At 32.3% G+C, this 144,179-nt stretch overlaps 6 protein-coding genes across 11 annotated transcripts; 3 read left to right on the top strand and 3 right to left on the bottom strand.

Annotated features, from left to right (window-relative positions):
- The first annotated feature begins 38,031 nt into the window (after positions 1-38,031).
- Positions 38,032-87,926, top strand: LOC143049928 (general transcription factor IIE subunit 1-like). 6 transcript variants are annotated; one of them, XM_076223703.1, is made up of 5 exons: positions 38,032-38,117; positions 45,032-45,715; positions 55,151-55,349; positions 73,610-73,793; positions 74,621-74,998. In XM_076223703.1, the coding sequence occupies exons 2-5, from the start codon at positions 45,072-45,074 to the stop codon at positions 74,803-74,805; spliced, it is 1,212 nt and encodes a 403-aa protein (XP_076079818.1). In that variant the 5' UTR covers positions 38,032-38,117; positions 45,032-45,071; the 3' UTR covers positions 74,806-74,998. The 6 variants fall into 6 exon arrangements, with proteins under 6 accessions (XP_076079818.1, XP_076079817.1, XP_076079820.1 ...); XM_076223702.1 differs by having other exon boundaries at positions 38,043-38,169; XM_076223705.1 differs by having other exon boundaries at positions 38,047-38,096; positions 74,621-74,999.
- Positions 51,084-53,056, bottom strand: LOC143048778 (uncharacterized). The gene has a single exon (XM_076222652.1). It carries the CDS (start codon positions 53,054-53,056, stop codon positions 51,260-51,262), a length of 1,797 nt encoding a protein of 598 aa, XP_076078767.1. The 3' UTR covers positions 51,084-51,259.
- Positions 69,817-71,776, bottom strand: LOC143048777 (uncharacterized). The gene has a single exon (XM_076222651.1). The coding sequence runs from the start codon at positions 71,774-71,776 to the stop codon at positions 70,004-70,006; it is 1,773 nt and encodes a 590-aa protein (XP_076078766.1). The 3' UTR covers positions 69,817-70,003.
- A 7,084-nt stretch (positions 87,927-95,010) lies between the features above and the next one.
- Positions 95,011-96,360, top strand: LOC143049927 (uncharacterized). The gene has a single exon (XM_076223700.1). It carries the CDS (start codon positions 95,250-95,252, stop codon positions 96,252-96,254), a length of 1,005 nt encoding a protein of 334 aa, XP_076079815.1. The 5' UTR covers positions 95,011-95,249; the 3' UTR covers positions 96,255-96,360.
- A 6,762-nt stretch (positions 96,361-103,122) lies between these two features.
- On the bottom strand, positions 103,123-105,240 carry LOC143049011 (uncharacterized). Its single transcript, XM_076222829.1, has one exon. It carries the CDS (start codon positions 105,001-105,003, stop codon positions 103,222-103,224), a length of 1,782 nt encoding a protein of 593 aa, XP_076078944.1. The 5' UTR covers positions 105,004-105,240; the 3' UTR covers positions 103,123-103,221.
- An 8,546-nt stretch (positions 105,241-113,786) lies between these two features.
- Positions 113,787-127,357, top strand: LOC143049930 (low density lipoprotein receptor adapter protein 1-like). Its single transcript, XM_076223709.1, has 9 exons — positions 113,787-113,982; positions 118,759-118,916; positions 120,799-120,911; positions 121,799-121,913; positions 122,431-122,514; positions 123,516-123,588; positions 124,175-124,257; positions 125,216-125,256; positions 126,650-127,357. The coding sequence occupies exons 1-9, from the start codon at positions 113,916-113,918 to the stop codon at positions 126,831-126,833; spliced, it is 918 nt and encodes a 305-aa protein (XP_076079824.1). The 5' UTR covers positions 113,787-113,915; the 3' UTR covers positions 126,834-127,357.
- The last annotated feature ends 16,822 nt before the right edge of the window (positions 127,358-144,179 follow it).

The raw sequence follows: 144,179 nt of genomic DNA, 5'->3' as shown, positions 1-144,179 counted from the left end.
ATTTAAACGTAAAAACTAGCGACCTGATTTGTGTTCAAAACATTAAGCGAAAAACATATATGATATACAACAACAACCGACAACCAATGAATGACAGGCTCCTGTCTTCGGACAGACACAAACAGAATATGGAAGGGTTAAACATGTAAAAACACGTTTGCTTGCGCCAAAACTGGTGTTGCAGAACACTATAAAAGCAAACTATAACAACCAGTTTATAAGGGCTTAACTCATGTGATCGACACAAAGCACACACAAAAGTATAACAAATAAATACAAAAGACACACAGTACGGATATGAGAGTACCTTGCAATTACTGAATGCTAGTTCAAAGTCAATAACAACTCATAAAACATCATGTTTCTAACACTAAAAAAACCCCAGTCAGTACACATCCACTATCCAATGGATATACGTAAAGACGTCATTAACAGTCAGAGAAAACCATGACATTATGCAATGTACATATTACATGTTATGCTAAATAATTTAAGGCGATATTTAACCACCTTTTTGGAAAAATTGCATAAAGTTCGCAAAATAATAAAAGACTGACTTAATGTTTTTATAAAAAACGTATTTTACTTTTAAGAAATTAAATGAGAGGTTGATATAATGCAATAGCAAAGCAGCAACATATGGGGAATCATAATTCGATTGGTCTGTCGGTAACTACAAAATAACATAACGTATTTCAGCATTGTGTTTGACGTAATCCTCAATATAAACAACAAAATGTTGACAATAATTGACCAACAGAAGTGCGTTATATCTGTTTAAGCACTAGTTAATATATTGTATTCGTACAGAAAGATTTCATAATACAATAACTAAATATTCTAAGCAGTGGATTTCAAAACTATTCATACAATCCTATTTCATATAACAAAAAGTAACTGCTTTTTATCTGCTTTCTCTGTATACTTTTTAAAAAACAAAGTTACAAGTGGATTTATGACAATTGCATTACGAAAGTCTGTCGTAATAACTGCTGATAAATAAACCTACGATAAGCCTGAAAACACAAATGGCAATCCCATTGTCTGTTAATATTAGTTGAGTTGAGATGAACTACTGCTGTTTATGTTAGATTTAGTTAAAGTAAGTTATTTTGGGTAAATTTCGGTAGTATATTTAGATGAGTCTGGATAATTTAACGAAAAAATATCATCCAGATAACGGTAGGTATTGTTGAACGTATCAACCAAATGTAACAATGACGTGTCTTTACTGAGTTTGGTCATGAACTGTGATTCATAGCAATGCAGGAATAAATCTGCTATTAAAGGGGCGCATTTAGTGCCCATAGGAATACCTACCTCTTGTCGATACACTTCATCGCCGAACCGTACATATATGTTGTCTAGGAGAACATTTAAATCTTCAATCATATCTTCACATTTACAGAAAGTGTATCTAGCATACTTTCCTTTTTCCAATTTCTGGTTTTTATTAAATTTAACAGTATATACCAGGCATGGGGCGAATTACATTGAAATGTAATGCATTATACTACAATTACTTTGACAAAACCATGCATTATATTACAATTACAATTACATTCATTTATCAAAGTAATGCATTATATTACAATTACTTTTGCAGGTAATGCATTGAATTACACATTACATTTGTAAATTTATTACTAAGTGAATAGAACTATCAAACATTTTGAAAAACAACATGAAGTCACAAAAGATTCTAGCATATGCAGTAACTGTTCCATGTATTGAATTTTAGTATACATGTAAAAAGTCTATTCATATTCAATACGGCTTTTACATTTTTAATTATTTTAACTTAATGTTAACTTTACTCTTATAAAATACTTCTTTTTTTATTTCAATCAAAATATTTACTGAAAATTTATTTCCTAATTATATAATTAACATAGAGGCTCAGCTTAATAAATGACCAATTGTCAAAACAGTTAAACTATTGATTGTTAAACAAACTAGTTAGTGTTTTATAATGTGCATGTTATAAGAATAAAGAGGTGTGGTATACCAATGAAACAAATATCCACGAAAGTTCAAATGAAGTGAATATAAGCAATTATAGGAAACCGTACGTCCTTCAACAATTAGTTAGTTTTGGGATAAAAAACAAGAAAGTCAACTTATTATGTACTGATGGTTTTGTAATTGGCGATGTCTTTGGAACACACAATTTACATGACTTGTACCGATGGTTTTGTATTTGGTGATGTCTTTGGTTATACAATTAACATGCATCTAAATATACCATTACCTTGTTGATAAATATTCCGTATCAACTTCACAAATAATACACGACAGTCTTGTAGTAAAGATACTGACGTTGTTTAACATCTTAATTACGTGTTATAGTGTTCTTTTATTGGTCTTTGTAAATTATTACTTCTACTGTTTAGTTTATGTTTGTTAATATCCATTTGACGTGGCTCGATATTTATACATCCCGTCATTGTGTTATTGTGCTATTGTACTTTTTTGTATTCTTGGCTTTCGTTTTTGCTAATGTGCTTTGTCTATATATATTTTTGTTCTTCTTTGTTGACATATTTGTTTGTTTTATAGCGATTAAGATTATAACACAAAGTTGACTGCTGTAACCTTATTTCTGACATTTTTTACTTTTATGTCTGTGTGTTTTGTTCACACATCGTTGTCAATATAATGGAACTTGATGCGACTATTATACAAGTGAGAGATTTAGCTAGCTATAAAATCAGGTTTAATGCACCATTGTCTGCATAAGAAAATGCCTGTACCAAGTCAGGAATATGTCAGTTCTTATCAATTTGTTTGATGTGTTTGAGCTTTTGATTTTGCCATTTTATTAGGAACTTTCCGTTTTGAATTTTCCTCGGAGTTCGGTGTTTTTGTTATTATACTTGTTTCAATGGTTCTAACAGATGTTTATGATACAATAAACTAGATCCTTTACTCAGAATGGGGATTGACGGTTTGTGTTGATGGTTAACTGTTGCATTATACTTCACATTCTATAATATTCATTATAATTGTTCAATAACTTTGAAAAGTTAATTTGAAGTCAGATTTTTGTTAAATACGCTCCAGAATTTTGCTTGTGAATGTTCAAATGTTGTGTTGTTTAAAATTGTGATACTTCTATGGTGTAGAATTTGTCAAAATATATAATCAAGGAATATTGTAGGTGACCTGAACAGATCATTTTAGGTAATCTGGATTTTCTAAATGGAGAGGTTTTTCTATATAATTTTTTTTGACAAGGTAGTAAACTAGAGCAGAAAAGACTAACAATATTTTCGAATTGCGACTGAAGAGGAGTAACTTTATCAATCTTTTACTATACATCTTTGATTAGTAGTTCACATTATAATAACTAAAACATTGTACATTGGACAAAAACTTCTGAAAGAGGAATTACATTATACTGTAATGGGTTTATTTCTAAGCAACTAACAAATGGCATTTTTGAATTTTTCTACAAAGAAGTTTTGATTTTTTTCACATGTTTAAGTCAATCAATTGGTTACAAAGATAATGTTTAATATTTATTACCTAAAACAGAACAACGCGATAACTCTCTTACCATGCTTACGGCTATATAAAGTTCAATCAACACAAAATGCAATGTTGAACCTTTAAACAAAGAGATGTAGCTGTACACTACAAAACATATATTTTTAAAGTCTTTGTAGCAAATAAAATTTCAAAGCTATATGCAAATTTATTTCAAGACTTGACTGTTCCTCAATAGAGAGGCTTGAGATACTAGAGGAACATTCAAACTCAATTATTCTGGCTGTGTTGCAGACCAATTGGTGGCCTTCAGCTGTTTTCCACCCTTTGGTCGGGTTGTTGTCTCTATGACACATTCCACATTTCCATTCTCAATTTTATCATAAGCTGAAAATAAACTGACCATGCCATGGCTTAAAAAAGATAAGACCAACAGACAAATAGTGCACATAGAAAACTAAAGACTGAGCAACACGAATTCAACCAACAACTGGGGGTGATCTCAGGTGCTCCGGAAGGGTGACACCCTTCATGTTGCTCATGTTAGTAAAACCCCGGTAATAAGTCTGATTCGGTAGGACACAATCGGGAAAAGAGACGGGACTGCAGTTACGACATTAGGAACATATCCGCTTTCATCTGTGAAACGGATGTTCCTTAACGGTCAACAAACTCGTGATGGCGTCCGTAAACTGACGAAATGATGATTTCAACTTAACCACTTGAAACTCTTTATTTTATAACTTCTTATGAGCAAGCAACCCTCTATCAAGGAAATCATGAGATCAAATCAATATCTTCAAGCAAGAAGAAATAAACAGCTGCGCCATGAGCGCATGATACATTTTCTTTATACTTATGGTGACTTGAGTAACACCGGTATCACTTAGATTACAATTCTACCTTGCCAGGTAAGTTTGTATTTAGCCTATAAAAATACTTATTTAGCCTTGAGAATTGAAAGGTCAGTTTATCTCATTCATACAAAAAAAAAACATCATCAACCAGGATATATAATTCAAAATATTAATTTATTCTTTCAATTTTTAGGGCATTTTTCTTTTAATAGCCTTAAAAATAACTCTCATTCTGTAAAATTCTCATGAAAATCCTAAGACATCACCAAATACAAAATCATCGGTACATGTAAGTTGTATAACCCTAAGACATCACCAAATGCAAAACCATCCATACATGTACATGTTACTTCTCTTACCCTAAGACATCAGCAAATATAAAACCATCGGTACATGTTAATTGTATAACCCAAAGACATCGTCAAAAACAAACGCATCGGTACGTGATAATTGTATAATCCTAAGACATTACTAAAACCAAAGCCATCGGTTTATGTTACCGTTCTTACCCTGACATCACCAAATACAAAACCATCATTACATGTTAATTGTATAACCAAAAGACTCACCAAATACAAAACCATCATTACATGTTAATTGTATAACCCTAAGACATCACCAAATACAAAACCATCAATACATGTTACTTCTCTTATCCTAAGACATCACTAAGTACAAAACCATCGGTCCATGTTAATTGTAAAACAGAAAGACATCACGAAATACAAAACCATCGGTCCATGATAATTGTAAAACAGAAAGACATCACGAAATACAAAACCATCGGTCTAGGATAATTGTAAAACAGAAAGACATCACGAAATACAAAACCATCGGTCCATTGTAATTGTAAAACAGAAAGACATCACGAAATACAAAACCATCGGTCCATGTTAATTGTAAAACAGAAAGACATCACGAAATACAAAACCATCGGTCCATGATAATTGTAAAACAGAAAGACATCACGAAATACAAAACCATCGGTACATGCTAATTGTCTAACTTTACGACATCACCAAATACAAAACCATCGGTACATGTTAATTGTAAAACCAAAATTCATCACCAAATCCAAAAGAAACCATCGGTATATGTTCCTACTTTTACCAAATACAAAAGTATCAGATCATGTTTCTTCTTATTCACTAAGACATTGCTTAATACAAAGCCATCGGTATATGTTAATTGTGTAACCAAAAGACATCACCAAATACAAAACCTTCGGTTCATGTTACTACTCTATCCCTAAGACATCACCAAATACAAAACCATCGAAACATGTTACTTCTCTTACAAAAGACATCACTAAATACAAAACCATCGGTACATGTAAATTGTAAAACCCAAAGTCATCACCAATTACAAAACCATCGGTACATGATAATTGAATAAACATAAGACAACACCAAGTACAAAGCTATCGGTACATGTCACTTCTCTTACCCTAAGAAATCACCAAATACAAAACCATCGGTACATGTTATTGTATAACCCAAGGACATCACCAAATTCAAAACCATCGGTACATCTTAATTGTATCACCCAAAAAATATCACCAAATACAAAACCATCGGTACATGTTAATTGTATAGCCAAAAGACATCACTCAAATACAAAACCATCGTCACATGTTAATTGCACAACCCAAAGACATCACCAAATACAAAACCATCAGACCATGTTAATTGTATAACCCAAAGACATCATCAAAAACAAAACCATCGGTATGTTAATTGCGTGAACCAAAGACATCACAAAATACAAAACCATCAGTACAAGTTAATTGTATAATCCAAAGACATCACCAAATACAAAACCATCGGTACATGTTAATTGTATAACCCAAAGACATCATCAAATACAAAACCATCAGTACAAGTTTCTTGTATAACCAAAAGACATCACCAAATACAAAACCATCGGTATATGTTAATTGCATAACCCAAAGACATCACCAAATGCAAAACCATCGGTACATGTTAATTGCATAACCCAAAGACATCACCAAATGCAAAACCATCGGTACATGTTAAGGTAGATTCATGGTATACCGCCATCTTGGATTGAACAATCACAGTAAAAAATCGGTCTAGTTATTTGCCTAAATCTGCAAATTTGAAGACAGATTTGCAATTTATTGGTTAGACTGTTTAATAATATTAAGAAAACTTGGCAATTTATTGTATAATCCAAAATATTTAAACAAATATAATTTTTCTTGCTTTTAGAATCATTTTTTTCAAACGAGCCATTTAAGGGAAGATAACTCTTTTAGTAAAAAAATTATACTGGACAGATAGGGAATTTTTTTCTTTTTACTTGTAGCAAGAAAACAAGTTCGGTGACACCATTTTTTCTTTTTATTTTCTTAAAACATATTACAAAACCTATCTTTTCACAATTTTTTTCAAAATTCTATCTCATAGATTTTTTTTATGCACACAAATGTGTTTTCCCATGAACAATCTAACCAAATTTAGGCAATTTTCAACGACTCATAGCTTGAAAAATAGCACGGTGACCCCTCCTTTTTATTATATATTTGAAAAGAGCATATTAAAATCTTCATTCTGGCTAAGTATAAGAAAATTCTGTCTCAAAAAATATTTACTTATGATCTACCTTAATTGCATAACCCAAAGACATCACCAAATGCAAAACCATCAGACCATGTTAATTGTATAACCAAAAGACATCACCAAATACAAAACCATCGGTACATGTTACTTCTCTTACCCTAATACATCATCATATACTAAACCATCAGTAAATATAATTCACTTACCATAGGTCTTAACTGATGTTACAAATTTAAATGAAATCAAGATATTATGACAAATAGGACTTTTACTGGTTGGAACAACACAAACATCGAAAAACAAAATAACTACAAAGTGCATTTCTCACAAGTAAGACAAGGATCTTAATGAAACTGATCTCTGGAAATTTGTGTTGAATCTTTGAATATGTTAAAGCATCGGTTAAAACATTTCCTCCGTTGAGTAAATACGCAAGAGTTGTCAGTAAATAATTGTACATGGGAGTATTCATTCGAACTGACGATATTTTTATAAAAGACTGGAAAACAAAGAGACACCGTGTTGTGACAATACATAATTTTATAGAATACACAGAATCAACCATTTCATAATTGCAAAGCACCCTGTGTATCTTTATTAATCTAAATTTGAACTTGAATACATGTACGACGTGTAAGAGGTTTTTTTTTTTTTTTTTTTTTTAACTTTTAACGACCCTTTATCCTCTCAAAAACGAGTTGCATATGAAGGGTTTGAATTCGCGCGTATTTTCATCGTAAATCAGTAGAGTCTTCAGTCTATACATGATACCACTATACCACGAGTGCTGACATAAATCAATATTTAAATCATACTCTTAAAGCGCTTTAAAAATACATGTCAATAAACTGGATGTCTGTCTCATTGATAATTCGCTTTTGTAAGCTATGAAATATATATATAATTCCTTGATAAACGACAAGAATGTCACGTACAAAGCGTCAAAATACAGTCGTCTTTTTTCTTTGTTTTTGTTAACGTTGATATTGCAAATATTGACATTAAAATGTCCAAAATGTTACTAATAATTTCAAAGTGAGGGAATATTCATCCTTCAGTTAAACTGCAACGGGTATTCTAGATAGTATCATCAGATTTGACTCACAACAATATTTGATTGAAAATACTTTCTGACGTTTGTTGTGGACATCGAAACAAATAAGATTGTTCATGAGCACAAAAATACGTATTGTATGTTGTTTTTAGTTAAAGAAACACTTTTGAAAATAAATACTTACAATTTAGTTGTTGAGCTCGGTATATTAGATGGAACTGTCGTAAAAGATCTGGACATGCAATTAACATACGTGTCCGAGCATCTACATAAGGTAGGGCATCCATTAACGGTGACAGTGCATGCCATCATGAAAAGTATACTGTAGATTTTCTCCATATTAGGCCTGAAAATATCCATAACTGTGTAAAGTACTTCTGATGTATGAAATATAATTAGTGAATATTGTCAAACATACTTAATATAATATTTGCATTAAAGATCTGTTAAATAATCAACGAAAACTGAAAAAAATAACTATTTTGCTTTATCAAAAAAAAAAAACCAGTCACTTAGAGAATAATTCAATCATATCTATCATATGTTCATTTCATTATTATGTTGTCCATAAAATCATATTTTCTGTCTTTATAAAACAAAAGGTTCTAAATAACATCGAATTAATTCGTATTTTCGAATTTTTATCAACAAAAAGAAAAAAGTTTACATCTTGAAGAAACCTTTAAATTTTGCTTGTCGCTGATAATTGTTATTCACTTCATAAGCAGTAGGTTTATACATAATTTTGTTTGTTGAACAAGTTGGAATTATTGCGCAAAATTGGCGGTCAGCATAAACCTGTTTGCATGCAGGCATAATGACTTAAGCATATGATGCCTTGTATACTTTACATTAAGTTTCTTCTATGATATCTTTAGTATGCAGACATAAGGACGTGTAAAATGCATATTTACATAACAAAAGAATATAACGAACTCTAAGGTAAATTCAAAAAAGGAAAAGTTTGTAAACACTAACAGAATCAAACGTTATCAAACATAGGAACAGTGAACAAAGCAACTTTCGTATTCCTGACTTGGTACGTGAATTTTTCAAAGAGAGTGTTGGGTTAAGCTTTTTGAGGGGGGTTGGGGTGATGAGGGGGTGAAGTTCCTATACGAAATTTCTAAAGTTTTCTTTTCCTTTTACATTTGTTCATACAACATACATCAACAATCATTTCTATTTCATTTGATAATCTAATAACAGAGTGAAAGATTAATAGCTACGACACATTAATCAAACCATGGTTCGTCTTTGGGTCAGGTGATGATGATCAACTTAATTATTAAAAAAAAATTATGAAAAATTAAAATTAAGATCCAGAAAAAACAATTACTTTATGATTAAAATGATTTATTTGAAGGTGGTTTTGGCTTTTTATTTAGACTTCTGTTTTGCCAGATAGGCCATGAAGTATCAGAGTAGTTAAACATCCTTGGCTTTCATATTTTTGAGTGTGAGCAATCTTGGAAAAGGTCAGTCCAGAAACCTTTTCGGTCGCACAATATTCATAAAATGTTATTTTCATTCTAAAGATGAGTTATTTTGTGGATGAAGTGTACCAAGTCAGAAATATGACAGTTGTTTCCCATTCATTTGATGTGTTTGAGCTTTTGATTTTGCCAATTGTTAAGGAACTTTCCGTTTTTAATTTTCCTTGGATTTCGGTATTTTTGTTTTTTAACTTTTTTTTTCATTTTTTTTAGGCATTGATTGAAACATGTATGATGCTATTGAGGTTTATTTATTTACTACCTTTAGTTAACTATAGGAGGTTTTTTCTGAATCTAAATGTAAACTTTCGCAAAAGTAGTTAACAAATCATTGTAATGTTTCATTTGAATATGAGGGTATCTATGGATGTTTGGTTTCACTGTATTTGTAATACTTTGAGAAGATTAAACTTGTTTGACTTTATCAAGTATGTAGAAGATGATGATGGATGGCCATTTAATGTCCAGCGGAAAATTGAATGCATATTAAGGCCGATGACATGTTAACGAGCTTTGAATAATACCCTTACTGTTTACTAGATAGACATGCTGAGCCGGAGTTTCAACGTGTCACATGAAGTTCACAAGGTAACAGTCTGCAGGAAGATATGTCACCTTACCCGCTCATATTATTCTGACTCCAAGCCGACGACCAGTCTTTGGTCTCATCCTAAATACTGCGTGCTAAGCGGATAACTAATTTTGAAGTTTTTGTTGTGTGAACCGTCCGGAGTTCCAACCCATGACTCGAGGCAAACACGCTACCACGAGACCATCGATACGGTCATATAAATTATGAACTATATTAAACAAAATTTGAAATGAAATACACATTGCTTAAAAATGTCCCTCTATTAGGAATTTTGACACAGTAAAAAAAAATGAAATATAAATGAATAGATGTTTATAGGTCGTCGCTTTTCGTTTGTCGTATGTCATCAATAAAATGTTTATATGTTTTATAAAGTAACTCCCCCTAGTCAATTTGCCTCTATTTTATTAAAACCAGAGATCTAACTTTTTATTTGTCTTCTTATAATTTATTTATGGATAAATCAGAAGGAAATTCCTTTACAAATTAAAAGACAAACACATGTTTGCGTTCAGCTCACAATACTATATAAACATTTCTTCCTACCTACAAAATCCGAACACTATATTTTGCTTTTTCAAAATGAAATAAAATAAAACTTCCTTCAAATGTATTGCAAGTGAGTTAATACACCCCAACGATATTGAATCGACCAGTAAATAACAATCAAGTATAGTATGTGACTTAAAGGAGTTTCTGGGCACACGTCAATAAAACAGCGACCCAATGACACTATTGGCCATAACAAAGACATGTGTGATTCCTTTTAACCTTTTCTATTAGTATGTGACTTAAAGGAGTTTCTGGGCACACGTCAATGACACAGCGACGCAATGACAATATTGGCCATAACAAAGACATGTGTGATTCATTGTAACCTGTTCTATTAGTATGTGACTTAAAGGAGTTTCTGGGCACACGTCAATGAAACAGCGACCCAATGACAATATTGGCCATAACAAAGACATGTGTGATTCCTTGTAACCTTTTCTATTAGTATGTGACTTAAAGGAGTTTCTGGGCACACGTCAATGAAACAGCGACCCAATGACAATATTGGCCATAACAAAGACATGTGATTCCTTGTAAATAAAGGCAACAGTAGTATACCGCTGTTCAAAACTCATAAATCCATGGACAAAAAACAAAATCGGGGTAACAAACTAAAACCGAGGGAAACGCATTAAATATAAGAGGAGAACAACGACACAACACTAAAATGTAACACACACAGAAACAAACCAAGCATCAGACAAAATCCCACGAGAATAACAAATATAACATCAAAACCAAATACATGAATTTGGGATAGACAAGTACAGTGACACGTCTTATCGCAATGTGAATTTACACTCAAAAATAAGAGAAACAAACGACGCAACGTTAAAATGTAACACGCACAGAAACGAACAATAACATAACAATGGCCATATTACTGGCCATATATCCTGATTTAATATAAGATGGAAGTATTCAAATGCATCACACCAGTCTTAACACAAAGACACAAATAATGTGTACACATGTTTAAGTATGGCAGAATGTAAGTTTACTCCTCATGCTAAAACGGCTGTTAGGAGCTGAAAATAAACTCATCATAGATATCAGGATCAAACTTTGCATTTACGCCAGACGCGCGTTAATGACAGCCAGAACTAACGTGTTTGAATGGATAACACACTTGGTATAACTCTTACACGAGACCATCGATACGGTCATATTAATTATGACGTATATATAACAAAATATCAAGTAAAATACATATTGCTTTAAAAAAATAACTCTTTTAGGAATTTTGATACAGGAAAAAATATGAAATATGTTTGAATTGATGTTTAAAGGTCGTAGCTGTTCATTTGTCTAATACATATATGACATCAATTTAATGTGTATATGCTTTTTTTTTTTAAGTAATTCAATCTTATGTTTAGTCAATTGCCTCTAATTTATCAAAACCAGAGATCTACCTTTTTATATGTCTTTTCAGAATAAATTAATTGATTTTAAAAAAGAAGGAGATCCTTGTAACGTATGTACAAATAAAAGACAAAACATGCTTTCGTTCAGCTCACAATACTTTAGAAACATTTCTTCCTAGCTACAAAGTCCAAACACTGTATTTGCTTTTATTAAATAGAATAAAATACAACTTCCTTCAAATGTATGATAAGTGAAAAGTAAAATCACAAAAATATGAACTCCGAGAAAAATTCAAAATGGAAAGTTCCAAATCAAATTAATGTATACACCTCAAATATATTGATCTACAAGTAAGTAACAATCAAATAAAGTTTTTTGTTTCACGTTCATGAAACATCGACCAAATGACAACATTGACCAACTCAAAGACATGACATTGTATGATTCATTTTATCATGCCATTCGAGGCGTTTAACAAAACTATTGTATTATTTGGCCCAAAAATTACTGCAAATTTAAAAGTTATCATACATATTTTTAAATTACTGAAAAGTATCTCAGGTAGAAGGTATTCAGCAAAAAAAATATAATTTTGGACATTGAACAAGTTACCATGGCAACAAATCATGCCTTAATTTGCATATTTTGTAAAATTTTGTGATTTTCCTTGTTTTTCATCAGATTTTTAAGTATATTTTCGATTGGAAAAGTATGTGCGCACCCAAGAAACAACTTTATATTTGGTGAGATTTTGTCAATAGTAATAATAAAGCTTCAGTTAAATCATTTTGTTGTTTCTTGGCTGCGCACGATGTTTCCACAACAGAAATAAAGATAGAAAACTGCATAAATTCTGAATTTTCTTCTTTTTTGTGAAAACAGTACATATTATGACGTAATTGTGACGTCATCACATAAGAATCTTAATGTTTTTCATTTATATTTCTTGACCCTATGCATTTCTAAAGATTATGTGCTAATTTGAAAAAGTTATCAAACATTTTATTTTCTTGGGCCAAAACCAGGCCTTAATGCCTCTACTCCTTTCAAACATTTGTTTTTCATTTAAATTGTCAAACAAGTGTTAAAGTTGTTAAACTAGCGTTTAACACTTCCGTAGTAGAAGTATCAAACGATCCACCATATTTCTTAGCAATAATAAGACCAATGGAATTGAACATATCTTATGATTATCCCGACTATGCGAGTTCCTTATAGCCAATCAATGTCGTTAAACAATTCAGTGGTAGTAGTATCGAATGATTTTTGGCTGTGAGAGAACAATTTTATCCTTTCAAAAACATTAGTTCTGACTGTCATCTCAGCTCCTAACAACCGTTTTAGCATAAGTAAAATCTGTTTACAGTTAATGCCATAATTATACATCTTTATATGTTATTTGTTAACTTGTTTCTTTGTTTCAATACTGTTGAAATGCATTTAAATGCTTCCAAAATAAATTTAAAAAATACCAATCTAATCATTGATACAGGTATATAACATAAATTGACTGATGACAAAAAAAAACAATTGATGTAAAAAAGATCTCGATTTTATTCCCTTTGTACTTGAACAATAGTTTGATTAGTTTTTTTCTTCTGTTGGTTTTCATGTATTATAATTTTAGAAATCTGATCGCATTTTATAGCTTCATATATAAGTTTTAAGTCTGTTTTTTTTTCTATTTTCGTGAGCACTAATCGAGTTGCACTTTGTATCTGCTACCTGTTACCTGTGCAGTTCCAGTTGTTTAACAAAACTAATGATAGACACATTTCGAATATTTGTTTCTCATCAAGAACTGTTCGTTAATCAAGTGACAACTAGAGTGATCTTTAAATTCAATATTAATTTATATATTAGGTGAAGATCAGTAAAGAGGAAACAATGAAAATATATGTCATTTTGAAATTTATATTGTAAGAGGAGATCTACTATTGTTCCTCTTAACTTCATTCACATCGTTGATAAATAAACTCAACCAAAATAAGAGGTCGACATACATACTGCATAACACAAACATGAACATAAAATCTGCCTGTAGAAAGGATAAAAATAACCATGCAGGTACCAGAAACAAAGTACATCCCACTTGGTGCACACGGAAATAGAAACAACAGTCCCATAAACTTATATACGAAGCTGAATAAAATACGATAAGATTTCTGAAATATAATAATTGAAAAATAATATGTGAAAATAAATAAACACTATTGTTCAAATACATAGGGAAGAACATCACGAGAATTTTAATTTACATCAGCTGTGACGCTATCTCCATTGTTAGTCAAAAGTTGAATTAGGAAAAATGTTCCTGTCTTCCCACTCATACACACTTGTGCGTTTCTTTATTCAATGAATGTCAGATATTTATAAACCAGTGAAGATAAATGATCACTTAAATAAATTCATGTCTGACTCTTATGCTGGTAATGAGAATTTTTACACCCAGTCAATTCGTGTTAGATAAATATATCAATGATTTGAATTTTTGAATTCTGTCAATTAATATTAGATACTTTGGGACGTTCTAAAATGCATTTCAACAGTATAAAAACAAAAAACAAGGAAACAATTTACCTGTACAAACGTATAATCATGGCATTAACTGTAGAAAAAAGTTTACTACTCATGCGTAAACGGTTGTCAGGAGCTGAAATGATAATCGGAACTAATGTTTAGGATAAATAAAGGCAACAGAAGTATACCGCTGTTCAAAAGTGATAAATCGATTGATACAAAAACAAATCCGGGTTACAAACTATAACCAAGAGAAACACATCAACTATAAGAGGAAAACAACGAAACAACAAAACACTGAGGGGAACAAAAAACAAACTACAATGCAACACGCACAGAAACGAACTACAAGATAACAACTGTCATCAAATATTGTGCTCCCATAGTCAAAAAACATTCGATACTTCTACTACCGAAGTGTTTAACGACCTTGCTTTGCTATAAGGAACTCCATAGTCGGGATATTCAAAAGATATGCACAATTTCATTGGTCTTATTTTTGCTACGAAATAAGATGAATTCTTCGATATTTCAACATGCTTACTTAAAAATTGGAATTCATTGTAAAAAAGCGACATTACAAGAACCTGTCACAAAAAAAACATTGTATATTTTTACGTGTTTTAATACGACATCTGTTTTAGAATAGCTAAACAAAAGTCGCAAATATATTTGGAAGTCATAACTTTCTTTCAGTTTCTAGTCGATTATAACATTTACAAATCAAAACAATGCACGGTAAAGTTAAACATTTTTCAAGACAAATTTTTCATTGCGTAATTACAAATACTGTGTGGTTAAATATAAACGATGCGCATCTATGACAGAAAATTTCACCGACAATTCAAAGTATAAGTAGGAAAACTGTTGTAAATGGCTATGCAGGAAGCAATTTCATTTTTCTATGACAGAAAGTTTCAACGCAATTCAAAAGACAAGAAGGACAACGCTATTCAGGAGTTAATTTCAATTTTTGGATAAAAAAAAAATGTGTAATTGACCGAAATGTAAAAAGAGTCTTTCGAATTTATGTCATATAGATTTCCAATTTCAAAATAGACTTGGTCCGAATCAACTATGAAACCAATACTGTCTCAATAATATTAAGCATAATACAAAGTGAAATTTCAAGGAATTTTCTCAAACGCCTTTGAAAAAGATTGTTAATATTTTTAACAGCTGTACATACAAATCATTTTACACAAAATGTAAGAAGATCAGTTTTGATTTTCTATATATATTTGTAATATTTAAAGCTTATTATAATCATATATTACCAATCAAATAAAAGAAGATATTTACTTACATTTAGATCTATAAAGATATAAACTGACACTTTAAGTTAATTGATCAGACTATTTGACAACACTGACTTCCTATGGTGTATATGATTTTAACACTTCTCAATTTTATTTCCGTTATGTACTTATGATATTATTATCTCTAGTTGTTTTAGTATGATCCACTTTAAAACTTGTCCGAGAAATATTTGACTAATTCAGTGTTGGATATATCAATCAACAAAATGAAAATAAAACGTCATAAATTTTATGCTCGCTTTTTCTTATTTACATTTGCAATAAGCCACACAAAAACAAAATGGCCAACGACAAATCGGTTCACACACACATTAAGAAGTATATGACGAAAATGACCTAAAAAAATAAACCAATTTTATGGGTCCTCAATGCTCTTCAATTTTGTACTTGTTTGGCTTTATAACTGTTTTGATATGAGCGTCACTAGGGAGTCTTATGTAGACGAAACGCGCGTCTGGCGTATTAAATTAAAATCCTGGTACCTTTGATAACTATTTACACCACTGGGTCGATGCCACTGCTGGTGGACGTTTCGTCTCCGAGGGTATCACCAGCCCAGTAGTCAGCACTTCGGTGTTGACATAAATATCAATTATATGGTCATTTTTATAAATTTCCTGTTAACAAAACTAGGAAGTTTTCGAAAACGAAGGATTTTATTATCCCAGGCATAAATTACCTTAGCCGTATTTGGCACAACTTTTTTGAATTTGGGTCCTCAATTCTCTTCAACCTTTTACTTGTTTGGCTTTATACTTGTTTTGATCTGAGCGTCACTGATGAGTCTTATGTAGACGAAACGCGCGTCTGGCGTATTAAATTATAATCCTGGTACCTTTGATAACTCTTATCTTTGGTCAACTTGCTTTGAGGGAATTTGGAGCAAAGTTTCTTAATTATTGTAAGATAGATCAACAAAGATTAACAGAAAGGTTTCATGTAAGTACCGAATTTTGACTGCTGAACCGATTAATCCCTCGGAAACTGATACGTCATTTCTAGAATCATGTCTCTCACCAGAAAAAGATCGTCAATTTAGCACGCCTTTATGACGTCATTTACCAGATTTGCCTGTATCCTGGCTTTTATAAAGTTTCAAGCACTTTCAGAATCGTCATTATGCAGGGAAGTATAGAAATGAATTATGTTCCGTAAGTACGTGATCTTATTTCCCGTACGACTGAAGGGAGGGTGGCCAACAAATTTCCTAAATATTTTGTGCAGTTTAAGATCAAACTTGTTCACCCTTTCGCTCAACGTCCGTGGCAGTGACGATGTCTACCTTTTTGTCACGTGTTGAGGAAAATCACATGATAGAGTCAACTAAATACCGTATCCCGGAACTGGCGTATAGTTCAACGGTAGAAGTGTAATAAAAATATACCAAATGTTTTGAATTTTATGTGTGCATGACAGATGTTTTACTAGCCATACGAAGGCGCAGGTATTATAAGTGAATTCCTTTTTTTAACTTTATTTGCTTACTTCAACAACAAAAAAAAGACTTTGCACTCCTTAAAAAACTTAAATTACAGACTGGAAGGTTGATACCAATATTCTTGTCTTAGCTAGTACAATGCTTTCATTGTTCGTGTCATGAACTGTTAGCACATGGAGAAATTCAGTGACATTTAAACACCTGATTTAGCGTCGCCTTTGTTACGGAATGTTGTGAAAATAAATGGTAAATGTGTTCATGGACAACAGATAATCCATAACACGTTAAAAGGACAAAACGAAAGAACGGTAAAAATGATGCTTCCCATATCCGTAATTGATCTGAGTTTTGTGGAAATAAGCATTGTGTATAAGTATCATAAGATTTTGGTTGAGGCAAATAAAGTAAACGAAAGGAAACGAAAAATTCAGCACTTTTTCTATTTGTAAAGTGTAATAATTTTAGAATGGTAATCGTGACGCCACCAAAATTCAAACGTGTTCTGTGTTTTGTGGTAATTTGCATTGTGTATAAGTGTCATAACCTTTGATAAACAAAAAAATCAGCACTTTTACCATTTGTAAAGTGGCATAACTTTAGAACAGTAAACGTGACTCCACCAATATTGAAACGTTTTCTGCGTTTTGTGGTAATAAGTGTCATAACATTTGGTTGAGGCAAATTAAAGTTAGAGAACAGAAATACAAAAATCAGATTTTTTTATTTGTAAAGGGACAAAACTCTAAGACGGAAAAGCTGACACCAACTTCGAACTTGATGTGTGTTTTTGTTTATAATAAACATTGTGTGTATAAAGTATCATAATATTTGCAAACTAAAGTTAGTGAAAGGAAACAAAATTTGGGACTTATGGACGCACGGACGGACAAGGGTAAATGCATGCTGTGAATACATTTAAGAGATATCTAGTTTGTATGGCTATTTTACTATCCAAGATGGTGGAAGACATCCGAGATACCATAAACAAGTATGTATTGGTCATGCTGAAACAAAGATGCATTTGTGTGAAGATCACAAAATATACAGCAGCATGTTGTGAATGTCAATACTACACAGCTACTTTTGCATAGGTACTATTTCTGTACTAAAAAAATGCAGTACTTGAAATTTACTTTAAATATTTAGTACTATTTCTTTACTTTACAACTATTGTAATATTTAAGTACTTGTATTTTACAGTACTTCATTTGTACTAAATATTTTAGTACAGAAATAATACAATATTCCATGTTTGAAAATCGTAACTTTTAAGGGATTTGAAATAGAAAAACTTTCAAAATGCTGAAAATGTGACGGAAGTAACCAAAAATCTGTAGTACCTAAATTTCAAGTACAAATAAAGTACTGTAAAATACAGGTACCTAAATATTACAATAATTTTTTTAGAGTAACACAATAGTACTGAATATTAAAAGTAGATTTCAAGTACTACAAATTTTTAGTACAAAAATAGTACCTTTGCAAAAATAGCCATGTACATGGTAAATGTCTCTCCAATACCAATTACTATAAAATAAATTAAGGCAGGGATAATACGTAAATTAAGTGTTGCTGGCTGAGGGGTTAATAATCTCGAAATGTCACATCATACATTACCCTGTCTGATACCCGATTTACATTTAAAACAACGCGAATACCACACATTTGTTTAAATTATGTAGCGTTTTTTTTATAAATCATCTTGGATATAGCAAAATGAATTCCATGACATTACACAAGTATTTTTAAAAACTAAGTACACATCTAAGCTCAATTCAAATTTGTCATACTTTTTCATTTTATAAAACGCTAACTATTTATCAAAGATAAGTGAAGCGAGAAAAAATAAACAGATACGAAAAAAATAACAAAAGCTATAAACTAAATGTTAAGACAAAATAAAAATCTTTATGTTTTTTCTTGAATAAAATAAAATGGATGCGCACCTTCACACTTTGGCTATCTTATTATGTACAGGTTGAACCGTGGTCTTCAAAGAAACCTGTTACTCTTCATCATCTTGTTCGATTCGAATCATTTGTCCGTATTGGTTTTGCGAAAAATGAACATGTTGTGGCGGTCTTTTTCGATCTTGAAAAGGTCTATGACACTGCATGGAAATATGGTATTTTAAAAGATCTTTTTGATATGGGGTTGAAAGGCAATATGCCAAATTTTATTTCAAATTTTCTGTCTAACAAACAATTTAATGTTAGAGTAAATTCAACCATGTCTGATCTGTATGATCAAGAGATGGGTGTCCCTCAGGAGATTTTTTTATCTGTTACATTATTTAATCTTAAAATTAACAGCCTTGTTGAAGTTTTGCAAAGTAATATTGACGGTTCATTGTTTGTTGATGATTTTTTAATATGTTACAGAGGCAAAAATATGAATAACATTGAACGACAATTACAATTATGTCTTGGAAGAATTGAAAAATGGGCCTCTGAAAATGACTTCAAATTTTCTACTTCACAAATGGTTGGGATGCAGTTTTGTAACAAAAGGAAATTGCATCTTGACCCAGAACTCACCTTGTACGGAAACCCAATTCAAAATAGTTGATGAAATCTTTTAATCCGATTTTTGAGGATGTATTTGCAAAACATTAAAATAAAGTTCCTCCATTACGAATTCGTTTAAAACCACATTTAACAACATTTGATTTGAAATCTATTGCACAAGTTAAAACTTGCAAATGTCCTCCATGGGAACTTCCCAAACCTAAAATGATTTTTGATCTCCGTAAATACAAAAAAAAAATGAAACAAACCATCTTTTAATTCAACAACATTTTGCTGAAATTAAGGCAAATTCTTCAGATGTTTTAATTGTTTATACAGATGGATCGAAGAATGGTAGCCGAGTTGCATCTGCTGCTGTCCTTGGAGACAGAGCTGCGACTCTCCGTTTGTCATCCGACGCATCCATTGTTACTGTTGTAACACAGGCAATTATTTTGGCTTTGAAATTAATAATCTGTTCTGATTCACTTTCATGCTTACAAGTTATACAACATACTAAAATTAAAAACCCGATAATTCTCAATATTTTATATGTAAAGAGGAATTTGAAAATACTTCATAAAGTGATTATTTTTCTATGGGTACCGAGTCATGTTGGAATCCATGGAAACACGGTTATAGACCAGAAAGCAAACAATGCCCTGGATGACCCTTTATCTAACTGTGATATATCCTATACCGATTCTAATATTAGAGAATATGTTTTTAATATATTGAAAAATGAATGGAGTAAAAAAGATGATAATAAATTACATGAAATTAAATCTAAATAAGGTAAACCTTTCAATCATTTTATTTTCAGAAAAGATCTGTGTGTTATGTCTAGATGTCGTATTGGTCATACTAGAATAACACACGAGTATCTTCTTAAAAATGAAGATGAACCACAATGTATACCTTGCAACTGCAAGTATACTATTAAACATGTTTTAATTAATTGTATTGACTTTGCTTATATTCGTCGGAAACATTTCAATATCAATAATATGTATGATTTATTTAATAGTGTAATTACAAATATTATTTCATTCTTGAAGGAAGTTGGAATGTATTATTAAATATACAAATGTTGTATAAATTTAAAATGGTTTTAATTTTGATCACGTTATCTTAGTATTTGAATTTATTTGTAAATAAAGAATTTGCTTTAGACTTTAATTTTAGTTAATGAAAGAACCTTTTGTCTGATTTTAAAACTACTGTAAATCGTAAAAATATTTGAATAAGCTCTCGTCGAAAAATAGCCTTTTTGAGCTCATGCGGCGTAAACCATACGCCAATCAATCAATCAATCAATCAATCAATCAAAGAAACCTGTAAATAACTTATACTCCTATAATGTCAGTAGTATACCTTGTTAAAAAAAATACATGTTATGAATGTAATGCGTCCGTACTGTTATTTTGAATTTGCCTTCATCAGGAACGCTCAAAGCCGAATAATTCAAAGTCAATGATGTATAAAAACGGAAACTGGTAAGGATCTATATAAACAAAATGCACATAAGAAATAGCCAAATCAATCTAAGGTCACTTTTGGCTGAGGAAGTTGAAACCTTAGTTTCTAACAGTTTTAAAATTCATTAACGGACAATTATGGGGTCGGAATCTATAATTGTGATGAAATAATAAACAGTCACATTATGATGAACAACAATCCTACAATGCGAGTAGTTGTGATCAAAGCTGTATAACAACCATCCAACCAACACCTTAGCCTGGTATGAAGAACGGACGGTGGTACACAACAGAACACGTGATCTTCCAATAATATCGCAGTCGGGCATATAAATTGTGGTTACCGCAATATCAAGCTTCTCAAAACTTAAGATACCAATTGCAAGTTTTTGGTTTCTGCTTAATTAGACGTTTACGTTTATACGTTTTTATTCAATACAGATATGTATCATTGTTGAATTCTCTTAAAGTCATGCATTAGAAATATATTTAAGACATATCCTTATTTTTATATTATAAGTACCATCTTGGATTGTTTATCTAGTGGGTTATTTGTTATTTGAATTAAACAAGTTCAAGTATTTTCTACATTTGCGTTGACATTGAGAAAGTTTAGAGATCAAATGCAATAGACAACTTTCGAGTTCGATGCATTTCCGTCAAAAACTCTGGTTTTAGTGAACGTCATTTATGCGTTAAGGGGCGTCGTCACTTCCATTCCAATGTTGAGCGAGTGGTTGGAAAACTATAATTCTATATTGTACGAATCATTCGGCAAATTGAATTCTCAAAATTGACAATCAGCATTGCTGTCATTAGGGAATTGTCATTAAGTACCTACAGAACAACCATTATTTCTAGTTTATCCTGCACAATGACGACCACTAAGACGCTTGATGAACGTAAATAGTGCAGAGATACAGGCGACCCTCTCTATCTGGTAAATGACGTCATAAAGGCGCGTATAATTGACGAGTTTTTTCCGGTGACCTCGAAAGTGGTCTATTATTTCCGCACTAGTTAAAATTTCAAACAATATGTTTTGCCTTGTTTGATTGCATGAATTGCCACCTTGTTAAAAACATGACAACAATTCCTCTGCCTCATAATCTGTATTCCATTTGAATCTATTTCTTTCTATCAAAATATGCTTTTAATTGTTGTAGAAGACAATGTATCCTTTAAAACACGTGTATTGTTAAATTAAATGATAAGTATTTGGTGTTGATGACGAAATCTTTATTGTGCTTGTTAAATTTTGCGATGTAGAGCTTGACGTATTTAATGGACGACTGTCTAGTATTGCCGACTGTATTTTGCAGTCTAGATGTCATTTAACTATGTGCATTATTTTGGTTAATTGCGAAATTGTATATCTCCCTCTTCTTTCAATTGAAATAATTTGTTAGTGCATGATTCAAGTAAAATACTGAAGTTTTCGTGTCTGTTTTGTTTAAAATGTTAGGTATATACATTTGTATTCAATATCTTACTTTTATGTATCATTGTATAATTCTCTCTTAATAATTCATAAGTAATCTACTTCTAACATTTCCGTTTATAAGTACCATCTTGTGATGTCAATGGATTGTTTATCTAGTGGTTTATTTGTTATTAAGAATTAAACAAGTACCAAAGTACAAGTATTTTCTACATAGTTATAGGACAAACGCCAGAGAACCTCCCCCCTTTCATTTGAAAACAGTTCAGTATTTTATCTTTATGTTAAACCATATAACTAAATCTGCAATATAAATATGAATAAGAAATGACTGAATTTTTTTTAATTAACTTATTTTTAAAAGTATGTTTGTGTTTATTAGAATGAAACATGAGAAGTTACCGAATTTAATATTCTTGTACCACATAAACATTTTGAAAACGATAGTGCCAAAAATTCAATAGGAGTTCAAAACATTCTTAAAGAAGTGAGAAATCCATTACAAATTTGTCTTCCAAAAAGAAAGAAAAATGAACATTGGCTAGAGGTATAGGGGGAGGGTTGAGATCTCACAAACATGTTTAACCCCGCCGCATTTTTGCGCCTGTCCCAAGTCAGGAGCCTCTGGCCTTTGTTAGTCTTGTATTATTTTAATTTTAGTTTCTTGTGTACAATTTGGAAATTAGTATGGCGTTCATTATCACTAAACTAGTATATATTTGTTTAGGGGCCAGTTGAAGGACACCTCCGGGTGCGGGAATTTCTCGCTACATTGAAAACCTATTGGTGACCTTCTGCTGTTGTTTTTTTCTATAGTCGGGTTGTTGTTTCTTTGGCACATTCCCCATTTCCATTCTCAATTTTATTTTTGATATTTTACAATTTATTTTTTTACTAGCCTGCAACTAAAGTTCCAAAAGCTAGACATAGCAATCCTGTTATGGGAGACGAATTTATATAAGTTCTATTTGTTTCCGAATCCCTGTATGTCTATTATAAAATTGGTATGTAAGAACTACTGGAACATATTTCACTCTATAAGGTTTTCTATAAAACAGTGTTCTTCTACAAATTCTGAATCACACAAGACTAATTGTTTCCGATCTAATCTACAAATTTATGTATTTTTCTCTATGGTCCGTGGTCTAATTACCAGATCACAGATAAAGTTTCATATGCGTTTCTGCGTTTATTTGTATTGTATTCCTGTCGTGTAATGTTGTCATTTTAACGATATTTTAAATTTTGCCATATAAGCGGGAGGTTTGATTGATCATAAAACCAGATCAAAGCCACTATTTATAATTTTTAATTTCAGGAATATGGCAGTTGTTATAAAATAGTCCGTTTCTATGACTGTGTATGTTGGCGTTTGTTTATGTAGCAGTTACAGTTTTCTGTTGTTCCGTTGTTTTCCTTTTATCTAGATGTGTTTCCCTTGTTTTTGTTTATGACCTGGATTTGTTTTCGCTTAATCGATTTATGACTACTGAACCGCGGTTTACTACTGTTTCGTACTCATGCATCTGACTTTCTAATCTCTACTAGCAGGGAGTCTGATAATTTGTTTCAATATGTTGAAAGGATAAAATGGGCAATTTAACATCTCTTAAATTTTAGGATGAAATTTTGGAGTTTTCCTATAACTGAACAATTGTTTTGACTTTGTGAAAGTTCAGAGATCAAACACATTTATTTTGGCAACAGTTGAAGTTCAAACAATCTGCTTTGAATTGTTTTATTGCGTTAATTGCTACGATGTTAATAATATGACAACACTTTATGTGCCGTACAATGTGTTTTGCAGTAGAACCTATTTTTCTTTATCATTAAGTCCTTATAATTGTTTGAGTAGACAATGTATCCGTTAAAGCACATGTATTTGTTAATTAAATGTTTATCATATGGAGTTGATTACGAATCCTGTCTTGTGTTGTTTAAAATCTTAACATATTGCTTGACTGAGAGTGGTGTAGATCTTGACATATTGAATAGACAACTGTCTAGTACCGCTGACTGTATACTGCCCTCTAGTTGTCTTTTAATTATTTGTGTCATTTCGTTAATGTCGAGTTGATATATATATATTCCTTTTTTTGCAAAAAATAATTTGTTAGCTTATAATCCATGTAAAAAGTTGAAATAATTGATGACTGCACGTGACTGTTGTCATAATTTTTGAAATATTGAATCAAATAAAAAATACAGGAGTATTGCTAAAACATTGTTAAACAAGAAAGAAAAATCTACATGCAAATAAAATATGTCCTCGTCACCACAGCCCATGACATTATCATACATTCATGTTCAGTTAACTGTGTACTAAGCGTCAACATTGTCATTTGTCAAATTATGTTTGATGTTTACCCAACATTTGTACTAAGTTTCAAATTAATGTGACCAGACTTCCTGTATTATTTGACAAATTACAATGTTTACCGAACATTTTTACTAATTTTCAAATTAATGTGACCAGACTTCCTGCATTATTTGACAAATTACAATGTTTACCGAACATTTTTACTAATTTTCAAATTAATTAGACCAGACTTCATGCATTATTTGACAAATTACAATGTTTACTGAACATTTGTTCTAATTTTCAAATTAATATGACCAGATTTCATGGTAAACTATCATAACTAAAATCTATTGGTGGCACCTATGTAAATATAGACAATGCAATTTTTCATAGGAACTTCCTTTGCGGCTAAAGCTGTGCCACTTTTACTATGAAGTTTCGTAGAAAAAGTATATCCTAAAACGGAAAATTTATATGCGCTACTTTTGTATTCAAAGGTCAAAACATAGCGCTGTGCGGCTTATTTTCAACAGTTATATGCACTGAAGTTCTAAGAGTTTAAACTGATACTAAAATTCTGTAGTACCCCTACCTTCACTTTGATTCTATCTCAGGACTATTTTTTGGTCACTACCATGTGTTTTTATACTTGTAATATTCCCAAGTTATACAACTTATCGCTATTTCCAGCTGTCCCGAGATTCTGTCCCGCTTGAACTAATGACGTCATACAACAATCACTTTTCCATTGCGGCGTCAGATATTTTATATTATGACGTCAAAATTTGACGTTAACCTGTGTGATGTCCAGTAATGGCGGACAAATAGTGATAAGGTGTATTTCTCTATAAGATGAAACATAGAAATCATATCTGTGAACCAGTACGTAAACAAAACAAAATATCTATGAATATTATATATATCCCCAAAAGATGCATGGCTTGTGAAACAGCTGTATTTACAAAGTGCAACCTTTAAGTTTGGCAAAGTTATTTCAGAGGAGAAATTTTCGTAAAAGTAAAAACGGACAACGAACGATGAGACGGATTACGACAGAGGACGGACGCATTGTGATCAGAAAAGTTTGCTAGATTCTTTTCATTTTTTACTTCTATTTAACATTGTATTTCTCTATCTAAAAAAGTGGTGTAATAAAAGACGAAATGTGTCAGTGGAACGCAATCAATACAGATTTTCTTTCAAAGACAAAGACAGATAATATTTTATGTTAAAACCATAAATTATCCATTGATACTTCTGTGTTTTTTTCTTATATATGACCGTCTCGAACGAAATTTATCACCGAAACTTCACTTGTCTAGTAGCACCACAAATATTAGTAGTAGGGTAGGAACTGCTTTCCTTTAAGAAGACAAAACAAGTGTTTAAGGACTGTCCTTTCATCTACCGGCTATTGTGTATTCTGATTTTTCCTTATCTACCGGCTATTGTGTAGTCTCTTTTTCATCATGTACTGGCTATTTTTTAGTATGTTTTATTTCGACATTTTAATTGTTCTTTTTTGTGTCTTCTCCTTTAATATTGAGAATATTACATCGAATACATTGTTATGTCTGAAATTCTATAATCAATTACAAATGTTAATATTACAATATTATAACACAAAAATAATTTGTGCCAATTGTTAAAATTATCATATGTTATACTGAAGCAAGCAAAAATAATTTGATTATTGTGATAATGATGATGAATGGCTGCTTAACGTCAAGCGGCTAATGTATTGATTTCTTGACGAGAACATGTTAATGTAATATTATCATTATTTTAACATGCTATTTCAGAAGTTTACACTAAAATTGCTGGACGACATGTCACCCTATCGACAAATTTTTCCTACTCTGAGCCGATCTGTTCTTGCTCTTACTCCTTAATGCCGTGTGCGCAGTGAAGAAGGAGCAAATACCAATTCTAAAGTCTCTGGTATATTCCAGCCTGGGTTTGAATCTAAGACCTCCCTCACTAAAGGCAATCAAGCAACCACAACACATATTTTATAAACAACATTTAGTTTTTTATTCATTGCAATAAAAAGTATATATTCATTAAAACTTCATAAATTAACAAAATCATTCAAGGCAACAATGTGAAAAAACACAACGCATTAGCAAACACACAACTTGCAATCAATTATGTAACATCAAATATAGGAAAGGGATTGCCTGATGGTTTATACCTTAAATAGATTAGATACTTCTAGTGAAATTTGCAAAACTATCTATAGCACTATCATATTTAAAATTACAAGAAGATGATCACTACCCAGCAATACTATGAAAGACTAAAGAGAAACACAATTATTGGTCAACAAACGGTTTCCATTAAGTAATTTTCTTATAATTGTATATAATCAATAAGTAGCTAATACATGTTGAAAACAAATCCCAAAGTTCCTCATTTATAATGAAGTTTCTTTGAATTATGTTTCGTTTTAAGCAATAACTAGACAAGTAAAAAATATTTGGGGGGGGGAAGGGGGGGATTGTAGTAGTCTTTTAATTTTTCAGTAATACAGAGATTTCTTTCGTTAAAATCAATTACGGTTTTACATACAGGAGCGAATCGAACAAGTTGAGATATATAAACATCATAAGATGGCGACAACGGATCGTCACCATTTAAAAATGGATAATTAAACAATAAGAAATGAAAAAAGCATCTCTTTTATCGTAAATTTTGGTATTAAGCTTCCCGTTAAAGATATAGATATCAAGATCCTGGAAAGAGCAATGTTAATTGTTAGTATTAGCTGTGTTTGAAGTCAGTTCAGCCGCATAAATATTTCAAATGTACATACTGAATTCGTCTTTATTAAGAGCCAATATACCATCAACAAATCTAAAAGTGTTATTAAATATTTGTTCAGATGTTGATGCTTTGTATTACAGTATTGTAGACACTTGATTGTTACTGTTACAGTGACTTGATTGTAAGTTTTACAGTGACTTAATTGTTTGTGTTACAGTGACTTAATTGTTTGTGTTACAGTGACTTGATTGTTTGTGTTATACTGATTTGATTTTAAGTGTTGCAGTGACTTGATTGTAAATGTTGGAGTGACTTGATGGTTTGTGTTCAAATGACTTGATTGTTTTGTGTTACAGTGACCTGATTGTAAGTGTTAAAGTAACTTTATAGTTTGTGTTACAGAAGGTTGATTGTTTGTGTTAAAGTAAATTGGTTGTTTGTGTTACAGTGAGTTGATCGTTTGTGAAACAATCACTGCATTGTAAGTGTTACAATTACTTGATTGTTTGTGTTACAGTAGGTTGATTGTTTGTGTTAAAGTAAATTGATTTTGTGTGCTACAGTGACATCGTTTGTGCTACAACTTCTTTATTATTGATTTGATTGTTAGTGTTTTAACGACTTGATTGATTGTGTAACTCTGACCTAATTGATAATGAAACAGTAACAGTGACTTGATATTTTGTGCTACAGTGACTTGATTGTTAGTGTAGCAGTGACATGCTTGTAAGTGTTACAGTGATAGGATAGTTTGTTTTACAGTGACTTTATTGTAAGTGTTACAGTAACTTGATTGTTTGTGTTGTACAGACTTGATTGTTTGTGTTGTACAGACTTGATTGTTTGTGTTGTACAGACTTGATTGTTTGTGTTCAAATGACTTGATTGTGTGTTACAGTGACTTGATTGTAAGTATGACGGTAACTTGATTGTTTATGTTGTACAGAATTGATTTTTTGTGTTCAAATGACTTGATTGTGTGTTACAGTGACTTGATTGTAAGTATGACGGTAACTTGATTGTTTATGTTGTACAGACTTGATTTTTTGTGTTACAATGACTTGATTGTGTGGTACAGTGACTTGATTGTGTGTTATAGTGACTTGATTGTTTGTTATAGTAACTTGATAGTTCGTGTTACAGTGACAGGCTTGTTAGTGCTACATTGATATGAATGTTTGTTTTACAGTGACTTAATTGTTAGTGTTACAGTGACTTGATTGTTTGTGTTGTACAGACTTGATTGTTTGTGTTACAATGACTTGAATATGTGTTATAGTGACTTAATAGTTTGTGTTACAGTTACCTAATTGATTGTGTTAAAGTGACTTGATTTGGACGGTGACTTGATTGATAGTGTTACAGTAACTTGATTATTTGTGTTACAATGACTTGACTGTGTGTTACACTGACTTGATTGTTTTTGTTACAGTGGCTTGGTGGTTTATGCAACAGTGACTTAATTTATTGTGTGACAGTGACGTCAATTGTTGACATGATTGTGTGTTATAGTGACTTGATTGTTAGTGTGACAGTAGGTTGATTGTGTTTGTTATAGTGACATGGTTGTTTGTGTTTCAGTGGCTTGATTGTTTGTGTCACAGTGACTTAAATGTTTGTGTTACAATGACTTGGTGGTTTGTGCAACAGTGACTTGATGTATTGTGTGACATTGACATCGATTGTGCTAAAATGACTTGATTATTGTCTTTGCTGTTTGTGTTTGCTTTATTTGATTGTTTGTGTTACAGTATCTTGATTGTTTTGTTATATTGACTCAATTATTGTGTTATAGTGACTCGATTGTTTGTGTTACAGTGGCTTGATTGTAAGTGTTAAAGTAACTTTATAGTTTGTGTTACAGTAGGTTGGTTGTTTGTGTTAAAGTAAATTGATTGTTTGTGTTACAGTGAGTTGATCGTTTGGGCTACAACTTCTTTATTGTTGACTTGATTGTATGTGTTTTAACGACTTGATTGCTTGTGTAACTCTATCTTGATTGTTAATGAAATAGTTACAGTGACTTGATAGTTTGTGCTACAGTGACTTGATTGTTAGTGTTACAGTGACATGCTTGTTAGTGTTACAGTGACATGCTTGTTAGTGTTACAGTGATATGATTGTGTGTTTTACAGTGACTTTATTGTAAGTGTTACAGTAACTTGATTGTTTGTGTTGTACAGACTTGATTGTAAGATTTGGTATGATTACAAATATCTATCAGAAAATAAGGAGATTTGGTATCATTACCGATCAGACAACTATCCACCAGAAAATAGGGAGGTTTAATATGATTACCAAATGTTACCAATTAACTAGATTTTTAAAAGTTTTAAATCGATGGCCGGTGGCTTTAATGCATGTTAATCTATGTAGAAAAGGTTAAGACATAACCAAAATTGCTACAGAAAGTATATGTGCTAAGGATGACACCATAATCAATAAAAACAAAGTCTACAGAGTTAAAGGGGTGGAAATAATGATTTTAGGTTAAAAGTAAAAGAACTATATTACCGAGGAAAATTCAAAACTGAAAGTCTCTAATCATTGTTTTTAATTTTAAAAAAATTCGATGAAACTTGGTATCTTTCATATTTATTATATAATGGAACAACTGTCTATTACAATAACTTAATTTCAAACATCATAACCATGAATGTATAAGGAAACTCGCAAAAGTTCATGACAGGGGAAAATATGTTTAGACAAAACAAAGATTTTATCATTACATCTCAGAAAATAGCAAACCGGAAAATTTCAATCTTGAATCTATCTTAAACAATACAAACATAACTGTAAAAGGAAACTAACAAATTTGGTGACCAGCAATTACTAATTTGAATTTAAAACTTAGATTTGTATCATTGATATCAACGGAAACAGGAAGGCGGAAAATTTTGTAAATTGTACTGAAACGTGGAAATATTAAAAATCACTCATGACAAACAATATATATTATAAATACTGAAAGTAGAAATATTTAGAATCACATTTACATCTCAAACAATAGCTTACAATAAACAATAAACCTTCCAAAATTGAAAAAAGGTAAAAAAAAAAAAAAAAAAAAAGGGCAGATCATAATTTTTTGGAAACCTCTGATAAAGGTATGTATAGAACTTAAATATTGTAAAGCTATGCTAACATTGTTTCAGAGCCTAGATGTAGTATAGGCCTTGATAAATAGACCTGTTACCGTTTGGCTATTACACAGATTTAAGCTGGGAAATTTATGAATAAAAAGGGGGAGGCAAAATATCTTTAAGATAATCGGACAACTGATTACCAATTTGCATGTATATAAATGTAAATATAACACTTAAGCCTCTTTTACTGTAACCCAAAATTCAAGTCATTGTTACACAAACGATCAAGTCACTATAAAACAATTTGGTAGCGTAACACAAACAATCAAGTTACTGTGTAACACTAAAAATCAAGTCCCTATAACACACACAAGCAAGTCACTGGCATCATACAATCAAGTCACTGTAACACAAACAATCTAGTTACTGTAACACTAACAATCAAGTCACTATAACACACACAATCAAGTCAGTATAAGACACACACAATCAAGTCACTGAAACACAAACAATCAAGTCACTGAAACACAAACAATCAAGTCTTAGCAACACAAACAAACAATTCACCGAAACGCAAAAAATAAAAGTTTATTTTACTGTCACTATAGCACACACAATCAAGCTACTGTCGCACAAACAATCATGTCAACAATCATGTCACTGTAGCACAAACGATGTCATTGTTACTCAAGCAATCATGTTCACACAAACAAACAAGTCAAAGTAACACAAAGCGTCAAGTCACAGTAACACGAACAATCAAGTCATTGTAACACAAAAATCAAGTCACTGTAACACACACAATCAAGTCCATGTAACACTAACAATCAAGTCACTGTAACACATAGAATAAAGTCAATGTAACACTAACAATTACGTCAATGTAATATAAACAACTAAGGCACAGTAACACATACAATCAAGTCACCGTAACGCAACCAATCACGTCACTATAACAAAAATATTAAGTTACTGTAACACAAACAATCAAGTGTCTATAATGCAAACGATAGAGTCAATGTCAAAATATACAACCAAGTTTGTTTTACTGCCCTTAAAACACACACAACCAAGATAATGTCGTACTAACAAGCAATTCACTATACGACACACAATAATCTATATGTTTTAATACGACTGCAAAAAAAAAAATTAAAAATTGGTCGTATATTGCTATCACGTCGTCGTCGTCGTCGTCAGCGTCAGCGTCGTCGAAGACAGAATCTGATGGTTTCAGGATAATAACTTTTGTATAAGTAAATAGAAATCAATTAAATAATACAAGGTTTATAACCACTAAAGAAAGGTTGGGATTGATTTTGGGTGTTATGGTCTCGCTTGTTTAGGAATTAGGGGCCAAAAAGGGGGTCCAAATAAACATTTTTGTAGTTTACAGTCATTAAGTGTATGAATCTCTCTGAAATTATACCGCAAGTTTCTATAGCACAAAGGGAACCGTTATGATTTGCTTGGAGGGTTTGGTGGGGGAAGGTGTTATGGCTCAGACAGTTATCAGTGGCGGATCCAGAACTTTTCCTAAGGGGGGCCCGCTGACTGACCTAAGAGGGGGCCCGCTCCAGTCATGCTTCAAGGATTCCCTATATAATCAACCAAATTTTTCCAAAGAAAGAGGGGGCCCGGGCCCCCCAGCCCCCCCCCCCCCCCTTGGATCCGCCTATGCATTATGGAATTAGTGGCAAAAAAGAGGTAAAAACAAGCGTTTCTTGGTTAATGGCCAACTAAGACAAATTGAAACCAGCGAAAAGAAGGTAATTCAAATTTATTGAGGTAATCCAAACATGTTTGATTACCTCCCTTACACTGCTTTAAAATTATGTGTAAAGAATTTTTTTCTCATATCAGATTTCAGAAATTAAAAAAAAAAGTGGGGGATACATTTTCGGAATGGAGTCAATATGCAACAGCATAGTGTATTGCACAAAATCAATAAAAAAGGGGGGTATTTTTTTTTTTATTTTTTGGAAAAGGGGGGGGGGCAATTCGCAACAGCGTAGTGCAAAAGCAAAAACTTAAGTATAAAATCAAATTATATAACCAATTTTAAGTTCTTTGACTACAGTTATTCTGTGTCAGAAACCTATTATGTGTCAAATATTTAATTACATTCCAAATTCAGAGCTGTATCAAGCGTGAATAGTGTGTCCATTTTTGTCCCAACAGTTCGGGGTTGGACTCTGCGGTCGTATCCAGCTGCGTTCGGCGAAGCAATTTATTAAACACTTAAAGTATATACATATTAAGTTGTGAATATGATGAAACTGATCATCAAAATAAGTTTAAAATGCCCTGGTGTGGAATAAATTTGTGGTAAATTGATCATACTTCTTAATTTCCTTATTTCAATCAGTTTTAAATATTGTATACTGTCTTAATGATAACATGACTTTAATAACTGTTTAAATTTGTTTGCTGGGCATTACCAATTATGGATTCGGTAATTTCCGCTAAAATAAACGAAGTTTACCGAATCTGAACCACCACCATCTCATCATACATCATCTCATCATACATCAAAAATCATCATCACCATCACCGATCATCATCTTCATCAACAAAAAACGTATAATGTTGTGACCACTGCATATAATGTTTGGACCACAGCGTATAATGTTGCGAGCACTTCATATAATGTTGTGAGCACTGCATATAATGGTGTGAGCACTGCCATATAATGGTGTGACCACTGCATATAATGTTGTGACCACTGCATATAATGTTTGGACCACAGCGTATAATGTTGCGAGCACTTCATATAATGGTGTGAGCACTGCGTATAATGGCGTGAGCACTGCATATAATGGTGTGAGCACTGCATATAATGGTGTGAGCACTGCATATAATGCTGATCATTAACATAAGGCAGTCATGGCGTTCCATAATATATGCAACTATGTTACACAACTATCACATAAACTTAACATAATCCATTGATATTATGTTGATAGTCCTAAATAAAAAGCTATTAGAACTATATATACAACTGTCAACATAATATAAATGATTAGTAAAAAAGGCGAGACATTTCAGCTTGTGCACTGTTGTTTCTCATACTGCATGTAAATGCAATAGGCCAATTATTTTTGGTGTAATGAAACATTTTATGATGTACATGTCCGACTTGCAAGTTATAATGTTTTGATCCCATTTTCACGGTTCGTTGCTCAGTGCTGATGTTTTGTCTTTTTTATACGACCGCAAAATATTTTTGGGTTCGTATAATCCTGGGATGTCGATGTCCGAAGACGCATTTGGTTTCCAGGCAATTACTTTAGTTTAAGACATAAAGTGAATGGATCTCTGAAATTTTACAAGAAGGTTGAATACAACAAATGGAAGGTTTGATTGATTTTGGGGGTTATGGTACCAACAGTTTAGGAATTACGGACCAAAAAAGCATTTCCGAGGTTTTCGGTCAATAACTTGTGTGTAAGTGAATTGATCTCTCTGACATTGTACTACAAGGTTCCATATCACAAACCGGGGAAGGCTGGGATTGAGTCTGGAGGATATTGCTTCAAAAAAGGGGGGTTAAGGGGTTCATATCAGACAGTATCAAGCTTGAATATTGTATCCAAATGTGCCCTAACTGGTCATGGTTGGACCTGTGGGATCATATCATGCAGCGTTCAGCGAAGCATTTATTATAAACTATAAACAATAGGTCAACCATATATTTGTGGTATGGAAGAATTATAAGCTGTATATGTCTATGGCAGGTATCATCTGGCCTTGATCCCATTTTCAATTCAATCGGGTGGTTCATTTGTCAATGTTAAGTTTTCATGTTTTTCATGCAATTGTTTCTTTGATTTACATTATCAGCTATATTTATATATATAAGTATGAAGTCAGAGATAGAAGGTAATCAAATACAATAAAATAATATCGTTATTAAAGGGTCTATTAAAGGGTCCATAAACAGCAATTCTTCTTCGTTATTAAAGGGTCTATTAAAGGGTCCATAAACAGCAAGTCTTCTTCTTCTTCTTCTTCTTCTTCTTCTTCGGGCAACACAGAAAGATTTCTCTTGGCTATTTACAAATAACATTTAAAACGTTCGCAAACAGGTTTTTCCTACTTCCTTTCAGAGCATGCCTTCAGGGCAGCTCTGAATCCCTCAACGGTGTTGGTCGCTGTAACTGTTGTTGGTAGGTTGTTCCAGTCCCTGATTGTCCTCGGGAAGAAAGATTGGCCGTATATATATGTCTGTACTTGTTCTTTCTTGGAAGAAGCGGTTTTTACCTCTGGTCCGGTTATCCTTCGGGGTTAAATATTGATGACGGTCTATATCTATAAGATCTTGCTGGATCTTGAATAGCATGCATAGTCTGTTTGTTTTCCTCTGTTCTTCGAGGCTTTTCCACTTTAGATTTTGGACCATATTTGTGTCACAGCCAGGAATTCGGTCTGTGTAGTTGTTATTCACAAATCGTGCAGCTCTTTTCTGTACCTGTTCAATTGCCTTGATTTTATTTTGGGCGGTTGGGTCCAATACTGTGCTTGCACATTCCTCTGCAGGTCTTACAAAGGATACATGTGCAGCTGCCTTTACAGGTTTTGTACAGCCTTCAGTGAGGTTTCTACGTATAAATCCCAACGTACTCTACAAATTTATATCGTCACCACAGGGATTCGAACACCAGTCGCCTGCGTAAAAGTCAGTGCGTTAACCAACTGAGCCAAAGAATCGATTCCCTAGCTCAATTGATTAAGACTGGCTTTATATGTTCTACCTGTACTAAGGAGGGGAAGCAACCCTGCAACAAATATATTTTTGCCCTTTTTGAAGTTGTAGTTTTAGCATTTTTAATACGTTTCCTTTGGCAGGCTTACGTACACATGCATAAGACTGAAATGCTGACAATTTACTTTATACTAAACATAAAAGTTGAATGGCTTCAGTCAGCTTGGTAGAGCAAAGGAAATGCACACGCTATAAAATTGGAAACAAAAACAAAAGTTTTCAACTTTCCTTTGAAGGATTTATTGAAACAAAAACATGAAATATTATTTCCTTTCTAACAGTATATAATTCATTGTTCTTGATAGGAACAACATTAGATGTGGCTTCACCCTAGGTTATAACAGTACACACAATGTGGAACATCAAAGGAGATTAACGAGGCGCGTGTCCCTTGTTTTATTGCTACAATAACATCCAATTAACACCTTTAACTTTGTACACGCGTCAGACTATACAATTACACGCGCCAGAATATACAATCATTGTAAATAGTGAACACCTGTTGAAAACTCAAGATTGTCATTAATTTCCTTTAATCTTTAATCTCAATATGCATAAACATGATAAATAATTATCGTTTAATGAGGCAGTACACAAATAAAATGATGAAAATATTTACATTTCAATTTTCTTTTCCTCTTGTTTGATTTCAGTTCTTTGTATTTCACAATTTGTGTCTGTATTTTCAGGACAATGATGCACTAATAATTCATTTTGAGAGCTTAATTAATATATGGGCGTTTTTCAATAAAAGCGTACTTTTCAGACCTAAAAAAAATGGAAAATCAACTTGTCTAAAATTTAATTTCAAGAGTTATTTTGAATACTTCTATAATAGACCTGTTTGTAAACAAAAAGTGCAATCTTAAATATTCTTTAAAATGATATTATTTTCATAATTTGTGTACTGTTTCGTAGGGGACTTTTATCCCCTACGAAATTTCTTCTAAACACACATATCTTTTGCAATTTTAAATGTTTCCTATAGACATTCCAGTTTGTTTACTTTAAATACTAGAAAAATATCATTTTTTTTCTGAATTGGAAAACCATTTTTATCGATAAAGATTGGACAGTACTTCACATATGAAGGTTCAACTCACGTTACGTAGTGGACATTTTGATGCGTTTCGTAGTGGACAAAACCGTTTCGTAGTGGACAAAAAGTTTCGTAGTAGACACCAACCCTATTATATGTTAATAAAAACATAATAAAAATTACATGAAACTAACCCTTGTTATTTGTTTTGCACGAATATAATTGAAAAAAGATTAAAAAAAGACTCCATGGCAGTGGTAGTGTCCACTACGAAACGTTTTTCTCCCATACTTGTTTCGTAGGGGACCGTTTCGTAAGGGACGTATTCGCATGTTTTATTTTTCCCCCCCAATCCCTATATTGCAATAATAACAAGACTGACTGTATTCATCAAAGCATTTATCAAGCTGTACACTGATAATTTTTTCATAATTTTAAAACCAGATACTGAAGGAGATTTGACCCGTTTCGTAGGGGACATTATCAAAAATACGGTATCACGCTGGTCCATTTGATGTGCTCAATTTTTCTTACCAACAATTTAATTGCCGTTATAAAAGCATCACTTCTTTTGTAAGACCCTTATGTATATATCTCTTGCAAACAAAAATTACATTGATTTTATAAAACTGTTTAGTGGCAAATTTTAATGACTTCGTTTCGTAGTGGACATTTTGTGAGGGACACGCCTTCTGAAAATAAAAAACATATATTGAAATGTGTTTATTAGAATATGATGGCTGTGAACATAATTTTGAATTTTTAAAGAACTTATGTAAAGTTAAAAAAACATTTATTTCTTCATTTTTTTGCGATATTTTAGAGTATGAATGTTGAACAGGTGGTCTAGGGACATGCCATTTTGGTTGTTTTGAACCATTCAGGAGTCAATATCTTATCAATCCCTCTAAAAATAAACTGTTTCTTTGCTTAAAAATGTTAAATCTAATTCAATGTACTGACTGCACAAAAAATTACTTGCAAAGATCAAACACATTTTTTTTAAAGTGGATAGGACAAGAAAATACGTTTTTATTGAAAAACGCCCATATATTGTACGAAAAGAGTTTTAAAAAACAAATTTTTCACAAGGAAAAGTAATCTCATAATACAACAGGGTAAACGTAATACTGGCTGTTACATAATAAATGATAAAAAAAAAATTCAATATTAACTTTCTTGTCGCTAAAATTGTTTTCTTTTGCATATTCTTTAATATTTATTGGAGTAAGTAATTTTAATTAAAAAAATATGTTTTCTTGTCGCTAAATAGTTTCTTGTCGCTGCTTGTCGCTTCTTGACGCTTCTTGTCGCTAAAATTCTTCTTGTCGCTAATTAGTGAGACCGAATTCCGAACTTGTTTTAATTTTATGTATAATAATTTGTTTCCGGTACAAGAAAATCGTCAAACATAAAGAACCTAGGCGCCAAATTAAACCTAAATAGTATGTTAGCGTATGTCTGAGGTACAGAAATGATGATAGAAACGTAGCTTAGAAATAGATAGAATCCTCCATGGTATTGTTAAAAATGTAAATTATACCTTTTCTTGACATAAGATGATATGACGTGTTGCCTTGCAAATGCCTTTTTCAGTTTTTGGTCCCCAAGATGAAGTTGCCCAAGGAACAGTCAATTGTTTCTATCAATGCGGATGGGGTCAGACCTATAATATGACAGTCCCATAATCCGACAGTCCGACAGTCCTTTAATCCGACAGCCCAATAGTCTGACAGTCCTATAATCCGACAGCCCGATAGTCCGACGCACGGTCACTTGTCTCTGAAAAGTATGCCTATATAGACATGGAACATTTGTAAATTGGTATATTTTTTTCACATAAAAAATTAACAAATCAGTCAGTATGACGTCTTGTACAGGACCGCAATAATCCCATACAATCGGAAATGAATGGAATCCAGGTCCGTTCACCTTAAAACGTGATCGCTCTCATTCAAATTCGCCCCCTTTCACTTTCATACCCTACACGTTCTTACCAAAAGTCTGTTTGCACCCTATACGTTTGCTTTTGTTTATTATGAAAACAATGATAAACATATTTATAGCAATACTATTACTGCCCAATTAATATACTAACCAAAACTCGATTTTTTTTCATTATTTCATATTAAATTGACATTCTAAAAACATTTTTTTTGTGTTGATGGTTTGGTTAGAGACTTGCAATGACTATATATTTTTTTCATTGTTTCAAAATAAAGAGGCATTCTGGCAACGGTTTTGTGTTGAATAAATCTAAATCATGTTTTGGTTAGTGTATTTGTATTGCTATAAAAAATATCATTGTTTCTTAATAAAGTGCATTTCTTATTTCGTGCTGTCATTTTGGGGATACGATTGCTTTCAAGCAATCTGTAGACTTATACCGGTGGCTCAGAGCATTGCCCTCACGTCAATCGTTTTATTCTAAACATTAAGGAACATCTCAGATTCTTATGATTGTCTTGCTTTAAAAGGTAAAAACAAACAAAGGGATTGAACTTAAACAACATTCCTATAATGTTCTTTTCATAATCTTCATGTTTGATAATTCCCTTGACTTATATGCATGTTTTAAACAACACGGAAAATCAGAATTAAGCAGTATTTATATTTAGTATTTTTATAAATTTAGAAACACGTCAGAGGGAATTCCCAGTTTTGATATATAAAATGCAAGAGTTCTCTGAATTCCGATAAATCTATTTCTGTCATTTAAGAACTGAAGTGGAGTTTTTCTTATATGTAACCGTTATGAAACTGATATTTGAGATTGTACTTCCATAAAGAAATAGAGAACCATCTAGGTCGTTTAATAAACATTTAATATACGTTCTTGCTCCAGGGTTTGTTTTGGAAATTATGCGCGTGCGTATAGTTTTCTTGACTTCAAGGGGTTTTAGATTGAATGGTTGCTCTGGATTCCTACTCAATTGATTAATTTATAACTCATGGGATTTTTTCTATGTATGTCTGCTATTGAAAGTTATTGGTGTTGCATAATTTTGAATCATATGCATCATTTAAATAAAAAAAAAAAGGAATCCTTATTGTAGAATACCCCTTCAGGCAAAATGGAGTCTTCCATATTATCGTTTCCAGTTGTCTCCCTTCCGGAAGTAACTTCCGTGAATTCTGAATCAAAACATACCGTTGAGTATTAGCTCGTTCTGTCAATAAACGTCATATTATATTAAAAACGATCGCATTTTAAACCGATAAATGTGTACGGAAAGGAGTCATGATCACTGACCCAAAGGAAATTAAATATTTAAAGAGTTAGGAATGGGGTTCCTCCTAGAATTAACGTAGGAAAATAGGTGATAAGATACGAATTGAAATACCTTCTCTCAGTCTGAGTCTCAGTGACTGCTGTGGAAAGTAAACTTGGAATGGATAGTACAAAAATAAAACAGAGGCCTGATTACATGGTTCATAAAATTGAGAATGGAAATGGGGAATGTGCCAAAGAGACAACAACCTGACCATAGAAAAAAACAACAGCAGAAGGTCACCAACAGGTCTTCAATGAAGCGAGAAATTCCTGCACCCGGAGGCGTCCTTTAACTGGCCCCTAAACAAATATATACTAGTTCAGTGATAATGAACGCCATACTAATTTCCAAATTGTACACAAGAAACTAAAATTAAAATAATACAAGACTAACAAAGGCCAGAGGCTCCTGACTTGGGACAGGCGCAAAAATGCGGCGGGGTTAAACATGTTTGTGAGATCTCAACCCTCCCCCTATACCTCTAGCCAATGTAGAAAAGTAAACGCATAACAATACGCACATTAAAATTCAGTTCAAGAGAAGTCCGAGTCTGATGTCAGAAGATGTAACCAAAGAAAATAAACAAAATGACAATAATACATAAATAACAACAGACTACTAGCAGTTAACTGACATGCCAGCTCCAGACTTCAATTAAACTGACTGAAAGATTATGATTTCATCATATGAACATCAGGCACAATCCTTCCCGTTAGGGGTTTATTATCATACCATCATAACATATATGAGAAGAACATAACCCGTGTCATGCCAACAACTGGTTTTTTAATAAATGTGTTTAGTTCCGATGCAAAGACCCTATAAGTGAATCGATATTAACGCCAAAATATGCAATCTTTAATGACCTGACAACAGTATCGTAACTATATCCCTTCTTAATAAGTCTATTCAAAGGTTTACACTTTTATCCGTGATTGGCTATTTTGTAACTATTTTAAATGTGCAGTTGAATTAGTTTTGAAAATAATATTAATCAGCTACATGTATACATGTGTCAATGAAACAACGGCAATCGTATCCCTCAGAGCAATCTGCTCTTTGATTAAAACTTCAGCACTGCAGTCATAGGTCTTAACCGCTATCTGCTTTGTCTGGGTACTGTCTTCATGCCATTGCCCATCTTCATTCCAATCTTTTTTGCATAATTGGTGTCATGTCGTGATGATTCTATGACTAGGGATGCTCAGGTCCTTATAATAATTTACATATAAGTGTTATCCTTTATCATCAAAGAGTTCAGGTTTTGGCAATCAGTAAACCAAAAAAATACTAGATAGTACAGCGGTTTATATTGCCATACAAGCTAGAGCAATGATTAGGTATTATAAATAGACGCAATTAAAGTTAAGATTTCATTCCAAAACCTTTCTGAACGTGGTTTTGCATCTTGACTAAAATTTGAGATAATGACACTATTCCTATTTTATCAAAACTAATTGCTCATTTTAGAAAACAAAAGAAAAGATTAAAAAAAAAAATATTGATACTTCTATGTTATTCTATCCGAAGTAGTCGTTTCATATCTTCGGGGTGAAACCCCTCAGATATAAAAGCATACATCTAATACTTAATTGTGACATATCACATTCAACCAGATGGTGTCTTCCTTAAATGCCAACATTTTATATGTTACCTATTCCTTGAATGCCAACAAAAATATTTCAATAGATGTTTATATAATAACAATAGGTGTTTTTACAAGTATTTAACTGTTAAAAACAATTAGTGAACTTGATAGAATTGCAACTTTTTTGTCACTTTTTTATATGAAAATTGGGAACACCTTTTTGTGTTAACCTGTTATGGTCTTTTTCAAGGTGTTGTTAACTGTTATCTGAGATCAATTTAAGCTGTTAACTGTTTTCACTTTGTTAACTGTTATCAGCATTTCTGCATTTTTTTTTAACTGTTTTTGCCAAAATCGAGGTGTTGTTAACATGTTAACGGACCCCCAATTGCCCTCCCTCAAGAAGGGATTTAATTTATATCCCATTTCAATGCATTCCACTTTTAAATTTCAAACGCTGCTCGTGTTTCAGCAGTATGCTAATACGCTTTTAAGAAGACAATCATCCTTTGCAGCAGCACGACTTCGTGTCGGACTACTGGACTGTCGGAATTTCGGGGTGTCGGATTATAGCTAAGCTCCCATGTGGACCGTGGGAACGTCGACTATTCATAATTAGTCCATGAAAAGAAAACAAGTGCCTGTGACCCAAGGCTAAGCATGACTTGTGAAATTTTAAATTATAAAAGTTACATTTACAATAGTTGCAACTTGCAAGGGTTCAAATTTCTAAACAAATTACATGCAAAGATAGTGCCAATTCAAGTTGGTTGTAATAGGGGTACCTTCATGATTAATTACGATAAAAAAATCTTGCCAAAAGATGCGAACATAAATTTTTGGTGCATGACAATAAAAGTTATACACTTTCTTTCAGTCATTTAGGGAAAACAGTAGTCCTACAATATAAGACGCTGCAGGTTCATATCATTCACATTCAACTTTTTTTATCGGATTTTTTTTTTTTACTATCAATGTTGAACCGCAACATCTTATAACAACCATCCTTTTCTCGTAGCAAAAAATTAAATAAATAATCCACTGCCGAAACAAATAAAACTATTAGGAACAACCTAAATATGAATGTAAGTAACTTCTTACCGCATTAATAGTTTAAAATAATGTTCCTAATCCATCACTTTTATCCTCAGTTGACAAACAATTTTTTTCACACCATTTTATTTCAAATATACCCGGTATGTGCCAATTCTTTATTTTAAGGGTTGCGTGAACCAAACGAATTTGATGATAATATTTATAATTAGTACGAAAACACGACCAATTACTGTAATAGTGTCATGTAATTATTGATATATCAATGAAAGGTGGTGAGAGAATATGAATGGGGTTTACAGGTTTACAGAATAGAGAACAATCGGCAAAAAACATAAAGAAAAGAAAAATATGGGTTCTATTTTTATTTTTTAATTTGATGATATGACTCCCCACCCCCAAGAAAGTAACGGTATAAGTATATTGTTTACAGTTGAAAAAAACAATGTCCAAATACAGTTATAATGTATCAACAGACTATTAAAAAATATGTTTAAACATAAATTATAGGTATAACTTATTCATTAAGCGAGTCAGTTCCTACCCAATAATTCGTGTGGGCTAGTCAATCTTCGGTGAAATCTAGCATGTCGTTACAATTCCATAACAGTACTGTCAAATTTTGATTTTCAAATGGGATTTCGCGAGTTCACATAAAGGGCAGGGTGGGGGACAAACTAATTATCCTTCACAAAGAGCTATCTACTCCATGCAAGTTGTTAATTGAGCATCAACAGAAATCATGGGCAAGTTCTAAGAGCAGGCGAGGTTATAAATGTCTTTGGAAATATGAGTTCATATAACAGAGGCGTGCGAGCCAAATTCACCATATGAATGTGCTCTAGTCAATAGAATGGGCGATGTGATGAATGCCTTTCGAAATATGAGTTCTAACGTTCATGAAATCTCCTAGCTGCTAACAGTATGAAAGAGGGACGAAAGATACAAGAGGAACAGTCAAACTCAAATAAACTGACGCCTGGCTAAAAATGAAAGAAGACAAACAGACAAACAATAGAATACATGACACAACATAGAAACTGAAGAATAAGCAACACGAACCCCACCAAAAACTAGGGGTGATCTCAGGTGCTCCGGAAGGGTAAGCAGATCCTGCTCCAGGGTTCCTCCAGTAAAGAGTCAACAAAAAGACACATTTTATTTTAATGAATAATGGGCTGGCATACAAGATTGGAATATGTTGCCAATTAATGTTAAAAAAAATAAAGAAAATAAAGGAATTCAAAATTAACGGCAAAGAGCATGCACACTTGACCAAAAGTTTTAATCATATTTTTATATGAATTATTATGTCATCTGGTCATATTAATTTGTGTGTTATCTTTTTTTTTGTATGTCGAAACTAAAAGCCATTTACATGAAGGGACCCCATTGGAAACAAGCTTTAGAGTTTTCATGGGTTATCCCTGATAAAATATCAGCAAATTTTTTCAAACACTTAAGGATACTGCACTCATAATAATGCCAATATATTTTACCATATATGTGTTAGTATTGTCTTTATGTAACATATACATGTATATTGTGTTACTGTATTGTAATTATAAATATGCTTGATATTTATTTGAATAAAATATTATTATTATTTTAAAAATCGACTGAATTTGATGAATCCGGTCATTTTTTTTCTCCAAAAATAACAGTAACGATAATTCTCTTAGACCTCTGATTAATTATATTAGGCTAAGGATATTTTGATGAAAACTGGTAAAATTTTAACCAATTTGACGCTAACCAGTGGTGATCCAGAACTTTTCCTAAGGGGGGGCTTGCTGACTGACCTAAGGGGGGGCCCGCTCCAGTCATTTCTCAATGCCCTATATAATCAACCAAATTTTTCCCACGAAAGGGGGGGCCCGGCCCCCCAGGGCCCCCTGGATCCGACTATGCTAACAGTAACCTATAATGACTGTTTGACGCCTGAATGTAAAGGCATAACATGAAGTATGATGAACTACCCTCCTTCAACTTGGCCATGTTGGCACTTCCCTCACACATGTGATCTGATTTAATGTCCCAATTCTGACTGGACGTGACTGCTTACTTGTACATCACATAAGGCAAAACAGACATCCTACTTTGCCAAGGGCATGAAGGGTTTAACTGACAGTTGGAAGAAGACAAATTATTTTTATAATTTAGAATTTCTCAAGTTATGCTTAGCCTTAGGTCCCTTTTTTAACACATCAAATATATCAATGGGTTGTGATTTCTCCAATGTAATATGTCAATGGGTCGATAATTTTCATCTTTCTATTAGATTATTGAATAAATGCTGTCATGGCATTTATGTTGTTTAAAATCAAGTCAAGATGTATCCAAAAACTCATGTTGAGACCCCCATGCTTCATACAGACATTTTCCAAAGGAAATTGTAGGTTAAACCTCACTGGAATCAATTGATTTTTTAATTCTGTTAATTTCTTTCCGCTTTTACTTTCAGAAGCACATGTATAACTGACAGCCATCCATTTTAGTGTAAGATGGAACCAGAAGTGTTAACAGAAGTACCAGAGTCATTAAAACGTTTGATTAGACTTGTAACACGTGGATTCTATAGTATAGAACATGCAATTGTTATTGACTTATTGGTACGTAATCCATGTATGAAGGAAGATGACATCATCGAACTATTGAAGTATGACAGGAAACAGTTAAGGTCTTATATAAACACTCTGAAAAGTGAGAAATTTTTGAAATTCCGTATGAGAGTGGAGACAGATACGGAAGGTAAAATGACACGTCATAATTATTATTTTATAAATTATTTAATGTTTGTAAACGTTGTCAAATACAAACTAGATCATGTGCGACGGAAAATTGAAATGGAGGAGAGAGACAATACTAGTCGAGCTTCGTTTAAATGCCCCGGATGTGAGAAAACTTTCACTGATTTGGAAGTGGACCAGTTATTTGATTTAAGTACGCAAAAGTTTATCTGTACATACTGTAGTGAAGAGGTTGTAGAAGACGAAAGTGCTGTTATGCAAAAAGATGCTCGGACTTTACTGGCAAAATTCAATGAACAAATTGAACCTATTTATGTTCTACTCAGAGAATGTGATGGTATATCTTTATCACAAGATATCCTTGAACCTGAACCAACTGATCTGAAGCACACTTCAAGGTATGTTGCAAATAGTCAAATGTTAGTTTATTTCTATCTTTAGGTCTTGTCATTGAATTGTCAATTCAATGGTGTTTTAAGCTAAGCTCAGTTTTATATTTCAGATAAATCATAGGTCCAGATATATAGAACTTTTAAGAAATACTGCCTACATGTATATGTACATGTACATGTATATGCTAATAGAAATTTAAATATCTGGATAGCTAATAATTGTTTGTAGATCTAGAATTCAGAAGATAACAAAAAAGGGGGGGGGGGGGGGTGTAGTGGCGGTCAAAAATCATATACATGTAGCTTACATTGTATATAATTATGCAATAAGGGTATGTAAAGTATTCAGACGAAACCAGGGTAAGGTATAGTTTGACATAAACTGATCATGAGTGTCACTTATTATAAACAAAACAAACATTTAAATCTGAAAGTTGAGGGCACATGTTTCACAAATATACAATGTATAGGATTGAAATATCTTACAGTCCTAGTTTACACTTTGAAGGATTTTTTTATGCCCCCCGCCACAGCAGAGGGCTCGGGTCATTAAGCATGTTATGAGTAACCTTATCTGTTTGTTCCAAAGTTAGTTTCTGATCCCTTACTTTAGTTTGCCTATAACTCAATGTTATTAAACTTAAACACAATGTGTATTACCACAAAACACAGATCAGGTTTGAATTTTGGTTGTGTCACATGTTCTTGCGTTAGGCCACAAGTAAAAATATTTGGGTTTGCCCAAACCCTACCCAAGGTTGAGACAGTGGGTAGGTAGGTAGGCGTTGTTTTTTTTTTCAAGAAAAGAAATTGAAGCATTGGGTGTTTATTAGTCTTCATACCTATCTGATTAAAAAAAAACTTCTTCAAATCAGGACAATAAAAGAATTTGAGTAGGCAGATTTTTTCTGGGTAGGTAGGGTTTGGGCAAACAAACCTATTCTTTTTTATGGCCTTATGTCCCTTTATAATGTATATGCATATGCAATCTAAGTCTCATGGACACATTGTCCACTTATTTCAATTCCAATAAGAAATCATCAATTAAACTTGTTATACAGTTATAGATAATAATCCTGCATGAATAGTTGATATGGACAATGTATCAATCTATAAGGATATAGAAACACCATAAAACAAAAATGTCAGATTTTTTAGTTTAATGAGTATTGCCAGAGTGATCTCTCTTTGTCAGAAACATCAAACATTTTTATACTGTGTACATGTATACACATGATACATGTATCTAATAATACATTTATTTTGGCAACTCATTTTGTTTGTGCTACTGTGGTATATAAAATTGATATAAAAGTGGTTACATCATTCCATCTTGATGTGTTACTGTAGATGGGGGTCTGGATGGGGTCCTCCATTTCTCTCTTTTTGTTAAAGTAATTTTTTATACGACCGCAAATTTTGAAAAAATTTTCGTCGTATATTGCTATCACGTTGGCGTCGGCGTCGTCGTCGTCGTCGTCGTCGTCCGGCGTCCGAATACTTTTAGTTTTCGCACTCTAACTGTAGTAAAAGTGAATAGAAATCTATGAAATTTTAACACAAGGTTTATGACCATAAAAGGAAGGTTGGTATTGATTTTGGGAGTTTTGGTCACAACATTTTAGGAATTAGGGGCCAAAAAGGGCCCAAATAAGCATTTTCTTGGTTTTCGCACCATAACTTTAGTTTAAGTTAATAGAAATCTATGAAATTTTGACACAAGGTTTATGACCACAAAAGAAAGATTGGGATTGATTTTGGGAGTTTTGGTTTCAATAGTTTAGGAATAAGGGGCCAATAAAGGGCCCAAATAAGCATTTTTCTTGGTTTTTGCACAATAACCTTAGGTTAAGTAAATAGAAATCTATGAAATTTAAACACAATGTTTATGACCACAAAAGGAAGGTTGGTATTGATTTTGGGAGTTTAGGACCCAACAGTTTAGGAATTAGGGGCCAAAAAGGGACCCAAATAAGCATTTTTCTTGGTTTTCGCACCATAACGTTAGTATAAGTAAATACAAATCTATGAAATTTAAACACAAGGCTTATGACCATAAAAGGAAGGTTGGTATTGATTTTGGGAGTTTTGGTCCCAACAGTTTAGGAAAAAGGGGCCCTATTTAAGTATTGTGCAATAGCAAGTCTTTTCAATTGCACAGTATTGTGCAATGGCAAGAAATATCTAATTGCACAATATTGTGAAATAGCAAATTTTTTTTTAATTAGAGTTATCTTTCTTTGTCCAGAATAGTAAGCAAGAAATATCCTATTGCACAATATTGTGCAATAGCAAGAATTTTTTTTAATTGGAGTTATCTTTCTTTGTCCAGAATCAACTTAAATCTTTGTTATATACAATATACAATATACAATGTATATACACTTTTTACTACCAACTGATAAATTTAAATAATCTTTACCATTCAGTGATAACAAGCAGTTTTTTTACATCTTAATATTTTATGATGTATTTAAATGAGTAGTTATTGTTGCAAACTCCATTAGAAATTTGAATTGATATCAGTTTTGAAAAAGGGAAACGGAGATGTGAAAAAAAAGGGGGGGGGGGGGTTAAATTTTTCTCATTTCAGATTTCATAAATAAAAAGAAAATTTCTTCAAACATTTTTTTGAGAGGATTAATATTCAACAGCATAGTGAATTGCTCAAAGGCAAAAAAAACCTTTTAAGTTCATTAGACCACATTCATTCTGTGTCAGAAACCTATGCTGTGTCAACTATTTAATTTTAGATTTAAAAAGTTTGAAGAAGAAATCTTTAATTGATTTGTAAAATCTTGGCATTTGTTTTGTGTAAAAAAAAACCATGTAATGTCAAAAATTTGATCACAATCCAAATTCAGAGCTGTATCATGCTTGAATGTTTTGTCCATACTTGCCCCAACTGTTCAGGGTTCGACCTCTGCGGTCGTATAAAGCTGCGCCCTGCGGAGCACCTGGTCTCTTTTGTTAAATTTTAGCACCCCATTTATGATTATTCTATATTATTTTTTTTGGACAATTTTTCTGCTGCATTGGCCTATTATTCTCTATTTTATAAATCTCACTAAGATCCTCATAGGTACATGTACAATGTATGCTAGTGGGTGCACATGTGATGTTCTGCTTTGAATAAAATGAAAGATAGAGGAAATTTGAACAAGTGAAGACAAGGTATAAATTATTACAGGGCTATTCCTGTTGTGACAGTGTCTTGTTGACATGTTTACAAGGAAAAGCTACATACCATGATAGCTATGCTATTTTGTTTGACACAGTACATATATATATTTTGAGAATACTACATTGTACTAAACAGGATGTTATTGTTATTGTTATAATGAGACTAATCAATCACAATCAAAAATCAAAATCTGTCTGATATGAAAATCTTAATAGTTCTTCATTTATTTGTTTTATTTTATACAGCATTTGTCCATCATTCTTTATTTTGTAAATCTTACTAGACCTTCATACATATGCTAGTGGGTGGGATCGATGTTCGAATGTTCGGACTATTAGTCATGCATAATTTCAACAATCAATTTCTCTGTTCAGTGATGCTTGAGGCCAAAATATTTGAAAATCCAAAGCTTATTAAAAGAATGGAGAGCTATAATATGTTACCTCCTTGAGCATTGTTCATGTCACCTTTTGATAGAATGTTTTCATACTTAGTAATAATGTTGTTGGTTATCAAAATTTTCTGACCATACTACATTTTCTACTGGTCATTATATTGTATTCTTGTCTTTAATTTTTGCTAAATTTTGTATGTACTTTGTCATTAGATAGTCTACATGTATATGCCATTTTGTTCTTCTTTGTTGATTATGGTTATTTGTTTTTATAGTGATTAAGATTATAACACTATAAGCTGTTGACTGCTGTACCCTATTTTTTTCCTATTATGTCCATGATGTCTGTTTGTTTTGCTCAAACATCGTTTGCAATATAATTATAATGAGATTATATGCAATAGTCAAACAAGTGAGAGGTTCAGCTACATGTACATGCAGCTATAAAAACCAGGTATAATCTACAACTTTTGTACATAAGGAATAGCATGTACCAAGTCAGGAATATGACAGGTTTTTTTTATTTGTTTGATGTGTTTGAGCTATTTATTTTGCCATTTGATAAGGGACTTTCCGTTTTGGAAGTTCAGTATTTATGTTATATTACTTTTTACCTCTGTATAATATTTTCTAACCATACTTTGCCACCATTAAGATTTTTGTCCAGCCTGCAACTTTTGTTGCAGAAAGCTCGACATAGGGATAGTGATCTGGGGGCGGCGGCGTTAGCTAACTTCTTAAAAGCTTTATATTTAAGAAGGTGGAAGACCTGGATGCTTCATACTTTGTATATGGACACATGGATGCCTCATGTTACGCAGTTTCCGTCAGTCACATGTCCAATATCCTTGACCTCATTTTCATGGTTCAGTGACTACTTGAAAAAAAAGTTAAAATTTTTTTTATAGTTAAATTCTCTCTGATTAGTAGTAATAGGTTAACTATATTTGGTATGCGTGTACCTTGCAAGGTCCTCGTGCCCGTCAGACAGTTTTCAATTGACCGTGACCTCATTTCATATGGATCAGTGAACAAGGTTAAGTTTTGGTGGTCAAGTCCATATCTCAGATACTATAAGCAATAGGTCTAGTATATTCGGTGTATGGAAGGACTGTAAGGTGTACATGTCCAACATGACCTTGACCTCATTTTCATGGTTCAGTGGTTATAGTTAAGTTTTTGTGTTTTGATCTGTTTTTCTTATACTGTATGCAATAGGTCAACTATATTTGGTGTATTGAAATATTATATGATCTATTTGTCAGTCTCACAGGTTTCATTTGACCTTGACCTCATTTTCACAGTTCATTGCTCAGTGTAAAGTTTTTTGTGTTTTGGTCCTTTTTTTCTTAAACTATATATGCAATAGGTCAACTATATTTGTTGTATGGAAGAATTGTTAGCTGTACATGCCTGCCTGGCATTGTTCATCTGACCTTGGCCTCATTTTCATGGTTCATTGGTCAATGTTTAGTTTTCTTGTTTAAGTTTATGTGACAGTTGTAATAAAGCTTTATATTTAGGACTATCAACATACATTAATATCAATGATTAGTAAAGAAGGCGAGACATTTCAGCGTGTGCACTCTTGTGCCAGTTTGTGTTGGAGTTTTATGGACTTTAATAACTGAGGAGGTTCTTACTATGGGACTCTACAGGCATATTAAGAAGTGGCAGGGTTAAACTATTTATACAACATGCCAAGTTCCTTTTTATTGGAATCTAAATCACTAGTAGACAATTTCCAGTCAACTGACAGATATTATAAGGCATTTGATCATATTTTTGGATACAAATTAGTTTGATAGTTTAATTTAAATAATAATTCGACAGTAAACATACCAGTCAAGCTGATTTCATGAGTAATTTTGAAAGTTCATGATGTTTTACTCCTGTGAATGGATGTAGTTATAGCACAGTAATAAGCCTTTGAAAATTAAATATTTACTTGCACTTGTTTCTGTTTTTTGCTTTAAACTAAATATGAACATCCTTCTATGTTCAGTTCATATAACTTTGCCATGTCCATACTTTCTCGATTTGATTCGCATCCATTCCTTTGAAATGATCGACACCCAATAAAAAGTTTGGTTGAAGTGCAACATAGAGAAAAGCTACATTGTATGCCCATGTCACTCAGGCTCACATACGCAGAAAGTTGTCCAATTGGACTAAGAATATGTAGTGCATTGATACTGATGTCAAGTACTAAGATATTGTTTGATGGTGCAGCTTGGATAGCGATTGGGCAAAATTTCTTATAAAAAGAATTATTTAAGGTTGAGTGTCCCTTGTAATATGCAATGTTATCTTTTCCCAATAAGATGACCAGTCTGAATGCACTATAGGTATCATGAGACAATCCATCAATGACAAATACATTTTGCATGTCATTTGTGCAAGCTACAGAAAGAGGATATGTGAAAATTGGTTGTCCATATGTATCATATTCCATTACATGCTCATTTTGTCCCTTTTCATTCATCCGTATCACTACTCTTTTTCCATGTTTAGGGTAGTCATTATTAATGGCTCCTACCACAATTAGAAATTCCCTACTGCAAATGGCTGAAGGGATTACATATCCTACTCCAAAATCTAATTTACAATTCCTTAATCGACTGATCCTTTCATCAATACCTTGAATTTGATTGTCATTTGTACATAATAAGATACCATTCCACTTGGAAACAGCCATATCATAAACTATGATTTTGTAGCTTGAGATTTCTTTTAGCTTGTTTCCTGTTGGTTGGACTTTCTGTAGGATTCCAGACGTTCCAATGTTTGAACATATCCAAATGTGTCCATCTTTGCAGTGTGCAACTCTATAAACAGTGTCAACAGTTGTTAGATATTCTTTTCCAATCTTTAAATCAATCTTTGTACAAGGATTTTCCGCATCTTTTGATGAACCATTTTTGAATTTCAGTAGTCCAAAATTGTCTTGAATGAAATTTCCTGGAACAAATGTTGGTAAGATTTCTTTGACATCTTTCTTTTGTGCAGTGTATTGAAAACTCTCGTTCAAAGAAATTTCGATATCTTTTATATTCTTGAAAAACTTATTTCCATCTTTAATGTTCATTAGGTCCTCTGCTTTCTTCATTCTTTCTTGTATGGTCATTCTTCTTTCTTTGACTCTGTCAATTTCCCTCGCAGTTCCCACTTGTATTAAATCCCATTTTGTATCCAGTTCATCTTTTACTGATTTTGTAAACTTTTCTACTTCATCGTTTACTGCCTTTTCATGAGTTATAATTTTCTCGTTTACTCCTTGGTATTGAATTTTGTTATCTTTTTGGATTATTTCCAATTTTTCAATTTCATTTGTTAAAATTTCTTCTTGTTTTTTCATTGTAAGAGTATGTTTTCTCAAGTTTTCTCTCTTTAAAGAATATCCACTGCTTATTTCTTCAAAGACATGAGATTTATGTGTTTTTATTACACATTGCACGCAGACAAGTTTGTTACATGATTTGCAGTACATGCAACAGGTTTGATCAGAATGGTCAGTACATTTTATATCACCAAAATGTATTTCTTCTTCACAACTGCGGACTTGAATTTCTTTATTTCCGACATCTTTGATGTTGACAATTTTGTGTTCATTGGCTAACTTGAACTTTGGATGAATTTTTTCCTTACATTTTTGACACATAAGTAAATCACAATCCAAGCATTTCCACTCTATACCTCTGGCAATCTCACAGATTTGGCATAACATAGGAGCTTGTCCTTCTCCGTACCCTTCTCTTGAATCCGCCATTACTAGTAACTTTAATTATCTACAGATATGTGTTTCTCAAAGTTTACTTTTACTCACACTCACCTATTCCAGAGACATGCAAATGTGTATATATGTCTCTGCCTATTCCAAATGAAATTTTACAGACAAGAGATTTTAAAACAAAATGTTTTCATATATATACATATATATAGCAAAACGCTTCCATATGAACAATAACTCTTTCCTTTTTTTTTTTTAAATAAAACTTGTAATTTTGAGATGGTCCCTTTTGTTAACTACAGGTGATAAAAATCTACAAGTTTAAAATCCACTTGATTATTGGTAATACAATCTATAATGTGACATATACATATGAGGTCATGCAGTTTATCATTATAGGGTTAAATTATAGAATTTCAAACCAGAAATCATAAGTTTTAAGTTATTTTGTTGTAATTACGGTTCTTGCAAATTGAAAAAGTCTTAAGTTTATTGAAACAGCTAGTTTGACTCTTATTACCTCAAAGTAGACAGAAAATAGATAACCATTGACAAAGCTTTTTTCCTATATGCATTTATCACCTGAATAAAAACTTAATCAATCAGATGCTTATTGAGACATTTCAATGTGTGCACTTTTAGTTTAGTTTAGTTGACATTTATAAAAAAGGAGACGCGACACACCCACATTTATTAATTGTATAGCCAGATATATTATTGACTATTTAGTGCCATTATGTAGCTGCCTCATTGATATTTGCAAATATAATTATTTCAATTAGATATAATCTTATTGATACATATGCATGTGTAATCCCCCCTTTCTGAATTTGAAAAAAAAAATAAAATTGACACCATCTTGGCCATTATTAGTTTAGTTTATTGTCGAGCCTGCAACTTTTGTTGCAGAAAGCTCGACATAGGGATAGTGATCCAGCGGCGGTGGCGGCGGCGGGGGTGTTAGCTAACTTCTTAAAAGGTTTATATTTTAGAAGGTGGAAGACCTGGATGCTTCATTCTTTGTATATAGATGCCTCATGTTACGAGTTTCTGTCAGTCACATGTCCAATGTCCTTGACCTCATTTTCATGGTTCAGTGACCACTTGAAAAAAAAGTTCAGATTTTTTGTAATGTTGAATTCTCTCTTATTATAAGTAATAGGATAACTATATTTGATATGTGCGTACCTTGCAAGGTCCTCATGTCTGTCAGACTGTTTTCACTTGACCTCGACCTCATTTCATGGATCAGTGAACAAGGTTAAGTTTTGGTGGTCAAGTCTGTATATTCGGTGTATGGAAGGACTGTAAGGTGTACATGTCCAACTGGCAGGTGTCATCTGACCTTGACCTCATTTTCATGGTTCAGTGGTTATAGTTAAATTTTTGTGTTTTGGTCTGTTTTTCTCATACTTTATGCAATAGGTCTACTGTATTTGTTGTATGGAATGATTGTAAGGTGTACATGTCCAACTGGCAGGTGTCATCTGACCTTGACCTCATTTTCATGGTTCAGTGGTTATAGTTAAATTTTTGTGTTTTGGTCTGTTTTTTTCATACTATACGCAATAGGTCTACTATATTTGTTGTATGGAATGATTGTAAGGTGGACATGTCTAGCGGGCAGATGTCATGTGACCTTGACCTCATTTTCATGGTTCAGTGGTCAAAGTTAAGTTTTTGAGTTTTGGTCTATTTATCTAATGCTATATGCCATAGGTCAACTATATTTGGTGTATGGAAATATTTTATGATCTTTATGTCAGTAGCGCAGGTTTCTTTTGACCATGACCTCATTTTCACAGTTCATTGCACAGTGTTAATTTTTTGTGTTTTGGTCTATTTTTCTTAAACTATAAGTAATAGGTCAACTATATATATTGTATAGAAGCATTGTTAGCTGTACATGTCTGCCTGGCATGGTTCATCTGACCTTGACCTCATTTTTATGGTTCATTGGTCTTTGTTTAGTTATCTTGGTTAATGTTAAGTTTATGAGACAGTTGTAATAAAGCTTTATACTTAGGGCTATCAACATAATATCAATGATTAGTAAAGAAGGCGAGACATTTCAGCGTGTGCACTCTTGTTATTTCATATATTTTAACTAGATTTACATTTTGATTTTTTCAGATCCAAACAGAAATCTTCAGCACAAGGAGATAAAACAACATGGAGTGGAGATGCAACACGTGGCCGTGATTTTGGAATGTCAGAGAGTACTGTTACCATTACAGTGGACGAGGAGAAGAAGAAAGAAGCTGTCAGGGAGAGACCAGTCTGGATGACAGAGAGTACAGTAGATGGGGCATCTAATGATACCAATGAATTTGTAAGAATCATATCAAGTAAATTCAGTAATTAATGCATACATTTGTTTATTAATGCAAAGCACTCGTTACTGGCATAGATGCCAGATTTAATTATTGTGATTACATAAAACTTTGTAAAGGTACATCATTACTGAAATCATTAAAGTTTTTTATGCTTGGAACATAATTTTGTCACATGTTTTGCAATATTAGAAAAAAAACATAAAAAACACCAATTTCTGAATTTACAGTATATACAGTCACTATAAATGAATAACAATTATGTTAATAATATTTATGCCCCACCTACGATAGTAGAGGGGCATTATGTTTTCTGGTCTGTGCCTCCGTTCGTCCGTCCCTCCGTCCGTCTGTGCGTTTGTTCGTCCGTCCGCTTCAGGTTAAAGTTTTTGGTCAAGGTAGTTTTTGAAGAAGTTGAAGTCCAATCAACTTGAAACTTAGTACACATGTTCCCCATGATATTATCTTTCTAATTTTACTGCCAAATTATAGTTTTGACCCCAATTTCATGGTCCACTGAATATAGAAAATGATAGTGCGAAGTTCAGGTTAAAGTTTTTGGTCAAGGTAGTTTTTGATGAAGTTAAAGTTACATCAACTTGAAACTTAGTACACATGTTTCCTATGATATGATCTTTCTAATTTTAATTCCAAATTAAAGTTTTGATCCCAATTTCACGGTCCACTGAACATAGAAAATGATAGTGCGAGTGGGGCATTCGTGTACTATGGACACATTCTTGTTTGAATTTAATTTGGTCTCTTAGAGCTATTTTCCAACTTTAGCTCCAACACTTGGGGCTTAGTCAGCAAACTAAATTTAAAGAATTGCAGAAGCCACTTTGCATAAGAAATACACATTGTAATGTTAAATACTTTCACGCAACCAGTAAACCATAGGTAGTCAGTATGTATACCTCCACTTACTCTTTTCTCTATCCTCACAGCTAGTGATCCTCAAAGTTTGATGAAGATTTCTGAAAATATATTTGTATTTTTAATCTACCAATACACTATTTCAGGGTGTACCAAAACAAGATATTGCAGGACCTTCAAGAGCAGATACATCACGTAATGTCACCAGTAATGAAATAGAGACATTATTAATAATTCACGAAAAGAAAAGTGGTGCAGTACCTGGCATACCTGCTGAAGATAGTTCTAGTAGTGACTCAGAGGATGAAAAGAAGCCTTCTACTTCTGCAGGTAAAACTTCTGAAACCACAAATGTTGTCATCTTCTTATCATTAAATCAATAATTTGAATTAACAGCTTTCAAGTATATCAATTTAAATTGACTGAAATAAAATTGAAATACTTGATATTTTGTTCTGATAAAAAGCAGAAGTGCTGACAGAAAATTGCTTCGATCTGTTGAGAAAAAACAAAACATTTCTCTCTAGAGTCTAGACCTACAGGTATTTTTCCAAATTCAGGTTATAAAGTTTTGTCACACTAACAAAATCATTTTATTTGGCATGAAACAGCCTGATAAAGCTGAGTTCCTCACAATTTTTTTTATTTGAGGAGTTCTTGTTAACCCTTTCACTGATAGCAGGCAATTTAAAAGCAGAGATGTTTGTCTTTATCTAGTTCAATTATCACACGGTCAACATTTATTAAAAGATTGAGTGAACATACAAACGTATATATAAGAAAAATGAGATGAGGTATATATGATGCCAATGAAACAATACCCACCACAGTTTAGAAAAAGTGAATGTAAGCACTTTATTGACTTCAACAAGGAGAAAACCCCATACCCTGTTGTCAGCTATAAAAGATTATTGCATTATAAATTTGAAACATTTGAATTGAGAAAACTAACAGCCTCATTTATAACAAAACAATTTATGAAAACAAATTATACAGAGGGCAACTAATGACAACCACTGAACTGCAGGCTCCTGACTTATGGAAAGGCACATAAAGAATTATTAATAAGCACTCAGCCCTCTCCCTAGCCTGGGGAAAGGTTGAGTGCACACTTATACTTATTCGTTGGCCTTATCTATTGATCACTTAATATATTATTTCAGCTGTAGAAGAAATGGAAGATGATGATGATGATGAAGGCCCTATGGTATCCATAGGTGGTGCTAAAGTTTCTATACATGACGTAACAGATGATATGGTGGCTAAAATGACACCCCAGGAGAAGGAGGAATATATCAGACTTGGACAAGAAATGTATCAAGACATGTATGAATAATGTTGAGAACTAAAGTTCAATATTATCAGGAAACATTCGCAGCAGTTCTATTTTGACTCATTCCACAAGTGTTCAGTTGAAAAATACATAGTTAACATTATTTTTAAAAACATGTTCAACATGTTAAAGAGACACAGAGTTTGTGCTTGTTAAACAAGGAATTATTTGAAACTATTAAGAAATTTATATCTTTTTTAAGTTATGACTTATTTCTTGAACTAACCCCAAAGAAGGTAAACTAGCTTTGTTGAACAGTTACAGCAGATTCCAATGAGTATGAAGCTACAGTAGATTCTTTGGTAAGCTTTCTTGCTAGCTCAACCATGAAAGGTACATCCAGCCTTTGGGTGGAGTCAATAGTTAAACAGAGAACCAGTCAGAACTAGTGACAGAATATAAAATTTACAAGTCCTAGTTTTACAAGTCAGTTTAAAAATAAGTTTTCAATCTAAATTTAAAATTTATTGATAAGTTTAAGCAAATTCACAAGCATGTTGTAGGTGTGTTTGATTTGCCAATTTTATTTCAATCAATTACTCCGTTAATTTATTAATACAGTTGTGTGTATGTTCTTTTTACAATGGTACAATCACGGCGTAAATATAAGGTTTATGACCCCTTCTGTTGCCTTTGAATTACAAATTTTTCAAACTGCAATAGTATAAAAACAGCAAAGACAATAAATAATAGAGATGGGCCATTTTCAAATTTTATATATATGAATGGGAAACTGAGCAAGCATTATTATTTATAGTTTCATTGCATTTGAAAGTTAAACAGGATTTTATGGCAAATAAACGAATATTTTTGTAGAAAATCCACTAATATTTTTGTTATAAAATTTTAAGCATAGATTGCTCACTTGATTTTCTATGATGTGCTAGCTTTTTTCTATGATGTTCTAGTGTTTATTGTTTACAAAAAGTCCTAAACAACCTTTCAATTAAAAAAAATCGTGCTCATTCATGAAAGTCAAACGCACCCTAGAAGGTGTACTTGAATTGGTCCATATTTATATTTGTTTAATATCTAAATTTATAAACTTGTTTTAAGGAAATCATTGCTAGCACTGCTTGCAATAATCCTCCATCTATCAAGCACCAAATTGCCAACTATGAGAGTACAAGGGGAAATGCTGTGGATTTTCTATTTTCCATTTGTTTAGCATTGAATCAACACTAAATATTATCATCCTTGAACAAAACATAAACCGTAACTCTGCTTCTAATTTATTGTAATACAAAGAATTGTTTAATTCAATCAAAGACTATAAGAAATAAAATTTAATTCGCAAAGTTGTTTAGGTAAACCTGTATGTATTAAACATACATATTATAAACAGGCCATTGATATGAGTGTTTTCATTGGATGATATATTGGTGCTATGCTCCTCCCAATTTTGAGGTAATAATCATTTCATGGTTGAGCTAGCAAGGAAGCTAACCAAAGAATCTACCTGTAGCTTCATACTTGTTGGAATCTGCTGTAGTTAGTTTTATATTTAAATCTGTGTTACCTATTCAAGATCCTGTATTCTGTAATGCTAGTTTATATAAAACCAGAAATTTAACTGATTTTCTATTTTCCACCTTTTTCCAGTTGTAGTTATTTCCTTTATAACTAATGTTAATTGATCTTGACCAGTTTTTCAATGAACAAAAATATTATTTAATCATATAGCCTTGTTATTTGTTAGTTATCATTTATTCTTACAAGCCATGGAAGGGTTATTTTAATCAATGTAAATCATTGAGGAATTTGTCTTATTATCACTATTTGAATGTTTAACAATTCTGTTGAGTAATCCTTCAAATAAAGGCAACAGTAGTATACCGCTGTTCAAAATTCATAAATCAATAGAGAGAAAAATAATCCGGGTTACAAACTAAAACTGAGGGAAATGTATCAAATATAAGAGAACTACGACACAACAGAGACACAACACCGAAATGTAACACACACAGAAACGAACTATAATGTAACAATGGCCATTTTCCTGACTTGATACAGGGCATTTTATGAAAAAATAGTGGGTTGAACCTGGTTTTCAAAGATTGATCTTGTAAAAAGTAAAATAAGAAAGAACTGAACTCTGAGGGAAATTCGAAATGCCAAATCAAAAGCTGAACCATGTCTGTAATATTGACAAGCAATAATTATTTAGTTTGAATTGGAAACTGTGAGTTATAAATATTCGAATTGTTGAGGACAACTTTTCATCAGAAATAAGAATTAACGTTGCATTGCTGAAAAAAGGATTTGATACTTGTAATATCTATTAGTGTGTGATATATATATATAATGTAAAACAGGACTAGTTTCTAAACCTATCATATAACAAATTGTATTAACATGGATTTTAAGAGCAATATGCTCAGTTCATGCAGTGTAGACTTTTTATTGCAAAATCCTCAATAATTGAAATTCTAGTCTGACTGTTATGTATTTTCCAAGGTATTTTATGAATACTTTTATTAACAATTAATGAATATTTGTCTGTTCCTTTGGTTTACAAAAAAATCAATACTGTATAGATTGTTCATACATGTCAACAACTTTGCAATAATTTCATACATAATATAAATGTATAAACTTGTTTATTAGATTTGAAAAACATTAAATGATAAACTTTAGATTGCTTATGTGTTTTTGTCAAGCCTGCAACTTTTGTTGCAGAAAGCTCGACATAGGGATAGTGATCCAGCGGCGGCGGCGGTAGCTAACTTCTTAAAAGGTTTATATTTTAGAAGGTGAAAGACCTGGATGCTTCATACTTTGTTTATAGATGCCTCATGTTACGAAGTCTCCGTCAGTCACATGTCCAATGTCCTTGACCTCATTTTCATGGTTCAGTGACCACTTGAAAAAAAAGTTCAGATTTTTTGTAATGTTGAATTCTCTCTTATTATAAGTAATAGGATATCTATATTTGGTATGTGCGTACCTTGCAAGGTCCTCATGCCCGTCAGACAGTTTTCACTTGACCTCGACCTCATTTCATGGATCAGTGAACAAGGTTAAGTTTTGGTGGTCAAGTCCATATCTGAGATACTATAAGCAATAGGGCTAGTATATTTGGTGTATGGAAGGACTGGAAGGGGTACATGTCCAACTGGCAGGTGTCATCTGACCTTGACCTCATTTGCATGGTTCAGTGGTTATAGTTAAGTTTTTGTGTTTTGGTCTGTTTTTCTCATACTTTATGCAATAGGTCTACTATATTTGTTGTATGGAATGATTGTAAGGTGTAGATGTCTAGCTGGCAGATGTCATCTGACCTTGACCTCATTTTCATGGTTCAGTGGTCAAAGTTAAGTTTTTGTCTTTTTATCTAATATTATATGTCAAAGGTCAACTATATTTGGTGTATGGAAATATATTATGATCTATATGTCAGTCCCGCAGGTTTAATTTGACCATGACCTCAATTGCACGGTTCATTGCACAGTGTTAAGTTTTTGTGTTTTGGTCTATTTTTCTTAAACTATAAGTAATAGGTCAACTATATTTGTTGTATGGAAGCTTTATTAGCTGTACATTTCTGCATGACATGGTTCATCTGACCTTGACCTCATTTTCATGGTTCATTGGTCTTTGTTTGGCTATCTTGGTTAATGTTAAGTTTATGTGACCGTTGTAATAAAGCTTTAAACTTAGGACTATCAACATAGTATCAATGATTAGTAAAGAAGGTGAGACATTTCAGTGTGTGCACTCTTGTATTATTTTAGTATGGACAGGCTTCACTCTATTTTGTAAACTTTATAAAAATGTAGGGCTTACCATTAGATGAATATTACAGGGGGGAATTCTTAATCATTATCTCATTTCTCATCTGAATTAATTATAATTGCCATTTACTCTAGTTTCTTCTACTATTAATTGACATCCATCGTATATGCTGTAAGTGGCATTAAATTCTAAAATTCAATCAATGAATCTCCTTTTTCATAGGATTTAACATTTATAAGTACAAAGTGACTGAGCCTACAAACTATAGTGAATATATATATTTCTATTAAGGTTTGTTAAAACTGACATTGGAACTTGTAGGTGAAATGAACTTTGTTGTTCCTAGATAATTCTCTCACTTTTTTATTGTGTTATTGCGCTATTATTAATTTTTGTCGAGCCTGCAACTTTTGTTCCAGAAAGCTCGACATAGGGATAGTGATCCGGCGGCGGCTACGGCGGCGGTGGCGGTGTTAGCTCACTTCTTAAAAGCTTTATATTTTAGAAGGTGGAAGACCTGGATGCTTCATACTTTGTATATAGATGCCTCATGTTACGAAGTTTCCGTCAGTCACATGTCCAATGTATTTGACCTCATTTTCATGGTTCAGTGACCACTTGAAAAAAAGGTTCAGATTTTTTGTAATGTTGAATTCTCTCTTATTATAAGTAATAGGATAACTATATTTGGTATGTGCGTACCTTGCAAGGTCCTCATGCCCGTCAGACAGTTTTCACTTGACCTCGACCTCATTTCATGGCTCAGTGAACAAGGTTAAGTTTTGGTGGTCAAGTCCATAACTCAGATACTATAATCAATAGGGCTAATATATTCGGTGTATGGAAGGACTGTAAGGTGTACATGTCCAACTGGCAGGTGTCATCTGACCTTGACCTCATTTTCATGGTTCAGTGGTTATAGTTAAGTTTTTGTGTTTTGGTCTGTTTTTCTCATACTTTATGCAATAGGTCTACTATATTTGTTGTATGGAATGATTGTAAGGTGTAGATGTCTAGCTGGCAGATGTCATCTGACCTTGACCTCATTTTCATGGTTCAGTGGTTATAGTTAAGTTTTTGTGTTTTGGTCTGTTTTTCTTATACTTTATGCAATAGGTCTACTATATTTGTTGTATGGAATGATTGTAAGGTGAACATGTCTAACGGACAGATGTCATCTGACCTTGACCTCATTTTCATGGTTCAGTGGTCAAAGTTAAGTTTTTCAGTTTTGGTCTTTTTCTCTGATACTATACACCATAGGTCAACTATATTTAGTGTAAGGAAATATCTTATGATTTATATATTAGTCACGCAGGTTTTATTTGACCTTGACCTCATTTTCACGGTTCATTGCTCCGTGTTAAGTTTTTGTGTTTTGGTCTATTTTTCCTAAACTATAAGTATAAGGTCAACTATATTCGTTTTATGGAAGCTTTATTAGCTGTACATGTCAGCCTGGTATGGTTCATCTGACCTTGACCTCATTTTCATGGTTCATTGGTCTTTGTTTAGTTATCTTGGTTAATGTGACAGTTGTAATAAAGCTTTATACTTAGGACTATCAACATAATATCAAGGATTAGTAAAGAAGGCGAGCCATTTCAGTGTGTGCACTCTTGTTTATTCTTGTTTTCATTTTTTCTTATGTGCTTTGTCCATTTGCCTTACTGTGCTTCTTTGGTACATATTTATTTTGTTTTTATAGTTTTAATTAGATTATAACACTATATTGACTGCTTTACCCCTATTTGTGACTTATTACCTATAATGTCTGTTCGTTTTGATCACATATCGTTATTAATATAATGGAATTTGATATCACTGTCATACAAGTCAGAGGTTTAGCTAGCTATAAAACCAGGTTTATTTCACCATTTTCTACTAAAAAAATGCCTGTACAAAGTCAGGAATATGACAGTTGTTATCCATTCGTTTGAGCTTTTGAATTTCCAGTTTGATTAGGGACTTTCTGTTTTGAATTTTTGAGTTAAGTATTTTTGTGATTTTATGTTTAAGTACAAGCAGAATCGTGGAATGGAATTCCTCAGACTGGTTACTTGATATATGAAGGCAACACTGAGTGGTATACTGCTGTTCAAAAAGTCACAAAACGATTCAGAGAAAAGAAATTCCGGTTACAAACTAAAACCGAGGGAACATATCAGCTATAATAACAAAAAACACTAGAGCACAACAAAAAACAATCGACAATGTACCGCATAGAAACGAACTATTAGATAACAACTGCCATATTCCTAACTTGGTACAGAATATTTTAAGAAAATATGGTGGGTTGAACCCGGTTTTGTGACTAGCCAAACCTCATGCTTTACAGGCACAAACTATAGTGAATATGTATGTTTCACATCTTGTCCATCTTTTACACCATTAGAACTGATAAATCTTTTGGTAAATGCCATTCTAGAAAACGGAAATACAACTCTCTAGACTTCAGTGTTTTTACAATAGGTCAGTTTGGAAGTTGTACAGCAATGTTCAATTTTATATCAAACTGGATACTATGCATAGCTGTCTCTATTGCAGTCTTTCTCCCTTGTTAAGAGGTAGGGCCAATTTGCCGGGATTTTTTTTCACAGAAGGGCCAATTTCAAAAAGTGCCGACAGAATAAAATTTACTATAAAAACAAAAAATCAAAATGCTTTTTGATCAATATCTCGATTTACATATACTATGATATGTGTGATCAATAGTTAATTTAACCCTCGAAAAGGATGAAAGTCCAATATGCGGAATTTCAGGATGTTTTTAGGTGGGAAAACAGGGAATCCCCCCCAGAAGGACATTTCAAACCAAAAAAAAGTTATGATTTTTATGACTGTTGTAATTCATATTACTTTTTCCCTCAAAAATGAAATTGGTTTAGTGTGTCCTTATACATAAAAAACAACTTTTTAATGAAAAAATTGTCACATCACTAAATTGTATCGATATAGCTCCTTAAAGTGGCTCCTTCAGTAGAGCACAGAACTACTAATAAAATTGAGAATGGAAATGGGGAATGTGCCAAAGAGACAACAACCCGACCATAAAAAAAAACAAAACAACAGCAGAAGGTTCTTCAATGTAGCGAAAAATTCCCGCACCCGGAGGCGTCCTTCAGCTGGCCCCTAAACAAATATATACTAGTTCAGTGATAATGAACGCCATACTAATTTCCAAATTGTACACAAGAAACTAAAATTAAAATAATACAAGACTAACAAAGGCCAGAGGCTCCTGACTTGGGACAGGCGCAAAAATGCGGCGGGGTTAAACATGTTTTTGAGATCTCAACCCTCCCCCTATACCTCTAGCCATGGTTTTGAAGAAAGGGTTCGAATCTCGCTCAAAATATTTGCATTTTTGGTGTTGTTATATTAAATTTTAATGTTTTTATCATATTTTTTTGGATGTTTGCTTAATTCATAGAGTCATTATGGTTCATTTTGACTGTATAGTTTACTAGTATATCATTTTACATGTACTAAAGAAAAAAATAATGTATCGCTTACTGTGTGCATTCCTATGACTGTTCACACTCTTGACTTACTTTCTATATATGTGTTTACATTTAAATTATTACATATATTCAAGGAACATCTGCCGTCAAACTGATGTAGGTGCCTGTACATAACCAATAACACGAGAATTGATTCTATAGCAATGAAGCCCAAATATTGCGGGTGTAATATACACATAACTTAAAAAAAAAGGCCATTGAATACAAGTTTCAAAACAACACAAACAATTTTTCGAAACCTTTTTTGAACATGGTATTATATGTAACAAATGCAGTCAACAGCAATTTTGTAGTCAATTCACAAACTGTGTACATACTAGCACTGAAATGTTTACCACCGTCCCTCACACCGGTACCTAAGTCATCAGAAAATAAAACAACAGAATAGAACAAATCAATTACACTACATATCGTGATTGTAGGTATAACATCAAGTCAGTCATAATAACATTCCATCATTACCGGACTGAACAAAGAAATAACACGACGGGTGCCCTATACGGTGCAGGAAATGCTTACCCTTCCGAAGCACCTGATTTCTTTCCTGGTTTTCAGTGGAATTCGTGTTGTTTCTTAATTATTATTTATAACTGTTGATGTAAATGTCCTTTGGTTTTTGTGAGTCTTTGTTTACTCCTTGGTTTTTATTGTTATTGTCTTACTCACACATGTTATATTGACTTTTCTTGCATTTTAAAAAATCGGCCCTTCCTTGTGATACAGATGCAACAGCATATTTTTTCGGATGTTTGCTTGATTCATAGAGTAATTCTGGTTCATTTTGACTTTATAGTTTTGTGACTTTTTAAACAGCAGTACACTACTCAGTGTTGCCTTTATATATCAAGTAAAAAGAACACTGTTCAGAATACAATAATAAAAGAAACAACACAAACTCCACTAAAAACCGGGAGTGAAATCAGGTGCTCCGGAAGGGTAAGCATTTCCTGAACCGTATACGGCAACCGTCGTGTTATTTCTTTGTTCAGTCCGATAATGATGGGAGGTTATTATGACTGAGGAAGAATATCAGATATGATTTCTGACACAATTTCGTCATAATGGCCAATCAGCTCATGATGGCGACCGTAAAATTTCTTGAGTGATGACCTTTATTTGATTGATTCATAGCCCTGTCTTAGCAACTTTTGAGAAAGCAGTATTCCTCGTTCAACAAAATCAGCGTACTTTGAGCTAGCTCTAGAGTAACGTATCAATTGAGACACATATACTCCATATGCTGGTTCCGCTGGGATGTTGCTACACAGAAATGGAAAGTTGACTATAGAAAAATTCAAATCATCGCGTTTGTCATAAATTTTGGTATTCAACCTACCATCCGTAGTCATTTCGAGAAAAAGGTCTAAATATGAAGCAGATTTATTTGTGTCGGTAGTATCTTTAATTTCAAGTTCACTTGGATATATTAAATGTAAGTGATCACTGAATCTATTATTATTAAGAGACAGTACATCATCAATATATCGAAAGGTGAAATTAAAAGATTGGGCTAATTTCTTTTCTACTTTCTGTACAAGCCCTTGGATAAATTCTGATTCATAGGAATATAAAAACAAATCTGCAAGTAGAGGAGCGCAATTGGTACCCATTGGGATTCCAATAATGTGTTTGGAGACAAACACAGGGTGATCTATGACCAACTGATGTAAGATGTTCTCCGGTTAAAATATATACATGTATTATCTTATCTTATCTTATAGACGATAAAAACTTAAAAGACCAGGACAAATACAGATATGCATATATTCAGAATGAGAAAAACACGATTTGAATTTGTTCGATATTATTTGGCTCCTTGACAAGTTACGTGGTATGGTACCTTGCATAAAGGATGTAAATAATAAAATAAAATCAATATTAAAAAATCAATAGGCTTGACCTTGTTTTTGTAGGAATACCTGTTCAAGGTATGAAAATAGATGATGTGACGTATTTTCATGTACTATAATTAGCATCTATCGGGCTATTTTAAATTACCTATCTTATCGAATGAAACGAATTCCCGGCAAATTGACCCTACCTCTTTACAATACTTTTGTAACATCATTTGAATACCCCTACATTTGATATTTAATTATTCGTATTTGACCCATTTGTACAAATATTAATTGCAAAGCAACAGATAAGAAAGGGTCAATCATGTAAATCGCATTTAATTCAAGAAGTAAGAAAGAAATTACTTGTTGTCTAGACATAGTTTGAAGTAATGGTATCAAAATGTGGATTTACTTTTGCCAACCCTGCCAAAATATTTATATCTGAAATAATACCGAGAGAACACTGTCAACTAAAATGATAATGGTGAACATAGGCGGATCCAGGGGTGGGGCCGCCCCCCCCCCCCTTTCGTGAGAAAAATTTGGTTGATTATACAGGGAATCACTGAAGCATGACTGGAGACCCCCCTTAGGTCAGTCACCCCCTCCCCTATGTTAAGTTCTGGATCCGCCACTGGACCGTGAATGACGGTGATATAAATAGCAAAATCAAGTTTTAATGAAATCGAAGAAAAAAAAAAAGATCAACAAAAAACTATCAGCATTGTAGATCAATAAAAAGGTATGGCTGTTCGATTGATTTCACCTGAAATTTAACAAAAGGATTTTAATTTGTCGATTTTAAAAGATCATGTTACATGACACAATACATTTTGAAAGGAAAGTTACTAATACTGCTGTAAAATTTTAATTAAATACTTATAAACTTCTGATTGAAATTACTGTATACGGCAGTCAATACCCCCTTATGTTAATGGCAAATTGGCTTAGCATGACCTTTTGGAAATACTAAATACTAAAACAAAATTGCAAATAAAAATTCATATTGTCTAAACTTCATCTTGATTTAATGCACACGTGCATATCTATCATACTAAGTAAATGTCTTTATAAATTCAGAGTAAACAGAATCTGATAAAATAATGTTGGGAAGGATTTGTTTTTTGGCAAATCATTGGGGAATTAAAATTTACATCGCATTAACCCCAGGATTACAAAGTTTAATATTTATTCCATAAAATGCAAAAGTTCGTTACAGAAAATCTTTAGGAACTCTGATAATATTTAAATTTAGTGTTATGCATAAGTCTTCATCACATCGATGATTAACGTGACTATAGTTTGTAAATAGACTCATCAAAGACAGCAGGACTAAATTTTATAACATAGAGATCAACATGTCAATTATCAGGTTTCCAGATAATTGATTTAGTACCCTGATCAAAGCTTTTGAGTTTTGTATACAATATCATTGACCATTAAATAAGAACAAAATCTGGTGAAGAATATTAAGAATATACATTTAGACTCCCAATATATGAACAGAATTCAACAAAGGGACCGTGCCATAATACACAATATTTAACATAACATTTTGTGTACTCTTTACCACTGTAAATCTCACAGTTTTTGGCATAACAAGAGAGTCGTCCAATTCTAATAGCTCCTTTCTAAATGAGTTCGTCTGAACTTTTCTTACACATTTGTGACCTTTTTCTAACAAATCCACCCACTCAAAACTAATAGTTGTTTTCAGATCAGGATAACATAAGCAAAACATTTGTGAGTGTTTTAAAAATCATCATGTGTTTTGTTAATATGGGAACAAATCCTTCCTTCAGCCAAGATTTTTTTCACCTGATTTGAATTAAAAGGGATGTTTTGTATTGTAAAAAGCCACCAAGCAACACGAATGACCAAAAGATAAATAGAGTCTCCTACAATATACAGGTCTATACAAAATGTCAAGCTCTTGGGATTTCTTTTTACTTTTCTTTGCCGAATTGGGCGTTTCGTAGCATAATGGCACTTTGTGAAAGCTAATCCTCTGTCCTCTTGATTTTAAGTTCTGGGTCTGGAATCGCTCTAAACTATCAATATTTCGTGCGTATTCCTGGCAACATCTATAAATTAACTATCGACACGAAAAACGGATATGTTGATGGGCATGCGACCCAATATTAACAAGTTAGCATGAAATTTAAAAATACAGTAAAATGTGCAAGGTATAAGGTCGATTTTCTAAGTTCTGTTTGACCTCATTTCATAGATGAAAACATGAATTAAATGTAAATTGTTTACTCATAACTGTACAAGACAAGATTTTTTTACAGGTTTATTTAACAACAACTATTTTTTTATTTACCTACTGCTGCCTTTGTCTTTTTCATCTGACATTCGTCCTATATGAAAATCTATCTATTGTATCTATAATTGTTTTAATTTATTCTCGTCCTAAACACGCATGTTTTAATTCTACTAGACGTTTAGCAACATACAATCAATCAATCATTATTGTTAATTAAGGTCATGCCTCTTTAAGTAAAATTGAAAACGTAAATGGAGAATGCGTCAACTAGACAACAACCCGACAAACGAGCAGAAAGCAGCCGAAGGCCACCAATGTGTCTTCATCACATGGTCTGACAGCTATTTAGACAAATTACAGTTCAAAGAAGGGAGAACATCATAAATTGGAAAAAATATCATTGTTCATCCGTAACAGCTATTCCAAATGGTCAATCAAATCATGATGTCATCCACAAAACTCCGCAGCATAGCCTTATACAATTAATTATAAAAGAAATGTCTATCCAATTTGCCCAGTACTTATTTGTCCTTAGTGTAGACAAATAATTAAGAAAGTTTGTAGAGAATACCAAATATTTGTCATCGTTGCGAAAGTGACATACAAAAATAAGAAAATGTTAATACTATAATTTCAACCTAAGAGGTTCTTGATAATGGGACAGGCACGTCAATAGACATAGACATAATTTGAAACCCAAATCGTTGATGCCATTTAGACAGCAGTACAATCACCAATAACTATATTTACAGATTCAATTATAAACGGACATATGTGACAGCTCAAACTATGTACAGTGCTTACGTTTCTGTTAGGTATCTGAAATTGTAATTCATAAAATACCGTTTTTGAAAAAACAAAATATAAAAAAAGAAGATGTAAGTTGGTTTTAGGGTTTAATTGAGTTCGTTATTTACAATTCTATGTTCCAGCTGGTTGATTCTATCCAGAGTTATTCAAAAAAACCTTTTAATTTTGGTTTACTGATATTAATGTATTTAATCGTAGCAGTACAATTTCCTGGTGAAAATTTTTAAAAAGTATTCACTCTAAAACCCGTATCCAATTTTAATTTAAACTAAAAAAGGACATTTTCTATGCTCAGTTCATATAATTTTGCCATTGGATGCTCTTTCTTTGAATCGCTTATTTTCTCTTGAACTTTAAGACATCCAATAAAAAGTTGTTTTGAAGTGCAGCATAGAGAAAAACCATTTTGAATGCCTATGCTACTCAAGTCAATATATGAAGAAACTTGTCCAGATTGATTGAGGATGTGTAGTGTATTGGTGCTCGTGTCATTTACTATAATGTTGTTTGATGATGTTGCCTGAATATCTGTTGGTTTGAATTGTTTGTGGAATGAATTGATACTTGAATGACCGTGATAATACTGAATACTATAGCCAAAAGTGCTATGCATGAGCATTGTTATTCTATCTCCATAAATGTCTGATAACCCATCGACGACAAATATATTTCGTGCATTATTTGAGGAAGCCAAAGAAATTGGGTATAAGAAAATTGGTTTTCTCTTTGCATCACATTCAAATCTATTGTCATGTCGTCCAGATTCATTCATTTTTATCACTACTCTTTTTCCATTTTCAGGATAGTCATCATTGATGGCTCCCACCACAATACAATTATCCTTAATGCAAATGGCCACAGGAATCAAAGATCCTACATTGTATTTAGAATTTCTTATTTCACCAGTTGTATTGTCAATACGTTTAATTTTGTTATCATTTGTGCATACTAAAATATCCCTCCATGGGGTAAAAGCCATACCACGAACTATGATGTCATAGCTTGAGATTTCTCTAAGCTGACTTTCTGTTGGTTTGCATTTCTTTAGGAACCCAGTTGGGCCTATTTGTGAATATACCAAAATGTGATTGTCTGCAGAGTGTGCTACTCGGATGACTGCTGTTAAAGATGTTTGATATTCTTTCCCAATTGTTAATTGAACCTTAGCGCAAGGACTTTCTATGTCATCTGCATTTCCATTGTTATATTTGAATGTTCCAAAGTTACATTGATCCATCTTTCCTGGAACAAAGGTTGGCAGGGTTTCTTTTTCAAATGTAGTCATTTGAACATCTTCTTTCAAAGATTTTTCTATTCCCTCAATATTCTGGAAAAATTTGGCGCCATCTTTTATATTTATAAATTCCTCGGCTTTAGTTAATTTTTCCTGTATTTTCTCTTTCATTGTTTTGACTCTGTCAATTTCCTTTTCAGTGCCCTGTTGCATAAAACCCAATTTTTCATCAAGTTCATTTTTGAAAGATAAAGTATAATTTTCTACTTCCTTTTTTACTACCTTTTCACGTGTTGCGATTTCCTCTATTACTTGTCTATGTTGAAGGTTGTTTTCTTCTTTTACTTTTTCCAATTTTTCAATTTCATTTGTTAATGATTCTTGTTGATTTTTCAGTGTTCTGGTATGTTTCATCAACTTGTCTTTCTTGATAAGATAACCACACTTCATTTCTTCAAAAATGTGTGATTTATGTGTTTTTGTAACACATTGCATACATATGAGTTTATCACATAATTGGCAATACAAGCAGCAAATTTCTTCGCAATGTTCGGTACATTTGATATTGCCAAACCATATTTCTTCTTCACAACTGCTAACTTGTACTTCCTTATTTCCGACATCTTTGATGTTTACAATTTTGTGTTCATTTGTTAACTTGAACTTTGGATGGATTTTTTCCTTACATTTTTGACACATAAGTAAATCACAATCCAAGCATTTCCACTCTATACCTCTGGCAATCTCACAGATTTGGCATAATAAAGGGGCTTGCCCTCCATCATGTTCTTCTCTTGAATCGGCCATTACCAGTAATTGTATTTATCTACAGATATGTCTTTCTCAAAGTTTACTTTTAATCACAATCACTCATTCCAAATGAAATTATAAGGAAAAGAGATTTTGAAAACAAAATGCTTTATTCATTTTTCATTTTAAATCATTAAAAGTAAAACCATCATGTTTTTCCTAGAGCAAAATGCTTGAATGTAAGCAATTTCTTTTTTCTTTTTTTTTAACAAAACTTGAACTTTTGAGATGGTCCCGAGACTTTTCTTGTCAACTACAGGTGATAAAAAAATCTACAAGTTTAAAATCCACTTTTTCATTGATAATAAAATCTATAATTGTGACTAATATAAGCAGTCATACTGTCAGTCATTTTTAGAGTTAAATTATAGGATTTCAAACTAAATCTTAACTTTTAAATTTCTTTGTTGTTATTACAGTTTCTGTAAATATTAAGAGTTTGAGGCTAATGTAAAAGCTACATATGTAAATATTCAGACGACAATTGTAAATTATTTTGTCAAGTTTGACTCTTTTTACCTTACAGTGCCAGAAAACGGGTAATTATTGGCAAAGTTTTTGCCTATATGCATTGATTACCTGAATAAATTCTTAATCAATCAGGTGCTTATTGCAAAGGAAATTAAACCTTTCATTAGAATCAGTTGGTGCTAGTCAATGGACTGTTTCATTGAGTAATACACTAGCTTGAGAGTTCATTGATAAATTTTGCTGCTCTAAAAAAAATACCTGGATGCCAGGCTCATACTATGCATATAGATGCCTTATGTTATGAAGTTTCCATCTGACATATGTTCATTGTCCTTGGCCTCATTTTCATGGTTCAAGACTTCTTAAAAACTGTAAGTAGTGTTTCTTGATATTCAATTTCGACTTTTTAGCAAAAGGTTAACAATATGTGGTGTATTGAATGAATTTCAGATATATTATAATTTTGTCTGACTTGGTTTATCTAAACTTGACCACATTTTTGTTCTGATCATTGATAATGCCATTTTTATGTAATAATTGGAGTATATAACCTTAAGTGTAAAATTTCAGTCCTGGTATCTATGATGAGTTTATTTACAACCACTGGGTCGATGCCACTCCTGGTGGAGATTTATTTCCCCGAGGGTATCACCAGCCCAGTAGTCAGCACTTCTGTGTTGACTTGAGTTATCATTGATATGTTTATAATAATAAATTAACTGCTAACAAAACTTTCAATTTTTGAAATACTTAGGCTTTTCTTCATCAGGAGTAGATTGTATTTTGGCAACACGTTTAGGAATTTTTGGTCCTATATGCTCTTCAACTTCGTAATTTATTTGGCCTTTTCAACATTTTTTTATTCGGGCGTCACCGGTGAGTCTTTTGTAGACGAAACCCGCGTCTGGCGTAAGTGTAAAATTTTAGTCTTGGTATCTATTATGAGTTTATTTACTTCAACACAAGGAGATAAAACAATTTGGAGTGGAGATGAAACCCGTGGCCGTGACTTTGAAATGCCAGAGAGTACTGATACCATTACAGTGGATGAGGAGAGGAAGAAAGAAGCTGTCAGGGAGAGACCAGTCTGAATGACAGAGATGGGAAATATAATTATATACATGAATTTGTAAGAATCATATCAAGATAAAAAAAACTTTGAAATGAATTTGAAGAATTGCAGAAAGCCACTTTGCATTGATGAGTAATACACATAGTAATGTTAAAGTATTTAATCAACTAGCCAACAATAGATAGTCAGTATGTATACCTCCACTTACTCTCCCTTATATACTCAAAGTTTGAAGAAAATTTCTAAAAACATATTTGTATTTTTAATCTACCAATACAATATTTCAGGGTGTACCAAAATCAGATATTGCAGGACCTTCAAGAGCAGATACATCACGTAGTGTTACCAGTAATGAAATGGAGACATTGTTAATTATTCATGAGAAGAAAAGTGGTGCAGTACCTGTCATACCTGCTATTGATAGCTCAAGTAGTGAGTCAGAGGACGAGAAGAAGCCTACAACTTCTGCAGGTAAAGCTTCTGAAACCACAAATCTTGTCATCTTCATATCATTAAATAATAACTTGAATTAACAGCTATCAAGTATCACAATTTAAATTGGCTGAAATAAAATTAAAATAATTGATATTTTGTTCTGATAAAAAGCAGAAGTGCCAACAGAAAATTGCCTTGATCCTTTAAGAAAAAAACAAAACATTTCTCTCTAGACCTACAGGTATTTTTCCAATTTCGGGTTGTAAAGTTTTGTCACAGTAACAAGATCATTTTTTGGCATGACATGCTGAAGCTGAGTTTCACACACATTTTTTATTTGAGGAGGTCTTTTTAACCCTTTCACTGACAGCATGCAATTTAAAGCGGAGATGTTTGTCTTTTGGAGCCTTTATCTAGTTCAAATATCACAAGGTCAACATTTGTTAAAAAATTGAGTTAATACACAAATGTATATAAGAAAAATGAAATGTGGTATATATGATGCCAATGAAACAACTAACCACCAAAGTTTAAAAAAAGTGAATGTAAACACCTAATTGCCTTCAACAATGAGAAAATCCCATACCCTGTAGTCAGCTATAAAAGATAATAACATAATAAATATGAAACATTTGAATTGAGAAAACTAACGGCCTCATTTATAACAAAGCAATTTATGAAAAACAAATTATACAGAGAGCAACTAATAACAACCACTGAACTGCAGGCTCCTGACTTGGGGAAAGGCACATTAAGAATTATTAATAAGCACTCAACCCTCTTCCTAACCTGGGGGAATGTTAAGTGCACCCTTATACATATTCATTGACCTTATCTATTGATCACTTTATATATTTATTCAGCTGTAGAAGAAATGGAAGATGATGATGATGATGATGATGATGATGAAGGTCCTATGGTGTCCATAGGTGGTGCTAAAAATTCCATACATGACGTAACAGATGATATGGCTGCTAAAATGACATCCCATGAGAAGGAGGAGTATATCAGACTTGGACAAGAACTGTATCAAGACATGTATGAATAATGTTGACAAATAAAGTTCAATATTTTCAGGAAACATTTGCAGCAGTTTTGACTCATTCCACATGTGTTCAGTTGCAAAATACATAGTTAGCGTTTTTATAAAAACATGTTAGAGACAAATTGTTCATGCTTGTTAAACAAGGAATTATTTGAAAATAGAAATATTTTTATATCTGGAACTTTAAGTGTTGACTAACCATTGTTAAATGGATAAAGAGTTTTATACTTAAATATGTTTTTCCTATTTCAGATCATTTATTCCGAAAGTTATTTAATAGACCAAAATTAAACTGATTTTTATTTTCTTTCATGTTTTATTATTTTTCTATTGTTATTTAAGAAACAATTCATGGAAGCCATAGATTGTTGAAAATTTACACATGGCCTGGGCCGTGATATTCGAATTTTATCCTGAGTGTTATTTCGGTTCTAATAGGACAAATACGGTCATTAAAAAACTGAAGCGAGGGTGGGTATGATGTGTGTGTGGCTGTTCTCATAGGCGGATCCAGGGGGGGCCCTGGGGGGCCCGGCCCCCCCTTTCGTGGGAAAAATTTGGTTGATTATATAGGAAATCATTGAAGCATGACTGGAGCGGGCCCCTCCTTAGGTCAGTCAGCGGGCCCCCCTTAGGAAAAGTTCTGGATCCGCCACTGGTTCTTTTTTACTTTTTACTCCATGTTAGATAAAGCTCAAATATCTTTATAAATATGTAGCTTGCGTAGGTTATTTCGTGAATAACTGCTAGAAAAAACTTTTTAATTCTTTAAATTCGCAAACCCAACATTTGTCATGTTTTTCTCGTAAGCTTCCCTCACAAATCAAAAGTTGACATTTTGTAACTAAGGAGCCGCCATGTTGACTTACTGAAATGAGTAAATATGCGAATAATGCAATAGAATAGAAAATTAAACAAAACCTACCTCAAAAATCAGTTTTAATACAATATCATACGAATTCCGCGATGGTTCACGTAACAGAAAACTTTCAACTTTAGCGGTTTCATTTGTATGACGTCATGTTTTGAAATGATTTAAATGCGCCAGAAAGATTAAGAGACTTTCGCGGAATTTTATTTTATTTCTATTTTGTTGATTTCCCCGAGCTCTTGTGCATTACTTTTTTTTATTATGCATACGAATAATAATAAAAGTTATTTTGTCTTTTTTAATTGCACTTTTTTAAACAATAAAATCGGCAAAGGGTCTGCAAATAGGTTTCAATACATGTAGATTTACGTGGGAAGTATATTGTAACAGCCATTATTATGTATATCTCTGAGTCTGCGCTAAGTATATTTTATCGAGAATTTTATCACAGTGTTGTTTACCAAGCTAAAGAAGCACGTCATATTAGAATTGATCTTTAACAGTTTAGATGTTTGCATTTGCAAATATTTCTTTCAATGAACAAAAAGAGTTCTTAAATTATCAAGCCTTGTTAAGTGTGTCATTTAAGAATTTGTATTATTGTCACTATTTGATAGTTTAACAATTATGTTAAGGAATCCTTCAAAAATGTATTTTGTAAATGTCCATAATGTTGCCATGCATCATTAATTTAGTTTGAATTTGAAACTGCGAGGTATAAATTTAAAAAGCAGTTGTCCTCAACATATCAATTGATTTAAACCATACCATTGATAATAAGAATTAACTGATACTTTATTGCTACAAAAAAAGTATTTGATACTTGGAATTGTATCAATTTGGGATTTATATAATGTAAAACTAGTTTCTAAACCAATACTTATCATCCTTGAACAAACTGTATTACCATGGATTTTAAGAGCAATATCGTCAGTTCATTTAGTATGTATTTTACATTACAAAACCCGCAATAACTAAAATGTTCTAGTCTTACTGTAATTATATTTACAAGGTATTTTATAAATACTTTTATAAACAATTAATGAATATATTTTTCTATCTTATGTCTGTTCCTTTGGATTAAAAAAAATCACTGCTGTTCACACTTGTCAATAATTTTGCAATAATTTCATACATAATTAAAATGTATAAACTTGTTTATTAGATTTGAAAAACATTAAATAATAAACTTTATATCTTTTATTTTTTTTAATATAGACAGGGTTCACTAGTTTGTAAACTTCATTGAATATGATACTACAAGAGGGGAGTTTCCCCCATTTCCATCTGAATTGACTAGGATTGCTAGAGGCTCTGGTTTCCTATACTAATAATTGGCTTCGATGGTATCTGCTCTATTTGTTTTGGGATAAATATATATAAATAAATGAAATGTTCGACTTCAAAATTGCCACACAGCAGTTTCCTGAAATAATTGGAAAATATACAGATGGTTAGAAGTGTAAGCCAATAAGTATAAGTTCAGGGTCACTGTGCTAAAAATAGAAATGTTTTGGAAAATGACACTTGATGGTTACATTGAATTTCCTTGATTGAGTGAAACTAATCTTTTAATCTAGTAGTCATGTAAGACACAAGGAAAACTGATTAAGAGGTCTATTAGTGAATATATAAGTTTCCATAAACGTTTGTCAAAACTGATATTGGAACTTGTAAATGAAATGAACTTGGTTGGTTCTATACGTTTCTCTAACTGCTCTAGTAGTACAAGCAGAATCTTGGCATTGAATTCCTTAGACCTGTGATTTTTTCTACATGTTTGGTGAGCTTGTACAAAATAAATATAAAATAAGAATAAAACTGAACTGGTGGAAAGTTCACAATGAAAAGTCCCTAATCAAATGGCAAAATCAAAAGCTCAAACACATCAAAAGAATGGATAACAACTGTCAAATTCCGGACTTGGTACAGACATTTTTTGGTGGATTAAACCTGGTTTTATTTTAGGATTAAACACATTTTTTCTAAAGGTTTTTGATGTGTAAACCGGGGCAATTAACTCACAAACTGAATAAAAGTCCAAAGGATATTTATGTCTAGTTTGTGAGTAAGAGACCCGGTTTACACATCAATAACCTCTAGAAAAAATGTGTTAATCCTGATTATTCTTCAGCCAAACATACGCGATTATTAATTTAAATTATTTGTTTGATGGCTGCTATATTTACCATCAAAAGCACAATGGCATGTCGTAACTAAGGAGTACGCCGTCATATTGAATTCCTAAAAACTATAAATGTACAATAAATGCAACAGAATCTAAAATGAAATCGCTCCTACCTCAAAAACCATATTTTAATTAAATATTATCCGAATTTGAAGCGTACACGTAACGAAATAATCTTTCCCTTGAACATTTTCATTCGTATGACGTCCTGTTTTGCCATGACGTAAATTCGCCAAATCCTTCATGACATTTTGCGGAATTTTATTTAAATTTTATTTTTATACATTTTCGAAGCTGAAGTGCATTTATTTCATTTCTTTTTTTTTTTTGGTTATTTGTGTATTAGAATATAAACAACTGTTATGCAATTGTTATATAATCTCAATTTGCTGAAAATCCCAGCAAGAATGTATATCGCGCATGAATAAATTACTAAAGTAGTTTCAGAAACATGGTTTATATAAGTGTAAACCAAGAGAAAAATTCTTATTGACCAATCCAATTCAAGTATTTATAGATATGCAAATGATATAAGAATTATAGCTCGCTAAACCTCTCACTTAAATGATAGTTGCATTAAATTCCATTATTTTAGATGTGTGAACAAAACAAACAGACATAACAGGTAAAAATGTTAAAAATAGGGATACAGCAGTTAAGATTGTGTTATAATCTAAATCACTAAAAAAAACAAATATTCTGAACAAAGAATAACAAAAAGGCATATAGAAAAAGCACATGAGCAAAAGCGAAATACAAGAATGCAAATTTTACCATGATAGCACGATGATGGCATGTATAAGTACCCAACCACGTCAAATATATATTACCAAAAAATAGACAAAACTGTAAAAGCAATAATTTAATAAGACAAATAAAAGAACACAATAACAGTCGGAAAGCTGACCCCGGTTTGACCCCATTTCTTAAAGCAACAATGGACGTCATGTGATTACCATATATGGGCATTTTTTTACCAAAAAAAGTGAAGCTCGTTTTCTGGAATTTGTAGTTTTTTGCATGAATTAAAACTAATTTCCTTTAAAGTGAACATTCTTGAGTATATAAGAAATATATTACTTAACTCAATTATGGATTAAACTCATTTTTTTCTCTCAAAATGTGTCTTCAAAGTCAAGGTGTTGACGAAAAAAATTGGTCACAGAAAATTAAAATCGTCATTTTCTTTCTTAACTTCTCGGGAAGCTATGCTGAATTTAAATTATGTTATGTAACATAACTTGGACTATGATATGTCAAATTTGTGCCAGTTGATATGCTAAGATACGCAAATGTGCCAGTTAGATGTGTCGATATTTCTGACGAAGCGGGGCCGACGGTAATTCACGAGTTACGTCCCTTTGTTTGACACTATCATGAACAAACTATTGTTATATCAAGCACCATATGCTGTTATTTACATGTGGATATTATTAAAAACTATCTTATTAAATATATTTTGATACTGTAAACATGTGCCAAAAAACAGAGAAACAGATGTTATTACTTTTCAGAACTCAGTCCATGTGAAATGGGCCCTATGTGTCCCTATGTGCCATAATAGCTAAATAGGGTTAATAATTTAATATTAATTTAATATTCCAAGAGTTAATTTAATATTCATGTTTTGGTAAGTATTTTTACTGCTGCAACCAAATTATTTTAAAACAGAAATAAATGTCCACTCAATTTATACAAGGGGTAGTCTAAATATTCATGAATAATGGATCAAGACAGTATTAAAATGATAAAAAACAGGAATTCCTTTTCATTACTGACACTTGCAAGTTGGTCCTACCTTTTTCATTTAAACTTAAAAGAGATCATAATGAAAGTATTCTGAATGTAAAATCTTCATCATTTTAAATTTATAAAAGGAAAATTAGTTTGCAATCCTTGTATGAACAAACTAAATATAACAATACATGTTGTCTCATTGATTTCATGCAAGTTATAGTTCTAATGAATGGACTCAAATTATAAAAATAACACACTAAACCAATAAATAAATGGTGCTAATCATGAACTTGAAAATAAATAAGAACAAAATAGACTCAGTAATATTTTTCCTTTTCTATTTGAAAAAAACAATAATAACATTAAAAAAACTATGCATTTTTAAATATAAATAAAAGTATTTCAGAGCAGTTTCTGGGGGGCTAAGTCAACTATTATGTTTTAGATCACAAGTCAAAATTAAGTCACACTTCATGTCAGTATGATAATGCTTTGAATAAGATTGATTAAAATGATACTCTGAAAGAGATTGTTTGAAGGCAGCAACCATTTGTTTTCAGGGAGGGGGGAACTATGGATTTTTTCCAGACAAGTTGAAAACAATTCTTCTCTTTCAATTTTAGCATTTCATTTAATGGCAGCTGAGGATAAAACAAACATTTTTTTTCTCAGGGTTAAAAACAAATTATTTTTTATCCAAAAATTGGAAACAAACTTTTTTTTCTTCAAAACAATCAATAGCCACCACCCCCTACCCCCACCAGAAAATCAAATGGTTGTCTGGCTGCCTAAGTTCAAATTTAGGACAATACTTTCTCATTTACTTTTGCAGGATTACTTTATCACAAAAAAAATATATTATAATAAACAACGAATGTGTCTTATGTCAGTCATCTAAAGCAGTTAAGGTTGTGCAAAGACAATATAAGATTTCCTTACCTTGTTTTAGTTAAGTCATACATTTCACTGACTTAAAGAGAATAATTAATCCAGTCAAATATTCACAGCTGATCTCGCCATTACTTTTTCAAAAAAACATACTAAATGTGTGTACATTGACTGTGTTCAGATGCCAGGTGACATCGATGTGTAAGACCGAAAATCTACAATGTCAAAAAATGTCTTTCTTTTGGAATTTAGTTCAAACGGGGTTTCCCAAGGGGTAATAGAACGTTATACTTTATGATTTTTTTTAAATTTTGAGATACGTATTATTAATTGTTTGTATAGTACATATAGTCTTTGTTAATCTGTGAAAAATAGAAGAAAAAAATTTTAAACGACGATCAACGGCATTACGGAATCGTTAGAACACGGCCAATTTGACATGTTTGAGATTTTTTTTCCTTTAGATAATAAACTCCATGCTTAACAAATCGAAATAAATCTATTTCAGACCCTAATGGCAAGTAGGAAACTGAAAAAAAGATAAACTTTTAAATTGGCGCCAAAAAAAAAATCCGCGAAATTAACGCAATTTCAGAATGGCGGGTTTTAATATCAGTCCCATTGTTGTCTTAAGAAAGTAGCAACAACGGTCGTTTCTAAGGGCTTGCTTTCCGACTGATAACACGTTAATAATATGATAAACAATGTCTGTACCCAGAATCTATACCTCAAGACCATGGTGTATTATTTGTGAACTTGATATGGAATATTTGTTCAAGTTTTAGTATCTTTCGATGAACTTCTTAAGAAAAAGTACAAGATGTTCGTCGGTATAACCCTGGTTTAAAGCACTTCTGTGTTGACATGAGTTATAATTGATATGGTCATAATTTTTAATTAACTGTTTAGAAAACTTTGAATTTAAAAAAAAAAACTAAGGCTTTTCTACCTCAGGAATAGCAAAATGCAAAGACTAATCATACGATAGCAAACATTTATGAAAAGAGAACAACTTCTTTAACCACGCATGTAAGATTTCATTATCTGATAGTGTCACGTTTTTGCATTAATAAAATATTGTAATAATTTCTGAATTTACAGTTTCCGTGAGAAGTTAGTTATTCTCTTCGAGAATATAGCTACCGAATGTTTGCCAACTGACACTCAAAACCAACTTAAATTTAAACAATGACCTGTGAATATTTATTGGACAGTAAAATGCTTGCTGAAGTTGAGAATACAAAGAAATACTATGAACTTAATGAACTTTAATAATGTTTTATTTTTTTAATTTAATACGTAATGTGAAAATATCCAATCTTTATCAAATTCACTACAAAATCATCATCAGATTTATTGTTTAACTAAATGTGAACATCCTTCTATGTTTAGTTCATATAAGCTGGCCTTGGCTTTTTCTTGATTTTTACATCCATCCTTTTGAATGGTATGACATCCTATAAAAAGTTTTTTTCAGTGCAGCATAGAGAAAATCCATTGTGTATGCCCATTTCATTCAAATTAACATACGCAGAAAGTCGCCCGGATGGGTCAAGGATATGTAGTGTGTTGGTTGATGTGTCATTTACTATAATGTTGTTTGATGGCGCTGCTTGAATAGACATTGGTCGGAACCGTTTGTTAAATGAATTAATAACTGAATGGCCTTCATAATACTTAATGCTATTATTTTGTAAGATAATAGCTATTCTATATCCACTCGCGGATGACAATCCATCTATAACAAATATTTCTTGCGCATAATTTGTGCATGCCAAAAGGGGATATATGAAAATAGGTAAATTGTTTTCCTTGAATTCTGCTGTATGAGTATGTTGTCCGTTTTCATTCATCTTTATCACTACCCTTCTGCCGTATTCAGGATAGTCTCTATTTATAGCCCCTACCAGGATGAAATTGTCTTTTACAAATATGGAAACAGGACGCAAGGATCCTACATTAAATTTAGAATTTCTAAGCTGGCCTGTTTGGTTGTTAATACGTTTGACCCTGTCGTCACTTGTGCATAATAAAATATCATTCCACGGAGAGACTGCCATGCTTCTAATAAATATTTCATGCTTTGTGATCTCTTGTAGCATGTTTCCTGTTGGTTTGGTTTTCATCAACAATTGTGGTGAGTACATCCATAAATATCCATCAGAAGAAGTCACAACTAGTATAACATGAGCTGTAGATGTTACATATTCTTTCCAAATACTTAATTCCAGTTGTATACTAGCCTTTTCGTCCTCATCTGAAGTGCCATTGTTAGATTTCATTTTTCCAAAGTTGCAAAGATCAAGCTTTCCTGGAATAAAGGTTGGCAGGGTTTCTTTTTCAAATTAGTCATTTGAACATCTTCTTTTAAAGATTTTTCTATTTCCTCAATATTCTGGAAAAAATTGGTGCCATCTTTTAAATTTATAAATTCCTCAGCTTTTGTTAATTTTTCCTGTATTTTCACTTTCATTCTTTTAACTCTGTCAATTTTCTTCTCAGTTCCCTGTTGCATTAAATCCAAATTTTCATCCAGTTTATTCATTAAAGATAAAGTGTAATTTTCGACTTCCTCTTTTACAACCTTTTCATGCGTTGTGATGTCCTTCTTAACTTGTCTATATTTAAGGTTGTTTTCTTCTTTTATTTTTTCTAATATTTCAATTTCATTTGTTAATGATTCTTGTTGATTTTTCAGTGTTCTGGTCTGTTTCATCAAATTGTCTTTCTTGATAAGATAACCACACTTTATTTCTTCAAAAACATGTGACTTGTGGGTTTTTGTAACACATTGCATACAAATAAGTTTGTCACATAATTGGCAATACAAGCAGCAAATTTCTTCGCAATGTTCGGTACATTTGATATTACCAAAACGTATTTCTTCTTCACAACTTCTTACTTGTACTTCCTTATTTCCGACATCTTTGATGTTGACAATTTTGTGTTCATTTGCTAACTTGAACTTTGGATGAATTTTTTCTTTACATGTTTTACACATAAGTAAATCACAATCCACACACTTCCACTCTATACCTCTGGCAATCTCACAGATTTGGCATAACATAGGGGCTTGCCCTCCTCCGTGTATTTCTCTGAAATCGGCCATTACCAGTAATTTTATTGGACTACAGATATGTGTTTCTCAAAGATTACTTTTGATAGCATTTAACTATTCCAAATTAAATTTTACATACAAGAGATTTTAAAAACAAAATGGTTGTTTTTTATAATTTTTATCTTAAATCATTAGAAGTTAAACTATCATGTTTTCATAAATCAAAATGCTTGCATGTGAACACGTACTTAATTCTTTTTTTAACAAAACTTGAAATTTTGAGATGGTCCCCAGACTTTGTTTGTTCACTACAGGTGATAAAAATCCACTGGATTATTGATAATAAAATCTATAAATGTGACATATATATATATATATATATGCAGTCATGCCGTTTATCATTAGAGTGTAAATTGGAAAAGTTAAAGTTTATTGAAACAGCTACAAAATGTATTTACGTTATAATTTTTGTTACTACCTAACAGTAGACAGAAAAGAGGTAACCATACATTGACAAAGTTTTTTCCTGTATGCATTTATCACTTTAATAAAATCTAAATCAATCAGGGGCTTATTGAGACATTTGAATGTGTGCACTTTTATTTTAGTTTAGTTCTCTCATTTACATAGATAAAAAAGGAGAAGCAATACACCCACATTTATAAATTGTATTACCAAATATGTTTTTGCTATTAAGTGCCATTAGTAGCTGCCTCATTGATATATGAAAACATTGTGATTTCCACCGAAATCTAATCTTATTGATACATGTACGTTGTACATGTACATGTGTATTATCCATATCACAGAATTTGAAAAAAGTAATAAGTTTGATACCCATAGCCGTTATCAGTCTGTGCCAAACTGTTTTAGGGTTTTTCTGATCAAAAGAGAAATTTGAACTTTTTTATCATATATTCAACCAAAAAATCTTGCAAGTTCTGTCTGATCGAATGACTTTTTGTCGGTCAGACAGAGTTTGGTATACACTGCGTTATAAGTATAGTTTATAAGGCTTTTCTACCTCAGGCATAGATGACCTTAGCTGGATTTGGCAAAACTTTTGGGAATTTTGGGAATAATTAATGCAAATCGCTCATTACTGTTCTAATTAATACAATTGCAAACAGTTTTGTAAAGGTACATCACAACTGAAATTATTTTTTATGCTGTGAACATAATATTGTCATATATTTTGCAATATTAGAAAAAAAACACACTAATTTTCTGAATTTACAGTGTTATAAATGAATTACGATTATGTTAATCATCTTTTGAATTTAATTTGGTCTCTTAGAGCTATTTTACAACTTTAGCTCCAACACTTGGACTTGGAGCTTAGTCAACAAACTATATTTAAAGAATTGCAGAAAGCCACTTTGCATAAGGAATACACATTGTAATGTTAAATACTTTCATGTACCCAGTAAACCATAGATAGTCAGTATATGTATACCTCCACTTACCCTTCCTGATATACTCAAAATTGAAGAAAACTGTTAAAATATATTTGTATTTTTAATCTTCCATATTTATAATATTTCAGGGTGTACCTAAGTCAGATATTACAGGACCTTCAAGAGCAGATACAACACGTAATGATATCAGTAATGAAATAGAAACAATGTTAATTATTCGCGAGAAGAAAAGTGGTGCAGTACCCGGCATACCTACTGAGGATAGCTCAAGTAGTGACTCATAGGATGAGAAGAAGCCTACAACTTCTGCAGGTAAAACGTTTTTCAATCAAAACCTTGGATTTAAACAAGATGTGGTATGAATGTCAATGAGACAACCCTCCCTCCAAGACAAAATTAGTACACGTAAACCATTATAAGTCAAAGTACAGCCATCAAAAGGGAGCGTTCTTCTTGCCATTAAATCAGTTAATTTGAATTAACAGCTTACAATAATTACAAGTTAAATTTGCTAAATAAAATTGAAATGATACTTTATATTTAAGAATGATAAAGAACAGAGGTGCCAGCAGAAAATTGCCTTGATCTGTTGAGATAATAAAAAAGATGAAATAATTCTTTCTATACCTTTATTTAACCAATTTCAGGTTATAAAGTTTTGTCAAACTTACAATGGGTATCACTATGAAATACATGAATGCTTTTCAGTGTTTGAACAAATTGTGATCAATTTTTCTTTTGTGTGCATGAAAAAGCCTGATACAGTTGAGATCCTCACAAAAAAAATGTTTTATTAAGGTGTAACCTATACATTTAGGGCACAGCATTTAACAGGATACACAACAAGCAGCTTGAACTTGGTCCATGACCTCTTGATTTCAGGAATAAAACCAAATTCTCATGGTCAAAACATTCAAAAGGGGTCTTGCTTTAAGACAAAGAGCCAAGTGAAAATTTTTATCAATTGAATAAATTTTAAATGTTGTCATTCATGCATGCGTTGTTCTGTTTGATTAACTTTCATAAAAATCCTCCTGAAACTACTGGGGTACTGCAGCAAATTTTACCAGACATTGCCACACTCATCATTGGGATATCTAAATTGAAAAATGTGTCTTTTGAACCTGCCTGTCTACCAAAGTGGACAATATGGCTAAAATGAAACATAGGGGTAAATAGTTATCAAAAGTACCAGGATTATAATTTTATACGCCAGACGCGCGTTTCGTCTACATAAGACTCATCAGTGACGCTCAGATCAAAATAGTTAAAAAGCCAAACAAATACAAAGTTGAGGGTAAATTGAGTTTAGTTTATTATCTCAATAACTGATATGAAAGGAAGAATCTGACAGGAGCAGAAATGTTTAGAATATTGAGTTTTACCTGCTGTCCGTATACATAAAACTGTTGATTTCATATAGAAGTTATTGCCCTCAATGACTTCTTTTACCCTTTTCTTCGTTTTACTTTGAATGCAGTAAAGTAATAAATTAGATTGAGAGATATTTTATTGCAAAATTTGTCAGTCAGATAAGATCTACAAATAAGTGAACATATCAGAAATCGACAGTTGACTTTTAATTGGAGTTATTCCCTCTTAACATGAATCATTCCAATTTTTGCGTTTTTGACTGCTATATCTTATAAACTTGATAGATATATAGAAACTTTTAAGGAAAACAAGATTAGCAAGACAAAATTTGAATATTTATATGGCAAAAGATGTCACTCAACTCCTTTAAAGACAAGTTTAACTATATTTGTTTTGCATTGTTGCCTATTATCTTGAAAACTTTAATGTATAGATAGAGACTTTAAATAAAAATTTATCAACAAGACAAAATCTACACATAGTTAAATCTTGCCGTAAGATGCTCTACAAGACTCTTAACAGAAGTTATAATCATGAAATGACACATCTTTATTTTTGTCCTTTTGGCAAAAAGTTGTGAAGATATAGAGAAACTGTAGACAAAAAAAAATGATCGGCAATCATGCAATACAAGCTCAATAGAGCAGGTATTTTTGTCTTTATAGAGTCTTCATTTAGTTCAATTATCACAAGGTCAACATTTATTAAAAAAAAGAGTTATACAAATGTATATAAGAAAAATGAGATGTGGTATATATGATGTCAACTACCCACCAAAGTTAACATAAAGTGGATGTACGCAAATATAGGCAACCTTATTGCCTTCAAAAATGAGAAAATCCCTGTTGGCACTTATAAAAGATTATGACATGAAAAATATGAAACATTTTAATTTGTAAATTTAATGGCCTAACAAAACAATTTAGGAAAAACAAATATGACGGACATAAACCAACTACAGGCTTCTGACTTGGGAAAGGCACATAAAGAATTATTAATAAGCACTCAACCCTCTCTCTAACATTTGGGAAGGTTGAGTGTACCCTTATACTTATTTATTGACCTTATCTATTGATCACTTAATATATTATTTCAGTTGTAGAAGAAATGGAAGATGATGATGATGACGAAGGCCCTATGGTATCTATAGGTGGTGCTAAAGTTTCCATACATGCTGTAACTGATGATATGGTGGCTAAGATGCCACCCCAGGAGAAGGAGGAATATATCAGACTTGGACAAGAAATGTATCAAGACATGTATGAATAATATTGAAAACTAAAGTTCAATATTATCAGGAAACATTCGCAGCAGTTCTATTTTGACTCATTCCACATGTGTTCAGTTGCAAAATACATAGTTAGCGTTTTTATAAAAACATGTTAGAGACAAATTGTTCATTCTTGTTAAACAAGGAATTATGTGAAAAAAAATTTCATTCTTGTTAAACAAGGAATTATTTCGAAACTATTAAGAAATTTATACATGTATCTTTTTTAAGTTATATAGATTTATTTCCAAAGTTTAACATCAAAGGGGGTAGACTAGATTTGTTGAAGAGTTAGTTAGTTTTATATGCAAGTCTGTGTTACCTATTCAAGATCCTTTTTTCGGTAATGCTAGTTTATAGACCAGAAAATGAACTGATTTTCTATTTTTCACTTTTTTCCAAGTTTAAGAAATTCCTAATAACTAATGTTTTTTATCTTGACCAGTTTTGATGTTTGCAAATGTTTCTTTCAATGAGCAAAAGGATTTCTTTAATCATTAAGCCTTGTTATTGGTTATTTATCATTTCCTTTTACAAGACATGGTAGATATAATTTTAATCCATGTGAAACATTGAAGAATTTGATTTATTATTATTTGAATGATTAACAATTCTTTTAAGTGATTCTTCAAAGATTGATCTTGCAAAAAGTGAAATAACAAAAATATAGAAAACCAAGGAAAATTCTAAACAGAAAAAAGACTAAGGAAATGGTCAAATCAAAAGCTCAATCATGTCAGTAATATTGGCAAGCATTACTAATTTTGTTTCAATTTGAAACCGAGTTATAAATATAAAAAAGCAGTTGCATTAACAAATCAAATTACTTTAACTATTTCATCAGAAATATGAATTAATATGATATTGTTGAAAAAAGTATTTGATACTTGGAATATATATCAGTTTGAGATTTATTTAATGTTTAATAAAACTAGTTTTTTAAAACAATAACTTTCATAAAACAAATTGTATTACCATTGATTTGAAGAGCATTATTTTCAGTTCATTCAGTGTAGATTTTCTATTGCAAAACCATCAATAACTGAAAGTTCTAGTCTTACTGTAATTGTATTTTCCAAGGTATTTTATAAATTCTTTTATTAACAATTAATGAATATTTTTTTTTATCTTATGTCATACATGTCAACAACTTTGCAATAATTTCATACATAATTAAAATGTATAAACTTGTTTATTAGATTTGAAAAACATTAAATAATAAACTTTATGTGTTTTATTTTTAATACAGACAGACTTTACTCTAGTTTGTAAATTTCTTTGAAATGCAGAACTGAACATTGAATATGATATTACAAGGGGGGAATATTGATGGGTTCCCCCTTTTTCATCTGATTTGACTAGGATTGCCAGATACTCTTGTTTCCTCTGCTAATAATTGGCTTGGATGGTATATGCTGTAAGTGGCATTAAATTCTAAAATTTATTCAATCAATCACCTTTTTGTTTTGGGATAAATATATATAGGTGAAACTTTCAACGTCAAAATTGACACATAGCAGTTTCCTGATGGTAACGTTATTGTAATTGTTTGGTTGAATTTAAACTTAAATAATTGGGAAAATATATGGATGGTTAGAAGCGTATGCCAATAAGTGTAAGTTCAGGGTCAAGGTTGCTAAAAATAGAGATGTTTTGGGAAATGACACTTGATGGTTACATTGAATTTCCTTGATTGAGTAGAACTAATCTTTTAATCGTGTAGTCATGTAAGACACAAGGAAAACTGATCAAGGGGTCTATTAGTGAATATATATGTTTCCATAAATGTTTGTCAAAACTGATATTGGAACTTGTAAATGAAATGAACTTTGTTGGTTCTATACGTTTCTGTAACTGCTCTAGTATTACAAGCAGAATCTTGGCATTGAATTCCTTAGACCTGTGATTTTTATTTACATGTTTGGTGAGCTTGTACAAAATAAATATAAAATAAGAATAAAACTGAACTGGTGGAAAGTTCACAATGAAAAGTCCCTAATCAAATGGCAAAATCAAAAGCTCAAACACATCAAAAGAATGGATAACAACTGTCAAATTCCGGACTTGGTACAGACATTTTCTGGTGGATTAAACCTGGTTTTATTATAGGATTAAACACATTTTTTCTAGAGGTTTTTGATGTGTAAACCGGGGCAATTAACTCACAAACTGAATAAAAGTCCAAAGGATATTTATGTCTAGTTTGTGAGTAAGAGACCCGGTTTACACATCAATAACCTCTAGAAAAAATGTGTTTAATCCTTATTATTCTTCAGCCAAACATACGCGATTATTGATTTAAATTATTTGTTTGATGGCTGCTATATTTGCCATCAAAAGCACAATGGTATGTCGTAACTAAGGAGTACGCCGCCATATTGAATTCATAAAAACCATAAATGTACAATAAATGCAACAGAATCTAAAATGAAATCGCTCCTACCTCAAAAACTTCATTTTAATTCAATATTATCCGAATTTGAAGCGTACACGTAACGAAATAATCTTTTCCTTGAACATTTCATTCGTATGACGTCCTGTTTTGCCATGACGTAAATTCGCCAAATCCTTCATGACATTTTGCGGAATTTTATTTAAATTTTATTTTTATACATTTTCGAAGCTTAAGTGCATTTATTTCATTTCTTTATTTTGTTATTTGTGTATTAGAATATAAACAACTGTTATGCAATTGTTTTATAATCTCAATTTGCTGAAAATCCCAGCAAGAATGTGTATCGCGCATGAATAAATTACTTAAGTAGTTTCAGAAACATGGTTTATATAAGTGTAAACCAAGAGAAAAATTCTAATTGACCAATCCAATTCAAGTATTTATAGATATGCAAATGATATAAGAATTGTAGCTCGCTAAACCTCTCACTTAAATTCCATTATTTTAGATGTGTGAACAAAACAAACAGACATAACAGGTAAAAATGTTAAAAATAGGGATACAGCAGTTAAGATTATGTTATAATCTAAATCACTAAAAAAAACCAAATATTTCAACAAAGAATAACAGAAAGGCATATAGAAAAGGCACATAAGCAAACACGAAATACAAGAATGCAAAATTTTACCATGATAGAACGATGATGGCATGTATAAGTACCCAACCACGTCAAATGTATATTACAAAAAATAGACAAACCTGTAAAAGCAATAATTTAATAAGACAAATAAAAGAACACAATAACACGTTAATAATATGATAAACAATGTCTGTACCCAGAATCTATACATCAAGACCATGGTGTATTATTTGTGAACTTGATATGGAATATTTGTTAAAGTTTTAGTATCTTCCGATGAACTTTTTAAGAAAAAGAACAAGATGCTCGTTGGTATAACCCTGGTTTAAAGCACTTCTGTATTGACATGAATTATCATTGATATGGTCATAATTTGTAATTAACTGTTTAGAAAACTTTGAATATTTAAAAAAAAACTTAGGCTTTTCTACCTCAGGAATAGATTACCTAAGCTCTATTTGGCAAAGCTTTTAGGAATTTTTGGTCCTCATTGCTCTTCAACTTCGTACTTGATTTGGCCTTTTAACTTTTTTTGTATTCAAGCGTCACTGGTGAGTCTTTTGTAGTCGAAATGCACGTCTGGCGCAAATATAAAATTTCAATCCTGGTATCTATGATGAGTGTATTATCAACTTTCAGCTCAGACTCTGATGACATTTTACAAAGTCTGAGTAGCAGCTATAAGCTCTTGAATACCGAATGAGTTGTTATATTGCTACTAAGGTATGAGAAATAAATAATTTCAAAATTAAAATTTTCTCGTTTGTCTTATATTCTGGTACTGAGATGACCGCTATGTCAAATTCGAAGTATTTATCTAAAATTGAGACAGAAGAAGCAATACATGCCTTCTCTTTAAATTATACTTCTGTATGATGTATTAATGGAACCCAATGAATAGATTGGAAAGAACATCATAAATATATTTGAATGTGAACTTAAGTGATCTTGCTTCTTGTTTTGACAAGTGTCTGAGAGACTCAGGCTTTTTAGTAAAAAAAAAAACAATCAAAGTAAAACTTTTTTTTCATATTGAATAAAAATAGTTCGTAATGATCTTAAATTGAAGGATCCAGATTGTCAAGGAAAACAATTGCAACAACAACCAATTTAGGAATTTAGTAACAAATGGAAACGTCATGCTCATAACTTCTTTGTTTGATTCCATGCACGTGGTGGTATCTATTTCAGTTACTTAATGTCGGTTAAAAAAATCATAGTGAGCAGAATTCAATCAAATATGGTGGATATAGTGAATGGTATTTACAACAAATCATGGGGAATAAAAATAAAAATCTGAAACTTAGGATAACAAAATTTTATAGTTGTGTCATAGGAAGATGTGGTATGGGCGCCAATGATTTGCTTTATAAAGCAAGTTTAGTAACTGCGATGCACTACAGTGTTATTCAATAAATATTCGTCAACTTCAATGTTTTACTATCTATTTCACATAAAACTTCGCTGATTATCGAAAATTTATTGTGAAGAAATTTTTGGTTGGATTTTAATGAGCTTGTTACCCTATATAGAAGTATTATTTGGGCATATTATTTTGTAAGGAAGTATGTTTTTGATTTGGTGTGTTCTTACATGTTAACTGTTTATTTCAGACTTTATGTAATTTGGATAAACGTGTTTGTATCTTATAAATCATAAATGTGAATTTGAGTCAAATCAATGAACATGAATTCGACAGTTAATGTCTCTTTAATGCTTAGCTGTTTACCATAGAAAAAAGAGTTTGTTGCAGAGTGATCAACATATCAATTTATAACACTAGATACGCGCTTCTGGCGCAGACATGGTGAATACAAAATTGAAATTCTGGTATCTATTATGAGTTTATTTTAAAATTATAAAAATACTATTTGACAAAAGTTGTTAGAATTGTGAACACATGATTCTTATTAGAGATGCAAGTTCCTTATTCGAGATGCAAGCTAGCTTTATAAACAGGTTTAATCCGTATTTTTCATAAGAAAATGCCTGTACCTAGTCAGGAATATGACAGTTGTTATCCATTCGCTTGATGTGTTGAAGCTTTTGACTTTGCCATTTGATTGGAGGACTTTCCTGTTTTAATTTTCCTCGGAGTTCAGTATTTTGTGATTTTACTTTTTTCTGGTTGTTGCAGAAATAAAAAAACACCTGTTAAGGCCAGCTTTTAAATATGTATCCAAACACATTGCTACATAGCACAATGTAGCAATAGGAAATAAGGAAAGCTTGCCGATGAGATAACTATTAACAAGAAACTAAATAACCTAAATGTTAGCAACAATATGTCACATGAAAGCATTAAACAATGAGTAAAAATCTTATCGCATGGCAATCTATAAAAACAAAAATGTAAAGCAATTAAATCGCGGAAACCAACTGCCTGAACTATATAAATGCTGTTATCATCAGTAGTAGTTGACCAAACTTCCTCCGTTTTGATTTGACAGCTTTTGCTGGACTTATGAACTCTTGACCAATATTTTCACATTACATTACAATCTAGTATTGTGCAAGGATGTTGACAAGTATGTATATTCAACGAATGCTCTCATTGATATGATAATGGCAATAATTAAATGGATAGTTGCAAAACATCCCACACTGCCAGAGATGGTAAGGATAGTGTGATGTGTACTGCTGCTGTTCCGCAGACAACTCTTAATATGCAAAAGTAAGAAAATGTAATAATTTTTGAATTTATAGTTTTCGTGAGAAGTTAATTATTCTAAGCGAGAATATAGCTACCAAATGATTGCCAACAGAAAAACAAAACATACTAAGATTGAAATAATGACCTGTGCCTGTAGTGTTTATCGGTAACTAAATTTGAGGTTACTGATGTGGGACATTACCGCCACAATAATAACGTGACGTTTTACAAGTTGTTTGAGTGCTTTAATTGTGTTGTATGTCAATAGCAGAAAAACAAGATATTTGATCAACTTTTTAAGATGCTTTATTTAATTTAAAATAGATACTTTTTGGACATTTTTCACCATTTTCTTTCATTGAAATATTGCTGATGAAACACTTGGTCTCGCTCCTTCTGTAGTTTATGCCATGTTCTCAGTTTCTGTTTGCTACTTTGTCTCTTCCTTATCGATTTACGAGATTTTAACATTGGTAATAAATTCATCAAAAATATCACAATTTAAATTTTGTAATCAATGACAGTCAAAAAAGTTAAGTACGGTGTTGAAGAGCATTGAAGACCCAAACTTCCGAAAATTTAGCCAAAATAAAGCTTAGGTAATTTATTCTTGGGGTAGAAATCCTTATTTTTTTCCCTAAAATTTAAATATCAGTTCATTCATAAAATGACCATATCATATGTATATGTATATTCATGTCAACACAGAAGTGCTTCTACTGCCAACTTGACATATACATCCAAGTAAGTAAACATATGTAAATTCGGATAAATTAAGAAAATCCAATATATGCAAGTTTCATTAACATTCTATTTTTTCTTCTGTAAGGTATGAGTTAAATATATGCACCACCTAAAGGCTCATGGCTCAGTCTGAAAATCCATGATAACGCATTGTAGGTTGATTAAGTTTCTGTATAATATCAAATCTTGTTTTACCTTATTACAAAAGGAACATCTGACTGACCTAATGCTCGTGGTTCATTGGTGAATGATAATTTTTCGTTGTTTGATGTGTTTCTCAAATACTATAAGCTGCCCTATGAGGTGCATGGAATGATAGTTAGCTGAATATATCTATCTGTCATGTGTCCCCTGAACTAGACCTTAGTTTTATGGTTCGTTTCGTAAATGTTAGTTTTTATGTGTTATTTGTCTGTTTCACAGATACTGTAAGCAAACGGTCTTGTATATTTAGTGTATAGAGTAAATGTAAGGTGAACAGATGATCAGCTTGGTAAATTTCAAGTGACTTTGAAAATATTTTCATAGTTCATTGGTAAATGTGAATAAAATTGAGAATGGAAATTGGGAATGTGCCAAAGAGACAACAACCCGACCATAGAGCAGACAACAGCAGAAGGTCACCAACAGGTCTTCAATGCAACGAGAAATTCTCGCACCCGGAGGCGTCCTTCAGCTGGCCCCTAAACAAATATATACTGGTTCAGTGATAATGAGAAGTTTTCTTTGTTTGGTCATTTTGTCCTCGATATAATAAACAAAATGTCCACTTTATTAAGTTTATAGATTGAAGGTAAGGTAAAGCAGTCTGTTTGGCAGGGTTATTGTTTTGTACATTTTTCAATTTTCAGTTTTTTTCTCGAATATTATTATGTGCAGTAGTTCTCATTTGGAATGATAGCAAGGTAAACATATTATACAGAAAGATCCATAAGCATCCTTCCAAAAATGTTGTAGATCTTATAGATAATAAGGTTTATCACTTATAAGATAAACCAATTTAATGAAAGAGATTTGATTAATATATTTATTTTCCTTAAATGACATATTTTATCATTCGGATCCGCATCTCGCTTCCGGCTTATAAACATCACGTGACTCCAGCCTCACAGTTGAACTAGCCGCTCTGGATAAGTGAAAGTTTCAAAAGTTTCAAAAGACAATCGTCAAAAAATCTTCGACATCCGCAACTTATAGATTTCTAATCAGATATGAAACCACCGAAAAGGCCTCGTAATGTTCCCAAAAAGGTTTCACAGCAGCCTGCAGGTCCAGCAAAGAAATCTAGAAAAGGCAAAGTGCCGTCAACACGAGGAGCACTTTCAAAATCACAGAACACGACAAGAACCGTTCAAGTGTCTAGAGCAGCGACAGATTCTAATTTGGCAATTGCTAGGTGTGCAGCTATTAACATTGTATCAGACGCACATCAGGAACCCCCATTCGTGCCTTTCAGGATTCAAGATGAGATGGATACAGAAAGTCCAAATGGCAACGAGGGAGACGCACTGGACAGACCAAGGGGAGATTTGTTACCACTGACTCCACAACCTGGCCCCAGCGGGGTGATGAGTCCAGCAAACAACAACCTTGGTATGTTAACTGTCTCAAATGTTTCTCACGGGTCGGCTGCTGGGTCTTTAGATACTCGTTTACAAGTGGACCAATCCCCTTCATACATTTCAAGTGTTTTCGATCCCATTTCATCTCATATTCCGGTCAAAATTAAAGAAAAAATATGGAACGGTGAATTTATTGACCTGAACGTTCTTCTAAAATCCACCCGGGACCTTGTAAACGAGCAAAATTTAGAGGGTGAACTGGTAGTTAAAGGGGGTGTTTTATCCCTAGTTAACCAAAAGAAAAGTCCCATAAAAAGTATTTATGTCTGGACTTCCGCATTCATGATTTATGGAAGTGTCGTGCTTGAAAAATGGCCCAACAAAGGTCTGGAGTTTTTCAAATACATGCAAACAGTCAGAATGGCAGCCTCAAGGGGTTACTCTGGAGGCTGGGTTCATTATGATGAGCAATTTAGGTTACGTAAAGTTTTTCCCCCTTTTCTTCATGGGGAGTTGTCGATATGGAGCTGTGGTTACTATGTGTATCTACTCCGAACGCTAGTCCTTCTTTTAACACAGGAATTTCAAATGGCAATAACCATCAATCGCATAGTGGGAATTCATCGACAAGTGGGGCGTCGAGTCAAAATGTAGGACAACGACGCGTGTTTACATGCAGATTATCAATAACAAGGGTACTTGTACATTTGGCAAGAATTGCAAATTTGCTCACAAATGCTCGAAATGTAATGGTAGTCATCCCTATTTAGAATGCAGAAATTAATTCCGCTTTGTTTTTGTTTACCTTGTTTTTGTAAACATCATTTTTCCTAGAAATTATATTTAGATATTGTTATGTGTGGCTTATTGAACAGACATGTTCAGTTCTCGATCCAGTTTAATTATAACTACATAATGACCTATACATATATGAAACAGAGGCTGTAATCGAGTATAAATAGAATACAGATTTAGCACACGTGAGAGATATCTTTCAGTACATTTGAATTGTTTGCTAGAAATGGTCGAGTTATCTCTCCTTGTACTAGAAAAAAATGTATTTACTATATTTTATCATGTTAATTAATTTGTGTTTGTTTTTGTTTTTAATTTGCAGGTTACAAGCATTTGTATTCTCTGGGTAATTCGCCAATAAACGTCGACGAAGTAAAGAAAGCGCGCAAAAATTACCCACATCAAGAGGTTGCGCGAGACCTGATACAAGGTCTCGAAGCTGGGTTTAAACTAAAATACTCCGGTCCTAGACTTCCTATGGATATAGATTCTAAAGAAATGAATGGGGAGAAAGCCACCATAGCCAGGGACAAAATCCTTAAAGAAATTAACCTGGGTAGGGTAGCTGGTCCTTTTTCAGAACCTCCGTTCCCCACCTTTCGTGTTTCTCCGATCTCGGTTATCCCTAAAAAATCTAGTTCAGAATTCAGGTTAATTCATCATTTGTCCTTTCCTATAAATCACTCCGTTAATGACTTTATTGACAAGCAGTACTGTTCTGTAAAATACTCAAGTATAGACGACGCTGTCAATATGATTCACAGATTGAAAAAGAACACGCTCTTGGCCAAGTGCGACGTAAAATCGGCTTTTCGTTTGCTAAGACTCTCTCCGGGTGATTTTGATCTGATGAGGTTCAAATTTGAGAATCAATATTTCTTTGATAAATGCCTCCCAATGGGGGCCAGTATTAGCTCGGCGCTATTTGAATCCTTTTCCACCGCCTTGCATTGGGTTGTACAGCAACAGTCAAAAAACGACAATATTTTACATTATTTGGACGATTTTCTGTTTGGAGGCGAGGCACAAACTTCTCAATGCCACGACACTCTAAAGTGTTTTCAGGATTCTTGTAAACTTTGGGGGGTTCCGTTAGCAGAGAAAAAAACGGTCGAGCCAACGGAAGTGTTGATATTCCTTGGTATAGAATTTGACACAATCAACATGATAATGCGTCTCCCCGAAGACAAACTTATTGAGTTAAAAGCCAGAATTTCTTATTGTTTAGGTAGATCCAAAATCACCCTTCGGGATTTACAATCTTTGATTGGTATACTAAATTTTGCATGTCAAGTAATTGTCCCGGGTCGAGCCTTTTGTCGTCGTTTGATTGACGCCACTTGCAATTTGCGTAGGCCCCATCACAGAACCAGAATAACTAAGGCTATGAAAGAAGACCTTAATATTTGGTTACTATTTCTATCAAACTACAACGGTACTACCGTAATTCTGGATAAATTCTGGTCATCAAACTCAGATCTCGAATTGTTCACTGACAGTGCAGGTGGGGTCGGAAAAGGCTTTGGTATTTATTTTGAAGGGAAATGGGCCCAGGCGAGTTGGCCCCACAATTGGATAAATTCTGGAATTTTAACCGATATTACCTTTCTAGAACTGTTCCCTGTAGTCGTTGCTTTGGACATTTGGGGAGGCATGTTAAAAAACAAGAAAATTTTATTTCACATAGATAACCAGAGCGTAGTTTCTATAATCAATAAAAAGTCTTCAAAGTCGACAAGTGTTATGTCCCTAATCAGAAAACTTGTATTGGCCTGCTTGGAATGCAACATATTGATTAAAGCCGAACATATCCCAGGTCATTTGAATTCTCTTGCTGACTCCCTCTCTCGTTGTGATTTTCAGAAGTTCCGGAAACTATGCCCCACAGCAGATGCAAACCCATACTCGATTCCGGCCCATCTCTGGAATGTTTAAAAGACGAGGCAGACCTATTACTTAAATGTTCAATGGCTCCGAACTCCTGGAAAACTTATAAAACAGCAGTAGAATGTTTAAAAAAGTTTCGCATTATTTATAACAATCGCGATATTTGGCCGGTACCTATCGACGAAATAGCTCAATTCATAGCATACCTGTCATACAAAGGTTTCTCTGCGTCTACTGTTTCTACCTACATCTCCGGATTGGCCCACACACACAAGATTAACAATGTAACAGATAACACGAAATCATTCATCATCTGCAAAATGATTGAAGGATTGCGTAGAAAAAATCCGCAAAAACCAGATGTTCGAACGCCGATATCATTCGACTTGTTAAAACGTTTAATTCACAGTCTACGGAGCGTCTGCAATTCTCAATATGAAACTATATTGTTTTCTTCTGCTTTTTCTCTTGCGTATTTCGCCATGCTACGGGTAAGTGAATTGGCTATAAACAGTCGTACTGACGAAAGCGGACATGCTTTGAAATGTGAAGATATCACTTTTGATAAGAGTAAGGGTCAAACCGAATTACATGTAAAAATATGCAGCTCAAAAACCGATCAAAAGCATACTTCCATAACCCTGATCATTCAAAGCCATGCAGATTCGAATATCTGTCCAATCACGCTGTTACAATCTTACTTGCAGGTTCGCTTCTCCGGCGTAAATGGATCAAATAAAATTATATACACATTTTAATGGTTTGGCCTTAACAAAATATCAATTTTGTTCCCTGCTTCAAAAATGTTTGGGTTTCTGTGAACTACCGTTCCACATTCGTTCTCATTCTTTTCGGATAGGACGAGCTACTGATATGGCAAAAAATGGTGTTAAAGACGATATTATCAAGCAGTGCGGCCGATATTTACGCTATATTCGTATCTGAGTCTTAAATTTAACTTTCATTACAGCTCAAACGAAGTGTTTTTAATATTATAATACATATTACCTCCTTTTAGGTTCAAAAGCTATTTGGTTCGTCGGATCTTCAATTGTATATTGGGCACAGACAAATGAAAAAACGAGATACGGGGGCCCAAACATTGGTCTTCAAAGCAGAGGGGTGTACATACGCTGGTTTGGAAAAAGGGGTATGTTGTGGAATGATTTTAATGCCAAGGCATTCCATGCAGTTGACAAATTTTCTCCTCCCGCCATGATAATCATCCAGCTTGGTTCCAATGATCTGGTCAAAGTTAAATCTTTGGAACTCATCCAAAATATTGAAAGGGATATTCTGCGTCTGCATTTACTTCTACCCAACACTCGCATCGTATGGAGTGAAATGTTAATGCGAAGGTATTGGCACGGTGCTACAGATGGAAAAGCTATCGAAAGATCTCGAAAACGAGTAAACTCGGCTATTAACAATTATGCCTTGAATGATGGGCACTGTGTTATTCAGCATCCTAATATCCGAGCTCGAGTGATGAACTTGTATAGATATGGCGAAACTCACTTATCCGATATTGGTTATGATATCTATTTGAATAACATACAAGGGGGTATTGAAACTTTCCTATCATCTCAAAAAATTCGGCGTCTCCCGGAAGTATAATTTAAATAGAATTTCTTATGGTTTTCAAGGGGTTAAGAAAAAAAAGGGGGGGTATTTAATGAGTGTGTATAGACTCACTCACGTGGCAAGATTAAGGGGTCATGATCCGTTCCTGTATTGTACGTCGGATCATATTAGTTTTTTACTTTCCTGCGTTACCGCAGGAAGTTCTGTTGAGACCATCTCATGTCTACCCTGAGTGGCCGGTTCTGAATTGGTACCAGTTCGAGTTTAACTGTTTGTTTAATCTAGAAATTGTTAATCTTTACTCCCCTGAAACCAGGGGGTGATGAGAATAAGACCCGACGTATTTGGGGATCATGGCCCTCGTTCTCTTTAGGATTTAACCTGGAGGAACTTGAGCATCCATTGCTACCAATGGTGCACAGATTTGTCAGTTAAATCAATCATGTCGGCATTCTGTTATCATGTCAGACCTCGTCATTCAAAGTGAACTGTGGCCGTTAATTCCACATAAATTGCTTGTTTGTTATGCTTTGCCTTAAACTTGATTCTTTAATTAATAAGGTTTATCACTTATAAGATAAACCAATTTAATGAAAGAGATTTGATTAATATATTTATTTTCCTTGAATGACATATTTTATCATTCGGATCCGCATCTCGCTTCCGGCTTATAAACATCACGTGACTCCAGCCTCACAGTTGAACTAGCCGCTCTGGATAAGTGAAAGTTTCAAAACCCACCCACCTCCCCTCACACTCTATCAACAATTACTTGTGTCTGCTGCTGTTTTTATTCATTTTTCAGGCTGTTCAGAGAGAAGCCTGATACTCAATACGTTGTTGGACAAGTTAAAGATGACTAGACTAAGCCGATGGAATTGCTTGCTGAACAAACTTTTGAGAACTATCGTATTCTAAATATTCGAGTGAGTGTTATACAGTTTTACCAGGACAATCAGCCACCAGCAATGCGATTGGAACAATCAGTATGATTTTAGTTTATCCACCTGGAACACATATAGAACTTTAAATTTTTGTTACGAACTTTCAGAGTTTATATCTCCAATACTAGTATAATTGTTCATTATATGGTAATAAAATATTTTGTCACAGTAAAAGGTTGTTTGGCGGGGTCTGGCAAGATTAAGGGGTCATGATCCGTTCCTGTATTGTACGTCGGATCATATTAGTTTTTTACTTTCCTGCGTTACCGCAGGAAGTTCTGTTGAGACCATCTCATGTCTACCCTGAGTGGCCGGTTCTGAATTGGTACCAGTTCGAGCTTAACTGTTTGTTTAATCTAGAAATTGTTAATCTTTACTCCCCTGAAACCAGGGGGTGATGCGAATAAGACCCGACGTATTTGGGGATCATGGCCCTCGTTCTCTTTAGGATTTAACCTGGAGGAACTTGAGAAGTGAACTGTGGCCGTTAATTCCACATAAATTGCTTGTTTGTTATGCTTTGCCTTAAACTTGATTCTTTAATTAAATAAACACAAGATTATGAAAACAATGATGAATATCTGACAGAGAGAAACAAAAAGCTCACAACAATGCTATGGATCTGACAGAAAGGACAAAACGCCTATATTCAGTGTGTCAGTAGATTGCATTAGTCCTTAATTAACAACATGTTACCTGAAGACCTGTTGGTGACCCTCTGCTGTTGTTTTTTATTTGGTCGGGTTGTTGTCTCTTTGACACATTCCCCATTTCCATTCTCAATTTTATTTACCGCATTATTTTTTTTCGAGATAATCGTTACTTAACCAATGATTATATTAAAATGTATCTTTGGACAGTCCTGTTGTTTCATGTTCATGTATCCGATCTTGTTTGAACACGATATAATTAATTATCAAAAGTACCAGGCTTATAATTTAATACGCCAGACGCCTGTTTCGTCTACATAAGACTTATCAGTGACGAGTTTTAAAGCCAAACAAGTACAAAGTTGAATAGCATTAAGGACCTAAAATTCCAAAAGGTTGTGCCAACTGCGTCTATGACTATCTAAGCCTCTATTACTTATTGTATTTAATGTTGAATTTCAAGCAAATATAACATAAGCTATATGTGTATGGGTTTACTTTAACAAAAAAAGAACTAAGCTGTGATTAGGGGATTTGTACTATAAATGATTTGTGGATTTATTCACTTGCTTTAGTTTTTACTTCACATGTCATTCTGTCTATCTGTCGTTCACACTTTGTGGACAATACTTCTCTCTGACTTTCATACATTATAGTATTGTTTTGCATCATGTGTAGTTGGTCATACTATGTTTCTATCTAGTTTGGCAATGTATAAAATTGAGAATGGAAATTGGGAATGTGTCAAAGAGACAACAATCCGACCATAGAGCAGACAACAACCGAAGGCTACCAAAGCCATATGCATGAGTTATGGGACTTTTACGATTGTTTACCTTATTGCAGAATGACACTTCTCTTGTGAGTCTATTTGTCCAAAAGCTTTCATTTGCAGTAAATTTGTGTCATTATGTGTATATTTCAGTGTAATACTTTTTCATTTGACAATCATTTTAAGAATTCTAGGACTTTGGCCATGTTTAACCTTTTGATATGATAAAGGTGAATCAAAAGAGATATTTCGATAAAAGCAACCAAACAATACAGGTAGCCAATAGATAGTGATCTTGTACAATAGACAGGTCTTTACAATATGTCAAGCTCTTTGGATTAAACAATTGTGCAAGTGTTATGAGACTTGTCTTTTCTTGTCCTAGATATTTGCCATTTAAAGTAACAAGGCATTTTTTGGGAGCCGATCATCTGTGCAGTTTTGCAAAAACAAATCTTACTTTCTATGTTTATAAGTTATCATGTGTTGTTGACAACATATATCATCACATGCTATTAGATAGACAGTTTTTAGTGTCAATATCAATCAAACTTTATCCAGTTACGATTATCGTCACGTTTTTTATTAACGAAATTACGATTATCATTTTTTGGAGTAACGATTATCATCACGAATTTTTCGACGGCAATTCTCTAAGCGCGTAGACAATAAAAGGGCACCGTTACGATTCAAATATGATGTAATGGTATAGAAAAACCTTGCAGCTGAGTAAGTATTGACAAAAACATGCTACATTTGAGAAAAAAGACTGAAAAGATTTTAACTATTTCTGCCGTCGCCATATTGGGGTCGTCGTAGTTCCAGTTACGGTTATCAGTTTTACACCAGTGTTCTATGTAGAGTTATTAAAAAAAACACTTTTAAAACTTCAATGCATGTTTATGTATGTATATGTAGCTGTATCATGTACATTGTTTGCTGGTGAAAAAAAAATGTGTTTAATACAAAATACAAATTATAAAATTGCTTTAAACTAAATGAGTACAACCTTTTAAGTTAAGCTCATATAATTTTGCCATTGGGTGATCTTTTTTTGAATCGTTTACTTTCTCTTGAACTTTTTTACATCCAATAAAAAGTTGCTTTGGAGTACAGCATAGAGAAAAGGCACGTTGTAAGCCTATGTCACTCAAGACTATATATGCACAAAGTATTCCACATGGGTTGAGGATGTGAAGTGCATTAGTGCTCATGTCGTTTACTATTATGTTGTTTGATGGTGCTGTCAGAATAGCCGTTGGTGTGAATTGTTTGTGGAACGAATTAACACTTGAATGACCTCGATAATACTTGATGGTACGGTCTTGCATGAGCATTGTTATTCTAAATCCACAAAAGTCTGATACCCCATCCACAACAAATATATTTCTAGCATTATTTGTGCAAGTCAAAGAAATAGGATATATGAAAATTGGCTTTCCCATTATATCACATTCAAACTTATTTTCATGTCGTCCAGTGTGATTCATTTCGATCACTAATCTTTTTCCATATTGGGGGTAATCATTATTGATGGCGCCCACCACAATAAAGTTGTCCTTCATGCAAATGGACACAGGAATTAGAGATCCAACATTATATTTAGAATTTCTTAGTTCGCCAGTTGTGTTGTCAAAACGTTTAATTTTGTTATCATTTGTGCATAATAAAATATCATTCCGAGGTGTAACAATCATATCATGAACAATGATTTTATAGTTTGAGATTTCTTCTAAATTACTTCCTATTGGTTTGACTTTTTGTAACAATCCATATGGATCGGGTTTTGAATTAATGCTCATGCTTATCCAAATGTGGCCATCAAGGGAACTTATAACATTTTTAACCCAATGCACCGGTGTTATATATTCTTTTCCAATTTTCAATTCCACCTTTACGCAAGAATTATCTTCCTCGACTAATGTGCCATTGATAAATTTCAAAGATCCGAAACTGCTTTGATCTAGCGTTCCTGGGACAAAGGTTGGAAGGGTTTCTATACTGTTTGGAGCAAGTTGTATATCTATCAAAGATTTTTCAATTTCCTCACATGTCTTGAAAAACTTGTTTCCATCTTTAGTTGTAATTAGGTCCTCTGTTATCTTCACTTTTTCTTGTATTTTCACTCTCATATCATTGACTTCAGCGATTTTCTCTTCAATGCCCATTTGTATAGAAAAACCTTTTTCATTCAGTTCCTCTTTTACAGATTGTGTGTACTTTTCTAATTTTTCTTTTACAAGATGTTCGTGGGTTGTTATTTTTTCATTTACTTGTGAAACTTTAAGCTTATTCTCTTCTTTGATTGTTTCCAATTTTTCCATTTCAGTTGTCAACGTTTCTTCTTGCTCTTTCAGTGTGAGAATATTCCTCCTCGCATTGTCTTTCTTGATAGAATATCCAGTGTTTATGTCTTCAAATATATGTGACTTATGTGTTTTTATTACACATTGCAAACAGATAAGTTTATCACATGATTTGCAATACAAGCAACATTTTTGATCTAAATGGTCAGTACATTTAATGTTATCAAAATGCATCTCTTCTTCACAACTGCAGACTTGAACTTCCGTATGTCCGACATTTTTAATGTGGACAATTCTATGCTCAATGGCTAACTTAACAAACTTTGGATGAATTTTGTCCTTACATTTTTGACACATTAGTAAATCACAATCCAAACACTTCCACTTTATATCTCTGGTAATTTCACAGATTTGGCATAACATGGGGGCTTGTCCTTCTCCGTATTCTGCCTTTGAATCAGCCATCACTTTATATGTGTATAAATTTGTGTTTAAAGGCTTGTCTCAAAGTTATTTTTTCTGAAATCACGAACACCGATTACAAAGGAAATAGTTGAACCAAATATTCTAAAAAATTGGTATATAAATATGTATCATGACAGGTTGATATATGAAACCGCACTCAAGGTGACTTTTAAGTAAAAATAGTTATTTTCAATGGAGAAAATAATGTGATATTTTGAGATGATCTTTACTTTTTGCACGTTTATCAAGGTAAAAATATCAATCTAATTAAAATATTGATCTCTGAATCCGTTATACTACTCATATGTAGTATAACGGAATCAGAGATCAATATTTTAACAATATTTTAATTAGATTGCTAAGTTTAAGACATTGGTAATGTGACTAAATGTCATGTTATAGTTGGGTGTTTGAGGTTGGGATTGTCTGTTGAACTGTCAAATAATTTAAGTATTTTTTTATATTTCTTTTATAAATTTAAGATGCTGTGTCTATTCCTCGGCATTCTTATCTATGTATAAACCTATTTTTTCAATACTTTACAATCACGGGAAACTTGGTACAAATAATCTCAATGAACTCTTATTTTATTAATTTTTCATGCCGAAGGTAAACAACATATATTATATATTATTCATATTTATTCAGAAGGTATACAGATTACATCACACGAAAAAATAAATGACTATATCAAGGGACACAACTCCAACTACTTTACTTTTACCATATGTCCCAAGCCATCGCTTAAATTAAATCCAGTTCTTGTGCTTGGTGAATGACTGTCTGTCGTAGATGGTTTTTATACGACCGCAAAATTTGAAAAATTTTTCGTCGTATATTGCTATCACGTTGGCGTCGTCGTCGTCGTCGTCGTCGTCGTCGTCGTCCGAATACTTTTAGTTTTCGCACTCTAACTTTAGTAAAAGTGAATAGAAATCTATGAAATTTTAACATAAGGTTTATGACCACAAAAGGAAGGTTGGGATTGATTTTGGGAGTTTTGGTCCCAACATTTTAGGAATAAGGGGCCAAAAAGGGCCCAAATAAGCATTTTCTTGGTTTTCGCACTATAACTTTAGTTTAAGTTAATAGAAATCTATGAAATTTTGACACAAGGTTTATGACCACAAAAGAAAGGTTGGGATTGATTTTGGGAGTTTTGGTCCCAACATTTTAGGAATAAGGGGCCAAAAAGGGCCCAAATAAGCATTTTCTTGGTTTTCGCACTATAACTTTAGTTTAAGTTAATAGAAATCTATGAAATTTTGACACAAGGTTTATGACCACAAAAGAAAGGTTGGGATTGATTTTGGGAGTTTTGGTTCCAACAGTTTAGGAATTAGGGGCAAAAAAAGGGCCCAAATAAGCATTATTCTTGGTTTTCGCACAATAACTTTAGTTTAAGTAAATAGAAATCTATGAAATTTAAACACAAGGTTTATGACCATAAAAGGAAGGTTGGTATTGATTTTGGGAGTTTTGGTCCCAACAGTTTAGGAATAAAGGGCCCAAAGGGTCCAAATTAAACTTTGTTTGATTTCATCAAAAATTGAATAATTGGGGTTCTTTGGTATGCCGAATCTAACTGTGTATGCAGATTCTTAATTTTTGGTCCCGTTTTCAAATTGGTCTACATTAAGGTCCAAAGGGTCCAAAATTAAACTTAGTTTGATTTTAACAAAAATTGAATCCTGAGGGTTGTTTGATATGCTGAATTTAGAAATGTACTTAGATTTTTAATTATTGGCCTAGTTTTCAAGTTGGTCCAAATGGGGGTCCAAAATTAAACTTTGTTCATCAAAAATTGAATAAATGGGTTCTTTGATATGCCAAATCTAACTGTGTATGTAGATTCTTAATTTTTGGTCCAGTTTTCAAATGGTCTACATTAAGGTCCAAAGGGTCCAAAATTAAACTAAGTTTGATTTTAACAAAAATTAAATTCTTGGGCTTATTTGATATGCTTTATCTAAATATGTACTTTGATTTTTGATTATGGGCCCAGTTTTCAAGTTGGTCCAAATCAGGATTCCATATCAAGTATTGTGCAATAGCAAGAAATTTTCAATTGCACAGTATTGCACAATAGCAAGAAATATCTAATTGCACAATATTGTGCAATAGCAATTAATTTTCAATTGGAGTTATCTTTCTTTGTATAGAATAGAAGTTGATAATATATGTTGGAAATTTGCCAGACATGACTATGATGTCATTTTCTATTTTTATTTGCCAATAACTTTATGTAAATAACTTCATTGGAAATTTGCCAATATAAAATGTTGCTGATGAAGCTTTTTTTCCTTATCTTATCTAAAATGTTTTTAGATAATGTATGTTGGACATTTGCCAGACATGACTATGATGTCATTTTCTATTTTTATTTGCCAATAACTTTATGTAAATAACTTCATTGGAAATTTGCCAATATAAAATGTTGCTGATGAAGTTTTTTTTATTGTTTTATACAATAAACAATGTATATTCACTTTTACTACCAACCAATCTTTACCATTCAGTGATAACAAGCACTTTATTTTACATTTTAATATTTTATGGTGTATTTAAAAGAGTAGTTATTGTTGCAAACTCCATTAAAAATTTGAATTGATATCAGTTTTGGAAAAAGGGAAACGGGGATGTGAAAAAAAAGGGGGGGTTTAAATTTTTCTCATTTCAGATTTCATAAATAAAAAGAAAATTTCTTCAAACATTTTTTTGAGAGGATTAATATTCAACAGCATAGTGAATTGCTCAAAGGCAAAAAAAATATTTTAAGTTCATTAGACCACATTCATTCTGTGTCAGAAACCTATGCTGTGTCAACTATTTAATTTTAGATTTAAAAAGTTTGAAGAAGAAATCTTTAATTGATTTGTAAAATCTTGACATTTGTTTTGTGTCAAAAATTTGATCACAATCCAAATTCAGAGCTGTATCACGCTTGAATGTTTTATCATACTTGCCCCAACTGTTCAGGGTTCGACCTCTGCGGTCGTATAAAGCTGCGCCCTGCGGAGCACCTGGTTTGTCGTATGTTATGGTCTCTTTTTTTTTTATTAAGTTCAAATGAAGGCCTCAGAAATAAAATCACAAAAAAAAACTGAACTCCGAGGAAAATTCAAAACAGAAAGTTCCAAATCAAATTGCAAAATCAAAAGCTCAAACACATCAAATGAATGGTTAATAGCTGTCTTACTCATGACTTGACACAGGCATTTTCTTATGTAGAAAAAGACTGGTTTTAAAGCTAACTAAACATCTCACTTGTATGACAGTCGCATAAAATTTCATTATATTGACTGTAATGTCAAAGATGTGTGAACAAAACAAACAGATATTAAAAGGTAAAAATGTCAAAAGTATGGGTACAGCAGTCAACCTTATTCTAGATTATGGTTTTTCTTCGACTCAGTGAAAGGCCATACGATGACCTATTATTGTTCAATCATTGTTCATAATTGATGTAGGTTATCATATTATTACCATTTCAATATATTAAATAAAAGTATGGTCAACTGGAATCGGTGGAAAGAATGGTAAAAACTTTTTATTTCCGATGTCAAAAGATAAAGGAGGCCACAGAATTAGTTTATGAATACGCCAAGTTAGAAAAATATAGGCATTACTTGGGTTAATTGACACTAATTATTTAACTATTAACTTATTTCACATGCTTAATCTCCGTAATGTTCAGAATACTGAAGTACAGTGCTTCTAAAGGTGGGAGTAATATTTATATAGCTTTCTAGAGAGGTTTGTATTGATTTTGCATCCTCTACGTAATTTTTTTTGTTGCTATTTTGATTATTTATAACGATGAAATTTCGATTGGTAACAGTTTTTGATGTCTCTCCGTCGTCTAGAAAATCTATGTTTCCATATGGAATCTCATCCAGTCGTGTTTTGATTATGGTTAAAAGATCTGCATGAACTGATGGGTTTACAAAATAATTGTGCAATGTAATAGGGTTAATAAAGACAACAGTAGTATACCGGTGTTCAAAAGCAATAAATCGATTGAGAGAAAACAAATCCGGGTTACAAACTAAAACCGAAAAACACGAAAAACAAAAACACCAACATACATAGAAACGAACTATTTGTTCACAACTGCCATATTCTTGACTTGGTACATTTTAAGAAAGAAAAAGAGGTTGAATGAACCAGGTTTTATGGCTAGACAAACATCCCGCTTAAATAACAAAGTGAAAAAAATTAATATCGCTAAAATGATAACGCTAAGTGACAAAATACAACACAAACACACACAAAAACACTCATCATACAGAAACGCTCAAACAAATCATATAATCACTAGTAGTCGGCACAACATGTAAACCGCAGAACAACAACGCACATCTTCAATCAACGACCGACAACATAACTCAATCCATATTTATCTACTAATCTGTCAAGAAAAAAATCGATGACATTTTTTTTTTTACTCTACCTGGTAAACTGTATACTGATGTTGAATAGTACCAATATATAAGTTGTGACGACACAGGTGTGAGCTAATGAGTAGATGTGCATTATTTTTGTTGAAAATTGACATAATAAGAAACATATTTTACTAGAGCTCTAGTAATGGACTTTTAGTATTATGTATTATTTGTGTATGTGCCTCACACAAAAATGTTTCAAGTTTGGTTCCCTTCTCCATTAAAGGCTAATTTAATATAATGATGGTTTGACTTTCGAATCGTTAATCCTAATTTAATTTTCTAAAAATGATATATATACATATTCCCTCGAATTTGACAGTTGTACGAAATCAATCCTACCTTAAATTACAGTTATAAATTTCATAGTCATAAACGTATATCGTATATGTGTTTTAAAGCACCATTATTTTTAATTAGGTGTTCCTATAACATGTATAACATATATTGGAAATTTGAGATTACATGGTTACTCAAGATGGTAAACAGGAAAAAATAAAAGGGTGGAAATTTACTAGTTTATGCCAAGTATTTCTCTATTTGAAATGGAGTTTGACAAAATTAATGCATAGACTTTTTGTCGTAATTAAGACACGCGGTATATAAAATGGTGTTAAATATTGATTTATAATATAAATGAAATGCTTGAACTACTTCAATCGTTTAACCGTTTTATCCAATGAGATGGACGCCCTCGTAACAGATTTTCAATTGCCTTGTACACATACACATTCGACACCAGGAATGTCGCAAGGAAATATTCAAATGACGGCAAGTTTTGTTTCAACTGTTAATTTTCAAGATATTTTTTTCTTTTTTTTTTTACGAGTTGTACATTTCAATATTGATAAAAATCCATAAATTTACCTTTTAGCTTCAAGCGGCATCGTTATGATAAGATTTATTATATTGTTTCTAGTACGTCTTTATGAGTGGGGATTTTTTTTAAGCGATAACATATATATACATGTCAATTGAAAAACAAGGACGCTATACGAAATGTGTTTTCGTGTAAGCACGGATTTTCTACAAGTTTAAGATTATATCTAAGTATATACAAATTATTGATAGGCGACAAAACACAGTTTTAATGATTTTTTTCATTGAGACACTAGATACAGCATTTAATATTACAAATTTATTTATTTTTTGGCCAGTTTATTTTTCAGTTTTCAGTTAACAGTTGAGAGGCGAGTATCTTTCATAAAATGGGGTGGTGCTTCAGTCATCGAATACCATCAAGATGAGCATGCTGTACCATGCATAGATTAATATCTTCGCCTATCCTTTCTTCTTCGATTCTAGTCGGTTTCGTGTTAAGTTATCCAAGCAATATGCAGCATCAAACTGCTGATAATTACCATGGTGTGCCCCCGAACAAACTTTAAAACCTTATTAATTCTAAAACGTGACATCAAAAGAAAAATGCAATGAAAAGCTAATAATGCTAAAACAGTATTATATATAAAGGACTCACTATTTATATAAACATGTATAAAACTAAATAAATGCAGAAGAAAATATGTTAACCTGCTCAAATTTGAATTCAGAAAATTGATAACCACATTTCGAATAAGTTACCTTAATTTGTTAATAGAAAAGGGACGCTATCTTAATGAATTCTTTTTCAAACAGTTGGTAGAACTGAGGACAGTCATTATAAAATTGAGAAATAAAGCGGAGAATGTGTCAAAGAGACAATTACCCGATCAAAATGCAGAAAAAGCCAAGGCCTTCAACACATCAGAATATATCCTTCACCCGTAGTCGGGCTTGGGCTGCTTCTAAACAATTAATTCAATAATGTAAACTATTTCAGCGAAAATGCTCATCAAACTAAACTCCGAAACATATAAATGAACCAAAATTTAAAAAAAAACATACAAGACTAACAAAGGCCAGACGTTCTTCAATACATGGAACAGGCGCAAAAATGCGACCGGATGATACATGATTTGTTAGATCTCAAACCTCCCCCTATACATAAAGACAATGTGGAATTATGAAAACAAAGACATAAAAATACATACAGTAAAACGCAGGTCAACAGAAGTCCATTAACGATGTTAGAATATACTAGTATAGGTATGTGCATGTAAATGATCTTGTTAAAGAATGTTGTTTATTTCTAGTTTGTTAAGTTAATTGTGTCACATGCATAAATGTATATTATATGTAATGACAATAAATTCAGATTTGAATTTGAAATATATGCTGACAACACAAAAGTTTTATTTTGTTCCGCATCCTCAACAAAACCAAAATTTTGAATGTTAATTGTTGCACCCATGAGGTACTTCATAATATTTTTATCTTTAAGTTTCAGTCCTATTCAAACGCAATTTAGTACACTTCATACAACAAATGTACAATGGGTGCCAGTTGTTGATTTTCACAGGATGTGTGTTTGTTAAGATAACGTTTATAAACTTATGAGGAAGTTTGCATATAATTATCTATAATGGTTTTAAGCTTTCTAACTTGTAACGAATGATGCTCACTTCAGAAAACTGGCTTTAGATTGAATGTCTTAAAGTAAAATTCTTATTGTTACGATGATAGCAGAATAAAGTGAGCAGATACTCCAACATTTCAATAGTTCCTTAAAATATTTAAAAGGAAACTACATAAAAACAAAAATATACGGTGTGGTGTATATGTCAATGCGACACCAAGCAACCCAATAACAAAAACAGCCTTTTAATATTAATTGGGACGAAAGAAAAGAGGGGCAGCATAAATAAAATATGTATGTATACTGAAGTTTTATTGTTTGAAAATTTCTTTTACAAAAATCTTCTCCTCTGAAACTAATTGGCTAAAATTAAACAAACTTGGCCTAAATCATCCTTAGGTATCTAGTTTTAAAAATGTATCCGATGACCCCGTCAATCAATCAAGTCTAAAAAAGATCATGGCGGATATATGCAGTTTGGCCTATATTTCTGAAAGTATCAAACTAAAGCATTTAGAGCAAACCTACATGGAGTAAAATGTTCATAAGGTCAAGCTCTATATGCCTTCAAATTTTCAGACTCATCAGACAACCCGTTGTTGGATTGCCGCCCCTGAATGGAAATTTTGTAGTTTTTGGTTATTATCCTGAATATTATAAAAGATAGAGATGAACTGTAATCAGCAAAAATATTCAGGAAAGTAAGATCTACAAATTGTCAATTGATCCCATTAGGAGTTTTCCCCATTTAAAGCCAATATTTCATAATTTTTCGTAAATTTTTGTAAACTTTTCTAAAAATCTCCTCCACTTAATCTACTGGGCCATATAGATTTTAATTTTAAATAGGTTATCTTGAAAAATGTCAGTATCCGATGACATTTTCATTCAACCAACATGGCCACCATGGCTAAAAATAGCACATAGGGGTTCACTATATATAAAGAAGTTTACGAGAAATTGAAATTTAATTTAAGTATAAGGGGTCTTCGGCCACTATTGTATGACTTCAATGGGATGCTATAAATTTAGTCTACTGGGTCAAAACCGTTCCCAACTTGGCCTAAATTATTCATTAGGGTATAATACTACTCATTATGATTTTCACCTTTTTTTACACGATTTCTAAAACCACAGTAGAAACAGGTGAGACACAAGCTCTTGAGAACCTCTAGTTTTAGTATTTAGTGTGTTATTTTTTGTGTACTGACTGGCTCATCCTCGATCGGATACATTTTTTGTCTGTTTTGGTTGTTTCTTATCATTTAGCTATGGGATTTTCAAGTTTATTTTCGACTTAATTATGAGTTTGAGTTCCCTCTGGTATCTTTCGCTTGTCTTTTATAGCTTTTATAGACTATACGGTATGGTTTTTCTCATTGTTGAAGGCCGTACGGTTGCCTTTTATTGCTTACATCTTCATTTGAACTTTGATGAAAAGTTGTCTGATACCAAGCACATCTCCTTATTTTTTTATTAGTAAATAACAGGCTTCGACTTTGCAAGACCCTCATGGGTAGTCAAGGTCGTTAAAAAAATCTCCTTTATCATCAGGTATATCATTGGCATTACGTCAGTTTAATTAAGTTTCAAGGTCTCAGTGAGTCACCTGCTAAACATGAGAAATAAATACTTTTCACATCTTTCTATCAATCTTTTTTTTTTTACTACACATATGAGTTTTCCATTTGACAGTGTTCCTTCATTATTTCAGATACGGTCAAAACCAAATCATCAATATTAAAAACTAAAAAATATGTATGATATTGTTTGGGTTGTGAGTCCTTCATATAGAACTTTCAGTGCTTTTATGGGAGTGGTTTGCATAATTTATATTCTGAATCAGGTAAACGCTTAGCACCTAATATCCTCCTTTACTAAAGCACTTTCAGGACTTAGACACATGGGGTGATTTTGTTAACAACTCATTCATAATTTTGAAGAAATTGTTTAACGCCTTAATACAAACATTGCGGTTTCTTAAATAATTTTAGACTATAGTTAAAAAGGCAATGGATATGTTCAGAAAGATAAAACCAAAGAACACAAAAAGTATTGAAAAACACTTGGGACACGAAAGTAAGTATACATGCATGCAACACCTGTCAAACTTGTTTATCTGGTTATTACTTTAGCATATCTTATCCAGTGGCGTAGCTTGCATGTATGCTCAGATGCTCAAGCATCCACATCATTTTGACAAAAAAAAATAGCAGCAGTTTAACTCGGAAGTATCCAAATGTAACAAGGCTGGAATATAAGATTAACGTCCAGTCATTTTCGAAGCAGTATGCCTGGTCTTTCATTTCGGATAATTTAGTTTATGTAAACAAAATAGTTGAATCGCAGAATAGTGTTTCAAGTTTTTGCTAGTAAAAAAAAGCGGAGAGGACTGATACGCAGACTCGTGGACGCCCGGTATTTTTATGTCTCCTGCAACGCGTTTAGCTTAGTAATCAAAAATCAAAAACCCAAGGTTGTAGACTCATATTCCTGGAAAGAGAAGTCACTTCAGATCCTATATTCCGAAGTTCCTAAATTATAGAGAAGTACCGCAGCGGCTGTAATGGGGTCCGTTTTTGATATGTCAAATATAAGATTGGGTGGGAAACTTTACATCAAATATTTATGAATTGAATGATGGTAGTTTCGAGGAAACAATAAAATTTGGTTAAAAATGTAAATATATGTATTGGTTGGTATTTTGAATTTAAACAAAGATCTAACTAGTGTCGGATTCTGGGGGAGTACATGTGCTTAAATAAAAAAAAAATCTGCATAAAAAGGTCCAAAACATCCACATCATTTCAACTCTGGCTACGCCACTGTTATCTGAGTCATACATAAGTCTCTACTCTTATATACCAGTATATAGAACAGAAGAAATAATTTTAAACATAAAGCTAGTGTTGGAAGTTTCTTTTTAGTTCAGAATTTTTATTGGGAAAACACTAACTGTTTGGTACATCAATTTGCAAACAGATGAAAACAAGTTCATCAGGTCTTTTTTACTGGGACGGTCCATTCATCCAAAATTATGTTCACCCCATTTCACAATTTAACCTCACTTGATCTCAGCTGTTTTAAAGAAGTAAATTGATTTGACATGCTTTTATTAGTGTATTGCTATAGAATAAAGATACTACATGTACATTTTTTTTCTGAATGTTTACGATTGCAATTAATAAGGCACTGGCTACCATTAATTTGAAATGTAACAATAATAAAACATCCTTTGTGTTATTAAAATGTTTACAAGTTGTTTTGATATTTATTATTGTGTATGCATACTAAAGTTGAGAAAGATATAGCTTGACAATCATGAATGCATGTTACATCTTGTACATGATTATGTGTTATTACAGAAAAAAACCATCTGTTATAACTATTTAAAGGATGATATTCCAGCTACAAATCAGGCCTCGACAATAACGCTTGTCCAATTGTCCGGTACCAGAGGGAAAAAAGGTCGGACAAGTAAAAGCTGTATCAAGCTTGTCCGTTGGGACAAGTGCAATTATTCTGCAGAAAATAAATTTAATCCAATTTTGATGAACAAAGTAATTATAAACAAAAAACAAGAAAAACAAATATTAATTTGACATGTTTCTGTACTCTGTTTATTCAAGTGCAAAACCTTTTTCTTCGACATGTTTACTTGCAATCGATAATTTTTAACTGGTTTTTTGTCAAGTACTTTTTAAGAGGTAAAAGATATACTATTCTCGGAAACCAGTCTTTCTAATCCAAATCAATGATGCGCTTTGTAGATAAGGGGATGACCATTTGATATTCTGGGAGGGGGGGGGGCAGGAGGATTTTGAAAATGAATAACTCAGCCTTGATAATCACAAAAATAAATGGTTTGTTCTGTGGTAGTTTGAAAATAAATAACCTGACTTACAATATATTGAAAATAAATAACTCAGCAGGTCTAATCAAAAGTATGAGATGGCATCAGATTCTTCATAAAATTCATCTTTTTCCCCAAAAAAAATCGGGAAACACTTCCCAAATCTTTTAACAATAAAAGTATAAATATTATCAAATATACTTGAAATGTCTGAAAATGGGTTTCATTTAACTTGAGGTATATTGTCTCAGGAACACTTACCTCACTTTTATTACAGGGAAGTACATTTGTAACTTCATTGAGGCAAAGAGGCTCATGTAGGAAATTTCAAAACCAAAAGCTTATCTCCATATCAAATTGTTTTCACTGAGAGCTTCTTGCAAGAAGCAAGTTCTGTTCTCCTTGGACATGGCCCCTGTTTTTTCAGAATCAATGTTTCTTATTTATTTGTCTTTTGCTCATTCTGTATTCTGTTAGTGTTGCATTCCTTTTGTAATTTAGTAATTTTGTCATTAACTTAATCATGAGTTTAAAAAAAACCAACAGCAGTCACATACTTATGAGAATTACATTTTTGCTTTATCCTACATTTTGGTCTTTTAATGTTGTCCCTAAAAACTAAATTCTTACACTGAATCTACACATTTTGCTTTGAGACCAAAATATTGTCAAAAAATGATTAAAGCAGAACTTGCATTTTCAGATAAAAAAAGGTCTGGGATTAACACCCCAAAAGCATGATTTAGCATCATTTGTTCTGTAGCTTCTTGGGGCCTTCAGCAGCATCAAAACCCTTCCAAAAAAACTTTGCCTCGCTCCGCTCGGCAAAATAGGTTTGCCAAGAATTAATAAAAAGGCAAGTTGCAGCAAAACTTTAATACTGTGTATGTATGAAATACATGTGTACGCAGTTGGCAAGATTCATTCCTGCATAGGATAATGGTTAATTCTAATTAAATGGTTCTTCAAGTTAATGACAATGATTATACATAATAGTTACATGTATTATTTATAACATGTATAATAAAGTTCATTTATAAATTGTATGTTTTTAAATATTATAAATATAGTTGTGAAAATGAATTATCAGTCCCTTGTTTTAATGAAAATGAAAAATCTTGCTTCAACAGTGCAGAAAATAAATAATCTGTCCTCTTAGTTTACAAAAATAAATAACTGATCCAAAACATTTTGGGACCAAGACAAATCAGTACCTCATTTTGCTACCTTATTCTGTTCCTTATAATAAATACCATACCCGTAATTTTTTCACAAAAATATTTATTTTTAAAAGAAATTTTTTGGACAAGTAACAATTTCATTCGGACAAGTAAATTTTGGTATGTACTTGTCCTACAGGACAAGTTGAAAAAAAAGTTATTGTAGAGGCCTGCAAATGTACATGTACATGTTCTCTACATCACTTCAAAGCCTTTCCTGAGACATCTAGCATGTTTAGATTATTCCCAATGTATTTTAATTATTGTAATAAAAAATAATCAGAGCATAACATAAGGTACATGTACTATGTACATATGTAAGCTTCAAAGTAATTCCCAAGTTTCCCATTCTGAAATTAATAATATGCCAATGTACCAGTCTTTTACCTTTTTATCTTTTACTAAGGCCAAAGACGTATAATTGTATTATACATGTTATATGTCTCTTCTTGGGCTAATGATGACTTTTCCATTCTGTAATTTCAGTAAAAGTTTATTTTTTACTGAAGTTTACAAATCAATTTTAAAACATGCATGCTTTATAAAGTAAACCAAACTTTCTTAACATGTAAAATATTTATTAAATTAGAATAACAAAAAGGTTCATTGTTGATCATAAACACAGTTAAAAAGTATTTCATTGTAATCAGAATGAAATCAAAAAGTAATCAGGATTACAGGGTATTTTGAAAAGTGATTGATTAAATTAAATTACATGTAATCAGATTTTTGGCTGATTAATGATGACAATGAATACATTGTACTTGCAAAATTGTTGATTAACGATTACAATTACAATTAAATGTACCCCATGCATTGCCATGTCTGATGTACCTTATTTAGTATTTTAAAATGTACCAGTATTGTTTCACTTGTGCTTTTTTTTTCCTTCTTCAATTGTTTAAAAATAATCATTGTAATCATTGTTTATAAACATGATAAAGGAGTAGGTCCGGTAAGGACCAATTTTGGCCTCAAATTTCAGGTTCATCTGACGAAAGATTTTGACCACTTTTTAAACACTTAAGTGTCTATTTAATTTGAATTAATTAGTTTATGTGAAAGATTTTAACAGATTTAGTTATTAAAAACGATCCGATTCAAGCTCAAATATGAAAAATCTACCTCGTTTTACACGAAAACTGTCTAAAATTTAACTAAAATGCTAGAATTATGAGGATTTCAGTAATTTAGCATGACTTAATGGTGCTAGTACCGGATATATGTGCATTGTATTGTCAAAAACAGCCCATATTTATGTAGCAGAAGCATTCTACTGTCCAATAAATAACTAAAGGTTTACATTTTAACAATTTTGTAAAACTGCTATATTTTGGGGCCAAAAAGGGGTCTTACTGAACCTACTCCTTTAAATTGTAATTATTCAGCTCAGCTTTGGGCGCTGTGATTAGCAATACAAATTATTCTATTCTATTCTAAGTAGTTGAGGTACACATATTTTAACATTTCCTATTCATATCAATTTTAAGTGTCAGTACGTGTATCTATAATGTACTGTCATATGGAAAATCCCCCATAATTAGGGAAGTTTATGAATCTGATCACAGTATCCAGAAAAGTTTCCTGTTATCATGGTCATGATGGTTATGTACGTAATTATTTGCATTTTGTATATATTGAATAATATTTTGTCTGAAACATGTAAAATTCAAATATTTTTTGTGGTATGTAGTATATTTTAATTCACATTGAGGGTGGGTGGTATAATTTTAAAAACCATTAATTAATATCTTTGTATTTTTTTATCTGCTGCCTTGTCAGAACTTGGAGAGGGTTGGAGTGAGAATAAAGAAGCTGTTTCTGACGGTCTGACATTTCATTTGAAGTACATAGGATCTACACTTATTGAAGAAGCTGCTGATGGAGAGAGCTATCGAGATGGTCAGAGTGAAAAAGCTGTCAATAGTATTGTTGCCATGGTATTTAAAATTTAATTAGATCTGCTTATATACGGGATTCATTTGCATAATGAACATTTAAAAGTTAATGTCTAAAAAAAAAATTTGTCATTTGATTATTGCCTCATTTTGCAAACAACTATCTTTACCACGTTAACATCATATCATACAATTTTCATATATGCTATATTTATACTGCAATTTTACATATTTGCACCAAAGCTAAAAGTTTTAAACTGGTTTTTACTTCCTTTTTGAATGAAATCATTATGTCAGATAGATGGACCATGATAAGGAACCCCTAATTCAAATATGATGTTCATGTAAACAGTAATTTGAATACATGTACCGGTACATGTATAACCATGATAACTCACAAAAAAGCAAGATACCAAGAGACTAGAATCGCTTCTTGTTATCTGTACCCCTGTATTTGTATATTTCAAGGTTGGTTACAGTATTAATAATGATCATGGTTAACTTTATGTCTGTTTGTCTAACTTATTTGATTTTCTTATCTGCACTGTTAAGTGCACATTGATTTTGTATCCACTTCTATGTCCAATTTGAATCTAGTAAAATTTTCTCAGAATTTCCACAATATAATTTTTTGATTTTCCTTAGCAAATCAAGGACTTGTCATTGCTTACCTAGGAATACTTTAAGTGTACTTGATTCAGACCCCTTATTATTATGATTTAGTGTAACTATTAGAATTCATAACATAAATTACCATTTTGCAACTTCTCTCCTTTTTATTATGAAAAGCAAAAATGACTTCAGTCTACAAATGTACATACCGGTAAGTTACCCTACTACATGCGTTATAGTTATCTATTATCTTTTTTTTGCTATTGGATATCAGATACATGTTTATCATGTTAAAAAAAAGACATTAAATGGAGACATTTACTTTATAAATTTGGAAATTATTGCGTGCATTTATTATTGCAAATTTGTCATTTTGGACTAAAAAGTGATTTTAATTTTAGCAATATTGAGAAAAATCCTGTTAAGTTCATATAAAATATTTCAAAATGCGAGTTTTAATCATTGCGATTATAACCCTGTCACATTTTTAGCAATAATAAAATCATCGCAATAATTTCTGAATTTGCAGTAATCTACATCCACTTAGTTTTTTTTTTGAAGCCGAACACCATTACGTCTAATTACATGAACATGTATGTTTACTTCCTCGTGACTTTAGATATATATAATCTTACCAAACACATCCTGTCAATGTTATCATCAGGAAACAATGTTATGTATTATACTAAAATTAAGTGGTTTTATACAATATGGAAACTGAGATAAAAATCTGCCAACATGCACTTTGCACCAACTCTTAATAAAGGTTTTGACGCATTGTTTTACATGTGCCAGTATCTGAAAAAATACTTTTAAAGACCATGTTAAATCTGACACCAGCAACAAATGACAAAATCAAAAGCTCAAAGTCTCAAACTTTTTAAACAATTGGAAAACAGCTGTCATATATACATGATATAGGAGTTGATGAGGGTTTGGATCAGGGGTTAAATGATTAAAGAATAATGCCCTTAAAAAATGAAGGTAAGAGAATAATGGGCAAAAATAATGAAAATTAGAGAAAAAAGGGGTTAATTTTTTGAAGATTAGAGAAAAAAGGGTTAATTTTTTAATGATTAGAGAAAAAAGGGGTGAAAATTAAATGTTTACCGAATAACAGACCCCCCCCCCCCAATCCAGACCCTTGTTGATGGTTCAAGTTACAAAAAATGTGAATCAACTTTCATGCAATATGCATACTCAAATATATTATGTACTATAACTAAATTGATAATCAAATATTAAATATCCATATTAGACATTTTTATTTCGAATACATTAGTTTTATATTGTATAATTATTCCATTCTCAGGCAAAGACGGCTAAAAGTAAATTAAGAAAAGTAACACTGACAACTTCACCAGAGGGTATGAAAGTTTTAGATATGGCATCAAAAGAATTGTTGATTGAATGTAGTATATTTAGGTAGGTATATAATTCTTGACAAAAGAATTACAAAATCATTCAGGTATTCAAATTCCTTATCTGGAGTAATTTTTATTCCCAACACTTTAAGAATCAGAAAAACTTATAGCTTTTTATGTGCTAAATACTTAAATTTATTTGATAATATGAATGAAAGATATCAGGTTAGATTATGAAAGAACAAGATACATGGTATGACATTATGTACCAGTAGTTAGGTTTCTTAATTTAGATAGTTTTAGCAAACAGTCAACTATATAAGATGACTGGTATAAATGTAAGCAGACTTACCTATACTTATCTCAATCTGATGTTGACCTCATTTCCATAGATTGTTGCAATTGATAATGTTCTGTTTGTGTGATCCTTGTTGTAAAAACTTGATCAAAAAGTCATGATTAGTAAAGCAAAGGAAACTTTTGACTTTGCACCTGGTTATATTCATGATATTATGTATATAAAACTAAGAAGATTTGGTATAATTGCCAATGAGACAGGTTTCTACCAGAGACCAAACCAACCATATAAAGTAACAACTATTGGTCATCATACAGTCTTCAACAATGACCAAAACTTACAGTGCATAGTCGCTATAAAAGGCTGTGCAATGACAAATGTAACCATTTGAACAAATCATGTCTAGTTGTTTATTTGATCAATTTTGTGTTGGACCTTTATCAGGACTCTGGGATAGTTTGTTTTTAAGCTCTAAATTTCGGGATTAATCCGTTGGGGATCTGTAAATTCTTTTTTCGAATTTCAGAATGTCGGTTTTGAAATATCTTTAAATTCAGAACCTCTGGATTTCATGTTTTTAACCTTGAGATTTAGGGGAATTCATGACTCCTCCGACCCCTCCTCTTTAATGAATTTTTAATATTTTTCAGAATATCTTTTTGCTCTGCTGACAAAAACCATGAAAAAATATTTGCCTTTATGGCAAGAAATAGCATTAATGAAACTATGGAGTGCCATGCTTTTCTGTGTGCGAAGAGAAAAATTGTAAGTATTTTTTTGTCTACATATTTTGATTTTATGATTCTGTTTTAAAATGTTCTGGTACACAATATTGCTCAAGGAAGGCACATGCTAAAAAGAGGAACATATCAGGTACAAGAGATTTATTAACAAATGAATACCTGGTTACCTGTACAATTTTTCACTAGATTAATTAAAAGATTAATTGCCAAAATAGTCGCACATATGTAATTTATTTGAATATATCAGTAAATATAAATGGAATGGAAATGGGGAAAATGTCAAAAAGACAACAACCCGACCAAAGAGCAGACTACAGCGGAAGGCCACCAATTGGTCTTAAACACAACGAGGAAAATCCTGCGCCCGAAGGTGGTCCTCAGCTGGCCCCTAAATGCAATTGTGTAATGTGTACTAGTTTAGTGAAAATGGATGTCACACTAAACTCCAAAACATATAAATGAACTAGAATTAAAAAAAACCACAAGACTAACAAAGGCCAAAGGCTCCTGACTAAAACAAATCTATTTTATTGTTACAGGCACAAGCAGTTACATTGACAGTGTCCAAAGCATTCGAATTGGCCAGTGAAAAATGGAATACAGAAAATGAAAATAAAAATTCTGTAAGTTAAACATTTCATCAGATATTCATTTTGAGATGCCATTTTTAGTGATTTTAGCAGATAGAAAGAATTTAAAAGTCTTAGATTATGGACATGTCAACATTTAAGACCACCAAAGATTTAAAAAAAAATTTTGGTTTGTTGTTCCAGGCTAGGGTTATGGGACTTTAAACAGTTATTGTACATATGTTTCTGTACACCTAAGGGTATCCTCATATAGGTTTTTGTGAAGAGTCATTTTTATTTACCTGTGATTAGATGCCTTTTATTCAATTTCAATAAGCACAAGACAGACTTATCATGCTCTCTTGGCATAGCTGTTTGTTATCCAAAGTTCATTGAAGAATTGGTTAAGTTAGTTTTGGAAGAAGATTTTTAGAAATTTGGAAAACTTGTGAGACTCTGATCAATATTCTGAGAGAATTCATTATAGAATGCATATGTATTCAAGTTCTACAACAATAAAGAAATTAAATACTAATGGAAAAAAACAGATTTAGTAAAATACCAAAATATTATGCACAAAATAAGACAAGATCCATTTCCAAAAATCTTTTGACTTTCATTTCAGCAAACTTTTTCCATAGCTATGATAATTGTATATTTCAGCAAATAATTGCCTCCTCTGATAACTGGGTAAAATAAGTGTTAGACATACTATCTTAAAATATTGAAAAAAAATCTACAAGGATTATATGATTCTGGAAACCATTCTGGAAAACACATAAATGACCAAGTAATTTCATTTTTCACAAACAGTGGACATGCACACATACTTAAATTATATGTAAAACTTGACCAATCCCTTCATATAAAAGACTTACAATAGATGGATGGGTATTGATAAAAAAAAGTCAAGTCCTTAATCTAGAAAAATTGGAAAAAAATTTAAAAGAGATAATTAACATGATTAAATATCTTACATCAACACTGTTTGCTCCAAATAACAAAAAAAACATATACCATTAGATAACATATGAGACCCTTTTTTTACTTTTCAGAATGAGACTGCACAGTCAAGATTGGAGGATAACAATTTCAATAATATAACAACTAACTCATATAAAAGAGATGGTATGTATAGATAGGACTCAATTCTATGGTGGGTTCCAAATCTATGGCAAATATGACGTTATAAATCAAATCTATGGCGTTTTTTTGTATTCTTTAAATCTATGGCAGATCTTGAATTTGTGTAATTTTCCAGGAAAAACATATAACATCACAATCAAATAGTACCACATTATAACCCACAGATTTGTACACCATTTATTTAAGGATTATTTTTTTATTTTTAATTAAAATATAAATCAAAAACAAATATTTTACAAGGGGCTTAAAGATTTTTACAAACAAATACACAATACCCTTTTTGCATTCCCTCTAGAACAATTTGGCGATGGTTTAAAGGAAAGGAAGATGTGCTGAACCTTCTGAATCACACCTTAAATAAAGGCACCGCTGATTTTAGTAGTGGATATTTTTGTTAGGAAAGAAGTTATGAATTTTAGTGTTTGGTGTGTTTGAAGTTCTGGTAACAATTTCATTTATTTGGATTAATTTGTCTAGAGAGGGAAATGGTAAACCAATTTCCACCTTGAAGCAATTTATATATGTGATACCTTTATGTTATACTTTTACGTTTAAATGTTAATTTCAGAAAATAGTTCACCAATACCAAAACTACAGTCACCAAAGTCTGTAAACAGATCCTCACCAACACCTAAACAGAGTAAAGAATGGGTAAGATCTATCACTGCATCCTTTGAAAATAAAATTATTCAAACGTTTAAGTCCAGTATATCTATAAATGATGTACATGTTACTTTTTTGTGTTTTAGTAAATCTTGTATCATATCTGCCTTGATCTTTTAGTTTATCTTACCTCCTATACATTTGTAAGAATATGATTGGTTAAGAGCGACCTCGTGGAGACCATGTATATTCCATATAAGGTTAGTAGTGGAGTTGTGTCCCTTCAAACAAACAACACGGCGGCGAGAAAAAAATCTTAAAAGGTTTCAACAGACGATTGAAATGAATTCCATTCAACACTTTTAAAGCTAACAAGTTGTTATTGTTGTAATTTGTTTTTGAATAGCCCTATGGAAGTTGGTTCATAATACTAACAGTTTTATTTAAAGACTTGATCACTTTTATAGACCACTACTCTAAATATCACATGTTAAGATAGTCGGTAAGATAAATTCGTTACATAGTGTGCTAGTGACCTAATACGATATAAATGGGGTCAGTAAATTCCATATGTGGATTCGAGCTTCGCTCTTACCCCATATGGAATTTACTGACCCCATATATATCGTATTAGGTCACTAGCGCACTATGTAACTAATAATCTTGGTGTGATTTGTGCCTGCTCAGAATAATATCAGAAGTGACAAAAAGCTACGACAACAAAACATTTAGTATGTTACAATTTCCTGCAAACTTTTATGTTTTCAGATTTTCTTGATACTTATTTCTTTAAAGGGCAGACAACCTACCTCAGAGTGAATTGTGTCCAACCACCAAATAAATGTTTGTGACAAATGAAATTCGGATAGTTAAGAATGTTACTGCCCGTAAGAATATTATTATACACTGAGTGAGAGGTATAAAAATATGCATAACAATGTTAAATATTTGTAAGCATAAAGGGGAGAATAATTCATTTTGTACTTCATTATCTTTTATTTTGTAGCTGAAATTTGAAGATGACAATTTAGATGATGATTTTTCAAGGTAATGCGTTTAAAATGATTGTTCAGTATTTATTTAGTATATACATATTTATTATTTTGCATAATTTAGTCATAGTCTGGGTTGAGACATGGCTATTTTGTTAAATGTAGGGTCAACATATTCCACCATTTGCCCTTCATAGTTATTCTAACACTACAAAAGGGGTGGGTGGTGGGGTTTATTGGTTTACTTTTGTCGTCTGTCTGTCTGTTACATATTTTAATAAAAAAAACAAGGAGATGTGATATGATTGATTGTTAAGGATGTACTTAGGTGAGGTTAGATGAAAATTAATAAATCAAGAATTTAAAATTGATACTATTAACTGGTACAGCATTCTTTAAGGATAAAAATAAGCTAAAAATATTGATAGGTCATGGACCTCCTTTTCGAGATATTTGAGATTTAAAATATGGCGGGAAAAGGCTGACTCGGACTTTTACCTTATGTTTGCATTGGTATTATTTGGGTCCCAAACAAAAGAAAGAAAATTAAGAACTTTCTAAAATTTTGGTAAATGACCTTTCATGAGAAAAATGGAAAAACACCAAGGAGTCCGAAAATTTTACACAAATTCCAAAACCTCACCTTAGTACATCCTTAATGAGACAACTAGTCATCAGAGTTCAAATATAAGCACTCTTATTTATGTAGTTTTCAAAGTTACATGTATTTAAGGAATGACTGTAATATTTTTTCTGTCTATGAAGAAATAAAATTAAAAATTTGGTGCACACTGAATAACGCGCTATTTCGAATAGACAGAAAAAATATAACAGTCATTTCTTATAATTTAATTCTAAATTCCATTTTAAACCGTAGAAAACCATGAAAAAATGTTGATGACATCACGGTCACATGACTAAATTATATATATATGTCTATGGGCTGACAACAAAATAATGTCAGCCAATCAGAAGACGCATTACATCCAAAATTAAATTATATAGGAATAAAAATTATCCTTAAACTGATAACTGATAAATATCTTGTTAGGGATAGCATATAATTTTGTTCAAAGTTATATAGGAATAAAAATTATCCTTAAAACTGATAGCAGATAAATATCTTGTTAGGGATAGCATATAATTTTGTTCAAAGTTATATAGGAATAAAAATTATCCTTAAAACTGATATAATTTGTTTAGTAATGAATAATTTTCAGCCTCTGTATTAATGGAGTGTCATTATCAATCCATCATTCTGTCTTTCAAGAAGGCCTATCAGGGATTGAAAAAGGTCATTAAGTTATCACTAGACGCTGTTAATTATGTGTTTTTTGGCATTACATATACTTTGTATTTGTCATAAATTTATTATGACTGATATTTCTTGCAGATATAGATTTGTCTATGTTGTCTGTTCAGTATTTTATTTTTATAATTTTTTTCAGGCTGGCAGAAAATAGAATAAGAAAAGTAGCTGAAGGGCCACCTAGAATGGACAAGATACCATCCTTCCATACAAATTTAAAAAAAGAAGATATGGACGATTCTATTACAAAATACCTAGACACAAAAACATGTAATGAGGAATTTTCTCGCCAAAGGTCAATGGAAGATCTGCTTGTAATATAACTGCCGCCTGATCTCACTAATAACCACACAGGGTACTGAAATCATCCATTCAACCATAATACCAGTGCTATAGATCTGACAGGTAACCAGTCAGGAAACCAAATCATGCCATGTGCTTTTATTGCAGATCTGACTAAGTACCAAAAGTAGAGTACACATGTATCAGATAATGCCATCCAATTATAATCACAAGTGCTTATTTGTTATTAAGTTTTTGTAGTGCTTTGTATTTGTCTCTATGAGATATATAAATGCACTTTTAATGTTGCTCAGAAATTATTTTTATAGTTTGGGTTATGCAGGATGTGAATATAAGTTTTTTTATGCATGTTGAAAGTCTTATAGTCTTATGTTTTTTTTTCCCCATAAAAGGACCTTCTAAAGAAAACTTGTTCTTAAAACTCACACACTTTAAATTTGATTAAAGTTAGTAAGATCATTTAAACCAAACTGCATCCATTTCCTCTTGTTGTTACCTGATTTATAGATAACTGCTCTTTTTCCTTAAACCCCCTGCCCCCACCCCCCCCTTTCCTCCCCCCCCCCCAAAAAAAAATATAAAAAAAATTACAAATTTTTGTCAACATATCTTGGATTGCTAATTTATAATTTTTGAATTAAAGAAAATTAATTACTTATGCAGTTGCATTCCCTGTTCTGGTTAATGAGCTTATACATTTGTGCCATTTGCTGTTATACGTTTTTTATAACTTTTTTTTCTCAGTACTTAGCTAAAGCCATGTGTTTTTCAAATTATCGAGATTTTAGCAATATTGTGAAAGATTAAAAACAAGGTTTATGTCTGGAAGTGAGAAAGAGTTGATTAAAATATTAGTAAAATATGGAAATGGATACATTTTTTGTTTTGTTATTCAAGTTCATTTAATTAATTATAAACATGCACAGAAACAAATCTGAAGCACTTACACATACACACGCAGAGAAAATTTTAAACTAATAAATAGCATTTAAGGAATAATGATCAAAATAATAAAATGTAAAAACCCTCAAGCCTTGAATTGAATTCTTATCTAACAATGTAATTTGGTTAATACACAAGTGCCTGAATATATAGATAAAGAGAATTCAAAGTAAAAACTTTTTGAAAAACATTTTTAAAATGAATAATTGATAAGAAAATAATAAAAGAGTTGCCAAACTATGTAAGAACCGTCAATCCTTCAAAGGAATTTGCATCTATCTAGCATTGTCATTTGATTTCTGGGCAAGTGCCTAAACAAGGTTTGTAAGAGCCGTCTATCCTTCAAAAGAATTTGCATCTATCTGGTATTGTCATTTGATTTATAGGCAAATGCAAGTTCCTACAAAAAGTGGGTAAGTGCCGTCAATCCGTTAAAGGCGTTGTCATCTATCTAGCATTGTCATTTGATTTCTGGGCAAGTGCCTACAAAAAGTGTGTAAGAGCCGTCAATCCTTTAAATGAGTTGACATCAATCTAGCATTGTCATTTGATTTCTGGGCAAGTGCCTACAAAAAGTGTGTGAGAGCCGTCAATCCTTTAAAGGAGATGTCATCTATCTAGCATTGTCATTTGATTTCTAGGCAAGTTCCTACAAAAAGTGTGTAAGAGCCGTCAATCCTTTAAATGAGTTGACATCAATCTAGCATTGTCATTTGATTTCTGGGCAAGTGGCTACAAAAAGTATGTGAGAGCCGTCAATCCGTTAAAGGCGTTGTCATCTATCTAGCATTGTCATTTGATTTCTGGGCAAGTGCCTACAAAAAGTGTGTAAGAGCCGTCAAACCGTTAAAGGCGTTGTCATCTATCTAGCATTGTCATTTGATTTCTGGGCAAGTGGCTACAAAAAGTGTGTGAGAACCATCAATCCGTTAAAGGCGTTGTCTTCTATCTAGCATTGTCATTTGATTTCTGGGCAAGTGCCTACAAAAAGTGTGTAAGAGCTGTCAATCCTTGAAATGAGTTGACATCAATCTAGCATTGTCATTTGATTTCTGGGCAAGTGCCTACAAAAAGTGTGTAAGAGCCGTCAATCCGTTAAAGGCTTTGTCATCAATCTAGCATTGTCATTTGATTTCTGGGCAAGTGCCTACAAAAAGTGTGTGAGAGCCGTCAATCCTTTAAATGAGTTGACATCTATCTAGCATTGTCATTTGATTTCTGGGCAAGTTCCTACAAAAAGTGTGTAAGAGCTGTCAATCCTTTAAATGAGTTGACATCAATCTAGCATTGTCATTTGATTTCTGGGCAAGTGGCTACAAAAAGTGTGTGAGAGCCGTCAATCCGTTAAAGGCGTTGTCATCTATCTAGCATTGTCATTTGATTTCTGGGCAAGTGCCTACAAAAAGTGTGTAAGAGCCGTCAAACCGTTAAAGGCGTTGTCATCTATCTAGCATTGTCATTTGATTTCTGGGCAAGTGCCTACAAAAAGTGTGTAAGAGCCGTCAATCCGTTAAAGGCGTTGTCATCAATCTAGCATTGTCATTTGATTTCTGGGCAAGTGCCTACAAAAAGTGTGTGAGAGCCGTCAATCCTTTAAATGAGTTGACATCTATCTAGCATTGTCATTTGATTTCTGGGCAAGTTCCTACAAAAAGTGTGTAAGAGCTGTCAATCCTTTAAATGAGTTGACATCAATCTAGCATTGTCATTTGATTTCTGGGCAAGTGGCTACAAAAAGTGTGTGAGAGCCGTCAATCCGTTAAAGGCGTTGTCTTCTATCTAGCATTGTCATTTGATTTCTGGGCAAGTGCCTACAAAAAGTGTGTAAGAGCTGTCAATCCTTTAAATGAGTTGACATCAATCTAGCATTGTCATTTGATTTCTGGGCAAGTGTCTACAAAAAGTGTGTGAGAGCCGTCAAACCGTTAAAGGCGTTGTCATCTATCTAGCATTGTCATTTGATTTCTGGGCAAGTGCCTACAAAAAGTGTGTTAGATCCGTCAATCCTTTGAAGGAGATGTCATCTATCTAGCATTGTCATTTGATTTCTGGGCAAGGGCCAACAAAAAGTGTGTAAGAGCCGTCAATCTGTTAAATGAGTTGACATCAATCTAGCATTGTCATTTGATTTCTGGGAAAGTGCCTACAAAATGTGTGTTAGATCCGTCAATCCTTTGAAGGAGATGTCATCTATCTAGCATTGTCATTTGATTTCTGGGCAAGTGCCTACAAAAAGTGTGTTAGATCCGTCAATCCTTTGAAGGAGATGTCATCTATCTAGCATTGTCATTTGATTTCTGGTCAATTTCCTACAAAAAGTGTGTAAGAGCTGTTAATCCTTTAAAGGCGTTGTCATCTATCTAGCATTGTCATTTGTTATTTGGATAAGTCCCTATATACACAGAAAATTTGAAACTGCAGAATAGCAGTGGACTGACTATATACTAAAAAAAGTATGTAAGAGTCCTCAAACCTTGAAATGAATTCTCATCTAGCATGGAAATTTTTTAATTGGTGAACGAAAACTGATTGAAACATTGCATACATCATGTACATACCAACAGATAAATATTGATTTTACACAGAAATTCATTTTTTCATCCTGGTCAGTTTATGAATTATTTATGAGAACAGAAAGAAGCCTAAAACCCACATGCACAATCAGCCACAGAAAATTTTAAGAACTTGAATTGCTAGTCTAATGAGAGAAAAAAAATGTATGTAAAGACTTCAAAACTTGAAATTAAGCATGCATACACAGTGAGATTTAAGTTGCAAAAAGTTGTTTGCTGGAATTGAGAAAGAGTTTTTTGAAAACTGAATTAAATATTGCATATATACACAGGCAGATGAATAATTGAGTTGGCACTGATTTTTTTTTTTCTCACCCTGTTCAGTTATTTGATTTTTAAATACACAGAAAATAGCATTTAAAGAATATATACTTAGATAATTTGAAACTGGTGAAAAGTAGTGAAATGAAAAATGAATCAATTTGTTAAAGCCTTTTATCCTAGAAATGAATTCACATCAAACGTAAAGAATTGATAATGGTACCAGTTCTCAAATACATACATAGAGAGTGATTCTTCTTGAAAAGAGTTGTATATGTGAATTGAGATAGAGCTATGTGAAAACTGACTTACAAATTGCATACACTAATAACTTATTGTGTTGGCACCAAAAGTAATATTTATTCCTGTATAATTCATAAATTATTTATATGCATTAAAAAAAAAAACCAAAGCACAAACATACACACAGAAATTTAAAAAAATGTTTACTAGCAGTCAAATATATAATTAAAAAGTATGTCTACTTTCTCCTTATCTTGAACAACCAATATTGGCCTAGAGCTGTTTTCTGCTCTTTGGTTGCATTACTGTCTTTATTCCCCATTTCCATTCTCAAACATCCCTCAAACCTTGAAATGGATTTGCATCTATTGTTGTAATTTGATTGTTGATCAAGTCTGAATCAAGTCCAATAATTTGATTTCTAGACAAAAGCCTACCAAAAGTGTTTAAGTGCCGTCAATCCGTCAAATGAGTTAGCATCAATCTAGCATTGTCATTTGATTTCTGGGCAAGTGCCTACAAAAAGTGTGTAAGAGCCGTCAATCCTTTAAATGAGTAGACATCAATCTAGCATTGTCATTTGATTTCTAGGCATGTTCCTACAAAAAGTGTGTAAGAGCGGTCAATCCGTTAAAGGCGTTGTCATCTATCTAGCATTGTCATTGATTTCTGGACAAGTTTCCATTCTCTTTTCCAAGTATCCTCAAACCTTGAACTATATTTGCATCTAGCGTTGGTTATTTGATTGTTGTGCAGGTCCTCAAGTTCATTTAAAATCCTTAAATTGCAGTCAAAAGGAAATGTAATAGTCTTTAAGAGCAGCCAATCTTTAAAGAGATTTATGTCAAGTGAAGTAATTTTACGACAAGTTTCTGAATACATAAAAACAATGAGAGTGCACTAATAAAAATGTTTGTAAGAGTTGTCAAACCTTGAAATAGATTTGCATCTAATGTAATAAAAAGTAAAATCACAAAAATACTGAACTTACAGGAAGATCAATTGGGAAAGTCCATAATCACATGGCAAAATCAAATAACAAAACGCATCAAAAACGAATGGACAAAAACTGTCATATTCCTGACTTGATTGATTTCTGTTTGCACACATACACCCTCAGGAAATTTGAAACTCTTGAATAGCTGTCTTAATAATAAATAATTAAAAAAGTCTGAAAGAGCAGTCAATCCTTTAAAGACATTTTCATCAAGTGAAGTAATTTTGTTTGTTAGAGCCGTTAAACCTCGAAATAGATTTTCATCCAGTGTTGTAATTTGATTGCTGTACAATTCCTCAGATACATTTAAAATTCTTGAATAGCAGTCAAAATAAAAATTAAAAATTAAAAATGTCTTAAGAGCATTCAAACCTTTGAAGAGGTTTTCGTCAAGTGAAATAATTTTATGTAGAACAAGTTCATGTAATACAATGAGAGTGCACTAATAAAAATGTTTGTAAGAGCTGTCAAACCTTGAAATAGATTTGCATCTAATGTAATTATTTGATTTCTGTTTGCACACATACACCCTCAGAAAATTTTAAACTCTTGAATAACATTCTTACTAATGAATAATAAAAAAAGTCTGAAAGAGCAGTCAATCCTTTAAAGACATTTTCGTCAAGTGAAGTAATTTTGTTTGTAAGAGCCGTCAATCCTCGAAATAGATTTTCATCCAGTGTTGTAATTTGATTGCTGTACAAGTCCTCAAAAAATTTAAAATTCTTGAATAGCAAAATAAAAATAATTAATTAATTATTAATTAATAGATGATAAAAACGTCTAAGAGCATTCAAACCTTTGAAGAGGTTTTCGTCAAGTGAAATAATTTTACTTAAGAACTAGTTCCCAGATACATAAATACAAAGACGATTGCACAAATAAAAATGTTTGTAAGAGCTGTCAAACCTCGAAATATATTTGCATCTAATGTAATTATTTGATTTCTGTTTGCACACATACACCCTCAGAAAATTTGAAACTCTTGAATAGCAGTCTTACTAATAAATAATTAAAAAAGTCTGAAAGAGCAGTCAATCCTTTGAAGAGGTTTTCATCAAGTGAAATAATTTTACTTTTTCGACAAGTTCCCAAATACATAAATACAAATTAAAGAGGACTACAATAATAATTAAAAAAGTCTGAAAGAACCGTCAAAAGAAAAATAAAAAAGTCTGTAAGAGCATTCAAATCTTTAAAGAGATTTTCGTCAAGTGAGATAATTTTATTGTAGGACATGTTCCCAAATACATAAATTCAAAGAGGATTGCATTAATAAAAATCTTGAAAGAGCTGTCAAACCTCGAAATGGATTTTCGTCTAGTGTAGTAATTTGCTTTCTGTTTGCACACATACACCCTCAGAACATTTACAACTCTAGAGTAGCAGTCTTATTAATTAATAGATGATAAAAGAGTCTGAAAGAGCAGTTAATCCTTGAAATAGATTTTCATCCAGTGAAGTAATTTGAATTTTTAAATTCTTTAATACAAGTGAGATTAATGTGAAAAAAAGTTGGCCACTGGAAGTGAGATAAAGCTGTATCGAAACTGATTAAAATATTGCATACAGTACCTGACAGATTTAAAATAATAATAATAATTATAATTCTTTATTTAAAATGGGTTTCACTGTTAGCTATAAAACTAATCTTATCTGAGGCCCTCATAAAATACAATAAAACATAACAAACAATTACAAAATATTAAAAAAACACACATATATGAACAAATGAAATAAAAAATTGTTAAGAAATATACAATTTTCCAAACAGGTAAAAATTACAAATTCATATAGTATTGGCATCATTTAAATTACCTCAAAAACATCTTAAGTTTGATTAAGTGTGGGAAAATATTATGCATATAAAATTTCACAGCTTCTTAATGTTCCAATGTTATTATTCATGTATGGCTAAATGATTAACGTCAAAATAGGTTTAAGGTCTGCTTTAAAACATGAAAAATTCTTGGCCTCAGATAGTTTTGCAGCTTAATTAATGATGAACTTGAATACAAAAATCTACATCTTAGTTGCACCATTTTACAACAGTAAATTAATGGTAGTCTAGGTAAACTTAAGTGTAGATCTTCTGATGTGAAATATTTATGATCATGTGCATCGTTTTGGAAATGTTCCATACAGAATTCTACATGTCTGTAATATTTTTTATTTTTTCCGTTTTCAAATGTATTGTAAATTCAGAAATAATTGAATGCATTTATTGTTGCGATTTTGTCATTTAAGACTAAGTTTTGTGATATTGAGAAAAATCCTGTGTTATTCATATAAAATATTTCAAAATGTGTGTTTAAATTATTGCGATTATAACCCTGTCACATTTTTCGCAATAATTTCTGAATTTACAGTATTTGTGATCAAATGCATTGTTTTGGAAAGGCTCCATACAGAAAGCTAAATGTCTGTTATATTTTTATTTTTTTTTCCATTTTTGAATACATGTATTTTGATGTTGATCTGTTTATGCTGAAAGCAAATTTGTAGTTTTAATACATTTTGCATGAAAATAGTATAACTGTCATCACTGTTTTTTTTTCCGTTCATGAATATTCATGTAACATTTCATTTGCAAGAAAGTCAGTGCCAAAAGTTTGGCAAGCAAAAGATAATAGTAACTGCTAGTAATTTCAAGGGGGGGGGGGGGATAAAATGACCTAATAGAATTTGCTTTTCTTCCTGGTTTCCTCATATGAAGCCACACTTAAAATATTTTGCTTGGCCCAAACCCTACCTAAAGATTTAGACTGTGGGTAGGTAGGTAGGCATTTTCTTGGGATTTTTCGGCAAGAAGAAATTGAACTGTCAGCTGTTTTTAGTGTTCATGCCAACTGATTAAAAACAACCCCAACTTTTTAACATCCAGACAAGAAAAGATTTTGAGTAGGTAAATATTTTCTGGTAGGTTAGGTAGGTTTATGGCAAACAAATGTTATCTTTTTTATGACCTGACCGACCTCCTTTTGAAAAAAGAGTATGTTTTATTAGCCTCTATTATTTGCTTGCATTTTCTACCTCATATTCCCCTCACTCCTCAGGCTTCCTAGAGTAACTGCATTAGGGGATTTAGTTGATTTTTTAAGTCTAAAAAATAAGTATTGTAATCTACTAGTCCTGTGTAAATGAAGGTGAATTCTTTGAAGCCAGAGAAAATAATTTCCTAGATTCACATCTCTGATTTTCACTGTATTTATTTTTTGCAGTGATTTGTTTAGAAAGTAAAAGAAACATGTATTTTTCAAGTTGGAAATTGATCATACCAGGAAAATATAATGAAATTTTACCTGTTTGCATATGTTTTATGAAAGTTGATGTGAATTTAAGAATTATTTTGTATGGCCTAAGCGAAAGTTTTTGCAGCATTTAGTAATGCACACAGACAAAAAAATGGCTTCTAATATTGTTTTCAAAATCAAATGAATTGCAATTCTAAGAATTAGTTAATTTTTGGAAGATTAAAGCAAACTTTCATTTATATATTTTTAAAATGTTTTTTTTTGCTATTCAAAGTCAAAAGGGACTGAACATGAGTTTAGAAACAGGGTATACTGATTTCTAATTGGTTGAAATGATTTATAAAAAATGTAATATTACCAAGCACTTGTCTATTTATATTTTTGGGGAATTTTTTATTGTTTTGTTGGGTTTCTGTCTCATATATGTAACAACAAAATTATGTATTCACATGCCATGCCTAGAAATTAAGCTCAATCAAAAATGTATTGAATCAATGCCAATTTGAATTTTATTTTTAAAATTTATTAAATGAAGTTATCACCATCTTACTGATGTAACACACCATTTTAATTAAATGTGAAAATATCAAATACATGAATAATTTTCAAAACAAGAACCTAGAATTAAAAAAAAATAAAAAAAATAAATGTGTTGCTTACACAATAATTTGTGAATTTAAAAGAAACCAATATAATATTGCTTATTCAGCCTTATTTATAGCAGACAAATGTATTATTTCAATGTACCTTTTATTATAATCTGATGTGTATATCAAAATTTTTTTGATTAAATAACAAATTAAATCACAATATTTGTATGTATAGATACTGAAATTATATTAATAAACAAAATGCAATACCTCATATATGATAAATGAGGTCTTACTTGCAATATAATGACTGTGTTATCAAGAATAATGTATAAAGAAATAGTATGTTATATATTGTCCATATAGTCTATGCATTACACAGTAATATACATGTACAATAGTTAGAAAACAATTGCTTTATAATATCTAGATATGATTATAATTTACCATACTGATGGCTAATGGAAGTATCTTAATTGATGCACTACTTTTGAATGAGGATGGAGTTAGGGTATAGAAAGGTTTCAATATGACATAATTTGAGTGAGTTAATTCCCATGGCCCCCATTTTGATAGTTGACTTTTATTTGACTAACGAAATTGAAACATGTTATACAGCCTGGTCTGATAAAAGATCCTTACTAGATCGTAGTGATGAAACAAGCAAAGCTTCAGGAAATTAAAATTTGTCAGAAAACAAGCAACTTTTTCTAATATCTAGCTGTCAAGATATCAAGTTTAATTTTGTGTAAAAATGAAATTGTATATATATAGAGCTCCAAATTGGTTACTAAAGGGAAGTTACTCTTGCTCAAATTTTGTCAATGGAAATCGATCTATTAACAAGAGTCCACAGTATTTGTGACTAGGATTGTTTTATGAACTTGCTTTATCTGTGATTTCAATTTAATTAACTATATATATATATGTAATACCAATGCAATGCTTTATTATTTTTCCATGCAAAGATTTATTCATATGTATGTTTTAATTTTATTGCATATATTTTACGAAAAATATGCAACAAGGTCCCTGGGTTAGAATAAATTAATTAAAAATGATTGGCTGAATTGACATAACTTAATTTTGCCAGTGAATTGCCACAATGTATTTTATAGCCTTCCTATTAATGTGTCTCAACTACAAAGTCATTTTTCATTCATTATTTTCATGCTAAATTCACTTTTTGAAGATATGTATTTTTGTTAAAGAAATTTTTCATAAAAAATAAGTGTTTTTCTTGGCAAAGCTAGAAATACATCAATGTGTTCACAAAATCCCAGAGATTGGTCAGTTATATAATTTGATATAAAACCTAGTTTAGATATATTACGTGCCATTATTATATTCATCAAGGTTGTTTATGAGGTTAAAATCTCTTTTTTTTCATAAAACCCAAAGGGATCACCATAGTCTATTGTTAGAGTAAAGGTTTCCCCAACCCCACTCTCATTACTTCTCTCCCAACCCTGTGTCTTCTCACACGGTCATTAAAATTACTGTTATAGACATCAAACTTCAAAGTTTTGCTTTAAATCTATACTTTTAATTAATGACCAGAATTTTCATTGTCCAACTTTTAACCATTATAATTGATTGAAGTTTTCATCCAACTTCAACTGCTTTCCACATTTAAAACTAATTCTGGTAAATTTTATAGAGTTATCTCCCTGTTGTGTTAAGCTGTGTATTTATATTTGTGAATCTGCAGCAATTGATCGTAATACCTGATAAATAAATGCAACTTTCATACATGATAAAGAGAATTATTCCACAAGATTGAGTGTGAATTTTCTTTTTTGAGATTTTGTCTTGCACATATTTAACTTCTATATATAAATTTAAAAGTAGAGAAAAATGTGTAATTCTCTATACAGGTACAAGTGAAAATTTCAAAAAAAAAAAAAAAAGGAGGGAGAAAACCAGAACAGACACAAGTATCAGAGTGGTCTATTCTGTTATGGTCCTAAATCTAACTAGTCTTGTTGTCTCTTTGACATATTCCCCATTTCCATTCTCAATTTTATTAGTACAAAACTAATTTGTTATTGAAAAGTTTCAATTTTGATGAAACTCATATGGAAAATATTTTGTCTACATTTTCTGTTGTAAGATATAGTTATATACTGTAAAATCATAAACTAGCATTAATAATTGTGAATTCTTGACAAACACAAAAATGTGAAATATGTTTAATGTGAAAGCAAACATTTTACATGTATTAAGGAAAATCACTACTGAAATTATTATGGAGAACCCAAGACTCCCATTTTCTCATTAATCAATGAATTTACAGTTCACCATTTTATTTTTTGACAATGCTGCACTGTGCCACCAAATCATTTTCCATGTTGTTACTTTTTAATTTAATCACATAAGCTGATATTGATTCATGCATGAAGTGAGACGCTTACATTATAATTTTTGATGATGAACAGTATCAGTTGGCAAGCGACATCAATCTAAAACATGTATTTATAATAATTAATATTTAGTTATATATTTCCCCTTTTAAGTTTGTACAAGTACAAAATATATTATATTAAGCATGAAATGGATTGCAAGTATAATATTGTATATTGTTAAAAAAAAAGTTATTTGCATGTTGCCAGTATATTTCATTATCTGGTTGTCATCTTTAATCTATAACCATGGTAACAGCTTTTTGTTTATTTGTTGGCATTTTTTTTACTAATCATTATGCAATGCAAGTTCTCAGGCTTAAGTTTTGTTTTAAATGTTTAGTTTGTTACTTAGATATCTGAATTTGTAGATCTAAATCGTGTATTTTTGTTGAAAACTTAATAAATTTTTTACCAATTATGTTGGATATTCTTTTTATATCTGATGATGATCAATATTAAAAACCAAATGTGTAAAAATAATAGTAATAAAAACATATCAGTAATCTTGTGGCCTTTAACAATGAGTAAAACCCATACCATGTAGTAAGCTATAAAATTAAAGGCCTTAGAATGACAAATGTAAAACAATTCAATTGAGAAAACTAACAGCTTCATTTATGTACAAAACAATATACTTTACACAATGTCAGTATACCACAACTTAACAACTACCACTGAAGTACAGGCTCCTGACTTGGGACAGTTACATACAAAATGTGGCAGTGTTCAATATGTTAACTAGTATCAAGACCTCCCCCTTACCAAGGACAATGGTGTAACAGTATAACAAAAGATAAAAATACAAAAAGCAGTTGAAAAGCAATAAAGACCCATAATGCAAGAAATCAAAAATAAGAAATATCACTAAATAACAGAATGGTAAGGTTAGTTTCAATTACAGAAAAAATGAACATGAAAGAAAAAGGTTCTTAATGAAAAAAGGAAATAATTATCAAAAGATTTGTAAATAATTATCAAAAGATTTGTTATCTAATTAAATGAATTGACTGATTATTTACAAAAACTAGTCTATTTGAAAAATAAACCTCACCTGTTCCAATGTAAAAGATATCATAACTATCTTGAGGAAAATAGCTTGAGACTTTCACTATCATGGGAAACACTATTACTATCTTATATAATAGAATGTTGCTATCAGCTGTAAACAACAACAGCACTTCAGGCCATTGTGACATGTAAACGAAGCTAAAAAATATACTTGTACACTTAGGAATTTAACCAGTTTACCTACAGGATTGAGAATATAGAAAAACTGTTTCAAAAGAAAAAGTTCATTTTAATAAATTGCTTTGTAAAGATATGTCAGTCCGCCATTTCATTTGTAAACAAATCTTTGATATTATTTCAAATTTGATTGATTGATTATTGATTAATGGTTGCTTATCAAAAAAGGCAAATATTTTATTCATCATTGACAATTTTCAGAATTATTTGCCCCCTATAGGCTATTTGTAGGAGCATCACATTTAAAAAAAAAATAAAAATGCCTTATTTAACAACAAAAAACATGTTGAAGTTTTGAAAATAATGGAAGAAAAGTAAAATGATTTTTTTTTATATTTAACGGTACTGAGCATGCAAATCAGTTTATGTCATTTAATCTGCACGGCTCCAGTGACCCTAATTTTTCGTGAATAACGTAGTTCAGGTTGAAGATACATCCAGACTGTTTTTTTTATTGTGTGTAGATTTATTGCTTTTCTTTCCATCAAGCATAAGCCTAGAGGAAGATGGAACTGGAGAGAGTTGTACATAGATTCATCCTGCAGAAAATAGTTTCAACTTTAGCTCCCACCCACTCTCCCCCAATCATTTTTTTTAGTAAACTGAACTGAAACTGTAGGAGATATGGGTTATATGTCAATAAGACAGCAATCAAGTGACAAAAAAACATCCTAAGAACATCTAGAGGGCAGCCTATAGTTTTCAACAAAAGACTTGTCTAAACTAAATGTCAAGTTCTAAATCGTCACAAGATTATATATATTCTTTTTGAAAATCTAATAGAAAAGTTAACCAAAAAATATGCAATCAAATAGCAGTTCTTGGAATAATGTAACAATTTAAGAAGCTGCATATAAAAAAAGTTAATAACTTAAAAGTTACCAACTGGCCTTTTACTGAGGGGCATAAAGGGGGATATCTGCATGGTAGAACGCGAAATTAAATATCCATTTTACAATGAACGAAAATTAAAAAGGTCATGCACGTTGATCTTTTTACCAATTTCATGAAACACAGTGAATAACAAACCTTTTTACGGCTGAACGTGAAATTTAAATGGCAAAACACATTGAACGAAAAATAACCCTTAACCACCCTCTTTACTGCTTAAAGGCATTTTCCCATTTCTTTGCCCTACAAGAGACTTTTCTTAAGATCTTTGGATCACCCCAATATTTCCAAAATGTTCATGAAAATTGATGAAGTCATGTGTTAAAAATGTTATTGGCCAATCAATTTATACCCCCCTTGAGAAAAAAGGGGGGTATACTGTTTTACTTCCGTCTGTCCGTCCGTTAGTCCATCTGTCAGTCCGCCCTTCCCATGAATATTTTTGTCGCATTTTTCTCAGGAACTACAATGCCATAATTTCTGAAATTTGGTTTAAGGGTTTATATAAGTCAGCTATACCGTGTGATGCATTTTCAGATTCATCACTCAACAACTTCCTGTTTACCGAACACTTGTATCATTTTACACATGATTGCCAAATTGAAGACTTTCGTAGCATTTTTCTCAGGAACTACAATGTCAGGATTTCTGAAATTTGGTTTCAGGGTTTATATAAATCAGCTTTACCGTGTGATGTGTTTTCAGATTCATCACTTGACAATTTCCTGTTTATCGATGCTTATAAAAATGAGAAAGGAAATGGGGATTGTGTCAAAGTGACAACAACCCGACCATAGAGCAGACATCAGCCGAAGGCCACAAATGGGTCTTCAATGTGGCGAGAAACTCCAGCACCCGGAGGTGTCCTTCAGCTGGCCCCTTAAAAATATGTATACTAGTTCAGTGATAATGGACGTCATACTAAACTCCAAATTATACACAAGAAACTAAAATTAAAAATCACACAAGACTAACAAAGGCCAGAGGCTCCTGACTTGGGAAAGGCGCAAAATTGTTGCGTGGTTAAACATGTTTATGAGATCTCAACCCTCCCCCTATACCTCTAGCCCAGGGGCGGATCCAGGAATTTGGAAAGGGGGGCGAATTTCCAAGATCGCCGAGCGGAGTGAGGCGAAAAAAATTTGGGACCTTTTTTGGGCTAAAAATATAGAATAAGTGTAAAATGTTCATGGCGTTGGGCATGTATATTTTGTAGTTGGTGTAAAGTGTTAGGGTTGGTTATTTTCGATGTTGTATTCTCCCTATTAATTGTGTAACATAAAATGGTAGTACGGATCCAAAGCTATCTACTGATAAATTTAATGTTGCACTTGTCAGCAAAAAATAGACATGGAAAATCCTCGCCGGTTTGTTGTATAAAGTAAAAAGTTATCATAACCTTATAGATTTCTTGTTGTTAACAAGATATACGCTGGACTATTCGATCTATTTTAAAATACGATCGATACGAGTTAGAAAAGACAAAAAAACAATTTTTATCCAAATGTTTGTTTAATGAGGGCCCTCATGGGGTTTTTGATTATGTGATTACTTGGCCGTTTTTTTAATGATTATTTGATTATTAAGCCAAATATTTCATGATTATTTGATTACCTAGGACTGTATTTTTAGTTTATGATTATTTGATTACTAAAGATAAGCAAATATTTAATGATTATGTGATTATATTGGCAAAAAAATGGTGATTATGTGATTACTAGGACCCCCCCATGAGGGGCCTCGTTAATATGTTACACCCAACAAATTAGGGGAAGTGAGGGGTTCATATTCAACCAAAGGCTAAGAATGAGTCTGAAACGACAACGAATTTTATTACAAATGGTTACAATGAATTACATTGATTTCCCAGTTAGATAAAATCCGATAATTTCACATGTGAAATAAACATGGTTATTTCACTCTCTGACGTCATACAACAATAGGCGTTGTCAAGACGTCGATAACGTCGGATAAAAACAAATTGTCAATGCGTAGGAAAAAGATATAGTTCCTTACATTTTCTACATTAATTTCATAAAAAAAAAGCCATTTGCCAATGTAATAAAAAGAATAACTAATCGCCATATTTGAATATCAAAAATAAGACAACTTGTGACCGAACGCCTCTATGGATTAAACTCGTGCTGCGCACTCGTTTAATCCATGCGTCGTTCGGTCACGCGTTGTCTTATTTTTGATATTAAAATACGGTGATTAGTTATACTATAATTATTAATGACGGCTGACAAATGGAGACATAAAGGCCACACCCAGCAGGCAGGTTGCACTGTCTGGTCTTTAAAAAAGTATTTAATATATCAGTTCGGCGAAACAGACATTTTGGTCAGACATGCAAACCCCTGCCACAAAAAAAATGCCCGTTTTTATTCATCATGTTCATTTAATGATAAATAATTCTGTTGGAAATTTTAGTTTCTAATTGCAAAAAAGTGGACAAGATTATTGTTTTCAATCCAGATACGTCCAGAATTTTTGTTTATGGCAAAAATCAGAGTGATTTTTTTTCTCTCAAATATCTAAGACTGTCTCCTCAAATTGAATGGTTCGTACCTTAGACTTTAAATCTATTTAGAGCTTATACTGACTGGGGATCATTATTCAGCTATGTTATTTTAAAATAGGCTGGGGCGTTTGGGGTTGAACATGTTGGCGTAGGTAAGTAATATTGCCGTGGTTTTTTTTATGAGAGTGAAAGAGTATTTCTTTTCTTTCTGTATAGTGAAATATAGACGTCAATACTTTTTTGCTCAATTCTGTGTCGATTTGAAGGTTTCATGATTGTCTTCCTCAGCCTAAGCAATATGTAACTGTAATTTGAATTTCAAAATGACTGAGTGACGTTTTTTCGACGCACTGGTCAACTACACCATTATGATAGCGAATGACATGACTTTTATGATCAGTGAATTCCAGCGAAAAATATCTTTATAAGTAAAGAACTGTTGCATAAAAATTATATACTAGAGTACACGGGAAATGGCAAAGTTCACGATCGAAGTCTAGTCTCATTAATCATTTTACAAAAAAAAAAAGTCCGAGTAAAGGGGGGGGCGTACGCCCTCTACACCCCCCTCTGGATCCGCCACTGCTCTAGCCAATGTAGATAAGTAAACGCATAACTATACGCACATTTAAATTCAGTTCAAGAGAAGTCCGAGTCCGATTGGACAGAAGATGTAACAACAGAAAATAAACAAAATAAACAAAATGACAATAATACATAAATAACAACAGACTACATATTTTTACACTATTGACATTATCCACTTGCGACTGGGGTATCATCAGTGAGCAGTAGCTCACAGTTACACATTGTTAATCTGCATGGTCGGGATGACCCTTTAATCCAAACTCCTACATTGTTCTGGCCAAGTTAGGTCACCCTGGTCGTGCAGAAAATAAATGACATGATATATTACAATTTGCATGTTCAATAACTATAACTTCATTGAATTAAAACCCTTTGAAAATCAAATCCTAGGTCAATCCCTTTAAAGATAAGAGTACATTGGAACTGTGCAGTAAATTGTTCAAGCTGTGCATTGGCGATCACACATATGAATTCTCACCATCATATGACATTTGAATCAAATGACATATACTTTTGTTAAATAATCAGATATAGTAAATAATGTTTGCATGATTCAGTGCAGTCAGCAGATGTATTAATGTTTGTATGTTACGTAAACTTTGCAATACCCCCACCCCCCCATCTGAAGTATTGCAAAAATCTAAGCCCTCTTTCTAATTCCACTTATTGCATGTTGTAAACGTCCGTTGTCTTCCATTTTAACCAAATTGGGCAGTTGGTTAAGGGTAAGACCGTAGATTTTTATCGGGTGTTGCTAAACGGCGGAAACGGAAAACGGAACGGAAACGGAAACGGAAAAATATTTTTATATAGACGGAATTTAAGTGGGGAATAGAGAACTATTAAAATCAAT

Source organism: Mytilus galloprovincialis, chromosome 10 (genome assembly GCF_965363235.1).
Source record: "Mytilus galloprovincialis chromosome 10, xbMytGall1.hap1.1, whole genome shotgun sequence".
Lineage (NCBI taxonomy): Eukaryota > Metazoa > Mollusca > Bivalvia > Mytilida > Mytilidae > Mytilus > Mytilus galloprovincialis.
Note: the sequence above shows the minus strand (reverse complement) of the source record. Positions and strands in the feature narration are given on the sequence as shown.

What these genes read in the sequence shown, in the direction of transcription:
- LOC143048778 (XM_076222652.1), bottom strand. Translation starts at nt 53,056, where the DNA reads ATGGCGGATTCAAGAGAAGGGTACGGAGAAGGACAAGCTCCTATGTTA.
- LOC143049011 (XM_076222829.1), bottom strand. Translation starts at nt 105,003, where the DNA reads ATGGCTGATTCAAAGGCAGAATACGGAGAAGGACAAGCCCCCATGTTA.
- LOC143049928 (XM_076223705.1), top strand. Translation starts at nt 45,072, where the DNA reads ATGGAACCAGAAGTGTTAACAGAAGTACCAGAGTCATTAAAACGTTTG. An exon ending in GATCTGAAGCACACTTCAAG is followed by an intron (nt 45,716 to 55,150) that starts GTATGTTGCAAA and finishes TGATTTTTTCAG; the next exon opens with ATCCAAACAGAAATCTTCAG. An exon ending in CTAATGATACCAATGAATTT is followed by an intron (nt 55,350 to 73,609) that starts GTAAGAATCATA and finishes ACAATATTTCAG; the next exon opens with GGTGTACCAAAATCAGATAT.
- LOC143049927 (XM_076223700.1), top strand. Translation starts at nt 95,250, where the DNA reads ATGAAACCACCGAAAAGGCCTCGTAATGTTCCCAAAAAGGTTTCACAG.
- LOC143048777 (XM_076222651.1), bottom strand. Translation starts at nt 71,776, where the DNA reads ATGGCCGATTCAAGAGAAGAACATGATGGAGGGCAAGCCCCTTTATTA.
- LOC143049930 (XM_076223709.1), top strand. Translation starts at nt 113,916, where the DNA reads ATGGATATGTTCAGAAAGATAAAACCAAAGAACACAAAAAGTATTGAA. An exon ending in TCAATAGTATTGTTGCCATG is followed by an intron (nt 118,917 to 120,798) that starts GTATTTAAAATT and finishes TTCCATTCTCAG; the next exon opens with GCAAAGACGGCTAAAAGTAA. An exon ending in TGTGTGCGAAGAGAAAAATT is followed by an intron (nt 121,914 to 122,430) that starts GTAAGTATTTTT and finishes TTATTGTTACAG; the next exon opens with GCACAAGCAGTTACATTGAC.